This window comes from Barbus barbus (assembly GCF_936440315.1).
Source record: "Barbus barbus genome assembly, chromosome: 42".
NCBI lineage: Eukaryota > Metazoa > Chordata > Actinopteri > Cypriniformes > Cyprinidae > Barbus > Barbus barbus.
This window is the reverse complement of record NC_136720.1, coordinates 5,153,944-5,298,122: the sequence shown is the minus strand read 5'-3', so window position 1 is coordinate 5,298,122 and position 144,179 is coordinate 5,153,944. Positions and strand designations below refer to the sequence as shown.

At 38.1% G+C, this 144,179-nt stretch overlaps 4 protein-coding genes across 4 annotated transcripts in view; 2 read left to right on the top strand and 2 right to left on the bottom strand.

The window, feature by feature from the left end:
* The first annotated feature begins 11,671 nt into the window (after positions 1-11,671).
* LOC306861116 (uncharacterized protein) lies at positions 11,672-28,322 on the top strand. Its single transcript, XM_079403205.1, has 10 exons — positions 11,672-11,801; positions 12,331-12,468; positions 17,626-17,692; positions 17,790-17,893; positions 18,512-18,595; positions 19,288-19,349; positions 19,476-19,559; positions 19,653-19,707; positions 26,747-26,935; positions 27,017-28,322. Exons 2-10 carry the CDS (start codon positions 12,343-12,345, stop codon positions 27,887-27,889), a joined length of 1,644 nt encoding a protein of 547 aa, XP_079259331.1. The 5' UTR covers positions 11,672-11,801; positions 12,331-12,342; the 3' UTR covers positions 27,890-28,322.
* Positions 28,323-55,649: 27,327 nt separating this feature from the next.
* LOC306861333 (uncharacterized protein) lies at positions 55,650-67,059 on the top strand. Its single transcript, XM_079403542.1, has 3 exons — positions 55,650-55,717; positions 56,913-57,456; positions 64,720-67,059. The coding sequence occupies exons 2-3, from the start codon at positions 57,027-57,029 to the stop codon at positions 66,285-66,287; spliced, it is 1,998 nt and encodes a 665-aa protein (XP_079259668.1). The 5' UTR covers positions 55,650-55,717; positions 56,913-57,026; the 3' UTR covers positions 66,288-67,059.
* Positions 67,060-69,420: 2,361 nt separating this feature from the next.
* On the bottom strand, positions 69,421-120,200 carry LOC306861465 (uncharacterized protein; the record flags this gene model as incomplete). Its single annotated transcript, XM_079403716.1, has 10 exons — positions 120,166-120,200; positions 119,546-119,714; positions 118,747-118,830; positions 118,246-118,359; positions 108,164-110,029; positions 103,872-104,045; positions 93,347-93,520; positions 93,216-93,262; positions 92,573-93,138; positions 69,421-69,915 (listed from the first exon to the last, which is right to left on the bottom strand). The coding sequence occupies exons 2-10, from the start codon at positions 119,689-119,691 to the stop codon at positions 69,421-69,423; spliced, it is 3,666 nt and encodes a 1,221-aa protein (XP_079259842.1). The 5' UTR covers positions 119,692-119,714; positions 120,166-120,200.
* Positions 120,201-138,493: 18,293 nt separating this feature from the next.
* LOC306861408 (uncharacterized protein) overlaps positions 138,494-144,179 on the bottom strand; it is a 7,306-nt gene continuing 1,620 nt past the window's right edge. Inside the window, exon 3 of the mRNA XM_079403635.1 lies at positions 138,494-140,880. Within this exon, the coding sequence (XP_079259761.1) occupies positions 139,937-140,880 (944 nt within the window). The 3' untranslated portion in view covers positions 138,494-139,936. The remainder of the gene's footprint in view (positions 140,881-144,179) is intronic.

Below are 144,179 nucleotides of genomic sequence, written 5' to 3'. Positions count from 1 at the left end.
TAAATCTTTAAATTACTACTTAAAGAAATAAATCAAATCGAAAACAAAAACTCCTTATAATCCATGAAGATGCACTTATCTCTAAAGGCGCGACCAATGAGGACTACAGAGAATGTTGAACGCAGGTGCTGAGGGGGTGCTAGATCAATTACAAAACAAAAATATGACCAAAACAGGTTGTTATTATTATTATTTTATATGAATAATAAAATCGCTGTATAGGCGCATTTAAAATGTTTATGAGGAATGTGGGAGTATTATCCCGCTTACTGCATGGGCGCACGCAATAATTATATATATTTTTTTTTATCTTGCGGAAAGAGCTTATACTCCCGTCATTTTTGGATGTGCTTTCTGTCGTCTCATGCAGTCTCCATGAATGGAGCGCGTCACAACAATGAACCAGCTCACAGACATAAGAAATAAATCTGCAGAAAGCTTGAAAACCAATTAAAAAAAAAAAAATCTTCTCTGACACGTCCACTGTGGATATGGCAAGTCTGAGAAAGCACTAGTTTATTAATAAATAATTAAAATGTCTTGTTTTTCCCAGATTCCCCATTTTTTCCCCATTCATAATCATTACTTTAGCCAGTGCTTTGCGGCAAGCTATGCGTGCGTTTGAGCGCGGAATAATATGCCTAAATGCCTATATTAAAGGATGATTTAGTAGGTTATTATACTATCAATTTAATATAAACGTGCGAATAGTTGACTAGAACAATCTTTAGTCGGGACAGGCCAACAGTACTTGCCACAAGGAACCGATCCATTTTTAAAATAAAATGCTGACATTACGTGCGACTGCAAATCACGTTGCATTGCAATATTTATGCATGTGTTTAATGAGTCAAATGTTTTTATTTTATTTCACTTTTTATGGGGGTGCTTTGGTTTTTCTTGGGGGTGCACCTGCTAGCCCCTCCTTAGCGCCGCCCATGAATGAGGAGATGGCGAGTCAGAATCATCAGGCGCGTTCCACTTGAACTCGCGGTACTTTGATGTCATACGGTGATCATTCTGCAAGCGCTGATTCAAGTTGAACGTGCCCATTATCTTCATCTTTGCGACACTGACACAGAAAACACTAGTTTATTAGTAAATAATTCAAATATCTCTTTACTTTTCCCCCCAGACACATTCATGGTAATTACTTTTGCTGGGGCTTTACTGCAAGCTTTATTGTGTGTATTTGAATGCAGAACTCTTCAACTGTGCTGACGGCTCTCTGCTTGCGGGACTCTAAACACCATCGAGCCGCTCTTGACAGTCGCGACACGATCTCCTGTTGTTTCCACCAGCGTGGCAATTTTTTTCATCACTATTGTCAAAAATAGGCTCATCAATGACTACCCCATCAACTTCGGTCAGAAATCTTGGTGTAATCTTTGATGACCAGCTGACCTTCAAAGAGCACATTGCAAAGACTGCTCAATCCTGCAGGTTTTACACAACATCAGAAAGATCAGGCCCTTTCTGACAAAGCATGCTGCACAACTTCTTGTCCAGGCCCTTGTTGTTTCTAGACTGGACTACTGCAATACTCTTCTGGCTGGTCTGCCATCAAACACAATCAAACCTCTACAGATGATTCAGAATGCAGCGGCACGACTGATCATCAACGAGCCCAAAAGAGCGCATGTTACACCTCTCTTCATCTCCTTGCACTGGCTACCAGTGGCAGCTCGCATCAAGTTCAAGAAACTGATGCTTGCATACAGATCTACCACAGGCTCAGCACCCTCCTACTTCCACTCACTATTACGAACCTACATCCCCTCCAGAAGTTTGAGATCTGCTAGTGAGCGACGCCTTGTGGTACCATCACAGAGAGGCTCAAAATCACTCTCCAGAACATTCTCGTTCACCATTCCTGGCTGGTGGAATAATCTTCCCACTCCTATCCGGAACGCCGGATCCCTGGCAACCTTCAAGCAACAACTGAAAACTCATCTCTTTCGGCAGTACTTGACTTCATCCTAAACTCAAAAAAAAAAAAAAAAAAACTTTCCCTCTATCTTTCTCTCCACCTACTAGCTTGTACTTATTTGAACAATGACTGAGACTTGGTGTTACGAGCACTTCCTCTGTCTGATTGCCTCTTCAAGATTAATCGCTTTTTGTATTCCCCAATTGTAAGTCGCTTTGGATAAAAGCGTTTGTGAAATGACTAAATGTAAATGTAAATATAAAAATAAGGAGAAGCCTAAAACAGGGCTGAAATGCAGGGCTCTAGCGTTCCCCTCGGTAGAAATCACATTTCCCCCTGCCATCGTCGGGCCCTTAATTAGAATCGTCCTATAAGTAAATGTGCACTTTTTTTTTATGTGCATAAATGGTCTAGTGGTAGAAATGTTGTCAAGCGTTTCCGAGTTCTAATCCATCCTTGTATGTTTTTCTCATCAAAAGCGGTGTTCATCAGTGATTGTATATCGAGAGCAAGTACACGTTTGTGTGCATTTTGAGCGATAGCCTAGCAATAACACATTCCAGCGATAGATCGCCTGTAATTTAACACAGACCGATGAATTTCTTATTGAATGGAGATGTTTCTTTCCCCTGGCCACCACGTAGACACGCCTCTGCCTCTCGGAGAGGAATTCGGTTGCTGTGATTCCTGCGTGTTTGTGTGTGTTGGAGAGAGATTTAATATAAGAAACTGATAAGATGCTGGTCTAACTTTAGTTGGTCTAAATTAAATAGGTTAGGCACTAATTCGCCTATAAGGGTTCCCTTCTAGACATGCATGTATGTTTGTATGTGCCTCTACTTCATAACAGTGCAGCTCAGGGGGCCCGTCTCCCAGTCTGTTCTGTAACGTTAGTTACACAGAGGCTGATTTTTTTTTTGCACATTAATCTGGCAATAAATGTGGCACACCTAGTTTTTCTGATGCACACCCAGAGTCCTGTTTCTGGCTACGCTACTGGATCACACAGTGCATGTTTTCTGAGAATGTGGGTTATGATTCATGAAATTTGGTGTTTGGTTATAGAATGCGGTTAAAACACCCATAAATAACCATACTGTGTATGAACAGAACAATATTAAGGACTCAAATACAGGACTGACAACCGTATCCTGCTGCTGTGTGAATTTGACCTTTGTTTCCTAAGCCTTGTCTATTCTTAATGGTTTGTTTACATCACTGAATTCCATAAAGCACACTCAAAGTAATATCAGAATATACCTATCACAGTGGTGTACAGTGCTGTAGACTCGAATGTTTTTTTGCGCCGTGGCTCTTCATGTTGAGCTGTGACATTACATTGTTGGTTATCAGTCTGGAAGAGGGGGGGTGGGGGACGGTGTTAAGAAGAGATGCAGTGATAAATGGAGGGATACATTGCCTCCCAACTACTTATTGTGTACTCTGGATTCCTCTAGTCACCTCCTCTACTTACGTAGCCCCATGCACCAACAATAGAAAACATCAAAGCTTTTATGATGAGTGTACTTTTGATTTTCAACAAGGCATACCTGTCCAAAACCTTTGTTGAGCAGTCCCTGATATTTTTGCCTCCTACTTTACTTGACTGGGTAATCTAAGTAGAAAAAAAGGAAATATCACTATATATTGGTAACAAACATCTTTAGTCTTTGCATGTTGAATGAATGAATGATGCATTTATATAGCGCTTTATTATGTATTGCTATACACCCAAAGAACTTTACAATCATGTGGGGGGTCTCTCCTCTACCACCACCAGTGTGCAGCATCCACTTGGATGATGAGACGGCAGCCACAGGACAACGGCGCCAGTGCGCTCACCACACACCAGCTACAGGTGGAGAGGAGAGAGAGTCATTGAGCCAATCAAGTGTATGGGGATTACTAGGAGGCCATGATAGACAAGGGTCAGTGGAGGGAATTTGGCCAGGACACTGGGGTTACACCCCTACTCTTTACGAGAAGTGCCATGGGATTTTTTAATGACCACAGAGAGTCAGGACCTTGGTTTAACGTCTCATCCGAAAGACGGTGCTTTTTGACAGTATAGTGTCCCCGTCACTATACCGGGGCATTAGGACCCACACAGACCACAGGGTGAGCACCCCCTGCTGGCCTCACTAACACCTCTTCCAACAGTAACCTAGTTTTTCGCCGGAGGTCTCCCATCCAGGTACTGACCAGCTCAACCCTGCTTAGCTTCAGTGGGCAGTGTTAGTTTATCATATAAAGAAACCTAATCCGTGGAACTTACTTTCATTGGTCAAAGAAACGTCCAAATGTGTGTTAACATTGCTAAAGTAAACAGTTCTGTATTTTCAGCAAAGCAGAATTGAGTATTTCTACACTATTGTCATCATTGCCTTGTGCATGAGGGGCCAGGAACACATTTTCAATATTATTATATTTACATATAATTGTACTGTCCCTAACAAAAATTACATACATCATGATTATTGGTGGGTTTTCACCGTAAAACAACAATTCTGCTAAGAGTGGCAAAATTGAGAAATCCTGCAGCAAAATCAGTAATTTTAGGCCACAATAATAAGAAGAATAAAAAAAACATTCCAGAACTGATTAAACAAATTACATACAGTACCTAATTATTTAGTGTTCATTATGCTAAGTTAATTTTAAAAGAAAAGAATAAGAAAACTGGTAAATAATTATATTTTTACCAGAACATGTGTCTCTTCATTATTTTGAAGCTTCTCCTCCAAGGCATTCAGCTCCTCTATCCTCTCCATTCTTCTAATGTGGTATGTTGAATTACCAGGTTCTGCACGACCAATTCTCTTGACCTCCTGCATGATCTCCACCAGTTTTTTAAGGACACATTTCTGAAATTCTAGAAAATTGACAAGTAAATTAATTACAAACAGATCAATATTCACTAGATGATTAATCTTGATATCAGTAGTGAAATTTGACATGATTAAAAAAAATGAATTCCTGGAATCAAACTTTGGGAAATCACTTCTGGAAATGCAAATTAATATCAAAAATTTTATGTCAAACTGTAAAAACTACAACTCGAAATCCGGAAATGTTGGGACATTTTTAAAATGTAAATAAAATGACAACTAAAAGACTTTCGAAACTCATGAGCCAATATTTTATTCACAATAGAACATAGAGAACATAACAAATGTTTAAACATTTAAAATGATAAAATCTTACAATTTTATGCACAAAATGAGCTCATTTCAAATTGTATGCCTGCTACAGGTCTCAAAATACTTCTTGATATGTTTAATAACGTATTTAATGTTTAGCAATGTAATATATTTATTTCCAATAATTTTCAGCTTCTTCACAGTAGGTTATTGGTACCTTCCTCTTTGAATATTCAAAAGCACTTTTTTATATTATGCATATCATTCGATAAAGAAATCGAAATCGAATAATTACATTTGTAAAGGTATCAAAATGTTATTACAGATATCAAATTAATTACTACTTCTTTCTTACTAGTAACAATATAATTTTAAATATCAATAAATAATGGTATATAAAACCAATATCCACTAAATTAAATGTTAATTCTTGATATCTATAAATCAAATACATTTGATCTGTTACTTCTGGAGGTGGATTTCAGATATTTCAGAATTGAATCAAGAATTTGATTTCTGCAGGTGATGTCACTGTTCATATCAATAATTCAAAAATTTTTACTAGTAGAAATTCCATTCCCTTATATCAAGAATTGCCATTTTAACTAGTAAATACAGAATTGTCAAAAATTAATATCCTGAGAATGACTAAAAGTCAAAACGGCTTGCCATCTGTGCACCAATTTGATTGGATATTTGGGCTGTAGGACATTCTGGTAGGTGATCCCCAAGACCACAACTCAAAAACACTGCCTTTGTGAGGAGAAGCTGTGTGGATTCTGATTTGTACTTGCACTTATTCTACAAATATACAAGACAAAGTAAATACTTACTGGACATAGGCATTGGAAATACATCAATGCTGTGGCCAGTTGGAGCCCTTGATGTTTCTGAAATACATTTAAAACTCAGTTCATACCAAGAGAGACAGAGAAAAAAATTGCTGCACCCTTCATACTGAAATATGTAGGTGAAAGTTGATCATCTTACCATGTCTAGAAGAAGAACTCCCAGGAGATGAACCCAAGGGTGATTGAAAATGTGAAGTGGAGTGCCTTCTATCATTTCCATGACTGGAAGAGTTGGAGAGCTCCCTTGTTTTGCTGGAATGCCCTGTAACACCAGTATGAAATGTGTTACAGGAAGTAATGTGTTTTTTTTTTGCATTTGAGTGAATTGATTGCTGTTGTACTATGAGAAAAGTATTACCAGTGTTTCCCATACATTGATTTATTTGTGGCGACCTGCCACAATATGAAAACTGACCACTACAAATAGATTTTGCAAAAGTTTTTGACTTCATTAAATAAACATAAGCACTACATGTTTCAAATTCAAAACTTGGCATGGGTGTTTTTACATCACTGCATCTCTGAGAAGTCTTCAAAAACATTTCAATGCCATTTTCATTTCATCTTGCATGTAATGTGTGATAAAGCAGCACTTGTGAGCAGAGCATGAATTTGCATATTATATAAGACACCGGACGTCAATGTAACGTCACCCAATGTCGGACAGACATTGAATTTTAGTTAAGAATTAAAATTGGGTTGCTGTCAGTATTTGACGTGAATTTTACATTGACTTAACATTGGAATTAGGTTACACAACCAAAGACAACAAAATATCAACGTCAGCTGATGTCGGTATTGGACATCAAATTGACATTAGACGTTGAATTGACATTGAATTTTGGGCACCCAACGTCAGAACGAGAATTTTATGTAACAATGTACAGAAAAAGAGCATCATGTAAATATAAATCTATGAAATAATCGACTTAATAGTTCCCCAAATATGGTGCAGTTTTGGGCACAACTAATTCGCAAAGGGAAAAAATACTATGGAACTGATTGGTCACAAACATTGTTTAAAATATCTTCCTTTGTGTTCACCAGAACAAAGAATTCATACAGGTTTGGAACAAGCGGGTGAGTAAATGACTAACACTTTAATCAGTGACACCGATATACATTATAAAACATTTAGTTATAAATAGTAACTGTATTGTTTTTTTGTTGTAATATTGTTTTTTGCCTTTTTCATTTTAAAATTGTCATTGTGTGATTATTGTCGGTGTTTTAAAAATAAAACACAGAATTCAATGTCAGAATTCACAGAATTTTTTTCTCCCTTGAGAAAAAAAAAGTTTGGCAAAAGGCGGACTCGAACCCGGGTTGATCGCGTCTAAAAACACAATAACACACACTCTATCATCTGCGCCACTGGAGCTGATGGTTTAAATGGTTCTTCCTGTATCTTGATTGACAGATGTCTCGTCCAGTCAGCGGTGAGTAATCTATTCCCAAACCAATGGCGCTGTCTCAAACTATACCTACCTCTTCCGGTTTGTCTGATTCGTCGTTGTGTTTTCTGACTTGTTATTTTGTTTTCGGATTTGTTGTTGTGTTTTCTGACTTGTTATTTTGTTTTCGGATTTGTTGTTGTGTTTTCTTATTGTTATAATGTTTTGGGAATTGTTGTTGTGTTTTCTGAATTGTTATTTTGTTTTTTAGATTTGCATTTGCGTTTGTAATTTGTTATTTTGTTTTCAGAATTGTGATTTGTTTTGCACTTCTCGGCCACCGTAGTTCTTTCTGTTGCCTTTGCCTGAAAGACCTGTCAGTACACAGCTGTAGATTGCCCAGCTGCTGATGTGTCATATGCCCCAGCCAATGAGCTCTCTGGATGCAGCTGTAACATCCGTAATATCCTGAAAAGTGTTTGAATGATTTTATCAAGGCTTTAGCAGGTGCATCATAGATTATCCTGAAAATTTTAACTGGGATTTGTCTTCTGTGGTACAATGTACACACTTTCTCCAGTTTAATTTTCTTAACTGTCTCGCATAAAAATTCCAAATCACAGGGCTTTGAATTTCCACATTTTATGGTAACTGGAATTACATCTGTAAGTTTCAGACTATTACTGCATAGAACTGGCCAAAGGCAAGGCTTTTTAACTTTTGAACAGTGGGAGGCCATCAGTATTGTCAAGACGTGTGGCAGACGTAACTAGAGAGGTGCTGAAATGGTTTTGTAACTTCTTAACCCTCGCTTATACACCCACACAGGTCTGGGGAGTAACGAAATACATCGCGTTACGTATTTAAAATTCAAAATGAGTAACTCGTTATAATTACATTTTAAATAGGTGGTATCAAATTACAGTTACATCCGAAAAGTATTTTAGTTTACCAAAGTGATTACTTTGAATTTTAATGTAATTTCTTAATTTAATATTTAAGTGAAGAGTTTGGGGATTTTATCCGATAAGGCAACCGATTCTCCATCGAAAAAAACAAAAAAACTACATGCTGCAGTTCATTTAGCAACTCGTAGTGAGAGACACAACAAAGTCATTCGCGTAATGCATTTCTCTCGTGGAAATACAAAGACTATTTTATAATCTGAAAAAGGACGTACATCTCAGTGCAATGCCTACCTGCAACAAAACTTCTATCAACATCGAAGGATACAAGTTAATTATAAAAAGCATCTTGAGGGAAGTTGTTCTTTGAGTGTTCAATGGTTATCATTACGTTTAAAATTTCTAAGAATTTAATTGACAAATGACACCGAATTCTCCTATAATTCACACTTTGCATTCAGTTAACAGATCCATACGAATCATGCAAGAAATAAATGTATAAAGTCAAACGATAGCTTTGTGTGCTTTACAGATGAACTTGAAGTCTTTATTCATTCGAAATGTTCAAGAATAGATCATCTTTGGCGCGGTAATGCGAGTTCATGATTCGATTCGTGAACAGATGATTCTTTTGAATCAGTCTTTTAAATTAATAATTTATTTTTGTTTACTGTAACAAAACCAGTGTGAATGGTTCACATTAAACTGGATAGATCTGGGGAATGTTTCCCAAAAGCATCATTAGCGTAAACTGTGGTTGTTAAATTACATTGTACTATAACGACATTACTTACGACCGTAGTTGCTTTGGGAAACAAGCCCTGTCAATTTTGACTCAGCGATTCTTTTGTCACGATCGCTTCTCCATAGAGAGGATTATGAAGTAATCACTTAAAGTTTGGTCCATTCATTAAACAAACTGGTTGCATAACTTTATTAGCCAGGTGGCTACTTTTATTATATGTTTGGTGTGTTTGGATTCATTTTGAAGCTTGGAATGCAGCATGAAACTTTGTACATTGTCTATTTTGTATAGGCCTATTTGTATATTATTCTTTGCCCATATTCATTATTTTAGGATCGGTGTACAAGCACAAACTTAGGAAATGATGATCATGATGATGATGATGAAATAAGTGCTGAGAAATGTGTATTGATTCATTTGAAAACATGTATTGTGTTGAAAGTGATTATCTGAAATGTTAGTGTTGTTAAATGGGAATTAATTGTGATTTTTCTGCCTTGTCTTTGCAAGGTTGGGTTGTTGTTATTTTTTTCTCCACTCTTTTCTCTATTTTGTCCTTCCATATCTCTCTTGACATTGAACGAGGAGTTTCTTGGAGTTCTGAGTTAGAACTGTTTCTGCCATCAACGAGGAGTCCTCAACATTGGTGGAAACTGGCGGGCCAACCTGGTTTTCTCTGAGCTTGGACAAAATTTCATGTTTCATCGAAGTGGTAGGACCACACGTATTCTTACCTTTTCAACTATAACCCTGTCTTCTGTGGTTATTTCCCTTGTCTTGCGTGAACGTAGTCTTTTGATCTGGTCCATGGCATTAGAAAGTGGTTTGTTTATTAGATTGTAGGTCACGTGCTACATGCTAACATGAGAAAGTGTTTTGAAATGTTAAAAAAATCTTGAATGCTGTTAAAGATAAAGTTTAAATTATATTACACAGTCCAAGGTAAAAATCACATTTAAGTTGGGAGGTTGCATCAAGGCATAGCTCAGTAGTTTAGTGCATATAAGATACATAAACGTAGTTTAATTGGCTGAGTACAAAGTTTTATTTTTTCAATTTCGCACCCTGTTTTGTCCCACTTCTCAAGAATGACTGATTTTGGAATATTTTGGCCTGCCATATATTGGACTAGGACTGTTTTCGGACAGAATGTCTTACTAATCATGGTGGTCCATCATGAGAGCTTTGCAGTTCCTACTTTCTTGCCGCATGCCAGACTGGAGGCGTGGTTTAGCATGGAGGAAAGTCAACCCCTGTTACCATTGCTACCTACCCTGCTCAAAAAAACAATAGAACCCTGCCCAAAACACAATAGAAAATGTAATGGATGTAATGGTTATGATGGGAATTGTATTGGTTTTAATGGAAACTATAATGGTGTCTACTGGTATGTGATGGATTCTATTGGTGGGATGTTAAATCCGATTGGAAAAATGCCCAATACACACTATGAAAAGGAAAAAGCTAATGGTTTATAATGGTATTTTAATGGAAACCATTGGAATTTCTGTGATGGTTTCTATTGGGCTTCTATTGTTTGTTTGTTTTTTAGCAGGATAATCATTCCTATGCAGTTCCTATGAAACAAATAAACAAATATTGAATTGGCACATGAAAAACAATAATGTTTTTGTTTAAGATATGCCAAATTTGAAAGGATATTTCACCCCATTTTGGTCACCAGAGCTTGTTTTCTCTCTTGACAGAGTTTCTGTGCCAACCAGGATCCACCAAGAGACTTGAAGAATAAACTTTCACTTTCACTTCAGAGAAAGTAAAAACATGCTATCACACAGATAGTATACAACACATCAGGAGGCTTTGAACATGCTGTCTTACAGTCTCCGTTTCAAAAACTGAATGACAGATTAAGATTTGTTTTTTTATCTACAGATTTTACCCAGATAGCACACGTTCGTCTGCAAGATGTCTGTTAAAGATCAGCAGAAAGCATCTGCTGTCTACAAACGTCTGGCAGACGTCTTTCAGATGTCAGTTTTACATACATTCTAAATCATAAACATCTTAAAGACATCTAATAGACGTCTATTTGACATCTAAAAGGAAACGTCCTATAGACGTATTGCAGATGAGCAAACACCCTAAATAATACGTCTTGCAGATGTAAATGCAGACGTCAAATAGACGTCTCCGAGATGTATGTGTGCTATCAGGGTACTGGGAAGATCTTCACCTCTCTGTGAAATCACGAGGATTGTGGAAATTAATCATTAATGAAGAAGAGAAATACTGTCACTAACAAAAACAAAGTTGATTCAAAACAAAGGTGTTTTGCAAAGTGAGCTAGAAGGTGAGTCTACTTGACAGCATTTGTTTGCTGAGGGAGAAGCATTCAAAATAGAACCACTTTCTTTATTATTTACATCAGAGATCCAGCTGGACAGACACAAGTATCGTTTCCATTGAGTGACTGATTTACCTTTTTAACTCTACTTGAAACAAAGAACGCATTTTGCTAATAACTAAATAAATGTGCCGACTCTTAAAAGTACAGGTTTTTTAATACCCTGTGGCAGTGAAGTGCTTTTTAGTAAAACATTGAAAACTGCATTCAATATTTCATTAGTCATTCATTTTATTTCATAAATCATTTATACCAAAATGCTTTCAAGAGGCATGCTGTTATACAACATTCGCCCCTCCCAAATATCTGTCAAAGTGAAACTCCATGTAATTACATGTTCTGTTCAGTGAAGAACTACAGTTCTTCTCGTCGGTTGAAGCCTTAAACGAAGAAGGAAACATTATTGAAGATAATAACAACCATTTCTTAAGACAGGAACAGGGTTTTTTTCTCTCAGTTTAGATTTTTCAGGTAAGGAAAATCAATCCAAAAATAGCTATTCAGGTGGGATAAGTAATTTCAAAAATGCATTACTTAAAATAATTTAACTGCATTTTTTATTTAAAAATAAATCTGATTTCAGACTGATTGTTGTTAATTAGACTGTTCAAAACTTAAAAAAGTAACCTAGTTTCCTTAAAATTTTGAATTCATTGAAACTAACAACAAATCGGTTAATCAGTTTAATCAACAGAAACTCTAAATATTATGTAATCTGAACAACAGTAATTATCTTAGTTGATTTGTCAAAAGAAAAACAGTTGTGATAACAAATCATGAAAATAATTTTATTGTCTCAAAATATGTTCTTAGGAAATGAACAATAAACACTTAACCTGGTCTCACCAATGCTCTTTAAATCGATTGCCTTGTTTCCATTTCTCATATTGAAAGTATCTGTCTAATTTACCCTTGCATATTTAATGTAAAACAATTTCAACAGTAAGCAAATCTTTGCTTAGCTTAAATACACAAATATATTCCTTTTTTTTTTTTGCAGGAATTTTCAGCAATGGGCAACAGCCTGTCAGCTCTAAAAGAACATGGCTACTCTCTAGTGAGAGAAGAGCAGAATAAGATCCTGGTGAAAAATGAAGGTGGTGATCAGTTTGTCGTTAAAAAGTTGAGTGCTAACCAGGTAAGTTAGACAGTTTGATTATAATGAGATCTGAGAGTTTAATGGGGGAAAGAGAAATTCCTATAGCCCACACATGAATATTAATACTTAAAAGGATAGTTAACCCAAAAATAACAAATTACCCCTTGATTTGCTCAACCTCAAGCCACCCTAGGTGTATATGACTTTTGGTCTCACTTTATTTGGTGGCCTTACTTATGTACTTGCATTTAAATTAAACATTTGATACAACGCACTTATTTTGTGCATACATGTTTTTACATTGTATCTATATATATTTTTTTTAAACACCTGCATATAATTACATTTATGATTACACTATTAGTCTATCACTTACACCTTAACCCACCCTTACCACCAAACCTGTCCCTAACCTTACGCATATCCCTCCTCAATAGCAGCAAAAGTGTTTTGCAATACAATATGAACACAATAAGTGCATTGTACTTTTATTTTTTTATGTAGGTACATAGTAGTTAAGGTCAATCTGAGTTGTAAATGTAACACTTTACATACACTATATGGGCAAAAGTATTGGGACACACCCTTCTTTAGAACAGAAAAAGGCACTTCCAAAACTGTGCCAACAAATATGAAAACATAGTTCATGTATTTAAAAATTGTATTTCCATCTCTGTTGCAACAGTTTTGGACGTGTCTAAAATGACTGTACCCATATACAAGTCATTGGTGTTTGGTGGTGAGTTTTTGGCTCAAGGTCTGCATATAAAGTCACACCAGAGGTGTTCAGCTGGGATCAGGACTTGGCTTTCTGCAGACCAGTCAAGTTCTTCCACACTGACTCAATCAATCATGTCTTTTTGAACCTTGCCTTATACACAGAGGCACTGTCATGTTAGAATAGAAAAGGTTCCTGTCCAAACTATTGCTATAAAATTAGAAGCACACAATTCCCTATAATATCATTATATGCTTAAACATTAAACATTGTACGCATGGAAATGACTAAAGTAGTCAGACCTGTTCATTAGAAGGGGGTGACCCAATACTTTTGGCAATATAGTGTATGTGTGATGTCTTTTATATATGTGACCTGATCCATCAAAATGAGACTCAGTGACCCAAATTTCAAAATTGAGAGTTTGGTATCAATGGAAAGATGAGACCATAAGCTTTAAAATTATATCCTAGTCAAAGTCATACCTTGAATGGTTTTAAAGATATACCCTCTGCCCTCTTTTTCCAATTGAAAACCTGAGAAAATCGCTTTTAAAGTTTTTTGCCCGTTTTTTGTTGATATCTTTCAAAATCCATTACAAGGGATAAACTATTTATTTTACAGCTTAATTTGACCAAAGACATTTGTATATATATATATAAATGCTATTAAACCAGGATGAAGCTCAAATTATTTAAAAGTATTTATTCGATTCAGCACTGAAATGCTCATTAATAAAGAATACCTACCTCCTGACCTAACTACCTGTTCATAGGCACGAAAAACTGTGGCCTTGGTGTAATGAGAGGGCAGCAACTTGATATTAAAACATTTGTAGCCAGGGACGCGACCTGGAAGAACCAGTCCTTGAAGCTCTGCAAAGTTAACGATGAATGATACCACACGACAGATGTCATCATGCGTGAGCAGGATGGCCACCGGATGTTTTTACACGGGGGGTCAACCAATGTTCTTTGTAATGCTTCAGGAGAGCTGTCACCTTGTTTTGGCTTATGCTAAAATAAAAACAAGAACAGCCCACTGTCACTAAATGCAGAGCAATGCATTTCGCCATATACATAGCTAGTTCTGAATTAAGAGCTGCTTACATTTTAAAGTTACTTAGCAATGTAAAAACTTGAATGTCCCTCAACAGACTCTCCTGCCATTAACGTAATCTTCTGTCCTTTGGTGCTGACGCTCTTGCTGCTCTTTCTTCTTTGAGCATCTTGGAATTGTGAAAGTGGCAACTCAGTTTCCCCAACAGGACCAGGTCTTTCTCGTATTCGGTGAGAGAGGCCATAGACAGACGTATCTCTTAAATGAAATCTTCATCAAATGACAGAATACACGGCTTCAGGTGTTCCTCCAGATCCAAAAAAAAATCACTGATTAGCCTTATCAACTCAAGAGCTTAGGATAGAAGCCTCCAGTGAGTTTAACGCTTCGGCGACTTTGCTCTCTTTTGACAGCGACATTTCTCAAATTAATAAACAGAACTACACAAAGTATACTACACCACACAGTATTGAACTATCTTTATGAGATCTCCAAGCTTGTTTACACAGAGCGCTGCTAGTCTGACAGGAGGATGGCTGGACCTATCGTGTGCCGGTCAGTCGAAACGGGGCTTCCCATTGACAAATTATCAGTGTTTATGTCACTGTTTGTGTACATTTCTAAGCTTTTTGATTGGTTTTATACAACGTTTAACACCGTATTTGTAGAGCAGAGATAGTGACGTTTCAGGGGATACCCGGAACAAAGGGAAATGCTCAGAAGTGACGAGAGGAGTTGAGAAAAGCAATGTTCATTTCCAGTGAATTTAGTAAAACTTTGTCAACTTTAATAGTCATTTAAATACCTTTACTCAATTATCTGGACTACGAAACTTTGGGAGATTATTTTTGAATGTCTTTTCTTTGAAATTATCTTAAAAAAAGAAAAAAAAAAATTTAATTGTTTTTCCACATTATCGGCCCGTATCTTAAAACGGAACGTTGCGACTTCCGAATCATTTCACCAGAACAAGTCACATATGCTTGGTGTTTTATGTAATTTTACAAAGGTCATTGCTAGCGCTGTGAAGCACTCAAATCAAATCAAAATCAAATCACTTTTATTGTCACATCACCACAGCACGTGTGCCTTCGTGAGTGAAATTCTTGAGAGCGTGCTCCAGACACTGCAAAAACAATTTACATATAGACATTACCATACATACGTACAGACTTATACAGATGACAATGTGTAATATACACATACATATACTCAGTACACACAGTGTACTATTAGACAGACATACAGTTACCGATACACATTATACACAGTATGTAGTACACATTCTACGTTATATACACACAGTAATATGCGAAGATGCAGCAGATTATATATAAACCGGATGTGCAAATGTCATGGATGTGCATTGGATGGTATCCGGTGCTGGCAAAAAGATTGTTGTTACTTTTGGTGTTACTCACCGCCATAACATCAGGCCAAGTGACTTCAAGAATCCAAACACTCCGTCAAACTGCTTAGTGAGGAAACCTTCAAAGCCTGAAGCCACGCGGAACTCCGAGCAGAACTTCAAGGTGTCGTCACTCGCGTCACCAGGAAAAGCAACCACTCACTGGAGGGCTTTCCTAGAAACGCATCACGCAGCCAATCAGCAGCCCCGGAGGTTCACCAACCAGGAAAGGGAAACGCAACCGGAGATCAGCTGTCGACTCAACTTGAATGCGCAAGTAAAACAAATCTCCATTTTTGCTGGAAACTGGTGAATTGATCTGTATGCAAATCTCGGCTTGTGATCTTCCTCCAGTTGAATTTACGAAATAGCAAAAGAGTGCTAGACTTAAACTTTCTTCAAATCGCAATAACTAATTTCCTGAACGTTTGTATGTGTGTGTGTGTTTTTTTGTTTAGTATTTTATCGTAGATTAGCAAATACATTTATAAAGAATCCTTGTCTTGTGTAATATTCAAGTCAAACTTTGCCCAGACCCTTGTTACCTCACTCAAAATTTTATAAACTACTAGCGTTTTGTTTGTTTTCGTTGGCCACGTAATAATATTGTAACGGGGCGAACGAGACGTGAGACGTGTGGATCCATGTGCAAGCTTTTATTAATAAACATAGTCAAATAACAGGCAGGATTATCAAACAACAGCGAACAGTTATGGCATGGGCAAGACACAAGAGTATTCCTAGAACAAGCGTGGGTCTTTGATCGACGAACAATATCCAACAGGGTGAGGCAGAGAGATGATCCAGGTAAATGAGCAGTGGTCCAAGAGAGGTGCAAACAGAATCCGAACGGCAAGGCAAGGGGTTAATCCAGGAAACACGGGCAAGAATCGAAACACTAGAAAACACACAAGGCAAGGCAAGACTAAGACAACAAAGAGGGTTCCGTAATCGCAGCTAAAACTAGGAGAGTTATAAATACAGAAAAATACTGGAACTAAACAGAAAAACACAGAATGGCTCGGTAAGGCAGCTAACACTAGGGGAGTGATAAACCCAGAACAATACTCGGCAGTCAGGGAGAAAAAGTCCAAGGCTTATAAAGAGTGTGAGATAATTTTCAGGTGTGAGCGTGATTAGTGGAATCAGCTGTGTGTGTCGTCAGTGCAATGGATGATGGGAAATGCAGTCCAGTGTGATGTGTGGTGTAAGAGTCAATATGACGGTGAGGCGACCTCTTTTGGCAGTCGGACGGAAGGCCACGAACCGGATTCGTGACAAATATAAACAGAATTGTTAAGAGATACTGGTTTTAACGTTCGCTGGACGAACCGTTAATAACGTAAACAAAAGTTGGAATCTTTAAATAATAATAGCTTAAATTCCTTACACTAATAATGTAAAGTAATGTGTTAATTACAACAACGGGTCAAAGCTATGCATTTCAATTTCCAGCTAATGATGTGTACAGATATCATTATGTTATGACTTTATTTGTTGAAGCCCAATAAAGTGCGTCCGTCCATTATAAAAGTGCTCCACACAGCTCCAGGGGGTTAATCAAGGCCGTTAAAAACCATGCCATGTGTTTTGTAAGGAAAATATCCATATTTGAAACTTATTTTATATGTTTTAAAAACCATTCACTTCACTTCAGAAGCACTTTATTCACCCCCTGAAGCCGTGTGGAGCACTTTTATAATGGATGGATGCAGTTTTTTGGGCTTCAAAATACAGTGCCCAATTCACTGCCATAAAGCTAAGAAGAGCCAGGATTTATATATATCTCAGATCGAATTCGTCTGAAAGAAATAGTCATATACACCATAGGATGGCTTGAGAGTGATTTAATCATGGGATGATTTTCATTTTGGGGTGAATTAACCCTTTAAACAACATTGACCAGTAACTGTTATTTTCCTCTTTATTGCTGTAAAGCTGCTTTTAAACAATACATTTTGTATAAAATGCTATAAATAAATGTCTCTCAATGAGTTCCTGTCTTTTTTAGGACGAATCAAAGTTTCTCCTCCATCTCAGTCACCCACACATCGTCCAGCACAAGGAATTTATCAGAGGTTGAGAGAAAATTCTAAATTAATTCTGTTGATCTACATTAGCTGTATTCAGGACTAAATTAATTATTAAATATTAGTGTTTTTAAACTGTTTTCAGATTCTGATTGTTCGTATCTTGTCCTGGAGCACTGTGAAGGTGGAGATCTCGCTCAGAAAATCCAAAACAAAAGGGAGGAAAACGTTATGTTTCCTGAGAATGAGGTATCATTGTAGATTGATGGAAAGGTTTAACCCATTAGCATAGGCATCGGAATCTTAACTTTACTTAAAAATACAAGCAACTGTGATTGATTAGTTTTGAAACTAACAACTGCTGGTTCTCCAGGAGCAGATACTTCCATATGTTAGCATGATTTATTCAACTGGAACAGCATTGTCGAACTTCATCCCTAATTAAAACATCTGAACCAACTAATCTTCTGTAGGTCATTAGTATTACTACAAACTTCCAGACTGTGTTAGAGCACATTCCAAGAGCAGGATTGATCAACCGTGATCTATAGGATCTTTTAAAGCAACCCAACCCTATATAATGGCATGCATATAATGTAATTTCATTGTGAGATGCACGTCAGAGAACACCTGAGCAAACATCTTCTTACATACCAGTAAAAGTATATTATAGTGCCTTGTGAAAGTATTCATAGCCCATATGTTGGTCACAGTTCTGTTTTTGCTCTGGTGTGCACTTTCAGCAGTTAGAGCTTATGTAGACAGGTGTGTGCCATTCCAAATCAGTTTTAACCTTTTGCTGACAATATTATATATTGCATTTTTAACTTAATAAAATGTGTAAATTCACATTTTACTGATTTACAGATTCTGGACTGGATTGTGAAGATCTGCATGGCTTTAAAGTACCTGCATGATCAACAGATCCTGCATAAAAACCTGCAGCCCAAGGTACAGATTTAACTCAGTTAATCTATACATATCATCTATAATTCAGATACAGTGCTCTAAATATGTATCTAATTTGGCTTTTACACTTGTTTACTCTTATGTATGAATTGTAAAGAATTAATATAAATAGCAGCATTAAATACACAGTGGTTGACAAATCGAGAAGAAATTAGGATGTAAAATAAATCAATGGAAATCATAAATGCAACCACTCAGAAACACACAAAAGGGCTGTTTACACAAAATCGTTTTCAACTGCAAATGGAAAACTTTTCATGTGTTCTGGCCGTTCTTTTACATGACAACAGCATTTTGGGGGCCTGAAAACGTAAGCTTTTGAAAAAATGATTCAAAGTGCAAGGTTTTGAAAGCGATGCCTTTATCCTCTGCGTGTAAAGAACAAAAACCTGAACTGGTAAAAATACTGATACTACTGGCCTGGCAGAAGAGTACAGCATTTTTGATCATTCCCACAGAGACGTGTGAACGGGATCATTTTGACAATGTTGACGCCTGTTTCTAGTACATTGTTTTTGTGGAAGCATACCCTCAGTAACATTGAGACAACAAAAAATGTCATGTTGCAAAAATGTAAAAAAAAAAAAATAAATGCCTGAGAATAAAACATTTTTTGCTTTCACTCATTACCAGTATCTCCAAACTTACAAAATATATCTGTTTTCTTATGACAGAGTATATTCTTCACTACATTTGGAACCATCCGTCTTGGAGAGTTTGGAGTGGTCCATCAACGGTTTGCTCCTATAATTCAAAACATAACTTGTCAGGAACTCTTCAGTGCATAATACCAAAAACACAGCATAGACCATGTGTGCTTCATGATCTGTATTCTGCACCATTTCTTCCTTGTTTCTATCAGGTCCACTGAAGAGCAAACAGAAAATGAACTTTCTTCATATGTTGCACCTGAGATTTTGAATGACAAACCTTATGAGGAAAAAACGTAATAAAACATCTTCAAACGACAATGTTGACTGGCTGCACAGCATGTGTTTCTAACTGAATACTTATACTATGCTGTTAATAACTTTCACAGTGAAATATGGAGGTTGGGATGTCTCATCTATGAGCTGTGCATGCTGAAATGTGCGGTGAGTTTTTCCTTTCATCAGATTTACTCTTTGTCCTCCAGTCAAAACACTAAATATCATATCAGGGCTGTACATTCACTTTTTGCATGCAGCACTGGCACTACAGACATTGAATGTCTTTACATTAATACTCTGTTCAGGGCACACAAAGCCCAAGTTTTCAGATAAACATTTTCTTTATTTGAAAAAAAAAAAAAAGGCTGCACGATCTGGCCAATATGACTAATAATAATTATGAATATTATTATTACTAAATAAATACATTAAACAAAAAACGGAATATTACTTTTGTAATAACACTATCTCACTATAATATACAAAACTGAGTATTTAAGAATAAATATAATAATAATAATAAAAAAAAATTAAGGATTTGCATATGATTATCTCAAAGTACTTAAAATGGAAGTATTATTTTTCTAATTTTACCCAAACTTTTCACGGTAACCAATTAGAAAGACAATGTCTGGTTGGTGTGCCCATGTAAAGCTACCAGATGGCATGCTTCTTAATTGCTGTTTGTTTCTCTGGACTTCAGTTCCCATCACCCTTTGCTTTGACAATCAAGTCTCATTTACCTTGATAATTTATCCTCACATAACCCCGGTTTTCTGTGTCTTTGGTTGCTGGTTTACTAGAACATGTTCTCATGCTTGGTGGTTTGAAAATCGCATTATTTTTCACATAATTTATATTATTACAATAATTTATATTATTCTCCCCAGCCTGGCACAAACGGCTCGATTAGTTCCGGGTTTGATGAAGGCCCGCCTTCCGAAACACGAAATGTGTTGTGATTGGTTAGCTGTCCCAGTGCATTGTGATTGGCGAATAGCTTAGACGACGTTTCAGTATTGCCCCGCCCCCTGCCAAAGCGTTTTTCTTAAATTCAAATAGCAGTGGAATTTATCTACACTAAATGAAAATAGCAGTATTTTTAGCGATATGTTATTTACACTAAGTGCAAATAGCTATAGATTATATTTGCACTGTTAAAATAGCAGGATTTTCTGCTATTTATACTAGTTGTTGCAAAATAGTGGCAATTGCACTTCAGTATTGTATTACATTATAAAACAGTATGCAATAATAACATATTGAGTTACAAATTCCAGTCCCAATCACACTTGGTGGGCGGAATCAGTTTTAAATAGCCTCTGCCAAAAGGTGGGCTATTTGCACTAAGTGCTTATATGAAGTTGCACTTCTGCACTTTGTTGTTTCTGATGAGAGAAATCGGCAGAGAGCAGAATTCATTCAGGGAGCGCGCGCACTGAACAAAACAGCTGTTTCAGCGATGACTCATCTGGACGCCTCTTATTGGTCATTGTACTCATAAACTCAACAGAATCATGTGTGATTGGTTATAATGCGCAGTGCTGTAGAAAACGCGGATAATAATAATAATAATTAATTACATTTATATAGCGCTTTCCTGCTTTTCTAAGCACTCAAAGCGCTCTACATTGTGAGGGGTGGTGTCTCCTCGTCCACCACCAGTGTGCAGCATCCACCTGGATGATGCGACGGCAGCCATAGTGCGCCAGAACGCCCACCACACACCAGCTTACTGGTGGAGAGGAGACAGAGTGATGAAGCCAATCAGTGTTAAGCCGGGCTCACACTGTGCGATTTTTAATAGTCTTTTGCGATTGTTGCTTGTCACACTGTACGAACATGATCCCCATGTCAGACTGTAGGATCTCAGTTGTCTTAATGTCAGACTGTACGACAGTCAAGACACGATAAAAACGGACGTACTTGTTTTTATTTAATTTTTTTTTTTTTTACAAAAACGGACGTACTCAAGAAGACTTGTCCGGAGTTTTACGTCATCAATACGTGACCCGCGTTCTCTCGCTATAATGGTAGCTAGCAAACAACAGCAACGTGTAGCGTTAGTTTTATTAATTACATGCCTTGATGTAAAAAAAAAAAAAAACGAAAAAGACGACGTGTGTGGAGCAAGTCATGGCTGGGCAAAAGAGGACTTTATGGACTTCCAGTTCTACAGAGCGAACTTGAGGTAATTTTGTTATTCGAGTTTAAACATCCTGCCCCTTAATAAATAAACTTTAAGTAAACTTTACCTTGTACATGTATTGTTTTTACAAATAATGAATAGTTTGAAGTTGTCGCGCTAATTGCGTCATCAAGTTCAGTGCTCCTATTGGTTCTTGGTTTGACGGTCGTCGTAGGAGATGTCACACTGCAGGAAAGTGTCTGAAATCTTCTGACACTGCCAGAATTTAATCGGAGGAAAAAAATTATCGCAACAGCCATTAATCGGCTGTCGGTGAACATGTCAAACCAGCGATCTAGACAACCGATTTTAGCCTAGGATTATAGGAATCTTTTAGGATTTTCAAAATTTGTCTCAGACGACCAAATCGTGGCCAAAATCGCACAGTGTGAGCCGGGCTTAAGGGATGATTAGGGGATGTCTCTGGCTCCGTGCCAGACAGCGAAGTTGAGCGAATGCAGATTTTAATTTAGCAGCTGATGATGTGCCAGACTGAATAATCTAATCACACCTGTGTGATCGTTTATTAAATATAAAAAATATTATTTGGCTATTTTATTGATTTTTTTTGTCTTTTGGAAGCTGCATTCAAAATCCACTTGCCTCAAAAATCTGAGGGGGCACGGCTGAAATCGTGTTCTGGGAGTAGCGGTATTTTGGCTGGGCCCCCCTCTGGTCCAGTGCCCTGGGCACGTGCCCAGTAGGCCCGTGCGTTAATCCGTCCCTGTATATATGGGCTATTATATCTTCTAGATCAGGAGTGTCAAACTCAGTTCCTGGTGGGCCAAAGCCCTGCAGAGTTTAGATGCAATCACGTCCTTCAGGCTTATTTGAAAACCACGTTTTGTGTGTTGGAGCAGGGTTGACACCCCTGTTCTAGATGGTGAAACAAGACACGATTTTTAATAGTTTCAAATAGTTTTTACTATTAAAGTTTAATAAAAGTAGGGTACTTAGATATGGCTTTTTTGACTTTATTTACATATGAAGAGTTCAGATGCAAAAGCCTCTAAGTGCCGTCTGAAATTTTCTTCTAAAATGAGCAATTCTATGAGGCTCCTGTATTTATGTTCAGTTATTTCACTTTAATTGCATAGAAAAGGACATATACATTGCCATTAAAGTGAAATTACTGAACCCAAGGAATCCAAAAGTAATCAGATTACATTACTTTCATATTGTGGTACTTGGATTACGTTACTAAATACTTTTTTGATGAAGTAATTTGTAACTGTAACGGAATACATTTTAAAAGTAACCCTCCCAAATTGGCTGAAATTAAAATTAAATTGAAATGTTGTATGTATTAATTATGAACACAGTGCAAACAGTTTTACCGTTTACCAAATCCCAAAGTAATCAGATTACATTACTTTCATATTGTGGTACTTGGATTATGTTACTGAATAATTTTTGTATGTATTAATTATGAACACAGTGTAACCGTTCATAATTAACCGAAACAGTTTTACCGTTTACTGCACTTTGTTCTTCTTCTCATTATTTGTAGATGCCAATGAACCAGACATCTTGCACATTCACAGAAAACGGCTTAATTCTGGTCTGTGTGCGTTGTGTTCATTTGTTTTTTTTATTTTTATTGAAAACAGAAACATGAGAAAACGGCACCATTTAAATTTTTCGTTTTTTCGAAGAAAAAAAAGAAAAACAAAAAAAATCGCCTTGATGTTCTGTTTTTACATTCAGGGGTAGAAAATAAAGAAGAATGTATCTGTTTATAAAGAAGATAAACAGTTTGAATGTTCGATTTCCATATGTGGGCGGAAATGAAACGCCCCTTTCCACTGATTGGTCAAGCAAGGATCAAATGGTGCCGTCATCATGTCGTCTTCAGTTTTGTGCAACAGAATAAGAGTCCTCCGCTGTTAAAGTGTTTATTGCAACTCCTGCGTTCATCTCCTACTTATCAAACAACCAGACTAACAAATGGCTTGACACAAACCATACTGGGACAGCACCTAGATAGGGCTTACTTCTTTGTAGGCATAGATTCTATATGGCAAATATTAGGTGCTTATTGCAGAAATATATATGTACCTCAGATCTACAGCAACATTACCCTTTTAGTCTATTTCTTTGGCGCACCGCACAATTTATTTAGCTGTCCAGTTATCAAAATCTGTATGGCAAAGCTGAGTGACATTTACTTTATAGTGAAACGCAGACCAGTATCGGGTTTGGTGTGAATATAAAGCTATCTTGCCGGTTTGATTATTATTTCAAGTTTTTTTTCATAGAGAAGTTTATATGATACTGTCATTATCCGACGGCATGTTACACATGTATATAATACATGCTACTTTTATAGAAAAGGGCATTTTTTCAATTTCTAACTTTATGAAATATGTCTGTCACCTTAAATATTAAATTCCTGAATTTAGTCAATATTTGAAAAATATGACATTATAGGTGTTACCAATTAAATCAGTATTAAACAAAGCCATCTTTGCACTGTGGCACAGAATCTGAATCATAAGTTGAATTTAGATGTATTTACACAATTAATGCTACTCAGCCTGCAGTAAATGCATTAACACAGCAATTGCATTATGGATTGAGATTAATGATTTAAACAAAAACACTCTGGATAGCCTACAGAAATATGAAATAAGTGACAAAATGAAACAATTGAATTATGAAGGTTATATCGCCAGAAGGTGGCGGCAAGTCATTGTGTTGATGAATGAGTCCATAGACTCATCAATTCAACTGATTCATTCAAAATGCTGATTTGTTCAGGAGCAAAGAAAATGGGTCATTGAACCACTCACTCAAAGGATTCATTCAAAGACTCGGATTTATTCAAGATTAAAACGCCTGTGTTTTAAGTCAACTGTTTTTTGTCTAAAATTAAATAATTTTATACTCTTTATTAATGAAACTGTACTGTCTAAAAAGTTATGACTGCTGCATATTCACACTAAAATCAATATTGGTCTGTAAATGCATACATTATAGTAAAGTGTTGTCCAGTGCGTCACGCAGCTTTGCCACACAGATTTTGATAACTGGACAGCTACATAAAGATGCACCAAAGAACTAGACTAAAAGGGTAATGTGACTGCATGCATATTTCTGCAATAAGCACCTAATACTTGCCATAGAGAATCTATGCCTACACAGAAGTAAACCCTGTCTATTTGTTAGTCTGGTTGTCTGATGAGAGAGACGAAATCCAGGAGTTGCAATAAATACCTTAACAGCAGAGGACTCTTATTCTGTTGCACAGAACCAAAAACGAAATGATGATGGCACCGTTTCATTTTTGCTTTACCAATCCAGTGAAAAGGGGTGTTTAATCCCCTCCAACACGTGGAAACCAAACATTCAAGCTGTTTATCCATTTTCTACCCCTGAATGTAAAAATGAAAACAAGGCGAATTCGTGTCTTTTCATGTTTTTGAAAAAAATGAAAATGGCGCCGTTTTCTCATGTTTCTGTTTTCAATATTAAATCAAAAAACGAATGAACACAACGTGCATGGACCAATTCTCGTGTGTAAATGTACATGGCAAGATCACAAGAAAAGCTTGTACCTAATCATTATTTAATGCTATTTTCTGTTTGTTAAGCTATTGATTTAGGAATTGTTCTCAAGTAGGCTTTATAATGCTTCTCCTGTTGCAAGCCTGTGCTCTCCTAATCTGTCCAGCTCATTAATAAACATTAGAACACTGATTTTCAAAATTTCTGAATCGACTTTTAATAGATGGAAGACAGAAGCGCGATTCATGTGTGAATTTATTTTTTTCCCCTGACCCCTATTGAATGTGTTAAGCCCTATTCGCACAGGATTAGTATTATCTGGGGATCTTGTGTGATTTTGAAATTACCCCCCCACATCTGAATTTTGTGTGGTGCATTCGCACGGGATAAGAGAAGCCTGTGATTTTACTCAAAATTACTGACTAATCTCCCGGATACCAGGATGTCAAGGCTTGGAGAGTCCCGTTCTATGGTCCCAATTAGATGGATTTAAAAAAAAAAAACGAATATCGTTTTGTGCCCCGTGTCATTTACATTTCACCAGGTTAAAATAATATCTCGAGCGTTATGCTTGATTTATTTGTAACGCATTAAACCTTTTCAGCTTTCTCTTTCTGTAATTTGTATGGTGTAGCGATATGACAGCACCCAAAATACTACCAAACACTCCAACGCAGCTCCATTCTTTGCGAAAGATGGATAAAAAGGTGCAAAGGAAACAAAAACCTTGAAAAACGATATATGACCCGCCAAATGCTGGCCAAATCACAGAGATGCCGATTCGCACGGGACTAATATTATCACAGGACCTCGGTGTTAGGCGAAATATGGTAGGTCATTTGCAGGGAAATTTTTACATTACAAATTACAGACATGGCCGATTCGCACGGGATTGAAATCACAGACAACCTCCGCAATTATTACAAATGACTGGAGGTCACCAGGTAATACTAATCCCGTGCGAATAGGGCTTTAGTTGTGGTGCTCTTTAATTCCTACACAGACAAAACAATAAACCATCAATCAAGATATTTACAAACCAGAGCAATATGGAAATTATATTGTTCATCAACTCAAGGTTGTCTCGCTGTTTCTTCACTGTTGGAACATTGCATTTGACACGGTTTCAAAAGCAAAACATCTTTGGAAAAGTATAGCATGTTTGTGGCACCACCTGGTGGATATTTTGCCCAAAACTGCCATTTTGGCAGAATGTACGAGGTCACAACTTGGATGACAACTTGGAAATATTAGGATGTACCTGTTCTCCTTACTCTCCCCTTTTCAAACTGCAATCCAATTGTAGTATTTGGTAATCAATTTATTTTTTAAAAGTACAAGAAAATGCTATTTTCCAAACATCCTGTCTTTCTGTTTTTATCCTGATTTACAAATGTTTTTGCTTAATAGTTTTGTTTCAGTGGGAATACCGCTTGTATGTTTTTGTTTGAGCCTGTTGATAAATGAAAGATTTTGACAATTGAGTAATTAATTTTTGTCCCCATTTAGTTTTCTGCAACACTCACAGTTGAGACTGTTAAAAAGATACTCACATCCTCCTATGAAGACCTTCCTAAGACCTTCTCTAAGGATCTTCATCAGCTGGTAACAGACACACTTCAGACCGATCCAGCGGATCGGCCTTCTGTCAGTGAGATCTTGACCAGACCTTTTATCATTAACTATCTTCGTGAAAAGGTGAGTTACCTTATTAAAATATTTCATTGTTCAGACAATTTGCCAAAAATTTTGATTGATTGAAATTTGCCTTTTTTCCAGAACATGCAAACTATTACGTCCCTTTATAGGACACTAGAGGAACTGAGAGCTGTGGCTAATGATTTGGAAAGAGTCCATTTCAACGCAACTGTAGGCAGTCTCACAGGAGGTGTCATAGGACTGGCTGGAGGAATCACATCTATAGCTGGACTTGTTCTCTCTCCGTTCACTCTTGGAGCATCTCTGATAGTAACAGGGGTGGGAATCAGCGCGGCGGTAGCTGGAGGAGTTACAGCTGGAGCCAGTAACATAACAAACATGGTTAACCAGCAAACAAACCGGCAAAAGATCAAAATGCTCATAAAAGAGTTCCAAGAAAAAATCAGCTCCACAGTTTGCTGCATCCAAAACATCCAAATAGCTGTGGAAACTTTAGAAAGACAGTTTTCCACAAGTAATGACTCGTTTTGCAATGCACAACCTGGGGCAAATGCTGGAGCTCGACTTGGGCGGGGACTGGGAGGAATTCCAGAGATTCTCCGTGTAATTGAAGTCGTAAATGTTGGGAATGTCGCAGCTCAGGCTGCGAGAGCCATTCGTGTGGCTGAAACAGCTACTGGAGTTTTGTCTGCACTCTTTGTAGCTGTTGATGTCTTTTTTGTGTTTCTCGACTCTAAAGAAATCCACAACATGCGCCATGATTACGCATTAAGAGAGAGTCAACAAGAATCAGAATCCACCAGCAACCAAACCGCTGGGTCGACTGACCAGACGTCAAATAACAGCGACACAACAAACCTGCTGCCTTCAAACGCTCAGCAGGCAGAAGAACTGAAGTCTGAGACCATGAAATTTGTGACAAAAATAAAGGAGACGACAGAGGAGCTTCAGAAGATTATGGATACACTTCGAGATGCACTGCACCCAAACTGAGCTGCCAAACACTGACAACAAAAATTGTTAGTAAAGCTCAATATGTGCTTCAGTCATAGATTGATTATAGTCGTAACAAAGGTGATGGTAACTGCATTTTATGGGTTTTTATGATGAAATATCTAAATCAATATTGCTAGTTTCAATAATGCACAGAGAAACTTTTTAAGAAGCAATAAAGGAAGCTTGCTGCGTTCTCATTATGTTAAGAATGTATATTGAGACTTCTTGCCTTTTTGATTCTTTGATGTTTTGGATTTCAGAAAATATAAGCATAAATTTGCGATACATAAAATTTACAATAAGCGAGTGGCTGCTTATTGTAATTTTCTTTCACTTGTACCAAAATAAATATATCAGAACCGCAAACATTTACATTTTCTTTTGATTTAATTCCCTCTATTTTAACAGAGCTAATGTATATTAATATTAAATAGGAATCACTTATGAATATTAATCAAACTGTAAAATTATTGATTAAATATAAGGTTTATAAGGTTCATATCTAATGCTAAGTAATATAATACTCAAGAAGAAAAAGTAATGGAAATTCTTCTTCTTTATCTCACATCTTTTAAAGTGCCCCTGTTATGGATTTTTGAAAATGACTTCATGCCGTGTGCAACACAGGTCTAAGCCCCCGTTTACACTGTCAGTTAAATGTGACCCAATTCAGATTTTTTTGCACATATGTGAGACAGATCGGATCTGTTCTATGACAGTGTAAACAGGAAAAAGGCTATTTTGAGCTACGGGCAAAAAAAAAAGACAAAAGGGGAAAATGTTGAATTTGAGGTTGCTTCTGACGGCGCGCGATCCCGATAAATACACAGAATTACAGTATTTCAGTATTCACGCAAACATAATCTGTTCTGTCTTAAGTGAACGCTTGGGGAACTGATGGGGAAAAAAACATCTGATGTTTAACTTTATATGATTCGTGCATTACAGTTGGCCGTCTGTCTCGGCGTTATCTATCAATTGCCGTTATAATTAACGTTATAAAAGAAAAGAGCTGGAATCACTCGTAGCACTTCATTTAAAAATCAATTTATTTGTAATGAACACACTGAAGTGATTTTTACATTTGATAATTGGTTTTTCGTAGGCTATATGAATGCTTTTGTTTAGATGTAAAATAATAAAGGTAATGCATTATTTTTACATCTTTATTTTTTATTTTTTATAATAGGAAAGATCAAATAAAAAAACAGCTATATTGTCATTATTAATATGGTAGTCTAATTATTAATAAGAAAAGAACTGGAGGAAAACTTTAATCTTTCTCATAATCAACCTTGCTGACTTTGACTTTAGTCTTGACTTTAAACGGGTGTAGCAATCATTTTTTGTCCGATTCTAAAAAATCATACATAATTTTGAAGGTCTTTTAATGGAGAATGTGAACATACATAATAATTCATTTTTCAAATTTGCTCGACTCGTTTTATCAGCACAGGTCACGTTATTCTCCGAAGGAAGCACGTGTGGAGGCACTAAATGACAACAACGTATGTGGGATGTTTCGGATGGTAGGGCAAGTGTAAACACATGAATCGGATATGGGTCACAACTGAAAGAACGTGTAAACGGACAGCCAAAAAAAATTGGATATAGGCAACAAATCGGAATTGAGCATCAAGACCTGCAGTGTAAACAAGGCCTAAGTGAATGAAAACATCCTACAAAGTGTTAAACCTGAAAGTGCACCGTGTATAAAGTTATCGTCTCTCAAAAGAAAGAGTCGACTCTGAATCAGTGAAACGAGTCGTTTTTAAAACGTCATCATGGAAAGAATAAGCTCAAAAGATCATGGGGGCCCAAAGTGTTCATCCGTTGTACCCTTCGAAATCCTTCATTCCGAAGGGCCCTTTGAAGTGGCCATGATTGTTTTCACTTCGGAGGGCGATATATCCCATTAGGAACTCACCGTTGTTGGTCTTTTCCATAGACTTTTTTTTGTACTTTGTTATAGACTATATAGACCACTGTTGATAATTAAGCAATGACCATAAACAGTTGCAGTTGTATTATTAACATTTTTTCTGATTAACGTTTATAGGAAGTAGGAATGTTCATTCTGGTTATTTTATTTCTCCTAACCGACGGTCGTTAAGCCATATTCACCGTTAACCGACAAGATTGTTAAATTACAATTAAATTTAAATTGATAGGTGGCTTGACCCATTACAAATACCTAAATTTGTTTTCCAGGGATTCATTTTCTACACGCAAAAAACAGCATAACTACATGAAGGTGAGGATTCACGCACCTGCAGCGCTTCTGCGAACGGAGAAAAACAAGCTATTATATATAAAAGATACAGGCCCATATGCAAAATATATTTTTCTAAATAATTAATGAATTAACAAAGCGAAAGAAAAAAAAAACTGGAACAATTAGCAGCCTATATGCAGAATTTCGGTTCATTTTTGTGATGCGCTCTTGAGAAAGCGGCAGTTTTCCTTTATTTCACAAAAGTACGTTTTGTTTTTTGTGAATGTACACAAATAAAATCAATATTTTGAATAGTTTCGAATAATGACTTACTCTTATATGACCACAAATGAAGAAGTAGGCTAGTGCAAGTTTCCACTTTTCCACTTTTACAAGGGGCAACAAAAAACAAACGATCGTGCCGGCGCCTCACGCCAGTTAAGCATAGCCTACTGACTCCACAACACAGCCTGTTCATGTCATAATAAAATACAGTCAGCCAAAAATATTGAAGAAACATGAAAGAATATTTTATTTCCCCTCACTCCACAACAAATCCTTTAAACGGTAGAAAGAACTCAGAACAAAGCAAGAATAAAAATATAAGAAGCTAACTAAAACTAATTAATTCACGTTCATATAAAACAAAATGTGCTTGGCATAATATCACGGGGTTGTGGTGGTCAAGCTGAAAAGCACGGACAACAGGCTATTTAAACTGAACCGTGCACTGTAAATTTTTTTAATAATAATCATGTAAACGTAGGCTAGCCTACTAACACCAAATTAAGATAAGTATGTTTGAGAGGTAACTGGTCTTATTCTTACCATGTATAAAATAATTTTAGATACAATTTAATAATATGAATATGATTTAATGCGCTTTTGAACTACAGGGAAACGTGAGCAACACCATGAACACGGACACTGCCTATAGGCTAATTCTGTCATGTGACTCCACGTTTATTTGCATTAAAGCCCCTTTTCTCTACAAAAAGTGTTTCCAAACAAATTTTTGAGTATTGTTATGGAATTTATTCGCTAAAGTTAAATGGAAAAAGATTTTGTCGACACATGAGAAATTTAATCGATAATTGGCATTTCCATCAGCTATATCAATATAGTATTATAATAGTAGTATTAATGAAATAGTATTAATGAAAACTATTGAACAAGAATTGGTCGTACTTCAGAAATGGTTTAATAAAAATAAACTATCGTTAAACTTAAAAAAAACAAAATTTATGTTGTTTACAAATCAAAAATGCCCTGATACTGTTCGTTTGACTTTAAATGGAATAAATATTGAGAGAGTGTCAGAATTTAGGTTTTTAGGAGTACTCATTGATGAAAAATTTAAATGGAAGTCACACATAGCTTATGTAAGAAATAAAATTTGTAAAAACATTGCCGTTTTGAGTAAAGTAAAGTTTATGTTAAATTATAAGGCAATGAGAATCCTATATTGTTCCTTTATTTTGCCATATTTGATGTATTGTTTGGAGGTATGGGGTAATTCATATTTCACTAATTTAATGCCCTTATTTATTTTGCAAAAAAGGGCCATAAGAATAATTAATGGCGTTGCTCCAAGAGAACATACTACAGGACTGTTTCTGAGGTCAGGATTACTTAAATTGAAGGACTTGGTTTCTTTACAAACTTTATTAGTTGTTCATAAAGCAAAACATTGCCTGTTACCGGATGGATTGCAAACCCTTTTTACTGTGAATAGTGAGACAAGCAGAAGAAATAATGATTTTAAACAACCTTTTGCTGGAAATACCCTCAAACAAATGTGTGTCTCAGTTTCCGGTGTGAAAAGATGGAATTTACTAGAAAATGATCTAAAATGTTGTTCAAATATTCTTCAATTTAAATATAAGTATAAACAGAAGATACTTCACTTGTACAAAGATGAGGGTTAATGATGGTCTCGTCGTTGTTTTCGTTGTCAGAGTTGTCATTATTGTATCATTGTTGTTTTTGTTTGTTTAATGTTGTGTAAGCAGAATTAATAATAATAAAAAATAAATAAATAAATTTTAAAAAAGGGAAAATTGTTAAAATTGAAAGTAGATTACATTTGGTCTGGGCTATTTTGTTATTTTATTTTTCATGTCGGTGAGGCCATCTAATTTGTAATTTTCTTAATATAAGAATGGGGTAGGAGTTTATAAGATTTTTTTTCTTCATCCTACTCCTATTCTTCTTGTCATGGAATGTATTTTTGTTGTGTCATTGGATTGTTTTGGCATTTCGTGTTGCATTACCATGAAAAGAGAATAAATAAATGAAATGAAATGAAATGAAATATCGTAAATTTTATAAAGCGCTAAATATTTTTTTGCAAAAAAATCCTTGGATGGAAACCTGGCTCTTTGACTCCCCAGAGGTGTGACCTCTATATCAGATAAAGCTCTCACATCAGTGACCCGCCTCCCAGTCTGCAATCTTTTAGATTCTGAGAAGATGAGGATGTCAGCTAGAACTCTTCTGGACCCTTAAGTTTTTGTGCCAGGCCTTGCGGCCTTGTCTTTCCATTCAACCAAAGATCCTCGGATCTCAGCAGATCTCTTTCTTAGCCCTTTTTCACTCTCTACCTGTGAAGAAACTCCCAATCACCATCGAGTCAGAAAATCTTTGGAAAGCATCACTCTTCAAACCAGGAAGAACAAAAACCTTGAAACCATCAAGACTTTCATCCGAGACTGCATCATTCAACGCCCAAAGCAATGCAAGTATCATACATTTAACTGAACAAAACAGAGGTTTAGTATAAGCTATAGACCCCGTTATAAATGGCGCTGATGGTTTTCAGCTCTTTTCATAGCTTCATTCTCTGGTTTCCTGGTGGTTTCATCCATCAACTCTCATTTGCCCTTTCCCCATGTATGAGTATGATTGTATGTTTGTTTGTTAAGACTAGTTTGTGTTAGTGTTTAGTTAATAAAACTCTTGTGCACAAATTACATGAGTTTCTGATTCTGCCTTGCAATTATTGTCCCTTTACGATTTTGATCCTTACTACATGCTCTAATGCATTAATACCTAGGAAAATATTTTCTGTGACCATGAAAATATCCTTTCTTAGAGTTGATATGAACTTACACTGAATGTTCACTGGACGAACAGATTAGTTGAGGGCAATTTAATCCTGCTACAGTTAGTGCTGGCAGCTGATATAAATAATTGTGATTAATCATAATTAATTGCAATTATTTATATACAATTCCCTTTTGAGCTAATTTGATTATGGATCAGATCCACCATGGCAAACAGCGAATATATCTGTGCTGTTTAATACATTTGAGACGTTGTGTTTCCCCCAGTGCATAACTGACATGTCACAGGTATATTTTTCATCTATAAAGTCATGCAAACATATCCATTTTGCTGTCAGGAGTGGGCGAGGCATGCGAGGGCAAGTGCGCTCTGTCTGTGTAGGAGCACAATAATTCTGAGTAAAACATACATTTTGCTCAAATATTTGTTGTTGGACATTAAATGTGTCTTTTGTAGAATTTTAAACCTACATATACGTGTATTTGTATGATAGCAGTGACTGCAAAGGGGTTATTGCAATAGGAAAATCAAATGTAAGCTAGTACAGTACTAATAACTAAGCTCAAATGAGTTAATGTGTTTCTTAGAGCAGTTATAATATAGTAATTTTCTTTATTTTCATTTTTAATTCAGTGATTTTAACTTTTAATTGAGTTATTTTAATGCTTTAAAGAGCAATTTTAGATTGTGATGTTCTAATGTTCTGCAAACTATAAAAGCTGCAGTAAAACCAGAGAGAAAGGCTGCATGGCAAAAAACAAAACTGTTAAAAAAAAAAAAGGTAAAATTATAGTATGTGAGACAGTGGTAATATCACTGTGTTCCTATTGGTCAGTGTTAGAGGAGCTCAGCTTAGCCTGACAATTGGCCTGCTTTAGACCAGGGCTGCATTTCCCAAAAGCATCGTAAGCCTAAGAAGTTCGTAGAAATGATCGTACGACTGATCTTAATATTACGGTCTGTTTCCCAAAAGCATCGTAACTTAAGTAGCACTTGAAAATCTTCGTAGATGTACGAGTGCTCTGAAGTAATCGTAAAGCCTTAAGTGCATCGTAAGGAGACCGAGTTATGAGTGCACCTGCTGGACAACCGGCAAATTGCACCTAAAATTTACTCTTCAAAGTCATTTTTCATTTTTTTTGTACGTATATTTTTATTCATTCATATTTTCTACTCATGACACAATTCAATATAGAAATAATAACGAATAAAGTAATAAAATAAAAATATAACAGACATAACTGAACATGAAGAATTGTTAGAATGAAAAAAAAAAAGTACACTGTTGTATATGGACATTTCAAGGGTAGTACAAATGTTGTATTTAACAAAAAATATTTAATGTGCTTTAAAGATGACACAAATAAATGAAAATGAACTAAAAAAATGACTTGCTGGCGTGCATGAAACACAGCCATGTCTTGGTTGATCATCATGAAGTCGCATCTCAACTTCATTCTCTTCCTCCACCTCTTCATCTTCCTCCCTGATGTCCAAGGGCACTCTTGCCCGCACTGCAATGTTGTGCAACATAGCTGTTACTGTTATTACAGCACAGCACTTTTGTGGCACAAAGAGAAGACCACCACTGGACTTGTGAATAGCCCGAAAGCATAGCTTCCACCTCCCTAAAGTGCGCTCCACAATACTTCAGGCAACACGGTGAGCCTCATTGAAATCTGCCTCACTGTTACTGACAGGATTAGCAACAGGGGTGAACAGATATGGCCTCAATGGATATCCGCTGTCACCAAGCAGCCTCCACTGTCCTTTCGAGTTTTGGGCCTCTTGACCCACAGATGAGTTGGTAAAGATACAGGAGTCATGTGTGCTCCCAGGCCACCTTGCAACAATGTCTGTGATTAAACACTTATGATCACAGATTACTTGGCAGTTGATTGCTGAATAACCTTTGCGGCATATATACAGTATGTATGGCCATCCACAGAAGGCGTACTGATGGGAATTAAAGTACCATCAATCACTCCAATGACTTGTGGTATATGGTACTGTGTTAAAAAATACTCCTGTATGTCTGATATGGCCTGACTTGATGCTGGAAATTGTATGTGTTCAGCCGCAAGTGGAAGCAGTGCATAGGTGACTGCTTGTACAGCTCTGGACACAGATGCTTTACTTAGTCCAACTCCATCTCCAAGTACCTGAAGAAAACTGCCTGTTGCATAATATCTCAGAGCAGCTAAGAGTTGCACATCAGGGGACAAGGCAAAATTCCTCTTTGTAGCACGCATCAGCTGAGGCCCAATAACATTGAGCAGCTGCACTATTTCTCCTCGTGGCAGATGGTATCCATATCATGAAGCATATCCAGAGGATTTTGATGCTGCCTGATGAAGGCATTTATAGTACATAGTGTACTCCGTGGTCGTCTCTGTCTTTGCCTCACTCTCAGCTGGAAAACTCGCTGTAGTGCAGCCATGATTTTCTCTGCAAGACTACTGAAGTGTGAACTTTATATACTGTCCTAAAATTGCTCACAGGAACCATATGATTAAAGTTTTTCAGGCTGTGATAATATTGACGTCACACACTGATTGTCATCTATTTCACTAATTGCAGAAGGCCCCACTTGAAGAAACTGAATCACTGATTTTAGAAATTACATTACCTCTTCCCTGAATTTATTCTCTTATTATGTTCATCATGGTCAAAGGTTGTGCTTTTATAAATATATATGGAGAGTCCATTTATATACAGGTCCTTCTCAAAAAATTAGCATATTGTGATAAAGTTAATTATTTTCTGTAATGTACTGATAAACATTAGACTTTCATATATTTTAGATGTAATGTAATGTAAGTCTGAGCTTTTTCAAATGAAGAACACTTGCACTGACTGATCTTAAAATATATCAGTGCCTTTGTTTCGTCTCAAGATGGACACCAGTAATGTTTTTTTCTACGGCACATTTATAAAACAATTACTTACATTTAATTGAAGTATGGCCTAATCCTGGCCCTGTCTGTGAAACTAGCCCATAGGGCTTGCATGCATGCATATATATATATATATATATATATATATATATATATATATATATATATATTATTATTTTTTTTTTTTTAAAAGGTACTACAAGTAGCCATTTAAATTTGAAACACTTATAATAGGAGTTCTTCTGCTTTATAGTATTTCATCGAGCCTTAGGCTTTGAGTGGATTAACAAACATCAAAACGTTGAATGTAAACAGTTTTTAATGATTCAAGTTTGTAGTTTGTTCCCCAGGATCTGCAAAAGACATTGCAAAATGTGATGAGTGTACATATGGAAAATAATATTTCATGTTGCACAACATATTATATTAAAACATATAATTATTCATGATTAAACAACATTGAACAATGTTACCTGACGCATCTGGCAAGATAATGGGCACTGACATGGAGGGCCTTGCAAATCTCATCTCCTCCAGTGAAAGTCTCCTCTCTTCCAAAGCCAGCTTGGCCTTCTTGAGTTCAATGATTTGCTTCTGAAAGTTGTTTCTCATCTCATTGGCCTCTTTAAGACATTGTCTGATGTCTTTTAGAACATGTAGTTTCTCTCGCTCCAGCTGTACTAAGTCCTGACTACAACCACAGACATTCTCAAATTGCTGAGGTGTTGTGGCTGTAGCCTGAACAATTGAAGATAGAGGCTGGGGCATGGATGGACTGTTGGAAGGACTGGGAGATGGTAGGTGTCTGTCAATAGGAGGTGAACCTGATTGCTCTTGTGAACATGATGGACCTGGCTCAGGTTCAGGTTGACGTAACCCTAGTCCTCCACGGAGGTCTATACCACCACAAAGGAAGCAATATTGTCCCATATTTTTTGTTTTTCTTTATTTGTATGACTGCCCTTAAACCTGCTGAAAATGATATGTTTTTGTAGCTCCACCTCCTCTAAAATAATATTAATTTCCTCTTTTTGAAAGATGTCTTTTCTTTGTTTTTTGGTTTCAGCCATTTTGCTAGTGTCCCCACCCCTAGGTATGTGCTTATTTACATTTTTCTCCTAATAGCAAATGCACATCAGGTGAAGACAATTAAGACTAAACTTTTTCAAAAATAAATGTAAGAGCTTATTTATTTACTTATTTATTTTGATGTGAGATAAGCAATTGTTGATAAAGAAATTGATAAGTAATACTGCTTAAATAATTAAGGTTTCATATAAATATCGAAAATGATGCTGATGTCATTTCCAGCAAGGACCGTTAGAATTTGTTTTATGCAAGATTGGAGCAAGACAGTGTTTTTACAGTGCAACATTTCCAGTTAATTTATGTTTTTAAACTCAAGAAGAAATTAAAGGACTTTTTATGTTATTTGAGTTGAATATACATTCAGAAGAAGAAACGGAAATAAAAAATTAGATAGATTGCTATAACAGCATGTGCAACAATGACGAGCCATTCTGCAGCGCAACATTTCAGCACTTGACCAACGGATAGCGACTCATAAGTAGCACTTAAAGCAGGGCTACGTGCAGTTGTGTTAAGTGCATTTTTGGGAAACGCACGTGAAACAAAAACGAACGTTCGTAAAATGACTCGTAGAAAACGCTCTTAAGCGCCAAGATCAATCGTTATCGGGAAACGCAGCCCAGGTTAGTTTCCCAGCATAAGTTGCCACAGTGACTAAGCTTGATCTAAGCCTATGTTAAATTTGCTTTGTGGAACAAACCCCCGGTTTCACAGACAAGGCTTAAACCTAGTCCTAGACTAAAATGTAAGTCTTAGCTGTTTCAACTGAAATAAACTTGATTGACTGATCTTAAAATATATCAGTGCCTTTGTTTTGTAAGATGCACTCCAGTAATGTTTTTTTTTTCTAAACATGTTTATAAAAAATTACAATGAGTCAGACTAAATGAAATAAGCCTGGCTTATTCGGTTAACTTGTTTTATGAAAAAGGCCTCAAGGCAGTAAAAGTGATCGTATTTTCTACATTGCATCGTACTGGATCGAATCGAAATCAGATCGCACTGCATCGTAAAAAGGGGTGAATTGTATCACATCGGTACCTGCTTCATATGGATCTGTAATGTATCGTATTGTTGGCTATGCATCGAGATGCGTATCGTATCGGCCCGAGTCATGAGATGCACATCCCTAAAGTGGAAGCATGTTTGTTTCAGTTTCTTCTTCACTTATGTTTTTTTAGAAATTCTGTAAAGAAGATGTGTACCAGCGTCCCCTACTGTATATACACGGATATACAGTCAAGCATACTTAAATGTCATTTTAAGTATATTTCTGAGAAGTACATAAAAAGTAGACAAAGTATACTTTCCTATTTTTAGTTTAATATACTAAAATAGCACACTTGAATAAACTTCTTTTTCATAAGGGGACATTTGTTTAAAATTTTAAGTAGGTTGTCAGCTGCATTTTGTGTCACACCAGACTTGACCACCCATTGACGCGATTCATCTGGCAAGTCTTCAGTTGTCATGTGTCACTGAAAAAGTCTTCCTCTTCACTAAAACTGCTGAGATAGTCACTGCAGGGATGGATTAACGCACAGGCCTACTGGACCAGAGGGGGCCCAGTCGAAATACCGTTACTCCCGGAACGCGATTTCAACCGTGCCCCCTCAGATTTTTGAGGCAAGTGGATTTTGAATGCAGCTTCCAAAAGACAAAAAATAAACAAATAATATTTTTTTTATATTTGATAAACGATCATACTGGTGTGATTAAATCGTTCAGTACAGCACATCATCAGCCGCTACAGCACTGCTCATTATCACTGTCACAAATCCGGTCCATGAACTTCCGTTCACTCACCACCAGAGGTCACCCGCTCACCGCATGGACTCTTGCACTACACCACTGTTGCACTTCACCATTGGACTACAATTCCCATCATCCATTGCACTGACGACACACCAATCTCACATTGCTCTGATTACACATCTGATCACACAATCACACACTCTTTATAAGCCTTGGACTTCCTCTCTGTCATTGCCGAGTATTGTATAGCGTTTATCACTCTCCTAGCAATAGCTACTCTACGGAGCCCACGTGGTTGCCTTGCCTTGCATGTTTTCTCATGTTTTGATTCTTGCTCGTGTTTCCTGGATTAACCCTTTGCCTTGCCGTTCAGACTCTGTTTGCACCTCTCTTGGACTATTGCTCGTGTACGGCCCTGGGACCGTATGACGTGCAAATTATGACTTGGATGTGTAAACAAACATGGGAGTGGATTGGTTGATCGTTTACAGGCAAAACATGAATGAAGTGATGTCATTCCAAGCAGGACCAAAACAATAACAGAATGAATGAATGGTAACACAATAAGGTGTCATTTTTTAACATTAGTTAACATGAACAAACATTTATTACACTATTTATGAATCTTTGTTAGTGTTATTTAATGAAAATACAGTTGTTCATTGTTTATTCATGTTAGTTCACAGTGCATTAATGTTAACACACACAACTTGTGATTTTAACAATGCATTAGTAAATGCTGAAATTAACATTAACTAAGATTAATAAATGCTGTAGAAGTATTGTTCATTCTTAGTTGATGTTTACTAATGTTTTTAACTAATGTTAACTAATGAACCTTATTGTAAAGTGTTTTATTTAATGTTAACTAATGAACCTTATTGCAAAGGAAATTTCCTGTAGCTCAAATAGTAGAGCATGGCGCTAGCAATGCCAAGGTCATGGGTTCGATTCCCAGGGAAAGCAAGAGCTGATAAAATGTGTTAAAAAAAATAAAAAGAAACCTGTAACTTGAATGCAATGTAAGTCGCTTTGGATAAAAGTGTCTGCTAAATGCATAAATGTAAATACTTCTGAACATGTTGTTTGACCTGCTTGACAAAAGCCAACACAGTAGATGTATTTAAGTGTTCATAATGAAAAATAGCACCCTATTATTATTAGTTATATTATTATTGATGCCAGCAACAGTTATAGGAATAGTGATAGATTAATAAAAGTGCTGCCAGGTCAAGTATTCAAGGTCAGTCATTCAATAAACATACATTTGTCTTAGCAGCAACAATAACACTATTATAAAAGTCAAGTATTATGTACAGCAATGTGTACAGTGGTATAAACACTTGGGGATGTCTGCTTAGACAGACTCAGAGGCCTGAGACTGAGAAGCCAAGAGAATGTCCACTGCCTTTTTAAAGTCTGCAAAATTCTCAAAAGTCTGTCCTGTAAGGTCTTTGGACGTGGATGATTTTGAACTTTCACAGTAGCTCTTTTTTCTGTACTTTTTGTGGCCTTGAGTAGGTTGGCCACATCTTGCACAGATGTACACTTTAACTGTGGTCGGATGTCCCATGCCACTGCTCTCTGCTTTTTTCCTCTTGTAGAACGTCGATCTTGCTGGTGATGGTTGTGGAACGGATGCCTGCGGCAGGGAAACGGCAGGAGGTCCTGTTAGGGGTGCACCCATCAGCTGAGAGGACGTGGGCGTGCGTGTGGGTTGGAGTCCTGCCTGAATGGTCTGGACTGGTGCAGGTAACAGCTGAGTGGGAGGAGCGGGGGCACAGGTAAGGGATGCGGGAGTCTCGGTTTAAGCTTTCTGGTCCCTGCCAAAGAAGCAGTGACCTGATACTGAACTGCAGGTCTGCTGGTGTGTGGTCTTTCATCAGGAAGCTCAATAGCTGGGGGCTGGCTGGTGCTGGTGCTGGTGCTAGAAACACTCTGATGGCGACAGAGGACAGCCAAACCTTGATCTGTCACATTTGTGGCTGACAAGGCCTCCTGATGAACTCGCTAACACACTTTGAATTCATTTTGAGGATTGGAATGCCGAGTTTGCTGAGTTCAGCGTCATCCACAGTCACCCTCTGCTACACACGCTGGTACATTTTGTTAATCAGATGTTTTACTGGTGACCCTTTAGCCTTTCCTCCACAACAAGGATGAAGCCACAGCTGTTTAATAAGGCAGTACATCAGATGGTTCTTTCTGGAGTCAACCAAGTGGGCGGCAGAGTAGCGCTTACTAAACTTCAGCTTTTGGACCAAAGATGCCTCGGATGGATCTCCACTTGTGCGGCCGAACAAAGCATTGCCCCAACGTGCTGAGTAAAGGCTGTCAAACTGTTGGATGCTGCGATCGTGGAGGTCAAGCTTGTTCCAGGCACTGATGACCCTCTGTCTGGTCGAGTCACTTATCGCAAGCTTTCCCTCCTCCAAGGCGATCTCAACAAGGACTTTGCACAGATCCTCTACGTGTTGGTACCCAGGGAGATGATTTGGTCCACACACATCCTCCACACAGGGATCAAACTCCGCAGCCGCTACCTGGTCAGGCACAGATTGTGGGATTGAGGAGTCAGACTCTCACCCTCACTGCCAGAGTTGTAGCCAACATCCCCCCCGCCACGGCAGCAGAAACCTCATCATCTTCATCCTCATCTGCTTGAAGTTTCTCTCTGGTCTGAACGTAATGGTCAGGAGCACTGAAAGCCTCTGATGACTGAGCGAACAGATACTCCAAACCTATCCGCTCATCACCAGCAGGAACTGGAGGCCTGTAGTTTGCCTCTTCCATCTCTCCAAACAGTTCCTGACACCTTTGGTTGAGCCGATGTTCCTAGAGGAGACGCGTACATCATGTGCTTTCTCCCTTTTTGGCCTTTGACACTGGCTGACTCCCTGTCTGAGTTCCAGTGTGCAATGCCTGCCAGGAGATACACCTGGAAGGGGACAGCAGCACAGAGGGGCCCAGGGGTCATGTTGGGCAGAAAAGAGTGAAAGCCTTTCAGGCTGTTGCTCCCTCTCACCGTGCTGTACCATGGAAGACGCACATCGTTACGGGTCACGTACTTTGTGATGGTGTACATGTTTCTCCCTGGTGGATCCTGGATGCATTCCAGGTGCTTCTGTTGGTTCTCCCAGACGTGGTCGATGGCCGCAGCATCCTTGAACAGATGCACCTGGTTCTCATCCATCCCAGCTGCTCCCTTCAAGATATCAATGGCACTCTGGACACGTGCATAGGTTTCCTGGGCACCAACTGTGATCCTCCTGACATGATGGCTGAGGTCTGACTCGCTGACATGCAGTTCGATGAGCTGGCTGTCAGTCAGGGAAGCATAGCTCGTTGGGTGACCGGCACGTATCGCCTGTACAAGAAGAGCCACGTCGTCCTTGTTGTAAGCGAAGACCGCAGCGGAGAGGGCGGACTTGAACAGGGCATACTTTGGATGGTGATCCGTCCGTAGGGCTGCATCAAATCGATGGATCCAAAGATGTCGAGCCGGACCAGCATACCCCTGTCTGTCCACTCACTGAAGAGCTGTTCCACAGAAGATGAGCTCGGGAGGTGCCTCGTCAGCTCTCCTGTACCTCTCCATGAGGCCTTCAGCCATCGGCCTCATTTTATCCAGCGACTCCTCACAGGTCAGGACCTATGTGAGGATATGGCCCAACTCGTTGGCCACGTTGGTGCACCATTCCGCCGTGCCCTTTCCGTCCCAAGAAAGTTTTTTACAGATCTGAAAATGAATACAAAACAAAGAGATTCAAACATTTATTAAATTTTGTTTTTTCATTCAACCGTAATTTTTCACAGTTCATTAGGTTCGTCGAGGGCCAGTTGCTCAAAAGTAATCTGATCGGATTTTGTTGAAAAGAAGAAAAAATTCGGATTAGATCACAAAAGACAATCTTGGTTTTGATATGGATGGATTAAGTCCTTGCTGTTGTTAAAAAAAACTGCATTCTTAAATAAATCAATATATATATATATATATATATATAAATATAATTTATAAACCTAAAATGCAAAACACTCTAAGGGCTCCGTACAGCACTAGTCATCCAGATTTGTAAATCTGAAAAAATCCAAAAATGGAAAAAAAATCTAATCCAATTTAGCTTTTTTTGAACAATTGGCCCCAGGTGTTGGTTCTGTTATTACCATAATAGTTATCACTATTTATTAATGATTACAATTTCCCATGATAAAAAAGTGGAGAATAATCCTATTCCAACTTTAAAAAACAAAAACAAAAAAAGGCTACCTCTTTGTCAAGAATGTACCACCTGAAGCACTTGACTTGGTGGTGACTTGGCTCCTCCTTCATCACCAGCCACTGCTGCACAGAGCAGTACGCCTCCTGTGCCATTTTCCTCTCGTGGTCGGTCCCAGCTTGCAGGTCAGCCTGAATAGTCTTGTGTAGGCTGTGCCACTGCCACATCTCCAGGAACGTAAATGACCTGAAGCGGCCCTGCCCTGTCCACATTGATCTTGAGGTGGCAGGAGACCTGTGGAAACAGCTGCACATACCAAAAAGCAGTGTAAACATAGGATGTAAACACATGAACGAGATATTACCTTCCTCACAAGCGGTCTTTTTATCTTTGACCGTATTCCTATCGTAGCATGTGTTGCGAGATGCCAGAGCCTTGGCCTCCTTTGAAGCCTAAAAAGGCATTGTTGCCTATTTTGTGGCATGCTTGTGTCTAAAATGCACAAGGGGGGCAACAGTGGATCCATGTCTAACACCTGTAGGAAACAGTCTCTTATAAACTTCATAACTCACACACACAGACATTAGTGAAAAATTAGTTTTACAATGGCAAATATGTTTGCATTCCCCCACTGTACATTATTTTACACAACTATAAAAATACATATGTATATTTATGTGTAAACAGACTGTAAACATAAACTGATGGTTGACACTTTAAGTTAATCTTTAAAAATGGTTATTAACTTATTGTGCATTCCCACACTATTCATTATTTTACACACACACACACACACACACACACATATATATATATATATATATAGATGCATGTATGGTCTTATGAATTGGAAAAAATCTGCTTAATTGTAATTAAGACCATCTAAATTATCATAAGTCCTACAAATAATAATTGCCATCATCATTTAATGGAAAAAAAAAAGGTTGTTTATGAAATTGCCTTTCACCGTGTGTACACCGGACATTTCAAACTTTGTTAATTTTGCGAGCGAACAAAATTAACTTTGCGTGAATATATTATTATAATATTAGAACTAGAAAAAAAAGTTTGTCGAGACAAACTTTAAGTTGGCTTGAGAAAGCCGGACCAGAAAGTCTGAAAAGTTTTTAAAAAAGTTTTAAGTTTGATAGTTTGCAGTCTGAAATAGTTTGAAGTAGTTTTAAAAGCGTTCGTGACTTAACAACGTCCTACAGGACTTTTAGCTCAAAATTGGGCTCAATTGGACAAATATTGATGTGTTGTCATATGTTTACTTCGCATTTATGTTGAGAGCAGTGTTATTTTTTTACCAAAAGCAAGGTGATGCGAGCATTATGAAGCGCTAAACACTCTCAATGTCTAGTGGAACTCGGCCCACTTGGATGTGATGTTATTCCCAGCCTCGACATCCGACTTCTGAGGTAAATCGACCGCAGCATTCATTGTTATTTTTGGGCTGTCTGTTAGCTTTAATACTTTAACTCTAACTCTAAATACTTTAGGTTTCTACAGCATTAAAGATTTATCTATAAAAGTATGTGTGGTGGGGAGGGATGAAATAATCAGACTTAGTAACTGTGCGATGAAGAATTTATGTAGAACTAAGAATTACACAAATAAATCAACTGCAATCATGCAAAAGTATTAAAGTGTTTCTAAGAAGAACAAATAAGAAATTAAACATTATTTAAACTATATACAAAATTATTGAACATTACACAATATTAAATTGAACATTACTTACAGAAATATAAGAAGGTTGAATTTAAGTTATTTAGTGAATTCTTAAATTATTTAGATTAAATTACAAAAAAGTAAAAAACAAAACAAAAAAACATGAGAAAACAATAAAAAAACAACAACAAACTGAACCAATGTCTTTTTTCCAAAGTGTAATCTGTAATCCGCTTTAATCAATTGGATCGAGGGATTGCATGCTTTCAGCTGGGTCCAGGGATTCCATGTCTCCATCTAGTGATTCCCCACTCTGACCGGGATCTATGTGTAAACAGACAGCTTGAAGTGCATCAGGTGATTCCCCACTCTGACTGGGATCTATGGATGCCCCATCCTGAAGAAGATTCAGCGATTCCTCACTTTTAGGTGAGTCCAGGCATTTTACGTTAAGGACATGTCTTTGAATATGCCAAACTTTCAGCTTCAGTGGTAGCTGCTTTACCAAGTCGTCAGGGTCACCTGCATAGAAATGGACTGGGACAACATAGTCGTCCAGCCTACTGTCAAGAAGGATGAGCTCGCCATTTTTTTTTACACCCCAATTATCTCTAGCTCTTCCTCCTGGATCTGCCCAGGTTAGGTCAGCCTTCTCTCTCTATACACACGGGCCATCTTCATTGCCATTATTACAGCCAGCTGACGATCCGGTGGAGCACTTGGGTTTAAAACTTGGATCACTGGACTTGCCATGTCAATGTTTGCTGAAATTAAAATATGCATATTGTGAAAGATAACATGCAGACATCCAGTTTTAAATGTGAGGTAGTAATAAGTTATTGATAACTTTAATAATGGGACAATTTAGTAATGGAACAATACAATTACAATAAAATGCTATAATGCTTTTATCACTAGCTAAAAGGCATCGAAATGCATAAGTATGAATGGCTGATTAATGTTGGTTCATGTATGTCTTCATATTTAAATAAATATTCATTCATAAATGTTTGTTTCACAGTCTTATCAACTATTGTTTAATGTTGTCGGCCAGGTGGTTAAATGCTGCTTGTGAATATGCTTTGTAGTATGACCCATCAAATGCCTGTATACTGTATGTACATTAAATGCTGCTTGTCAATATGAACATATGTTGTGATATTGTTCTACCAAATTTAGGGGGTACATTGTACTTTACAGTATTATGAGGCAAACAGCAAATGCTTGTATACTGTATCTACTGTTGCCGCGATTAGGAAAACAATAATAGATGCAATTGCCTTGACTAACAGTTAAGAAAACTTTATGTACTGTCAATTCAAATTAATCAAATTAATCGATGAAATTAATTGATTTACCCTGCACTTTGTTGTCGTCGTCACTCAAAAGTTCCAATAAGTTTTTATATATATAAAAAATATATATATATTTGACGTCTTCTTCGCTCGTAAATTCTGGCTTTTACTAGTAGTTGTCGCTCCACTGCCTGATTGGCTGTCTACATCCAAGTCGTGGGTCTGTGATTGGTGGTCTACGTTCGCAGCAGTTCTGGTCTGCGATTGGCTGTCTACGTTCCGGGAGGAAATCTACGTTCTGATTGGTAGTCTACGGTCGCGTCAGAGTCTACGGCGAGTCTACACTCAATGCACTACCGTAGACACGACGTCTGCGAATCTGGATTATCTTTCTGCCTTGCCCTGTTGGATATTGTCTGCCGATCAAGACTCACGCTTGCCCTAGGATTACTCTTGTGTCTTGCCCGTGCCATATCCGTTTGCTGTTGTTTGACCCTGCCTGTGATTTGACTATGTTTATTAATAAAAGCTTGCACTTGGATCCGCTTGCCTCACGTCTTGTTCGCCCCGTTACAGAATACTCGGCCACACAAGGATCCAGCAGCTTTACTGAGGAACATTGGCCAAGTATGGACACAGCAAGAATCTTGTTAGCCCTTAGACAAGGTCCGCGATCGCTAGAGAACCATATTTGCGAATTTGTAGCCATCGCAAACTATTCTGATTTACCAGACTATCCTCTGAGACGCGAGGGTCCGCGTTCGTCACTGAGTTGTTTTTTGGACTTTTGTTAACTGTTGGATCACTATTCACTGTGGGTGTCGTGGATGAGGATCGCGACACTGCATCTATGACTGAAATGGTGGCGGCACCAGAGCGCACTCACAAAATGGCGGTCTTAACAACCGGTCACGTCATTACTGCCATTCATAAATCAAGTAAAGTCACAGCTGCTTTTTCTGAGTCAAGTAAAGTCACCGCTGATCTTCATGAATCAAGTCAGGACACAGTTGATCTTCATGACTCAAAGTCTCTTCACATCACCACTGACCATCCAGAGTCTCTTCACGTCTCCGCTGACCATCCAGAGTCTCTTCACGTCACCGCTGACCATCCAGAGTCTCTTCACGTCACCGCTGACCATCCAGAGTCTCTTCACGTCTCCGCTGACCATCCAGAGTCTCTTCACGTCACCGCTGACCATCCAGAGTCTCTTCACGTCTCCGCTGACCATCCAGAGTCTCTTCACGTCACCGCTGACCATCCAGAGTCTCTTCACGTCACCGCTGACCATCCAGAGTCTCTTCACGTCACCGCTGACCATCCAGAGTCTCTTCACGTCTCCGCTGACCATCCAGAGTCTCTTCACGTCACCGCTGACCATCCAGAGTCTCTTCACGTCACAGCTGATCAGCCAGAGTCTTGTCACGTTCTGTCTGCCACACTCAGATATTCAAGGTCAGTCCTTCAGTATCCTAGACTGGTATCCAGTGTGACGGATGCACCACTGGTGTCTGCACATGCAGCTGGTATTCTCAAACCGGCTAACTTTAAACCTCCTGTTCCTGCACTAATTCCCCTGTCCAAAGCGCTTCCCATGATGGGGATCACGTTATATTGCGTTTGGGCTGCGTACACCACTTCAAAACTGCCCCAGGCAATGGCACCCGCTGCAGCTTCTCCAGAGGTGGCGGCACATGCTGCAGAACCTCTCGAAGCGGCGGTGCTCGCTTCAGCTCCTTGTATAGTGGTGGCGCCCAACAATGCATGTCCAGCCCGTCATATCACGGTCAAAGAAACCGTAGATGAGCACTGTACCTGTCCTGTTAATGAACTCAACCTGTTTCCTGATGCTACCACTGTAGAACCTCCTGAGGTGGCAGCGTCTGCTGCAGAACCTTTAGAGATGTCAGTGGTAACCATCTATGAATCCTCGTCCTGCCCTGTCATGGCTATGGAGACTGTCTATGAATCCTTGTCCTGCCCTGTCACGTCTATGGAGGCTGCCTTTGAATCCTCATCAAATAATGAACCCTCCTTTGCTCATATCACGGCCTATGAACTGTTGTCCTGCCCTGAGTCAGCCGAGGAGGCTGGTTGCAAACCATTGTCCTGTCCTGACACAGCCGAAGAGGTTGCCTTTGAACTAGCAGTACCATCAATCACAGCTGAGGAGGTTATGGGTGAACTTCCTGACTGTTGCTTTGCGCCATATAGGGGCCATTAGTGAACACTTAACCCTGCCTGTCATGAACTCAGAAACTGTAAATGCACTCTATGTCTGTCCTGTTATCCCTGTCATTGCCAAAGAAACCATTAATGAACTGTCTACCCATCTTGTCTCAGTCAAGGAGTTTAAGTTTAAACCATATGTCTGTCCCGTGTTGACCAAAGAGCCTGATTTTGAATTGTCTGCTTGTCTAGTTCCAGTCACTGAAATGCCTATCAGTCCAGTTTCCTTCAATGAGTCTGTTTTTGAACTGTCTGTCTTGTCAGTTTCTGTCACTGAACTGTCTGCTTCAGTTTCTGTCTATACCCCAGATTTTGAGCTATCTGTCAGTCCTGTTCCAGCCAATGCATCCGATTTTGAACAGTCTGTCTGTACAAATGTAGCTATTGAATCTGCCTTTGAACTGTCTGCTTATCTGTTTTCTGTTAGAAATAAGTCTAATTCTGAACCGTCTATCTGCCCCATGTTAACCTGTTAACCCTCACCAGAGCGACTTCGCACTGAACGCTCTTTGTTTGCATGTGTCATTGTTTTCTAACCGAATAAATGAAACGTGACAAAGTTAATCTTGACAAACTATATCATTCTGAAGGTCTAAGCCTCAAGCATCGACGACAGATCGCTGTTTTCCAATGAAAAGCTTATAAGGAATGTATTTGCTACATTTGTGTAAGCAGTACACATCAAAACATGCAGAGTAAAAAATCAGTACGTACCTTTATCATTGTAATAACAAGTCACAAACTGCTGAAATCCCGGTTTAGTTAGAGAGGTAAGGGTCCACAGAACAACATCCCAGCGAGCACTTTTAGTCCAACAAAACAATAACGTTGTAATAAGGATGAATATTCCTTTGTTTACATTTAATTTCTTCCGGAGTTATTGTTCGCGTCCGTTATGGAGTAAATTACGCTGAAAAACAGCGTCTTGGTGGTAAAAAAAACAACACGGTGCTGTAGCATACAGTTTTACAAACAGAATGAGATCATCCACGGAAAAAAAAGTCTCAGAAAAGCGGAATATAGTTTATTTGAATTTGGCGCTCTCTCCAGACAGCGCGTGACGCACACTGTTGACGCAGCTGTCATCTGAGCGGGGCGTAACTTAGCGATCTGCTTTATCCATTTTTTTTCTTCAACATTTTTTATATGTGTGTGTAGGGAATGTGGCCGTATCTGCATGATTATCATCTGTATGGACGCACATCAGCGTGTTTATTACCGACTCTATGACGGCTATCATTGTGATTCAATGATCAGCTATTGTTGAATATATGGCCCATCTGTTCGATTATCATATGTATGGACGGACATCAGCGTGTGATTACTGACTTCTATGACCATGTCTACCAATATCACTTCATGTCTGGCAATCAAAATATATACTGAATATATACAGAATATTTTTCCTCAAACAGGGGGGCTGGGGCGACTACTATAAATATTTTCAGAAAAAATATTGCAGGAATCTCATTTTCATGGTATCATCTTCAAATTTGAAATATAAACTCATGAGACATGTGGCTTTCAATCCATTACTTTTCTGGATTGCTCCAGGACTTATTTCATGTATTTGCATATGAAATGAAATAACATTCAGTGTGGAAAAATATTTTTCAAGGCATGTCTATAACTTTTTATCTTTTTGAGCATTATCAATTCTGGATGATATATAGTAAATCCTAGAGTGTCTTCTTTCCAAAGGTACCTAATTTGTTTGTGTAGCACACTTTGTCAGGAACTGTTACCATTTTAATTTAGGTATGTTATTTTCACCTGTGAGGCCCCAAATGGGGGGTGATGGGTAACAGGTTAATTAATGAGCCTGAGTATGATTTATCTTCCTGTCGAGTTTCTGTCCCTGAACTGTCTGCTTTAGCTTCTGTCAGTGCCGCTGATTTTGAGCTATCTGCCAGTTCTACTCCAGCTAATGCAGTTGACGTTGGACTGTCTGTCAGACCAGTTTCTGTCAATGAGCCTGATTATGAACTGTCAACCCGGGAAACTGTCGATGACCTTGTAGTGTTCTCTGCCTCGTCCCTTGGGGCCATAAATGCTCTGTCTGTCTCGTGTGTCTCAGTGTTCCCTAGGTCCCAATCCCTGCCATGGTCTATAGTTCCTCCTGCTCTGGTCTGGTGGTCTTCTGCTCCGCTGTGGAGGTCTTCTGCCCTGTCTGCTCTGTGCTGGTGGACTCCTGCTCTGTCTGCTCTGCCCTGGTGGACTCCAGTTCCGTCAACTCCACCCTGGCTTCCTGCTCTGCTTCGGTCCCCAGCCACTCCACTTCCACGTGGACCTGACCCTCCATCCCTCCCCCTGTTCCGCCTCTGCTCCACCGCCCTCCTGGATTGTTTGGAGCCTGGACGCCGCTCCTTGTGGGGGGGCTCTGTCACGAATCCGGTCCATGAACATCCGTTCACTCACCACCAGAGGTCACCCGCTCACCGCATGGACTCTTGCACTACACCACTGTTGCACTTCACCATTGGACTACAATTCCCATCATCCATTGCACTGACGACACACAGCGGTCACCAATCTCACATTGCTTGATCACACAATCACACACGCTTTATAAGCCTTGGACTTCCTCTCTGTCATTGCCGAGTATTGTATAGCGTTTATCACTCTCCTAGCGATAGCTACTCTACGGAGCCCACGTAGTCGTCATAGTCTTGCCTTGCGTTGTGTGTTTTCTCGTGTTTTGATTCTTGCTCGTGTTTCCTGGATTAACCCTTTGCCTTGCCCTGTTGGATATAGTTTGCCGATCAAGACCCACGCTTGCCCTAGGATTACTCTTGTGTCTTGCCCGTGCGATATCCGTTTGCTGTTGTTTGATTATGTTTATTAATAAAAGCTTGCACTTGGATCCGCTTGCCTCACGTCTTGTTCGCCCCGTTACAATCACACAACAAATCACACATGATTCTGTTGAGCTTATGAATACAATGGCTAATAAGAGGTGTTCAGATGAGTCATCACTAAAACAGCTGTGTTTTGTTCAGTGTCCGCGATCGTTGAATAAATTCTGTTCTCTGCACGATTTCTCTCATCAGAAACAACAAAGTGCAGATGTGCGTACGATGTAAGCAAGATATTCATATCACAATGTAAGAAACTTCAGTGATTAATGGGAGTTTTTGAGAGTGACTTTAGTCTAACCAGAATTCAAGCAATTATAATGTTCATTGAGAATGTAAATGCTACTTTGCTCTCTTTCTGTACAATAAACAGGGCTGGATTTATCTCTTATCTTGACATTGGCAAAACGATATTTTGGGCCCCCCTTCCTTATTAGGTCTAAATAATAGTACCACCCCAGCAAACAAAAATATTTTGTAATCAGTGGAAATCGTTACAGTGTTTTATCGCAATAAGCACTTGCATTCGGTCAATAAAAATTGAATGCAGAAAGACCGTTCCATTTATAGGCTCCAGTGCCATGGCCACATTCGGGAGTGCATTATTTCTCTAATAATTTTAATGGCCTGGAGTCAAAACCACACATCAAGACATTATGATAATTTATTTCAAGACATTTGTCATGTTTCCATCCTGAAATCTTGTGTGTGTTGAACTAATTTCTTGCGCACCTCATTGCAATTTCCAGGCTTGAGCCATTGATATGCAGGCTATTGGAGTTATTAATGCAGTTTAATGTAGTTATTAGAAAGAGAGAGAGAGAGAGCGCGTGTGAATACCACCGTCTCTGCGTCTCTCAACAATGTTAACCAGCAGCATCTACTAATAGCGAATCTTTAAGTTGAACTGCTTCAAGAACCTCGCTACTGAGAAATGTCATGTAGCTTTTCAGCTGCAAAACTATTTTATTGATAAATTCGTGGGGCAGCCACAGCACTGACAACAAGTTTCTTTCGGTGTCTCCACGTGTATGCAAGAGTAATGTGTGTGCATCTGTGAGATAAAGGTCCAAAATCCATTTACTTATGATTTGAGAATCAAGACATCTCATGAATGTCTGTGGGGTGGGGGGATTTCAAGGGGGGAGGGGGGGGGGGGGGGGGGATTTCAAGGGGGGGTCTTTTAATCAGTCCGTGCCCACGGCACTGCTAATCCATCCATCAATCTGTCATCATCATCAATGTTGCTGTCAATGTCAGTGTCACTGTCAAGGTTAATGTTTTCTGCATTGTCTTCAAATCTGTGGTCATGAAGTCATTTGAAAAACTGGTTTTGGCTTATCTGAAGGACATCACTGGACCCCCTACAGAGCAAACAGGTCTGTGGATGATGCAGTCAACATGGGACTGCATTACATACTGCAACACCTGGACAGACCAGGGACTTATGTGAGGATCCTTTTTGTGGACTTCAGCTCAGCCTGTAACACTATCATTCCAAACCTCCTTCTGCCCAAACTAACTCAGCTCTCTGTCTGTCAGTGGATCAACAGCTTCCTGACAGACAGGCTGGGAAAATACACATCCAGCACCCGCACCATCAGCACTGGAGCTCCCCAGTATGTAGCTATTCTTATTATTCCAAGCATATTTTATAATATATAATCATATTTATTATTAGATTATTTAAATCTCTTGTTTAAAAATAGGAAAATAAACTCGCTATAGTTTTATATAATTATACGCGATGTATATCCATTTATAATACACATTTTAAAATTGTATTGCATACCTGCTTCTGCCATAATAAAGACCCATTTCAAATGTTTACGTGCTTTTCTTCTCTTTCTGCTCCTAGTTGCTGTGGTGGAGCATGAAGTATTGTTCTTTTAAATACTTTCCAGCATTTCAGAAATAAATATGTATGCAAATTACACCGAAGTACAACGTTACGGTGTTCGGGAGTCCTCAGAAAGGGTTTAAACACTGAATTTTTAATTGAATTTTCTTCTCGTAAACTCAGAGATGTGGATTCGGACGGCAATTAAATTACCACACGAACTTGGTGTTTGTCAAAAACCAGTATGTAATTCGGCCGGGGATTTTTACAGGGGTGGTGAGAGAAAAACACCGACATCCTGGATTCGGATGGCAATTAAATCACCATCTACCCCCTGTATATGGTGAAAATCACTTACGTCCCCCTGAGAAACAATTACCGTCCGAATAGGGCTATAGGAACAGTTTCATCCCTCAGGCAATCCATCTCATAAACATTTGAACTCTTAACAATAAACATGAAACACAACACACTATCATACTTTTTATTAAACACACATACTTATTACATTTCAAATTTGCACCTAACATACCTGTACATACTGAATTGTCTATTTTCTATTTTGTATATTGTGCTTGTGCTATTTTGCATATTGTCCATTTTGTATATTTGTACATATTTTTGTATTATCTGTGTCCTGTCCTGTCGCTGTCATTATATCGCACTGTGGAGCTACTGTCACTAAAACAATTCCTCGTATGTGCAAACATACCTGGCAATAAAGCTAATTCTGATTCTGAAATATTGAGATGTTATCATAAGTCATGTCTTCATCCTGTGATGTTTCATAATTTGCCAAAAGAGATTTCTTGGGACCGGCCACTTGTGTTTCAGTGTAATTTTTTTTGTGGAGTTTGGAGCTCATGAAGAATATTCCGGACACATTTGGTAACTGAACTCACACCTCCAAATTGTGCCATGTTTCTACAAGAATTGAATCACAAACATCTACATAAAATGTTTGTTAATTACATTTTATGTAAATATCCCTACTGAAAAAAATAATAGAAACGTCACAGAATTTGTAATGGTTTTACTGGTTAAAATAGGAATTGTAATGATTTTAATGGAAATTGTTATGGTTCATGTTGGTCTCTACTGGTAATTTGTCAGGAAACCATTTTGTATTGGTGTTAATGGTTAATGGTTTGTAATGGTTCTAATGGTGTTTGCAGTAGAAGCCATAGCATTTTTGTGAAGGTATCTATTGTTTGTTTGTTTTGGTTTTCAGCAGAGTGTATACAATGCAAATTAGACTTGCTACGATCCCAGCTGACAAAAAAAGGTGCCCAGAACGTCCCCTATATGGCCTCTGTGAACCTCCTCTGGACGTCAGCATGTAGGGTCCCCTTGACGTTGAGTGGACGTCCGCAAAGATGTCAAGTTCACAGGACTTGCTATTTGGAACGCTTAGGGGACCTGTGCCCGGTTGCGTAAAGCATCTTAAGTTTTTCCCTTAAGTATGACACTTAAGGCATGATTTCCCCTTAACTAAGGGCATGACTTAAGGGTGTTGCATACAATCCCTTAAACCATTCCCTTAGTTGAGGGAAACCGTTAAGTATTTCACGACAGCGACCCAGGTTTTGCCGTTAAAAAATGGACATGTTATTTGTTAATGCAGATAGTGGTGTAAGTTTTCACAGAAACATAACATTTTCAGGGACTAATGTGAATAAATCTATATTTAAATGCAAAGAGACAAAGCCGGAGCGTGCTGTCTCGCTGAAAGTCCAATCCGGACTCATAGAAATATCATATGATGGAATACAGCAGCGATTGCTGCAGCTAAATTGAATAAAAAAAAATGTAAACCCAATAAACACACGATTGTGAAAATATATTTTTTATGTGTGTTTTTCAAGTCATCACCAATGTAATATATAGTAAGTTACAGGAATAAAATATTATAGAATATAAATGTGTTCTCACATGACGCACTCACGTTTGAGCTATTAGCTGTATGTAATTTGATTACTGTGAATAAATGCCTAAATTAAAATCAGTTATAAAGCGGCCGATTGTGTCTTGTAGTTGAATCTGCTCGCTGTGTAACACTTGAGGTGATTTTCCATACCTTATGTTATACTTAGGAAAATGACAGTTAAGGGGCTTTATGCAACACTTAATGAGCTTTAAGGGACACTTAAGAGAAATTCTAAGGGTTTATGATGTTTCAACTAAAGAAACCCTTAAGTGTCATTTAAGGGACATTTTATGCAACGTCCTTAATTGTAAGGGAAACTTAAGGGCGTTCCTAAGGGAAAATTACACTTAAGGTGCTTTATGCAACCAGGCACTTGGCTTTAAGTCCTCTGAATGTCATTTTATTTTACTTTTATGCTAATCAAAGACAACAGACATGTTTATAAACCCTTAAGTAACACTGAGATTATATATTTTTTTCTTGCTCACTGTTTGCATTTTTATCAATGGTTTCTACAACATTAAAGCTCTGTCTTTCAGACAGAATCTCACATTCTTTAGTTCTTAATATTTTAAACACATAATTGGACAACGTGTACTTAAATATGTATTTCATCATGAAATCAACTCTTAACTCCTTTGGCATTTAAATTTGCATTTTTATAGACAGCCTTGTGATGACAGGACTTTTATTTTGGTGTAGTGGTATGATGTCATAAGACTGCGCCACTCTCTTGCATCTGTTGTGATTCGGCTGAAGAAAGGTTTGTGTTTTTAAGCATTTAGGCCTGGTTTTACAGGCTTAGACTAAAGCAGGATTAGTTCAAGTTTTAAGTAATTTTATAAACGTGCCTTAGAATAAAACATTACTGGTGTGCATCTTGAGACAAAACAAGCCCACTGATATCATTTAAGATCAGTCACAGATTAAACTGCTCAGATTTACATTTTAGTCTAGGACTAGGCTTAAGCCTTTTCTGTGAAACCGGGGGTTAAAGTGTTTAAATCAATGCAGCCAGATCAGGCAAAAAAGGCTTAATTATTGATGAATTAAACATTGGGACACTTTATCTATTAATAAACGTTATTTTTATGAGTAAGCAGTCTCGTTTGACTCGATAGTGAATCAGTTTATCACGATGATTTCGGTCCCTGACAATAAGTGATGAGAGTGAATTGAATCAATGGCTTCCAAAATGTTTCAGTGATTCGAAGCGCAAACTGACAGAAACGTGCGATGACCACTTTTACAAACCAGTAGCATTTTTTCCCCGTTAAAACGCAATTTATTAAATGTAATAAGTATTAAATGAACAGATATTTATAATAAATAATAACAACAACAACAGCAATAAATAGAATTAGGGTGCCAACTTTAGAAAAGGACATTAAGGGACAAGTGTGATTCTTTATAGGAAATTAGGGACAGAATAAGGGATGCCCAAAATATTTACTGTACCACATTTATGATATGCATTTCACAGTATACTTAACCTTGGCTTACTATTTTAGCTAAAAATCTGGATTCATCTGAACATGATTGATGTTCAGATAAACATGCATTTGCTGCTTTAATTTCTACACTTTATTAAAAGCTTATTTCAGACATGAAATTCTGTTTGTTCAATTCAGCATTAGAATAATCTCTCTGCTGGTCATCACTCAGAAACATCTGCAACATTTGAATTATTTTACATGTTTGTGAAAATAAAACTAAAAGTAACCTGCAGGGAATATTCTGGTTCCCAAAAATAACCAAATGGGAACCATAGGGGATCGTTCTGTGTTTGTTGGGCATGTGAATACGGGACAAACTGTATTCCATATGTCTTTCATATGTAACACTTCTGTAATGCCTTAAATACGAGATGATTCTGCATTATACAGAACGGTTGGCAACCCTAACCTAATACCAAATGTAAAACATTAATGCGGTGTTTTTTGTTTGTGTCCAATCAGGTAATTTAAGGCCATTAATTATCACTCTTGACTGATTCAGTGAAATAATTAAAGAGCTGATTGATCCAGTTACTGCTGGAGAGACTGAGATCCACGTAACACACTATTGTAAAGATGGCGTTTATTAAAGAGGAGAGTGAAGACGTGAAGATTGAAGAAACATTCAGAGTCAAAGAAGATACTGAGGAACCAACAGAGATGGCGTTTATTGAAGAGGTGAGTGAAGACGTGAAGTTTGAAGAAGCATTCAGAGTCAAACATGAAGATACTGAGGAACCAACAGAGATGGCGTTTATTGAAGAGGAGAGTGACGACGTGAAGACTGAAGAAACATTCAGAGTCAAACAAGAAGATACTGAGGAACCAACAGAGATGGCGTTTATTGAAGAGGAGAGTGACGACATGAAGACTGAAGAAACATTCAGAGTCAAACATGAAGATACTGAGGAACAAACAGAGATGGTGTTTATTAAAGAGGAGAGTGAAGACGTGAAGACTGAAGAAACATTCAGAGTCAAACATGAAGATACTGAGGAACAAACAGGTTGGTTTTCATTCTCAAAGCTGAACTCACTCATTTGATCCTTTTTAAAATGTCCAGCTCTACAGAAGTGAATGATATTTCTGAAGAATGTCATATGGTTTTATTTGACATGGAGTGGGTCCTCATGCTACCCAGACAAATACCGGACAAAAACACACAAAATGTCAAAGGTCAAAATACTTAAACTTAATCTTAAATGAGCAATCCTAAATGACCACAAGAATAGGGAGAAAACCAGACTTGTTAAATTCGCGTCATGTGCATCAGATTTTAAAGAGACAGCACTGCTTTTATGCAGCATTTGAGACAAAGTCAGATGTGGAAACATTTGATTTGAAATTTTCCAACCTCACTGAGTTCCAGTCAATCACCGGTCAAATGATGCTGCCATGACACAGCGAGAGTGTTTCGTCTTTTTGTGTCAATTATACCAAAAACATAAAAAAACTAACAAAATGCTTCTGTTAATTTTGAAAACAGTTGACAAAAAGCTAAACATAAGCAAAAATAATACTTAATGTTAACTTTGACATACATTAGGTCCACACTACAGTAACTGTATGCTTGCTGGAAGCAGTCGGGGTTGATCGATCTGCCTCGAGTTCACAGGTCAGATGTCTGACTACAAGCACCGTTCTAGACATTATTTCCAAGTAGGAGGTGGGAAAAATCGGAATTTTGAGTTGTCCGGAAAGAAGCATTAAATTGAAACCTGGTGTCATTGAGGTAAATCACTTATATATAATTATGACAATATAAACATATTAATATGTGATTAGTCGTGACTAATGGGTGAAAATTCACACGGGCGTCAGCGTCAACGCTTGACGGAGGGCGTGTCTGAAGCTTGGTGCTGACACGCCGTCATAGTGACAACAGCCAATCAGATACTTTTCTGGTATTGCATGAACGGGATTGGCTAGCGTCTGCGGTAAGATATTTGCATAAGGCGATCTGATTGGCTGACGTCTGTGTTGGCGCTTAAAGTTTTCAACTTCTGCCGCGAGCAATGCCAGTGAAACGACACAACGGACCCAAAATTAAGTTGGGCAACTCTTGACGTCACTCCATTCAAAGTAAACGAGAGGCGTTGATGCCGACGCTCCGTGTGAATGGGGGCGTAAGAGCAGAGTGTGAAAGTTTACCATGTGCACCCAATGGTTCAAACATTGTACCCTGAAGGTGATGCCGTATCAGGATGATAATGCACCAATACACTCAGCAAGACTGATAACAGAGTGGTTTGATGAACATGAAAGTAAAATTGAACATCTCCACTAGCCTGCACAGTCACCAGGTCTGAATATTATTGAGCTACTTTGGGGTGTTTTAGAGGAGGGAGTCAGGAAACATTTTCCTACACCAGCATCACGTAGTGACCTGGCCACTGTTCTGCAAGAGAAGTGGCTCAAAATCCCTCTGGCTACTGTAAAGCCGAGGAATCTGAGCACCTAGGCTGAGCTCATGACTGAGAAGCTGCGTGTAACCAATGTAAGGGAGGAGCTGGGGAGCTGGATGGAAGGATAATGGGGCTTTGGATGACTTCCCATGGCTGGGAAGCAGATATTAGAAGGCTGGGTGGTACCAGCAGACATAAAAAAAGCCATGAGGCTGGACAAGACCAGTGGAGATGAAGGGACCTCGAAGGGGGTGGTCCATTCTAGAGTGTGTAAGGGCACAAGACTGTGGAGTCTTTGGGGAGACTGGATTGATAGAAGCACGGTCTTCTCTACTTCACCCACTATGAAAGTCTGTACCAGCTCCATCCTTTGGACCGAGGGCCCTGGTCTGTACATTGGTGCTTGCCCTCTTTGAACCTTTTAAAACACGATCGTACACTCCAGGGACCATCATAGAGTGATCACACCAGTGTGATTAGAATTGCATCACGTGCTGAATTCAAATCTGCTTTCACGCTTTAGCTGGTCGCGGAGCCAGATCGGAGAGCTTGACATATTATCACAACTATCCAGTGCTTTCAACCATATAATGCTTATTTTAGGTTCCAGACATTTAAATACATACAAGTACTAGCAAAACCCCCCAGAAAAATACATTTACAGTTTGTTAAAATACACACGACATGTTTTGTTGATATCATGTACACATTGGGTAGGTAACTAGAAAGTTTACTCTACTCTTCTCCCAGTTCACTGGAGACTTACTTTTGGCTCGTTTCCATTGAGTGTTTCGGGTCAGTACAGTACAGTACGGTACGATTCGGGACCGAACACTCTGATCCAGCTTGCGTTTCCACCAATAACAGTACCCTTACATACGCGTATGCTGGAAAGTAGCGATCGATGATAAAGCGCGAGAATAAGCACAACTCTGCCTCTTTTTGTTGAATGTCAGTTTTAATGAACAATAATAGCCATCATAAAAGTATAAGTAAAAGTTTAAGAGGCTTAAAGTCCATGTAAAGTCAATTCTGAGAATTGTTTGTAAATACATTATAAATGTTAGAAATGCATTGCTTAAACATGTTACAAAGACTGAACTATGTAGTAATTAATTAAGAGTTAGACCATTTTCGTGATCAGGATTTTTTTGGGTGGGGCTAAATCAGGACTTGATGACGCAATCGAGCCACCGCGCTCTAGTTATTAGGTCTGTTCGACTTGAAGCAGCACTGCAGACCGACCAGTGTGTCATCAAAGTACAGTGAGAGCTAGAGCAGACGCTCCTGATGCTTGCGAATCGCTCTCGCGGTACTTTGATGTTATACACTGATTGTTCTGCAGTGCTGCTTCAAGTCGAACACACCTAATAACTAGAGCGCATTAGCATCATTGGTTCACGTCTCAATCGTGAGTTACTGTCATTACCGGTAGTTATTACAGCCTACAGTTTGCTATGCCTTCATCACGTAAGCCATTTAACGTGAATTTGAGGATGAATTTATGTGTTGTAAATCCCACAGCTCAGATTCAGTGCGAATTAACATGGTGGCGCCCATCACCTGCCATAGATCAACTAACATGGTCAATATAAACGTGATTAAACTACCAAATACCTTTACTTGCACGTATTTGAGAATCAGAATATCAGATATTTCATAATATAGTAAGCGCACGTGTGAAAATTTATAATAAAAAAGGAAAAATTTAATAAAAGAGGTACATCTGTCATACAGCGTTATTGTGGCTACGGTGTGTCACATGACAAGCGTAACACTTTGCCATGGAAACAATAAGGTGATACATTCTAAAATAATGGTCGCCTATGCTGGGGGCTCAGCTAGAATATTTTAAACTCGCGTGTGAAAGGGTTAATAAAGGAGAAATTTAAATTATGAAATCAAAAAAGATCAAGCAAAAGCACACACGACGTGATCAATGGTTCTGTACTTGTTTTTTTTTGTGAAACTTTGTGTGCTGCCATCTTGACCAGGGGCCCGTTTCAATAAGGAGGTTTAACCTTGAACTCTGAGTTGATTTACCCTGAGATGGGAAACTCTGAATTGTGTTAGTTCATTCAACTCTGAATACGCTGACTTTAGCGTGTGCACCATGACTATGAAAAGTCATGATCAGTGGAGCTCCACCATGGCAACAGCACCCAACAAAAAGATGTCTACGTACTTCAGAGTCAATGCGTAACTTTAATTCTTTATCATTGTTATAATATCAAAGGTGAAGACTGTAAATTATTTAACTAATTTATTCTTAATGGTTTCCCGCGGCTAAAAATCAAATAAATATTGGGGCAGCAGCTAAAAATGTATAAAAACAATTCAATCAAGGTAAAGTTTTAAGCATAAAATGTTTGTGATTGTAGGCTACATGACTTTACAAACATTTGACAATAAATATCAGTGTATATTTTCTTTTTCCACATAGTCTAACGCTGTATCACATAATTAAGTATTCTCTAATATGCCTACATTACTTAGAGTAATGAAATTAACAACTGACTTGTCCTCTGCACCAGCACCACTGACAGATGAAGTGGAGATGGTCAAGTAGGCCTACTGGAAGTATTTTAAAATCCAATTTTAAAAGTCAAAAAAAAAAAATATGTGTAGGAAATAAAGATGACCAAATGAATTGTGAATAATTTATGTTTATTTAGCAGCTGTGGAGGTGGTTACGGCATCTCGTACTGCCCCATCATCTGGCATCCTTCCATTCCATAGAGTAATCCAATTCATTTTCAGAAGGTGCGATGGTAGGAATATGTGTGTCATCAATGCATCAAACCAGATTGGAAATCCTGAAGGAAATTCTAATTATTGGGTTACTTGCAGCAAGATGATATCAAGTGAATGTCATTTATCAGATTAGCCTCATTTAAACCGATTGGTACAACACTGACCTACAGTCCAGTGAAACTCCTCTTTGACGGATTTGTGCCCAGGAAAAAATTCTCAGAAAGAGCGTGCGAGTGACGCACATTTTCTTTATCAGTCTACATACAGCGGCCTTACAAATGTGCTCTGCATCTCCGATATTTTATAGAAAACTACTATTAAAAATTAGTAATGCATGTGAACATTGAAAAAATAAAAATCCCTACTAATTTATACAACCGCCTCGTCTAGAGTATTCTGTATAAAAGAAAGTGCCATTTTAGTTCATTTTTTTCTTGTTTCCATTTGCATTAATATTATTTTTCTTACCCTATGGTGGACAGTTTTTAAAGTGCCCCTATTATGCCTTTTCAAATATTACCTTTCATGCAGTGTGTCATGTAGCAGTATGTGTACCATCAGGTCTTCGTCAGGCACAGATAACAAAGATTGTTATCTGTGCCTGACGAAGACCTGATGATCGAAACGTTGCAAAGGAATTTTTTATGGAGCAGTCAATTCAGTGTGCGGACATTACGTTTGTTCCTTTACTATAATTTATTTTTTTGTCCTGCACCTGAGCCCTATTCGGGTTTTTAAGGGAAGTGCACAACTTTCTTTCACCTTGCCATGTAGCAGTATGTGAACAAACTTTCTGCAAAGTTGTGTAGCCGAAAGTGCACGATATATAAAGTTATTGTTTATCAAAAAAAAAAGTTGTCTTGCAATCGCCTAAACGCGTCGTTAGGAATTCGAATCATATTCGGTTACGGCTGTACGTCACGTAGTAACACATTTGCATAATGTCCGCCCATGGGCTGTCATTCGTGCTGTACGTGGTAGACTGCGCCATCTGACCAATCACAGCAGCGAGGGCTCACGGAAAGGAGGGGTTTAGAGAGACTGATTCTTTGAACTGCTTCGCACAAGTCGTTTAGGAATCATTTAGAAATTAGGTCAAATTAAAGCTATTTTTTGAGAAAACTAAAGTGTTTTTTGACCTTGGATGCATGTAAACCTGTTTTAGGAGACTCATAAAACAATATTAGCAACCTTAACAATGGTATAATAGGGGCACTTTAAAACTCACTTGTTTCCCCCAAGATTCATTTAAAAAAAAAAAAAGTATCTTAACTTAAGAATGAGATATTTGTAGCCTACTTAAAATAAGACAAAAATACTCCGTAAGAAAAGTATTTTTGCAGTGTGAATAAAAGAATGAGGTATATAAACACTGCTTACACTTTAAAAAGGGGGAGGAGACCGAAATAAACTGAACCTAACCTGGATTTTCTTTGGTAAACCCAGAGTAAGTTACCATGGTAACTCACTCTGAGTATAAGTTGCCTCTCTTTCAGAAATGGCCTTGACCTACTCTGCTTTCTTGGGTTTGACAAACCTACCATTCTGAAATGGAAAACCCAGAGTTTCCCTCATTTCAGGATTAACATACTTAACCTCCTTTCTGAAACAGTAGTTCCAATCAAGCATTGTAATATCATGGTCAGCAAAGCACTTGGAAGTGGTTTTGGCACTGCGGGCAGGTGCTAAAGTCCTGCTGGAAAAGGAAATCAGCTTCTCCATAAAGCTTGTCAGCAGATGGAAGCATAAAGTGCTCCAAAATCTTGTGGTGGACGGCTGCATTGACTTTGGACTTGATAAAACACAATGGACCAACACCAGAAGACGTCACGGCAACCCAAATCATCACTGACTTTGGAAACTTCACACTGGACTTCATGCAGCTTGGATTCTGTGCCTCTCCAGTATTCCTCCAGACTCCAGACCTTGATTTCCAAATTAAATGCACAATTTACTTTTATCTTAAAAGAGGACTTTGGACCACTGAGCAACAGTCCAGTTCTTTTTCTCCGTAGCCCAAGTAAGATGCTTCTGACAATGTTTCTGTTTCAGAAGTGGCTTGGTAGCCCTTTTCCTGAAAACGTCCGAGCGTGGTGACTCTTGATACACTGACTCCAGCTTCAGTCCACTCCTTGTGAAGCTCTTACAAGTGTTTGAATCAGCTTTGCTTGACAGTATTCTCAAGCTTGCAGTCATCCCTGTTGCTTGTGCACCTTTTCCTATCCAATTTCTTCCTTCCAGTCAACTTTGCATTTAATATGCTTTGATACAGCACTCTGTGAACAGCCACACCTTTCAGTAAGGACTCTCTGTGACTCTTTGTGGAGGGTGTCAATGATTGTCTTTTGGACCGTTGCCAAGTCAGCTGTTTTCCCCATTATTGTGGTTTCAAAAAACAAGAGATACCCCGAATTTATACTGTAGGGATGGTCATTTATTGAAACTCAAATGTAAATATTCTAATATTTTGAGATACTGGATGTTTTTACTTTCATGAGCTGTAAGCTCTTATCATCAAAATAAATAAAAAAATAACTTTACATGTAATGAATCTAGAATATGAAATTTTCACTTTTTAAAAAAAGTTAAGAAAAAATATTTTTCACGAGATTCTAATTTTTTGAGATGTACCTGTACTAGGAGAAAAGCAGAGGACCTAATACTGAGCCCTGATGCACTCCATACTTGTGTTTGATGTAATGTCTGTTTGTTTACATAAAGTATTAGCAGTCGGATAGATATAAGAAACCTAAACCGTGCCTAGTACTTATTGACATGAATGGCAGATTCAGGACTGGTCTCTAACAGTGGCTTCAATCCTGGTCCTGGGGACCCACCGCTCTGCACATTTTGTATGCTTCCCTTATCTGATACACTGAGTTGATGGAGCTCTCCCCTAATGAACTGGTGATCTGAATCAGGTGTGTTAAAATGGAGACAACAAAATGAGTGGAGCGGTGGGTCCCTAGGAACAGGAGTAACTAGTCTATAATACCACAGTTTTCTTGGAAAATGTTGGTTTTGATGTTAATACATTTATCTTGGTTTTGTGTCTGTTGGTTTTAGCCAGTAATCTGCCATTAACTTGTATTTGTCTTCTTTTGCTTTAGATCTGATGGCGCTAAAAGAAGAGAGGCAAGAACTTTCAAAGATAGAAGAGAAAGATCAATATGAGAGACATGATTTCATGACTGTGGAAATATCCATACAGTCTGAAACAACTTCATCACAAAAAGAAGTTCAGAAGACTGAATCTAACAGTTACTTCACCTGCCATCAATGTAGAAAGAGTTTCAATCAAAAATATAACCTTAAAAACCACATGAAAGTTCATGCTAGAGAGAAGCTTTTCATATGCCAACAATGTGGAAAGAGCTTCTCACGTAAAGAAAACCTAAAACGCCACATAAAAAGCCACACTAGAGAGAAGCCTTTTACCTGCAATCCATGTGGGAAGACCTTCACATATAAAGCACAGCTTGATTCCCACATGAGAAGTCACTCTGGAGAGAAGCCTTTTACCTGCAAATTGTGTGGGAATAGCTTCACACGCAAAGGATCTCTTCAGATTCACATGGTCATTCACACTGGAGAGAAGCCGTTTCCATGTGATCAGTGTGGAAAGTCTTTCAGACATAAAGCAACCCTTGTTTCACACATGAAATGTCACACTGGAGAGAGAACTTGCACCTGCAAACTCTGTGGGAAGAGCTTATCAAATAAATCAACCCTTAATGCCCACATGAGAAATCACACAGGAGTGAGGCCCTTCACTTGCAAATTGTGTGGGAAGAGCTTCTCACGAAAAGGATCTCTTAAGATTCACATGGTTGTTCATACTGGAGAGAAGCCGTTTCCATGTGATCAGTGTGGAAAGTGTTTCAGACATAAAGCAACCCTTGATTCACACATGCAAACTCACACTGGAGAGAGTCCTTACACCTGTACACTGTGTGGGAAGAGCTTCTCATATAAATCAACCCTTAATGCCCACATGAGAAATCACACAGGAGAGAGGCCCTTCACCTGCAAAATGTGTGGGAAGAGCTTCTCAAAAAAAGGTAATCTTAAGGCTCACATAATAACTCATACAGGAGAGAAGCCTTTCACGTGTGCTCAGTGCGGAAAATGTTTTACACGTGAAATAACCCTTACTTACCACATGAGAATTCACTCAAGAGAGAACTGTTTTGATTGTCATCAGTGTGGACAGAGATTCCCAGACAAGAGACACCTTAACTGGCATGAAAAAATTCATTCTCAATCTTCCACGTGCCATGACTGTGGAAAGAGTTTCAGATTTAAAGGAAACCTCAAGGTTCACATGAGAATCCACACTGGAGAGAAACCCTTCACCTGCACTCACTGTGGAAAGAGTTTCAGTCAGAACGTAAGCCTTCAAATTCACACGAGGCTTCACACTGGAGAGAAACCATTTACCTGCAATCTGTGTAGGAAGAGATTCACACATAAAGCACAATTGAATTCCCACATGAGAAGTCACACTGGAGAGAAACCTTTTACCTGCAAACTGTGTGAGAAGAGCTTCTCACGCAAAATATCTCTTCAGCTTCACATGGTCGTTCACACTGGAGAGAAGCAGTTTCCATGTGATCAGTGTGGAAGGTGTTTCAGCTATAAAGCAATCCTTGATTCACACATGAAAAGTCACCTGTAGTTAAACCTGCAAACTGTGTGGAAAGAGCTTCTCACAAAAAGGAAATCTTAAGGCTCACATGAAAACTACATGTGAAACAACCCTTACTTACAACATGAGGCTTCAGTCAAGAGAGAACTGTTTTAACTATCATCAGTGTGAACAGAGATTTACAGACAGATGTCTTAACTGGCATGAAAATATTCATTCTCAAGAGAGATCTTTCACATGCACTCTTAAGATAAATGGTTCTAAACCATTTTTGGTGCTAAATAGAACCATCCTTTGAAAACGCTACATAGGACCTTAAAGGAGTCATATGATGTGATTTCATGTTTTACATTGTTTAAAAATTCAAGTCTCAAACCCAAAGAAATACTCTTTATAAACACTTTGCATAACACCACCCAAATGTATACACAAATAGGTGTAACTTTTATTCTCGCTTTAGTGTTGTCGCTGCTGCCATGTCATGGAGACGCTGTGTTTCGTTGCAAAAGCAAAACTACTTTGTTTGGCCTTCCAAATGAGCACAACTACAAATAAGTGGTTATGTTGTATTCAGTTGTACTTTTTTGCTGTATTTTCCTGTAGCTCAAATAGTAGAGCATGGCACTAGCAACGCTTAGGCCATGGGTTCGATTCTCAGGGAAAGAAATAGCTGATAAAATGTAAAAACTGTAACTTGAATGCAATGTAAGCCGCTTTGGCTAAAAGCGTCTGCTAAATGCATAAATGTATTTGATTGTCAATTAAATTTTGGTTTGTCCCAAGACGCACCTTTGTGAATATGAAATTCATCTTTGCAGATTTTTATTCATTATTATTAGATCAGTTGATGTTAAATGAAAGTCGATTATGAAGGCAGAAAATAGTGTCATTAGCTGTGTCCCAATGTGGAGTGCGTGGACACCGAAGTGCGATTGCGTCACGACGTAAGCTGTCCCAATTCAGGATGCGCCCTCTGAAGACCACATTCCAAGGACGATTGCATCACCGCGCCACGACAAAGGCTGCCATAATTCGTTTCCCAGGAAGATGAAGTGTACATCTGATGGACACTTCCCACGCTACCATATCCCAGAATCACTTGCGGACAGATGACCACAGTGTTTATATTCAAAGAACATGAAGGATGAGAGTTCTGTGGGGGAATTCACATTGAAGTGTAAGTGTTGTGTTTTCATGTACTCAAATACTTCGAGAAACAAGTGTTAAAAGCCTTTTTTTTTTTTACACAGCCCACATACAATAAGACAACCAGTATATAAGGCAATAGTCTTTCTTTTTGTTGTTTTTGTAGTGCTGTCATGCAAGATATGTCTACAAATGTATTAACCAAACTTGAGCACTTCAGAATTTTGTATGCATATCCTGCTGTGTCCTATTATTGCAAACCTGCCTTTATATTTTTCATAAGTGTTTCCATTTTTCTCTTGTTTTAGGGTTATTCTGGAGAAAATGAGCCTGCTTGGGAAAGACTACAAAGTAAAATTCCAGCAAACCTGATCCATATGTTCTGGCTTTGCCCTTGATTGTATAACTACTGGACAAACATTTTTGAAACTTTATTGTTTATTATAGGGGAAAGAATTGAACCGAATGCTCTCACTGCTTTGTTTGGAACTTGCCCCTCTGTGCCTTGTCAACTCTTAAACAAGATGCTATCACTTTGGCTTGAAGACTAATATTGCTGAACTGGAAATCTAAAATCCCCCCCACACATTCTCGATGGTTTTCCATCCATCCATCCATCTTCTTCCGCTTATCCGGGACCGGATCGCGGGGGCAGCAGTCTAGGCAGAGATGGCCAGACTTCCCTCTCCCTAGACACTTCCTCCAGCTCTTCCGGGGGGACACCGAAGGCCAGCCGGGAGACATAGGCTGTGTCCAAATTCAGGGTCTGCATCCTCCTTAGGATCCTTCCTACCCGGTTGAAGGAGGAGGGATCCTCCGACGTCCGCAAAACCCGGAAGTCGGTGTTTGTGAATTTGGACAGCCTACCCTTCTTTCAGTTCCCTCCCTTACCCGTTGCTCATATCCTGTCGCCTAGCAACCGTGACAGCGCCAAGCAAGAAGCGGGAAAATGGACAAACAAAGAGTTATTCTCCTCATTTTAATTATTTTGGAAGAAATAAAGCAATTAAATAAATTAAATACTTTCTTTGCTCGTTGTCAGAGTTTTTTATATCAGACTACAAGACAGTCACATCCAGGTAAGCCATTATAGCCTATTTTTATTTGTTTTTAAGTATTCTACTAATTTCTCCTACAAATTCATTGAGCCGAAGCATAAACTTTAGCTTGTTTTGTCAGAGAAACTCCTCTCCCACTCCGCTACCGCTCGCTTCGTCCGCCATTACGCTCTGCCGAAAAGAATTATGGGATAGGTAGGACGGGAAAGGATCCACCACACCCATCCTTCCAATTCGGGGAAAAGGAGGACGTATTTGTGGGCCGCATTTGAAGGATCCTACGAATTTGGACAGCCTTCGTCGCGGCGCTGTGACGTAACATCCTTCAAATGAGTACTCCGAAGGATGCAGACCCTGAATTTGGACACAGCCAATGTCTCTCCAGCGTGTCCTAGGTCTTCCCCGGGGTCTCCTCCCAGTGGGACGCGCCCGGAACACCTTCCCGGGAAGGCGTCCAGGAGGCATCCGGAACAGATGCCCGAGCCACCTCAGCTGACCCCTCTCAATGGTTTTCAGATGTTCTTTATTTTATAAAGTTAGAAAAGATATGATTTTCCCTCAAGAAGTGTTCAAATAAGTTCTTTCAGTATATTAAAGAGAGTAGTTCTTTATTCAGCCCTGATTCAAATATTTGGGACGGAAGGGTACGGTTTGGTTTTTGAAGGATGCATTATACACATCTCATAAACAGCTTTAATATCTGATTTAATATTTGTTCAAATTTTATTATTATTATTTACTATTCTGACTGTGGTTTGTCTGTTCATGGGTTTTTATTTATATATTTTTTTGTATTATACACATTGTGTTTATCATTGCTTTTTGTTTCTGTGTACACTTTATTCTGTGTTTAAAATCAATAAAAAAATAAAATAAATACAAAGTAAGCAAGTTAATAGACACATTTTTGCTGAAATTCATTGTGCTATTGTTAACAGGCATGGTTTATTTGCTCTGCCTTAGGGACCTTTCCACACGACCTTTCCACACGTCCTGGGACAGGTGAGGGAGTGAGTGTCTTCCTGGGACAGGTGAGGGGGTGAGAGTCTTCCTGGGACAGGTGAGGGGGTGAGAGTCTTCCTGGGACAGGTGAGGGGGAGAGAGTCGTCCTGGGACAGGTGAGGGGGTGAGTGTCGTCCTGGGACAGGTGAGGGGGTGAGAGTCTTCCTGGGACAGGTGAGGGGGTGAGAGTCTTCCTGGGACAGGTGAGGGGGAGAGAGTCGTCCTGGGACAGGTGAGGGGGGTGAGTGTCGTCCTGGGACAGGTGAGGGGGTGAGAGTCGTCCTGGGACAGGTGAGGGGGTGAGTGTCCTGGGACAGGTGAGGGGGTGAGTGTCCTGGGACAGGTGAGGGGGTGAGTGTCCTGGGACAGGTGAGGGAGTGAGAGTCGTCCTGGGACAGGTGAGGGGGTGAGTGTCCTGGGACAGGTGAGGGAGTGAGTGGAAGCTGGTGGAGCTACTCAGAGAGGACATCAAACTCCAGAGAGAGAGACAGAGGAGAGCAGGGAGAGACCGTTTTCTCTTCTTGAGAGAATGGTCAACAAATACAATATTGTGGAAAAAATGGGTATGTTACAATTTTTCAATATTTTTTTTTTAAATATCACATTATCAACAAAACAACCTAATTTCTGTAGTTTATTTTTGTGATACAAGTTAAAAATGAAATAAGTTGTACTTTGTTCATTTTTGCAGTGTAATTTATTTGTAATTTGTATTTGTATACTTTGTACATTTTGTATTTTTGTTTTGCATATTCACGTGTAAATAAAAGAGAAGTAATTGTATATTGTAAACATTTTTAATGCAGCGTATAATTTTTTTCAGAAAAATTCTTCCATATGTAGCACCTGCGTACTCCAACGCAACACTTACGGTACTGGACCAGTTCTAGGTTCTCAAGGAGTGGGAGAAACAAATAAAGTCAGACTGGAGACCAGATATTGAGTACAAAAAGCCGGCACTTTACTAAGAGGCAAACTATATTATACACAAGCTGTTTAAGAAAAACAAGTCATACAAGAAAACTCTTACAAATGTTACAACAGTAAAATCTTCTTTCCTATTAGTTTTTTTGTTTTGTTTTTAATAAGTATAAATAGTTATAAATAAATTAGTTTAGTGCAGTGGATCCACTTGTATTTGATGATCTATTAAGGCTGCTATTTTTTTATTTACATTTTTCCCTACAGGTAAGACAAGAAGTTCATCAAAGTCAAAATAAAATAAGCAATCGCATGTTATGTCATGACATAAAACACAAAGTAAAACAATATACAATCTAAATGTCTGTAGCACTTAAATTCAATTCTATTCAGTTGTGATGTAGTTGAGTTCAATTCAATTAAAAAAAAAAAAAAAAATAGAAAAAGAAAAAATGTTCGCGGGAAAAAATACAAATTGAAGAGAAAGGTTGATGTCCTGTTCAGTCCGTGATCCAGCGAGTGTGACTGGTCTCTTTGCAGATGAAATAAGTCAAATGAAGATCAAAGCTGTAGTCTGGGTCGCCATCTAATCTCTCAATATCATGAATCCTCTCCTTATTCGTAAAAAAAAAAACTGACCTACATAATAAGAGGAATCTTATTCTATCGATATAAATTTACAAACACTGCAACCCGCAGCGTCAATGTTACATTGTTCAATAAACTCAACTGTCACTTTGTGCTCAAAAAATAACATTCAACAATCACACAGTCCACAATAAAACCACATATGCTAAACATCAACCAATGTCATAAATATGATCTTATTTTAGAATATTAACAGTTATAAATTTGACCATTATTCTTAGTTAAGCGTAAATTGTTGTAATATGCTTATGACCCGCGAATGTAATCCTCAGTTAGCTTAAATAAACCAGCCTTGATGCTGTATGCAGCTATAAAAGCGACCTCTGGAGGAAGCCTTCTGTTTGAGAAACGGCCTGGATCTCCTGGAACAGGGTTGGACACCACTGCTGTACACTCATGGACTTTTAATGAGATCCACTTTAACCAAATAAAGCTTGATTTAACTGAGATGGAATAAGGATTCAGTTTCAGTTAAAATAATAAATTAAACAGTTAAATCTCAACACACATTTAATTTTGATCTAAAAACATTTTTATGAGTTTGAAATATCCAGAAGTTCTTTCCAGTCTTGTAATTTTAAGACCAAGATACTGGAGTGTATTCTTTATTGAGAATATAACAAATGTTCTGTAGTTTATCAATTTAAAAAAAAAAATATATATATACATATATACACACACACACACAGTCATGTGAAAAAGTTAGGACATCCTATTTAATTCCAACTTTGCAAACCTAAACCGTGCTGCCATGTTGTTTTTAGAGAGAAGATTCTTTCTTCTGGCAAGCCTTCCAATCATGCCATACTTGTCCCATATTTTTATAATTGTACTGTCATGAACTTTATCATTTCACATGTTAGCTGAGGCCCGTAGAGTCTGCAGTCAAGTTCTTGAGTTGTCTGCCATTTCTCTGAGCGTTACACAGTCTGATCTTGGAGTGAATTTGCTGGGACGTCCACTCCTGGGAGCATTGGGGTCTGTTTTTAATGCCCTCCACTTGAATAATCTTCCTCACTGTAGAATGATGGACTTCAAATTGTTTGGAAATGGCCATATTACTCTTCCCAGATTGATGGCAGCAACAATTGATTCAGACTCCAGTCCAGCAAACTGCCATGTTAACAGTAAGGGTGTCCTAACTCTGGCACACATGGCTTTTCCATTTTTAAATAATGACAAGGTGCAATTTATCATGTGTTGTTGTTCATCTGAGGTTTTATTTTCCATATTTTAAGACCAGTGAAGGACCAGATTTTTTTTTATTTATTTTTTTATGTCCTGATACGGAAAATCATGGAATTCAAGAGGGTGTCCCAACTTTTTCACATGACTGTGTATATATATATATGTATATATGTATAATAGAAATACAATTCGATATAATTATTGTCAATAGCTTTGGACTTTTGATAGCTCTGCAGTTCATCCCTTCAATTCATCCTAGGTATTATATTTGTTTTCTAATGTAAAATTATATTTTAGCGACAAGACTTTTATTTTGGTGTTGCGATGTGACGTCATAAGGCTGCGCGCGCTCCCGCGTCTGTGATTCTGCTGAAGAAAGGTGTGTGCTTTTAATCATTTAAAGTGTTTAAAACTCGTTGGGGAATTGCATATAAAATGGTGAAATGTGTTGTTAGCAAATATAACACTGTAATGCTTTATTTAGTGACATTGCAGTCCCTATATAGTGGATCATTTTACCTTAAACGAATTTTTCTGAAAACAGTGGTGATAGAAACTGAATCAATTGATTCACAAAATGATTCAATGATTCGAATCAGCGCGCGGTGTCGACTCCTGCTGATTAAAACAGTGTAAATACAACGAGAACACTTTTACAAACCAACTGCACGTGTTCATGAAAGTGAATCTACTGAATAATACACAAATCAGTAAATACTAAATAGAAATCTTAATACAAATGTGAACCTTGTGTATAATTTGTGTCCTTTTTATTAATTTGAGGGCTAGTTTTGTTTCATCTGGTAATTTAAGTCCATTAACAATGTGTCCAAACACACAGAAAAACTCCTGAAGAACTCCTGCTGAAGCAGCTGAGATCCACGAGACACTGTTATAAAGATGGAGTTTATTAAAGAGGAGAGTGAAGAAACATTCAGAGTCAAACATGAAGATGCTGAGGAACAAACAAAGATATCATTTATTAAAGAGGAGAGTGAAGACGTGAAGATTGAAGAGACATTCAGAGTCAAACATGAAGATACTGAGGAACAAACAGGTTGGTTTCATTCTCAAAGCTGAACTCATTCATGAGATCCTTATTTAAATGTCCAGGCGTACGCACAAAACCTGCCCTGAAAGAGGCGTACGCCACTTCCTACGCGAAAGGTGGGATTTATAAAAACAAACTTGCTCACCTGCATGCAAACTCTGACCCATGCATATAATAATAATAATTCATTACATTTATATAGCGCTTTTCTAAGCACTCAAAGCGCTCTACATTGTGAGGGGTGGTGTCTCTATATGTTGTTTTTTTCTGAAGAGAGAAAAGTAATGAATCTAAACGATTTTAAGCTCCGTTTACATTAAATATTCCACTCTCGTTAATGGAGATGAGCACTGAAATAAAGTCATTATGCAGACGTTATACCAAAATTATATGAATTTAGTAGGGCTGCCCTCAGCTACAGATTTTTCTGGTCTACTAGCAGTCGTCCGATTGAAGCATTAGTCGACTAATCGCACGTTTATTAATAAGCCATTTAAATCATAATAATGGCCCTTTTTAATTGCACACACAACCTAATACAGTGGTTTTCAAACCTGTCCTGGAGGACGCCCTGCCCTGCACACACCTGATTCCACTCATCAGCTCATTAGCACTAAATTGGGTGTCTGATTAGACAAAATGTGCAGGGCAGGGGGTCCTCCAGGACCGGTTTGGGAACCAATGGCCTAATAAGCGCTCAAGCACTCGCATAAAGCTTGCCACAGCACACCGGCAGAAGTAATGATTATGAATGAGTCAGGGGAAAAAAGTAAGGAGGCTGCATTAACAATATAATTTATGTAAATATTAGTGCAGTCAAAATTAGCGCGTTAACACAGGCGATTACTTCTTTCAGTTTAACGTGTTAAAAATATTTAACGCCGGGGCGAGGCTACGGTTGACCACCTCACTCACAACTGCTGCTTCTGTCTCTTTTTTCGTGACAAGAAACATCGTTTATTTAAATGCAGAACGTCTTTATGACCACATCAAACGAGACTTTTCAGACGCGCACTCCAACTTCTCTTCAGCGCCAGGAGCGAGCCAAAAGAGCGCGGAAACGGTAGCAAGCCTGATACTGGCCTTCAGTCATAAAAAAAGATGCCATTATACAAATATTAAAAATATACTGTCTTTGTTGTTTCTGCATTAATTAGAAAATTGAATGTGAAATTATAAAAAACTTAAATTTTAGTTACATTAACTTTAATGGTGATTAATTTCAGAAAAAAATTAGCTTAGTTATTTTTTTAATCGATTGACAGCACTAATATTTTTATTTTACATAATTTATTAATAAACTAGTGCTATCTTTGTTTTTCGCTTTAAGAGATGTCGGTGACACTGACTCATCTCCGCAGTAGTGATGCGCTACGTGTTTCAGTTTCGTACGGATTACATAATCTGAAAATATTTGTTTTCCATTTGAATTGGTTCATTTGAAAGTAGACAAGATATATTTTATCCAGTTTCCAATTATTTTTAATATATCCAAAGATATATGTTCATGTCTGTAAGGCAATATACACTGGGTTTTGGAGTTTCGCACTCAAGTTCACAGAGACTGAGACGGCAGAAAACGGTTTGCTTTCATTATTTTGCTGTTATTGTGAGTGCACGCAAATAAACGTAGAGTCTTTACAGATTTGACAAATTTATTACACTTATCTGTATTAAGCAAAAATGAGGGAGTATTTTAAGAGCAAGTGACGCACCGCCGCCTCCATCTGTCCTGCAGTGAGCGCGCTACTCTTCAGTGTCTACACTTGAACAGCACATATTTCTAGATTAACATCAGATAGAGCGGCCATGTAAAGTTGCTACTACTTACATATTTCAGGTGATAAGCCATCGGTCAATGAATCACTACATTTACATGGACATCAGTAATCTAATTATTTGCCTTATTCTAAATAAGACAATATTATGTTTACGGTGTTTACATGAGTTCGTTTTAGAATATTCTTTTCATGTTCCTGTTTTACATGTTATAGTATGTACAGGTACATCTCAAAAAATTTGAATATCGTGAAAAAGGTCAATATTTTTTGTCACTCATTTCAGAAAGTGAAACCCATATATTATATAGATTCATTACACAGAGTGAAATATTTCAAGCCTTTATTTCTTGAAATTTTGATGATTATGGCTTATAGATAATGAAAATCCCAAATTCAGTGTCTCAGAAAATTAGAATATTACATAAGATCAATAAAAAAAGGATATTTTAAACAGAAATGTCAGGCTTCTGAAAAGTATGTTCATTTCTACGCACTCAATACTTGGTAGGGGCTCCTTTTGCTTTAATTACTGCCTCAATTCGGCGTGGCATGGAGGTGATCAGTTTGTGGCACTGCTGAGGTGGTATGGAAGCCCAGGTGGCTTTGATAGCGGCCTTCAGGTCATCTGCATTGTTGGGTCTTGGTGTTTCTCATCTTCCTCTTGACAGAATCTATGGGGTTCAGGTCAGGTGAGTTTGCTGGCCAATCAAGCACAGTAACACCATGGCCATTGAACCAGCTTTTCGTACCTTTGGCAGTGTGGACGGGTGCCAAGTCCTGCTGGAAAATGAAATCAGTATCTCCATAAAGCTTGTCAGCAGAAGGAAGCATGAAGTGCTCTAAAATTTCCTGGTAGATGGCTGCGTTGACTGTGGACTTCAGAAAACACAGTGGACATGGCATCCCAAATCATCACTGACTGTGGAAACTTCACACTGGACTTCAAGCAACATGGATTCTGTGCCTCTCCACTCTTTCTCCAGACTCTGGGACCTTGATTTCCAAATGAAATGCACAATTTACTTTCATCTGAAAAGAGGACTTTGGACCACTGAGCAACAGTCCAGTTCTTTTTCTCCACAGCCCAGGTAAGACGCTTCTGACGTTGTCTCTGGTTCAGAAGTGGCTTGGTAGCCCTTTTCCTGAAGACGTCTGAGCGCGGTGACTCTTGATGCACTGACTCCAGCTTCAGTCCATTCCTTGTGAAGCCCTCCCAAGTGTTTGAATCAGCTTTGCTTGACAGTATTCTCAAGCTTGCAGTCATCCCTGTTGCTTGTACACCTTTTCCTGCACAAATTCTTCCTTCCAGTCAACTTTGCATTTAATATGCTTTGATACAACACTCTGTAAACAGCCACAACTTTCAGTAATGACCCTCTGTGACTTACCCTCTTTGTGGAGGTCGTCAATGTTCGTCTTCTGGATCATTGCCAATCAGCAGTCTTCTCCATTATTGTGGTTTCAAAGAACAAGAGATACTCTGAATTTATACTGTAGGGATGGCCATTGAGTGAAACTCAAATGTAAATATTCTAATATTTTGAGATACTGATTTTTGACTTTAGTGAGCTGTAATCTCTAATCATCAAAATTAAAACAAAAAATTAAATTAATCTAAAATATATGAAAGTTTCACTTTTTGAAATAAGTTACAAGAAAAAATGTACTTTTTCACGATATTCAAATTTTTTTTTTAGATGTACCTGTAGATCGATTAATGGCACACGTCATTCCTTCCTCATGCAACGCCATCCGATGTTTCCTCCAGAATTTCACGTATAAACATAGTTCATCTTTCGTTATGATGCCATATACAGTTTTGGGTGCTTCATTTTTAATTTTACAAAAGCTTCATGTGCAGTTAATTATTTGTAATGTTGTAAGTGCAAACTGATGAAGGCGTTGTTGAAGCCATGCTCTTTTATTTGCCGTCAAACAGTTGACCACTGCCGTGTGTGTCCTGTCGCAAAATGCAGCGAAAAGACCTATGCGACGGTAATTGTGTGATTTAAGGTGTGTATACATGTCTATTCTGCACTTCAATAATGTGACTCCAATAGGAATAGTCCACATGTCTTAATTCGATTTGTTTACTTTGAGTATGACTTTAGCTGGATTAAGGTAATCAAAATATCTGTTAACATGGTAGATTGTTAATAATCATAGAGTCTTAATTGTTTTAAAATCGGAGTATTGATCCAGTGGGCCGTACTAAAAGACATTGGGGGCTGCCCGTTGCCCATCCCTGATCTAATAAATCTAAATCTGCAGCCATTTTAGGGGCTTTAGTTGAAATGTAATTTTCTTTTAATTTCAAAAGTGTTTGTTTTTCAGTAGATGGGAGCAATCTTCTGTTAAACCATGGGACATTTTTCATGTTATCTCCATGAATGAAACTAAAAAAATGTAGATCTTATTATTAATTGAATTTTACATAAAAATTGGCAGTTTTGTAGAAACATAACTTTTAAAAAACCCACATAAATCCCCCAAACATCCTGAGTGTACATTTATATTTACACAAACACTGTAGAGGATTTTAATTGACTATATAGCCAAAGAGACAAATGACAGAGGCAGCACCTGAGAAGATTTCCGTGCAGCTCTGCTTCCGAAGATGCAGATCTTTGGCAGAAATGAGCTGTTTTTAGTGAAAGTGAAGGTCCCTGATTAATGAAATTAATAAAATCGGTATTTAAATATTTATATATAGGTTCGCTATATATACATCCCGCTTCAGTGTAAATAGCCTCTATCACTATTTACACTTAGTGCAAATAGCCACTGCCTTATTTTTATTAGTAACAAAATAGCAAAGACAAAATCATTTCATAGAAATAACAACTGCAATAGACTTTGCACATGTGCATGAGAACATATGCTCCTATCTAATCCACTGAGCCATTATCTGGAACCTCAATCAAACAGATTTAAAAATATGAGTAGAAAGAACTAGAAGAAATATCTGCTGCAATACCACACTTTAAAGAGGAAAAATGCAATATGGATGCAGACAAACTCATGAAGACAGTCATTTAAAAATGCTGTGCTGCCATCTGTTATAACTAGAGTAACAAAGACAAAACAGCTAAACATTTGATATTCAGATTCTCAAATATATGTAAATAAATGTTAAAGTGTTGTTGAATATGTTAATGTGCATGTTTGCTCAGTAAATTTAGGAGCTATGTGCGGCTATGCAGATATTATTTACAACACGTGAATTCATTCATTTATCCTGAAAGAGATAAAACTGACATGCAACTAAATGCCTGTTGAAGAGGGAGTATATTTTATAGTTACATATACAATGCAAATTTGGTGAAAGCAACAATTCATTATTGATCATTATTGCTTCTTGGCCTCCGATTAATGTTCAGTTTTGCAAGAATTAATCTTAAATCAAGGTTTATGTAATAATTCTGTAGCACAAAACTTTATACCTTGGTTGATTGTGATTTCACTTTTTTTTAACTTGGTGTGTAATGTTGCTGTTTGAGCATAAACAAAATCTAAAAGTTCTATGCAAACGGAGATTTCATCTTTTAAAATTATGGCAGTTTAATGCCAACAATTATGGCTGGTAGGGACTGCAATGAGCTACTTTCCTGGTTGGTGATGTCATAAACCCTGAAATTTACATAAAACCTGCCCCCAGGAACATGCAACAAAGGGGGCGAGGCCATGTTGCCATTCCATCAAAACTAGGGGTGCACGAAAAAAAATGTATTCATCTATGAATCATGATTCTGTCTTCTAATGATTCTAATGAATTCACATGTTTCAAAATCAGTGTTCTAAAGCAGCGGTTCTTAATCCTGTTCCTCACATTCCCTGCTCTGCATCTCACTCTACATAGCTACGAGAAGAGTTAAACCATTTGGAATTTTTGTATGATCGTATTTGTCGTCCTTTACTATCAAAAGGTTTGCTACGGATGCGAAAATGTTGAAAATCTGATCTGAATTTTATGACGGATGAACGTTTCAGATGCAGTGTGTAAACATGATTGACACAATGTGAGGTTGTATTTATTTTTCAACGTGCAAAAATTTACTTTAACAAACAATTACTTTACAAAAATGCTACAACGCAATCATGTATTCTGCTGTATTACAGCTTTAATCAGGATAAAACCGTACAGTGGGTCTAGATAAACCGTATTTAGACCCCCTTAAATTTTTCACTCTTTGTTATATTGCAGCCATTTGCTAAAATCATTTGTTCATTTTTTTTCCTCAATGTACACACAGCACCCCATATTCACAGAAAAACACAGAATTGTTGCCATTTTTGAAGAGTTATTCAAAAAGAAAAACTGAAATATCACATGGTCCTAAGTATTCAGACCCTTTGCTGTAACACTCATATATTTAACTCAGGTGCTGTCCATTTCTTCGGATCATCCTTGAGATGGTTCTACACCTTCATTTGAGTCCAGCTGTGTTTGATTATACTGACTGGACTTGATTAGGAAAGCCACACACCTGTCTATATAAGACCTTACAGCTCACAGTGCATGTCAGAGCAAATGAGAATCATGAGGTCAAAGGAACTGCCTGAAGAGCTCAAAGACAGAATTGTGGCAAGGCACAGATCTGGCCAAGCTGCAGGGACAGGACGACTGGTTGCAATCAAAGGAAAGATGAATGCGGCCAAGTACAAGGATATCCTGGACGAAAACCTTCTCCAGAGTGCTCAGGACCTCAGACTGGGCCGAAGGTTTACCTTCCAACAAAACAATGACCCTAAGCACACAGCTAAAATAACGAAGGAGTGGCTTCACAACAACTCCGTGACTGTTCTTGAATGGCCCAGCCAGAGCCCTGACTTAAACCCAATTGAGCATCTCTGGAGAGACCTAAAAATGGCTGTCCACCAACGTTTACCATCCAACCTGACAGAACTGGAGAGGATCTGCAAGGAGGAATGGCAGAGGATCCCCAAATCCAGGTGTGAAAAACTTGTTGCATCTTTCCCAAAAAGACTCATGGCTGTATTCGATCAAAAGGGTGCTTCTACTAAATACTGAGCAAAGGGTCTGAATACTTAGGACCATGTGATATTTCAGTTTTTCTTTTTTAATAAATCTTCAAAAATGTCAACAATTCTGTGTTTTTCTGTCAATATGGGGTGCTGTGTGTACATTAATGAGGAAAAAAAAATTAAATTAAATGATTTTAGCAAATGGCTGCAATATAACAAAGAGTGAAAAATGTAAGGGGGTCTGAATACTTTCCGTACCCACTGTATATTAAAAGCTAACATAAGCAGTTGCATTTTCAAATAACAAGTATAACTAAACCCTGAACGCAGTCTCTAGCCTATTGCCAGTCAAGTGCTGCAGGGACCCGTCTAGAGTGATAATGGCTCTTATCTGGTCATAAAGTCTTACATGAACATGTACATGAGGAAAAAAAAATTAAATTAAATGATTTTAGCAAATGGCTGCAATATAACAAAGAGTGAAAAATGTAAGGGGGTCTGAATACTTTCCGTACCCACTGTATATTAAAAGCTAACATAAGCAGTTGCATTTTCAAATAACAAGTATAACTAAACCCTGAACGCAGTCTCTAGCCTATTGCCAGTCAAGTGCTGCAGGGACCCGTCTAGAGTGATAATGGCTCTTATCTGGTCATAAAGTCTTACATGAACATGTACGAAATTCGGTAGACAATGTAATGTCCCATTACCTACAAAAACGTCTCTTTGAGCAAAATCTAAAATGCAACAGGAAGTCATTTATTTAGAATTTTCCCTGAACATTTTGTGTAGTTTTTGCCATTTCGGGCATTGTATTTGAACAAACTGTTCCTAGAGATTTAATCAGATAAACACCAAGGGTGACCATACGTCCTCTTTTCCCCGGACGTCCTCTTTTTGGACCTAAAAAATGCATCTGGCTGGGATTTCTAAATGTCCGGAATTCGGCTTTTGCTTTCTACAGTCGCCATTCATTGTCTGAGTTTTTGCATTGCTTTGACCTTTCTCTTTATGTCCCGCCTTCTTGCATGGTTGGTCATGTATACAAACATTGGTCAAACTGCATCTCAAACATCTTAAAAATTTATTTGTTTTTTTTTCCATCTTAGACCTGATGGTGCTGAAAGAGGAGAGTCAAGAACTAAACGAAATGGAAGAGAAAAATCAACACGATTTTATAACTGGAGAAAAATCTTTTGGTTGCTCACAGACTGAAATAATTTCCTCAAGTAAAATGGATCAAAAGACAGGAAGGAGTAGTTGTTGCACCTGCCAACAGTGTGGAAAGTGTTTTAGTAGAACAGGTATTAAAAGACACATGAGAGTTCACACAGGAGAGAAGCCTTATGCCTGCCAACACTGTGGAAAGTGTTTCAGTCAAAAAGTAACTCTTAAAAGCCACATTAGAATTCACACTGGAGAGAGGCCTTATGTGTGCCCTCAGTGTGGAAAGAGTTTCACTCATCCTAGAAACCTTGGAGGCCACATGAGTGTTCACACTGGAGAAAAGCCTTATGCCTGCCAACACTGTGGAAAGTGTTTCAGTCAAAAAGCAACTCTTAAAAGACATGTTAGAATTCACACTGGAGAGAGACCTTATGTGTGCCCTCAGTGTGGAAAGAGTTTCACTCATCCTGGAAACCTTGGAGGCCACATGAGTGTTCACACTGGAGAGAAGCCTTATGCCTGCCAACAATGTGGAAGAGGTTTCAGCCGGAAAAGAAATCTTATTTGCCATATGACAATTCACACTGGAGAGAGTCTTTTCATCTGCCAACTGTGTGGGATAAGTTTCGCTCAAAAAGGAAGTTTTAACAGACACATGAGAATTCACAATGGAGAGCAGCCTTACGCATGTGATCAGTGTGGCAAGAGTTTTGATCAACATGAAAACCTTGAGGTCCATATGAGAACTCATAGAGAGAAACCCTACACATGCCCTCAGTGTGGAAAGAGTTTCAGTTCTAAACAAAATTTTGAAGCCCACATAAGAATTCACACAGGAGAGAAGCCTTTCACCTGCCAGCAATGTGGAAAATGTTTCAGCCGGAAAGGAAGCCTTAACAGGCACATGAGAGTTCACACTGGAGAGAAGCCGTTTGTATGTGGTCACTGCGAAAAGTGTTTCAGAAAAAAAGCAGCCCTTAATCACCACATGCGTTCTCACATATGATGTATTTATGTCATCAGTGTGGATCTGTGGAAAGTTTCACAGACAGGAAGCATCTTAGTAAAGGCTTCTCTCTGGTGTTATTACTCGATTCCTGTTCCTCACTGTAGAAAGACTTGCAGAAACAATAAAACCTTTAGGTTCAAGGAAGCACCCCTGATGTAGTTCAAAATACCCGAGAAGTGGATTTATGCTGCCTTCACGTGCTATCCAAAATGTCCTATTTCCCACTTGTGAAATCGTGATTTATGAGCTTGTCGTATTCAAGTGCTTTAATGTCGGAAAGATCAAATGTAGCATCCCATTGGTTGACAATCATATAAACATTCACCGTGCTATACATGCAGTTTGCTGACAATTCTGGAATTTGTCAAATGCTTTTAAAAGCATAATTTCACTGCTTATAAAACATACAATATGCTTCGAATGATCGTTCATATCTAGCCTATAAATACACTACTTTAGCCACAAGACAAAGGGATGTAGTTGTGAGAGCAGCATTGACGGAAGCAATGGTTGTCCCCTCCACCATGTTTAAAGTTTATGACCTGCCCAACTCGGAAACTCCGTTCACGATAATTCCGATAGCACGTGAAGGCAGCATTATACCTCGTTTGGTTGATCGGATCACAAATATGCCGTCTCTGTCTCTTTTGTCCACTTTCAACCACTCTCTCCACATTTTTTTCAATGGGCAGGTAAATGCATGTTTTTTTGCAAATGCAAACAATTTATTTAAACTTTTTGATCAAACGGATAAAATATATTCACGCAATTTACACACTGATGGCTGCAAAACCACACCAATGTTGTGGATGCATGTTAGAAGTGAGGATTGGTGGAGAACATTGTCAGCTGAAGTTGAAGATGAAAAAACCTACCAAGCACAAAGATTGTATCCCATCTGGAAAGATGCTTCCCATTATGTTTACGCATTATATCAGTGGGCGGAGTGTAGGCAGTCTTTTGTGGCTGTTTGAATGCATTTGACCACACGAGTGTTTACACTACAAAAGCAATCTGGTCAAATGTGTTTTCCACTATCTCTGGAAGTGGTTGAAAGTAGACAAGCTCAAACATTTGCACCTGTATTTAAAGTTATTTACGATCAGATCTTAATTCCGGGTGTAAACTTGGTTAATATGTAAATATGTGCTGCGTGCAAAGTAAATGAGGTGATAAAATGCCATTTGTGAAAGCATCTGATCAGAGCATTGTGGATATTGTAATATTGTTAACTGTTACCCAGATTTTTTTAATGAGGTAATTTTACTAAACATCTCTAGGAGGCGCTTGTGTGCCATATTCCCAGGTATAAAGTCAGGTAGATTCATAGAAGAAATTAGTTGGCACATGACTTTCCGGTTCTCATCTGGGTCATGGCACCAATGTAACCCTTCTGGTTCTTCTCCCCTCACTCAGTCTGAGCAGGATTTGAACCAGTGTTTCCAGCATGGGATGTAGGTGCTCTGATAAGGACGGTAAGACCCTGGCTTCTAGCATCAGCTCCTGAAATCTGGGGAGTGAGGTTTTCCCACACAGCTCTTCCCAGGTGGCCTCCGTTACACTCACCCCCTTAAACCTAATAATAATTGGCAATAAATGGCATTTTTGGTTGATTACCTATTGTAGCTTGTATTATAAAAGACAGATCACTAAACTGTATAATTTCTTACAATGAGAAATCCCTCAGTTAGGAATACCACTATACTGCCGTGCAAAGGCAAAAGACCGTAATTTCGATTTTGGTCGAAAATGAGTTGTTGATCTTTTTGGGACATTCAAGACATCCTTTATCATGTGCATAAGTATGTAGAGTCAATTTCGTTGTTTTTCCCGAGAAAATAATTAGTGGACTCAACCCTAACTTCAAAAAGCCCCGAGGAAACCAAGGCAGAACACCGTATAACACCAGTAGCTTTTTTTTTTTATATACTTTACTCCTAAAAAATGGTCAATTCTAAATAATGAACCTTATCTTATGTTTGCGTCTTTGCTGGATTGTCACCAAGGTAAAGTCACATTCTTCAGTAAAAAGTGTTTATTTGTTAATGTGTGCGCTTCTTTAGAATTAATATATGTACTTTTCTTACCTCACACTGACACTCTTAAGAGCTTTTGGTTGGCCTGTCACAAATGCCTGAAGTCCATGAAGAGGTGAAACTCCTGCCACCTGTTGTTTGAAACGGGCACCGGAGCATTTGTCACAGTCCCAGCTGGTGTTGTTTGGGGAAGCAGGTGGAATATGAAAAATGGCAAAGCGGGCTGTTTCATGAGATAAGTTTAAAAACCACAAAAAAGGCAATGAAAAGAGAAGTTTTCATAAATGTTATGTTGTACTTTATAACACGTAATTTGCATGCTGGTTTGGTAACACTCTTTAGTTGATAACAGATTAAACCCTTTTGAAACTTAGTAATAAATTTGAAATCATTAGCATTCATTGTCGTCTTATGAAATGAATTTCAATCAAACAGCATTGTGTTGTGAGCGCATACTTAAAACAAAGGATTTGCAGTTTACTGGTTTGATACAGTTTTGAAAAACAATTTTCATTCTACTAACATGTGCTTTCAATTCCCATTCTTTCCTAAAAGTCACTTTTTCATAGCTGTTAGTGCAAAGAGGACACATAGACTATGAATAGTGTAGATTCTGGTTTTATCTGAAGCATTCGTATAGTTAGTATTTTTTATCTTTTTTTTTTGTATAGGGTAAATATTTATAGTATACTTATAGTTAAATCTGTCAGTAGGTTAGTTGTGTGTAGGTTTATAGTGTTTTTTTACTTTGTTGTATGTCTGCATTTATGTAGCACCGTGGTCCTGCGAGGCACGACATTTCGTTCCACTGTATGTCCCCACATGTAATGACAATAAAGCTCAACTTGAACTTGACTTGTTTGGTTTGTTTGTTTTTTGATCAGAATGGTGTGAAACTTGGTGACTCTTGCAGTGATTGCTATATTAACAAACAAACAATAAAAATAGTCACACGTGTTGTTCTTGATCAAAATTTATCACCGTAGGAAACATGAGAAATACAGATTTCTTTTGGGGGGGGTACAACCTACAAATCAAGTTTAATTAACACTTTCCAAAGTGTTGAAACATGAAATGCAACACAAGAATTTTAGTTTTTGCTCATTTTTTGACTTCATAGTCACCTGTTTTGTGTATTTTTAGAGTATGATTTGTGTGTTATCGTTGCTTTGAGTCATTCGTGATTAATCCAATGCTACACAGTCCACTGAAAGTCAAAAACATTTAACTTAAGCTGATCTGTTTCTCCTTCAATCTATTTCTGTAATAATACACAAGTGTTATTGCAGTTAAATAAAAGAATTAATTGAACAAAAGTTGAGTCAAGTGCTCTACTGTCATTGCTCTCAGCTTTTGTGTAGGTCATTATGTCAAGTTGTTGCTGTTAATCTGTTTCATTCTGCTAAAAAAAAAAGTGCTCAACTAAAGGAAACACCAACAACCATAATGGTGGCTTCAAATGAAATGTTCAAAACGTCACCTTTCTAAAACTCTTTATTCTCAAGTACTTTTGTAGATGTATGAAAGCAAGTCAAACTGCCCTTATATGGTTTTCCAGTTCCTGTTCTTGTTTAGTCCCATGAGTCCCACCTGTGTTTCATTACTGCTCATCTGTTTCAGTTCTTCCTCGTTTACTCTCCTTCTATTTAAGCCCTGTGTCTTTCCATGTCCCGTATCCGGTATTGTTCGTCTACCCCAAGTGCTATGTTTGTGTTACTGCCTGTTCCTTGTGATGCTTTATTTGGATGAATAAAGCCTGTTTATTATTGACCTCCTTCATCTCTGCACTCCCTCGTTCCTCCACAGTAGCAGCTGAAACAAACAGGTGTTCATAACTAATGTTGCATCACTCTGCAGAACGGTAGTTCTCCATTAGCAGGGTTGGAGACGCCTGAACTAGGTAATACATAAGACAAGCATGTAGTGGCTACACCATGGCATTACAGATGATTTTCTTTATTTTTTACACCAGGTGGCAATAATCTGTCTCCATTTAATGGATTTTAAGTGTTTTTGCTCAATGTTTTGCTTAAATACTGCAGTGATTGAAGAATAGTGTGTGTGTGTGTGTGTGTATACAGTGGTGAAAAAATTATTTGATCCGCTGCTGATTTTGTACACTTGCCAACTGACAAAGAAATGATCAGTCTTATAATTTTAATGGTAGGTTTATTTGAATAGTGAGAGACAGAATAACAACAAAAATATCCAGAAAAATGCATTTCAAAAAAGTTATAAATTGATTTACATTTTAATGAGTGAAATAAGTATTTGACCCCTTCGCAAAAAACATGACTTAGTACTTGGTAGCAAAACCTTGCACTGCATGAAAAGACAAATTTCCGGGATAAATCGGACAATGGAAATTTCAGTGAAACTTAAGGTTTACGACCCCTGTACGAAAATTTCCCAGACAAGTGTGCTGAGTCACGTACATATCATATCCCGTATCCGAAAATCTCAGTACATCTCAAGTGTATGGATATTTCTGATTGCACCCACTAGACGTGTTCAGAGATTTCCAGTATTAACAGCCCTTATGAAAATTACCCATGGTTTTGTTGCTGCGCCCCCTGATTTTCTGAGAAATTTACCTCAGACAAAGGTCAGTATGCATTAGGGGTGTGAAGCGGAGCCATTATTTGTATCTGTGACAATCTCAAAATGATTTGTATCTGTATTCGGATGGATCCGGAAGTGGGCGTGGCTTAAACCAGAAGTTCGTCAACATGAAAATACCATTTTAAATGCAAATCTGTTCCGATTCGAAGTTTTCATTGAACAAATATGCCTTGTATAATAACTAAAGAAAGTATTCTGTTTTTATTATAATTATGACTTTGTAAATATCTTCTATTTAAAACTACAGAAAATGTTGATCAAAAAAGAAAAATAACATTCTTCTTGTATTTTTATTCTTCCCACAAAGTTATGATTTCTGTTATCACTCCTTGCTAAAACTTATTTTGATTTGATATAATTTCTGTATTTTAATAAATGCTGCATTAAACGAATTTCAGGGCTCTGTATAGGTCATTACACACAAGAAAAACATCTGCAACGTTTTCATTGGAAATATATTTTTACAGGGTTATATATAAAAATAACCTAAAACTAACCATTGTTCTCTATAAGTTTGAAGTAATTTAATAATAACCACCATGCAACGTTCTGGGAACGTTATTTTATGGTTACAAAAAACCCCTAAAAAGAACATTTTCCTAACGTTATTATTTGGTTCCCAAAAAATGAATAAATGTTAAACACATAAAATAAAATAGACCTATAAGAAAACATTTTTATCCATCCCACAGTCTTGTAAGTCCATGAACTGATCATCTTTTTTCCATAATATTTGTATACTATTATTATTGGTTATATTTTTATATTCATTGTTATGTCTATGATTTTTTACCCTTCATTTCGATCTCTTTACGTAACGTTCTGAATAGTTTTGTAAATGATAGCCTATTGTAAATGCTCAACATGCCAAAAAAGCTTTGAAGTCAAATCATAAAGTCAAAACTTTATTGGCATAACTGTCAGGCATTTACAGTTTTTGCACTGCTAGCATAATTATGCAATACTAGCATAATTATACAGAATTAATTAGGTAAATCGATACACGACTTGAGAGGTGAAATAAGCATATATAACAATAAATGTAAAAACATAGCCCTAACCAGTTTAATAACAATATTAATATATATTTAATACTACTGATAATATACAATTAAATAAAAACACATGATCAGTTAACGGATTTAGAAGTGTAACAGTTAGTGGCTGTAGATAAGCGCACAAAGCCGTCTTTAATGTAAACTTAAACTCAGCAGACAGGCGAATCACTAGGAGAACATACAACCACAAACACATTAACTCAAGAAAATACAGGACAAAGGAACTCAGGAGAACATAGGGCTTAAATAATAGGAAACCAATGAGATAATTAACCAGACACAGGTGGAACAGAATGAACTAATCAGGGAACACAGGAACGTGACCAAATAAGGAAAAAACGTAAACTAACCAGGAACATACATGTGACAACAAGACTGGGATGGATAAATCTCTGATAATCCCAGGTTGCTATGGTCTCACCGGTTTGTTTACTTACGAGAAATCGATGTTGTTCCCTCAACATAGGATCTCGAGGCCACGACTTCATATTGCGTGTGCTGCATTTCCCAAAACACTTTAAGCGTAAGTAGATTGTAGAACCTGTAGTCCAGGACAATCAAGGGACTCATGAAAAACTATCACAAAACATCCAGGTAATGACACAGTATTAAGGATTAAGTGTATGTGAACTTTTGAACGGTTTTATAAACTATACATTTTCATTTTTATAAATTGTTTAATTTTTGTAAATATGTAAAATTGCTTATTCAGGACAGTAATAAATAAAAATAGCATGTAATGTTTATGATCACTCTTATTTTGTTAAAATGATTGCATATTCTGCTAGGGGCAGGGCTCCAGACAAAAAAATCGAGTAAGGAGCCATTGGCTCCTATAAAAGAAAAACTTAGGCGCCAAATTATTTTTTTAGGTGCCACAGAATAAAAGTAGTTTATTTTATTATTATCATTTTATTTTTCCCCCCTATTTTAACATTTCAATCATTTTGTCATGTGTTTATGTCTTATCTTTTCTAGGCTTTATCAGCATTTTAATCCATCTTGTAGATGATCAGGTCGACCGGGGGACTAGGGTTCACTTAAAGTGTGAATTAAATGTCTTTTACAACTTGAAATATACAGTCACAAAGAATTGTTCGTTACACAGAATCTATACCAATATCATGGACCATAAGCATCACTTGGCAACTGAGTGCAGTGCATCCTATAAATGTTGTCACGTCTTTCACACATTCAGTCTGTTTTTCTTCATTAGTAAAATGCAATTTTATAGGAGGAGTTGAATCATGTACAACAGAATAAGTAAAAATATTAATATGCAACAGCGCATGAATATAGCAAAACGCTCCTTTATAGTTTATTTTATAGTTATAGTTATAGTTATTTTTCTAGCTGACTGATGAGTTTATGGACACTGAGTGGTTATTCTGAGGTAAATGTATTACAATGCAATGTTTACAAGCTTTATACATTTCCTCAGTTTGAAATAATGAGCTTTTACATAAAACATTTCAGTAAGTTGTACTATAGGCTTTCTTATTGCCTACCTTTTGATCATGTTCATTTCATACTATAGTAGTAAATCGAAATATATAATGGGTTCACTTGCTGCTTTAACTGAGGTGCTAAAGAGATCGCGCCTGAGCATTAAGTGCGATACTCTCCGCTCGCGGAATCCGGACGCATACACGGACCGTGTGGACGCGGGGTACTGGTGTTTATATTACCCAAAGTGTGCGCTTGTGGTCCGCATTAAAGAGCACACAAACCGCATCATTTGAATTTCGTAGCATTTTAAAGCTGATACTTTGTTTATTAAAAAGTAAGACAGCACAAAGCTTTTTGCGATTACTGGATGGCAAGTGCGCTTCAAATAACAGGAAGTCCATGCATTAACAGAACACAGCATATAGACTAAGAACTCGATAAGTATCCACAGAGCTGACAGCTTTACCTGTTGAAGTTTGTTCAAGTTGTGCACGAAATAGACACGGCTTTTCTGCACTTGCACTTTGGGGCTGTTTACACCTGGTCACTTCATGCATTTTTTCCTGATCGGATAGCTATCTGATCCTGAAAAGACCAGGTGTAAATGCCGTCCGAAACTCATTCGAGATGGATATAAATCCAATCACTCGAACCACTTCAGGAGGTGGTCTGGGCGAAACCGGACAAGTGTAAATGCATCTGGTTGTTGAAACCACATATGGTAATTTTACTCCTCCCATAATATTAAAATAATAGACGTGTGAGCGTTTTATAGGCTATATGGCATGTCATAGTCAGATATGACAGCGCAATGCAACAAGCATCACCGCGGATGAGTAGCGGAGTATTTCTTCAGCAAGCGACGCGCAAACTGAATGAACCTGAAAGTAAGCCGCAGACGCTCAACACACAATCTTCTTCATTAAAAGTAGCGAGACTAGCCTATCTTTCCAGTGCTGATGCCGCGCGCTCTCGTTGCGGTCTCTGATATTGAAATTAGCTGATAATTAATAAAATTATCCATTGCTTTCATTGACGTGAACTCCGTTATATTTGCATATGAAGCGGGAATTGAAGAATGGATTTATATCCGTTTTGCGAAGACACATTTATGTGGCCAAGTGTAAATGGGGAAACGTTTTAACAAATCATATAGATATCCGATCAGAGAAAATGCATGAAGTGACCAGGTGTAAACAGGCCCTTTCAGGTCTCTCTCACTGCGTTCAGCAGACTGTGTGCGGCAGAGACCAGGACTGTTTGAAACTCTTTTCAGTAAAACTTTGATGCGCATCGTCTTATGTAAGTTTAATACGTGAACATAACAAAAGATGTGAGCGCAAAACCATCGGGGAAAAAAGTCCTTTCATGCAAATTATATATAGTCGCCAGTGGCGACCTCAGCAAAAACTTCACTCGCAAATTAATATTTTTGGTCGCAAATGCGACCATTTTAGTCGCAGTTTGGAGCCCTGGCTAGGGGTATGTAAATTTATGAACATAACAGTATCTTCTGTAGCTTCTGAAGGGCAGAATTAAATGTAAAAATATGGCATGGTCCTGATGGTGACGTGACATGTGGCCAAGTATGGTAACCCATACTTGGAATTTATGCTCTACATTTAACCCATCCAAAGTGCACACACACAGCAGTGAACACACACACCGTGAACACACACCCGGAGCAGTGGGCAGCCATTTACGCTCGGGGAGCAGTTGGGGGTTCGGTGCCTTGCTCAAGGGCACCTCAGTCATGGTATTGAGGGTGGAGAGAGCGCCCCACCTACAATCCCTGCCGGACCTGAGACTCGACCCACGACCTTTGGGTTACAAGCCCAAATTGAAGATACATATGAAGCAGTTACCGATGTGATGCGATACGATTCACCCGTTGCAGTGTGATTTGATTTCAATTCAATTCGATTCAACACAGTGTGATTCGTTGCAATACGATGCAATGGGAAAAAAGATTTATTTTATTTCGTTGGCTCAGACAGACGGCAAATCATAAATTAACTTGTGTCTTCTGACTTCTAACGCCTCGAGGCCTGTTTCATAAAACAAGTTTACCAAATAGGCCAGGCTTATTTCAGTTAGTCTAACTCACTGTCAAATTATTTGGTTCCATAAAGCAAATTTAACAAAGATCAACCTCAGTCACTGTGGCTACTTATGCTGGAAAGCTAACCTGGTTCAGGGCAGACTAACTGTCAGGCTAAGCTGAGCTCCTCTAACACTGACCAATAGGAACACAATGATATTAACACTCACTCTCTCGCATACTATCATACCCATGCATCCTTTCTCTCTGGTTTTATGACAGCTGTACCTTTTAGTTAGAACAGATAGCTTTAGAACTTTACAATCTAACATTGCTCTTTAAAGCATTAACAATCACTAAAAACTAAAAGTTAAAATCACAAAATTAAAACTACATTTTAACTGCTAAGAAACACACATGAACTCAACTGAGCTTAGTAATTAGGACTGTATTATCTAACATTTTATTTACCCATTACAATAGTTTCTTTACAGTTACTGCACATATTTTGGCTGCACATATCATTATTGGGGAAGTTGTGGCCTAATGGTTAGAGAGTCGGACTCGTAATCCTAAGGTTCCGGGTTCGAGTCTTGGGCCGGTAGGGATTGTAGGTGGGGGGAGTGAATGTCCAGCACTCTCTCCACCCTCAATACCACGACTGAGGTGCCCTGGAGCAAGGCACCGAACCCCCAACTGCCCCCCAGGCGCCGCAGCATAAATGGCTGCCCACTGCTCCAGGTGTGTGTTCACGGTGTGTGTGTGCACGTTGGATGGGTTAAATGCAGCGCACGGGTCGCCGTACTTGGCAGTATGTCACTTTATTTCCTCAGGTCTCCATAGTGTTGTTGTGATTCATCATATTCACGCAGCAGTAATGAGAGAACGCGCTTTAGACACCGTTTAGAGAGGAGAAATCAATCTACATATAAAATATTTGTCACTTTCTAAACAATAGCGCATCCACTAGTAATTATATACAAATAAATCGTTTTTTACCAATGCAAATATGTTAGAAACGATGCATCGCAATACAAATGACAACTTGTATGCGATGCACACTTTTTAAACTGATGCATCGCAACGTTAATTTTTTTTCCAGATGCACCGAGCGAATCAGGGAATCTTCCCATACCTAGTGCGCCCCCTGACCTGCTTGAAAACCCCTGCGGTAGGCCGACTAATTTGTTGCACACAGCTACGCAAACACACTGAGCCACCATAAACCCCAAATCCAGCGTACAGAGATTCAGTGAATCTGGAGGTGAATGTGTGTAAGTGTGTGAATGTGTGAGTGTTAGAAATGCTGTAGAATGACAAACTGCCAGCCAACCAGTCCAAATACACACCTATCTTAGAGGAACGTAAGGGGACATGTATGTCAGTTGAATTATTATTGTGACGGGCAACTAATCTGTCATCAGAGCAGATAAGACTCCAAGATTTTTCATTTCGTCCAAACCAACAGTTACGACTCTGTCCTTTCCTGCGGATTCCTATATATGTCACTGATATGACAGAATGTCCCTTCCATTCAGCCTCCCAGTAACAGCGTCCAGACAGACTCTCTCTACATAGAACCTGACTACATACATCAAATCTTTCTGGATGGTCAGGATATGATTGTTCCTCATTCACACGTGTCACCTTTCTGTTCCCCTCAGACAGATAGAGAAGAGTATCTGCTGTGTTTGGATCCAGTGTAAGAAAACAGGCATCTGAACACAAGAAGAGAGAACATCTAGAACAACACAACACAACAACACTCACTAAAGGTGTGCATTTGCAGACATACATTTGTGTAGGCCTGCGGTAATCCTGAACTCTCCTCCATGATCCACACTATAAAACACACAGTGTTCACATTCTGCACATCATATCCAATCAGTAAAGAAACAGCAGTGTAACTCTTCCTGCTCAACATACTTGAGTTTGTCCAGTGTGCAATTTGGATCCTCCAGTTTTGCAGAGAGCAGTTTGACTCCTGAATCTCCAGGGTGATTGTAGCTCAGATCCAGCTCTCTCAGGCGTAAGGAGTTTGAACTCAGAGCTGAAGACACATAACGACAGCCTTTCTCTGTCACCATACAGCCAGACAATCTACAAACACACACAATAAGAGTGCACATCATTTTAGTTTGAAGCAATCAAAAGTACTAAAAATACTGGCATATCTGTATGTTATGTCCATGCGTTGTGGTCTCTTTTTGTTTTCTTTCCCTGAGTCTTTCTTCTTCTTTGCTTTCACTTTCCTAGTTACATCCCATTGGCCCACACCACACACCTTTGTTTATCGCACATTTTTTTCTGAAATTAATCGTGATTAATCCCACTTAACATTAAAGTTTTTAAAATCATTTTACATTGCAATAATTTCAAATTTAATCTTTAAATTAATGTAGAAACAACATAAAGCCAGTATATTTTTTGCACTGTCCTCAACATAGCTTTAGTTTTGTTTCGACAGTCAGACAGTCAACTCCACTTCCTTCACACAACTCTGAAGACAAGAAGTTCGTTTGCCCACAGGTTTAATGGTTTTGGGTATGGAGTGAAACTACAAATAAACAAATGAACACATTAAATAATAATGTCTAGAAATGAACAAATCTACAGAAGCAAAACAACATTCACAATGATAATATGCTGTGATGCTTGGAAATACACAGGCCTTTACTTATGCAAATACAGTGATAGGACGTTAAAGTAGAATGTGGCTACTGCGATAGCTCAGTGAAAATGATTAATAAGTCATTTTAATCTTAACAGTTTACATTTATATGCAGGTATAATGAACATTAATATAAATCAAATAAATACAAGCGATGCTGTTGCAAGGTTAAAGATTACAGAAATATTAAATATTTTTAATGCGTTAAACTGAAAAAGATAATCGTCTGCGTTAACACACTAATTTTGACAGCTCTAATATATATAAATAAAACGTTTGATTGCAGTTCAGTTCAGCCTTGTATCTCATCTATCTCCTCACCTAGTTGCATTATGTGTTTGCAAATGTGTGTTCTTCCCAAATTAATGTTACTGCCATTTACCCCTTGACTGACCACATCAGGGTTCATTACACTGTGTCAATGACCTTTAAGGAAACATCAGTTTGCATGAACAAATCGTTAAACCTGTTCAGCTCATGTGCGTCAGTGACATTTAAGGAAACATCAGTACGCATGAACAGAGCTGTTCAGTTCATGTGCACACAGTAAAATTCTCAGTATATACAGGTACATCTCAAAAAATGAGAATATCGTGAAAAAGGTAAATATTTTGTCACTCATTTCAGAAAGTGAAACCAATATATTATATAGATTCATTACACAGAGTGAAATATTTCAAATTTTGATGATTATGGCTTACAGATAATGAAAACCCAAAATTCAGTGTCTCAGAAAATTAGAATATTGCATAAGATCAATAAAAAAAGGATATTTTAAACAGAAATGCCAGGCTTCTGAAAAGTATGTTCATTTCTACGCACTCAATACTTGGTTGGGCCTCCTTTTGCATGAATTATTGCATCAATTCGGCGTGGCATGGAGGCAATCAGCCTGTGGCACTGCTGAGGTGTAATGGAAGCCCAGGTTGCTTTGATAGCGGCCTTCAGGTCATCTGCAGTGTTGAGTCTGGTGTCTTTCATCTTCCTCTTGACAATACCAAGTAGATTCTCTATGGGGTTCAGGTCAGGCGAGTTTGCTGGCCAATCAAGCACAGTAACACCATGGTTATTGAACCAGCTTTTGGTACCTTTGGCAGTGTGGGCAGGAGCCAAGTCCTGCTGGAAAATGAAATCAGCATCTCCATAAAGCTTGTCAGCAGAAGGAAGCATGAAGTGCTCTAAAATTTCCTGGTAGATGGCTGCGTTGACTGTGGACTTCAGAAAACACAGTGGACCAACACCAGCAGATGACATGGCAGCCCAAATCATCACTGACTGTGGAAACTTCACACTGGACTTCAAGCAACATGGATTCTGTGCCTCTCCACTCTTCCTCCAGACTCGGGGACCTTGATTTCCAAATGAAATGCAAAATTTACTTTCATCTGAAAAGAGGACTTTGGACCACTGAGCAACAGTCCAGTTCTTTTTCTCCACAGCCCAGGTAAGACGCTTCTGACGTTGTCTCTGGTTCAGAAGTGGCTTGGTAGCCCTTTTCCTGAAGACGTCTGAGCGTGGTGACTTTTGATGCACTGACTCCAGCTTCAGTCCACTCCTTGTGAAGCTCTCCCAAGTGTTTGAATCAGCTTTGCTTGACAGTATTCTCAAGCTTGCAGTCATCCCTGTTGCTTGTGCACCTTTTCCTATCCAATTTCTTCCTTCCAGTCAACTTTGCATTTAATATGCTTTGATACAGCACTCTGTAAACAGCCACAACTTTCAGTAATGACCCTCTGTGACTTACCCTTTTTGTGGCGGGCGTCAATGTTCGTCTTCTGGACCATTGCCAAGTCAGCAGTCTTCCCCATTATTGTGGTTTCAAAAAACAAGAGATACCCAGAATTTATACTGTAGGGATGGTCATTTAATGAAACTCAAATGCAAATATTCTAATATTTTGAGATACTGATTTTTGACTTTCATGAGCTGTAAGCTCTTATCATCAAAATTAAAACTAAAAACTTTTGAAATGTTTTACTTTACATGTAATGAATCTAAAATATATGAAAGGTACTAAAAAAATGAAAACGTCACGGTACCAGGTTTCTTTAAGTACCAGTGGTACCGAGTACCCGGTCAACCAGGTTCTTGCTGCACTATCTGAAAGGTGCGCAGATGCGCTCTCTTCATAATTGCACTGCGACATCAAAAGGAGGAAAAACAACAAAACACTTTAAAGGCCGACACAAGTTCAAGCAGGTAAGTTTCATTTAATATTTAGATCTTCTGTTATGATTACTATTCCATATTTTAATTTGAATGTCGGATTGAAATAAACATTGCCATTATAGCAGCGTTAATCGTTAGCATAAGCACGGCTAATGCTAATATAATGAACATTAGAATTAAGTTTCTTTATTAACTATTTAATGCTCCTATAACTTTTATTAAGGTAAAAAACAGGAGGACATGATGGAATTTACTATTTTTTTAAATGAATCGAGTCTAAAATATGCGTGTTAGAGAATGTACAAATGGTTAACAGTGTTTGTCAAATCAGTCCGTCAGAAAAGCAATTCTGGGCTTTATTTTATTTTATTTTTTTAGCTAACTTGGTTTGTTGTTATTCTTGGCTGATAACTAGCAGGTTTTGAAAGCCTAATAAAGGTAATAAGTAGTGTCACTATTTCAATTACTTTAATAAAGTAATGTAACTGAATGCATTTACTTTTTGATTACTTTTCTAAATTTCTAATGTTTTCAATTGTTAATCATTTGTTAAACATGTAAACTAGGCAGGGTTAACTTTATAGTAGTTCTCAACACTTTCAGAATCCTTCTTCACTTGAATTAAGATTATAATAAATTAATTTTAAAGCACAGCCACCACAAAATCAGACTTCAACACCTCTTTTCACTTTGTGATCGTTCTGAGGTTAAATACAGATTTAAAATCATAACAAGAAATAGTTTAATAGCTTTGATACTGTCTTTGAAATCAAATTATGACAGGAAACACTGGCATCAAACAATGTCTTGGAAAAAAACAGTTAATCTTAAAAAATAAAAATAAAAACAGAAATGAAACAGTTATCGAATAAGCAATTCTGTGTCCTAAACACCTGAAACATTGTCTCATATTTTAGAGCAGTTAATGCAATTTATGAAAGAAATCAATTAAATCTGTCTGTGGATGTGTGTGTGGGGGGGGGGGGGGGGGGGAGAAATAATCAGATGTAACCTTTGTAATTGTTAATATTTTCATAAGTAACTGTAATTTAATTACACATTTTTTTCTCAGTAACTGTAACAGATTACAATCGCATTTATTTTGTAATTAAATTACGTAATTTAGTTACATGTAACTAGTTACTCCCCAACAGTGCAAGACACCCAGATTTTAAACAATAATAATTTTAAGCAGTGTATTTGTAGTTAGTTAATATGTTAGTCTAAAAATCCATAAAACAGGGCACAATGTATCGTGTTTTGTTCCGTGTATATGAAGGAATTTTCCATATTGATTTTTCACAGGTGTTTTACCTGTATTTTAAATTAAGCATTGCGTTTAATGTTTTAGGGTTACAGGAAATGTCCATAAACGTAACAGTTTTTCTACATATTTAAGTTGCTAGGGTAGTCTGAAAAGGTAGCTCGGGTAGTTTCTAAATTGGCAACACTGCTCCCAGCTATGCACTAAACATGGAGATGTTAGTTCAAAAACGGTACATGAAATCACAGATGTCAAGTGATAAGAACTGTAACTCCCATCTAGTTTGATGACTAGAGATATAAAAGGATCCAGGATCAATCAGGGTTGAGAATCACTGCTCTAACCCTAATCCAACACATCTGAACCAACTAATCAAGGTATTCAGTCTTACAAGAAATATCCAGGCAGTGTCTTTGGTGCAAGTTGGAGCTAAACTCTGCAGGACATAGTAAGTTTTGACACCCCTGTACTAGTCCAAACTTGAATATTTGTGAAAGCAAACAAATTGCTAATCACAGGATATTTACATAGCTCAGTGTTCATTGCATGTACAGTCAAACCAAACATTATTCAGACACCAGATATGAGCTAGTTTTACTAACAGCTTTCGCCAGCGCAAACCGTCTTTTGGTGTTAAAATAGTACTGTCAGGTTTTACTAAAGACATGCAAGTGACAAATTAGCGCTGAAAAGGTGTGGACAGTTATTTTTGTGCCTGATCTTAAGCCGGGCTCACACTGTGCGATTTTTAATAGTCTTTTGCGATTGTTGCTTGTCACACTGTACGAACGTGTTCCCCATGTCAGACTGTAGGATCTCCGTTGTCTTAATGTCAGACTGTACGACAGTCAAGACGCGATAAAAACGGACGTACTCAAGAAGACTTGTCCGGAGTTTTACGTCATCAATACGTGACCCGCGTTCTCTCGCTATAATGGTAGCTAGCAAACAACAGCAACGTGTAGCGTTAGTTTTATTAATTACACGCCTTGATGTAAAAAAAAAAACAAACGAAAAAGACAACGTGTGTGGAGCAAGTCATGGCTGGGCAAAAGAGGACTTTATGGACTTCCAGTTCTACAGAGCGAACTTGAGGTCATTTTGTTATTCGAGTTTAAACATCCTGCCCCTTAATAAATAAACTTTAAGTAAACTTTACTTTGTACATATATTGTTTTTACAAATAATGAATGGTTTGAAGTTGTCGCGCTAATTGCGTCATCAAGTTCAGTGCTCCTATTGGTTCTTGGTTTGACGGTCGTCGTAGGAGATGTCACACTGCAGGAAACTTGAGGAAAGTGTCTGAAATCTTCTGACACTGCCAGAATTTAATCGGAGGAAAAAATTGATCGCAACGGCCATTAATCGGCTGTCGGTGAACATGTCAAACCAGCGATCTAGACAACCGATTTTAGCCTAGGATTATAGGAATCTTTTAGGATTTTCAAAATTTGTCTCAGACAATCAAATTGTGGCCAAAATCGCACAGTGTGAGCCAGGCTTTATTCAGTATGTATTTGTAGGAGTTTCCTTTTCAGACGCAAAATAGATTCTGCTGGTCATTATGGAAACAATCTGGCTGCGTCTGTGTTCAAAAAAACTTGTTGACATGGAAAAGTGTTTTGTGCTGTTTTCACACATAAGATTTGATCTGTCAGGTATCAGAGAAACACAGAATTTTTCCCTCCCATTAACGCTTTTATGGAATTACACTCTAATGCTAATTTGGCCTGTTTAGTAAATCTGGTAACAAGGTTGCCTAGAACCTCAATGTTCAATATTACTTTTTAGCAAACCAACTATCAGACAAATTTTTGGATCGATCTGGAACAAAATCAATGCAATAACACCTCTGTAGCAGACCTTACTTTTTTTACCCAACTCAATTAAGAAAATGTACTACTTCAAGAATGTTACAATCACCTGGACTCTGACAGCCTGGTGGGAAGTGAATAAAATTACTGCACACCCTGATCTGGCACAACCCTCATTTCCAACTAAGCAATAAACCTATCAACTTTCCATCTGGGCAACAAAAAGGAATCACCGACCTCCATAATTAATTTCAAGAAAAACATTAATCCAGAGGTACGGTCTTGGGGGAGAACAGTTCTTTCAATATCAACAAATTAAATCCACAGTTAAATCAAAGATTAATATAACCCATTAACCCCTCTCTAGAATAATCTACTTGTGTGTGTGTGTGTGTGTGTGTGTATATATATATATATATATATATATATATATATATATATATATATACTGTGTGTGTATATACAAACACTTTACATAATTATATGTAAATTGAAATTCTTTGTTTTGGCTTAATTTGTTTGTTTATTGTCAGACTTGCTTTATATATACAGCACTGTTTTCTTCTATTTTGTACCGTTTTATGTCCTATTTTGTCCTGTTCTAAAAGCAAATAAAAAAATAATTTAAAAAAGCAAAAAAATACATTAATTTTGGTGTTGTACACAAATATGTGCAGTAAATGCTCTCAGGCTTGCTGCACATACACATTTATATATGCAAGTTGGCTTGTGAATGTGGCTGATGTGAATGGCTCCATAGAAACTGATTATTTCTATTCATGTGGAAATTCACGTTGAATCTTTATCTCTGTTCCTAAATACCTCAGTATGTTCAGTTGACGGTTTGAACTCGTCAGTCCAGCCAAGAGCAGCTTCAATCCTGAATCTTGCAGGTCATTGTTACTCAGATCCAGCTCTCTCAGATGGGCGTTTGATATATGTAGAGCTTCAGACAAACTTTCACAGCACTGACCAGTGAGATTACAGTTGACCAATCTGAACAGAAAAAATTGAATTAACTCACAACACCCTTTAAATTACTTAAATGACACATTCTGACCAACTTTTACTTATGCCATAGAATCACTAGAATCAAATAATATTAATTTATCAAACTTGTAGACATGGAAAAGTGTTTTGTGCTGTTTTCACACATTAAAAATTTGATCTGTGTCAGGAATCAGAGAAACACCAGAATCTATGTAGTGTAAATGTGGCTATAGAGGTGTTCATTTCATAAAATAGTCTGTAAATGTAGACAGAAACTGCATGTAGACAGAAATGAGGACGTTTGCTCATGCAAACAAATTTAATTAAAGGCTGAAATACACTACACAACTTTTAAAACCTGGAAATATTTTAAAATACTCATATACTTGCTAATTTTCAAAATAGTTACAGAGAAAAAACCTAGGCATAATGCACTAAACGACTGAGGATAACAGACTCAAGTCATTCTGAACAAAACATGCTTCTCGTTGATAAGGGATGCATGACAAATGAAAACAAACGGGAATGTACAGGAGCTGACTGGAGTAGTAGATGTGCTTCTCCAAACTGCATTTGGATGGAAAGACGAAGGTCAATATAACTTGTACAGATTGCAACGGGAGTTAAAGGTGAGTAGTGTCAGTAAAGGCACATAATACACTACAATATGCATTCTAAAATCAGCTCCAAATATCAAACTGTAATAGAAATCCAAATGCAAAGATGATGTGGTTTAAGTGAGCACACACAGAAAATGAAGGTAAGTGGCAGGCAGACAATGTTGAAGGGCTGGTAACAGTAGTATGAGGAGATCGTAGAAGCACACTGCAGATCATTTGAGGAACAGAATCTAGGATTTAACACACTGGGGACCTTGGGAGTAAAGACAAGCTGACACTAAGATCACTTGATCAGCAGAGAGGTATACAGGAAGATCACTGGACAGGAGTAATAACACAGAGGACAACAGTCATTGGAGGTACTAGGAGAATAGGTTAGTTATGCTGCTTTCACGCGATATTGGATACTTATAAATATAAGTTGGAAATTGGGCATGAACAGCATTTCAAGTCGAATTGGGAAGCTCAGAAATAAATTTGATACCCAAGTTTCCTAGTTGGGTGGGCCATTAACTTTAAACATGGTGGAGGAGAGAAACTAGTACTGTAAGAGTAGCTGTAGTACAATCTTATTTAGTTTTTCCTACAACATCTAAATTGCTTTCTCCTGAAGTTACCCTCATGTGTAGTTTTGTATATAAATAACCATTTGATGCGTATTCTATGTATTCAAGAATGAACTCATGAATGGCCCATCCACCATGATCCCTGTTGTTTATAATAACAAAGCACTTGAACGTGACAAACTCGTAATTACAATTTCAGAAGTGGGAAGTAGGAAGTTTATGAGCATGTAAAGGCAGAATAATTGACAGCAGTGGTTCCGAGTCCTGGTCCCCGGAGAACCTCTAACACAACACATTTTAGTTGTCTCTCTAATCTAACATACCTTATTCAACAGCTCGTTAGTAAATACTCAAAGACCTTAAATTTGTGTGTTAAGCCGGGCTCACACTGCGATTTTTAATAGTCTTTTGCGATTGTTGCTTGTCACACTGTACGAACATGTTCCCCATGTCAGACTGTAGGATCTCATTTGTCTTAATGTCAGACTGTACGACAGTCAAGACGCGACAAAAACGGACGTACTCAAGAAGACTTGTCCGGAGTTTTACGTCATCAATACGTGACCCGCGTTCTCTCGCTATAATGGTAGCTAGCAAACAACAGCAACGTGTAGCGTTAGTTTTATTAATTACATGCCTTGATGTAAAAAAAAAAAACCCGAAAAAGACGACGTGTGTGGAGCAAGTCATGGCTGGGCAAAAGAGGACTTTATGGACTTCCAGTTCTACAGAGCGAACTTGAGGTAATTTTGTTATTCGAGTTTAAACATCCTGCCCCTTAATAAATAAACTTTAAGTAAACTTTACTTTGTACATATATTCTTTTTACAAATAATGAATGGTTTGAAGTTGTCGCGCTAATTGCGTCATCAAGTTCAGTGCTCCTATTGGTTCTTGGTTTGACGGTCGTCGTAGGAGATGTCACACTGCAGGAAAGTGTCTGAAATCTTCTGACACTGCCAGAATTTAATCGGAGGAAAAAATTGATCGCAACGGCCATTAATTGGCTGTCGGTGAACATGTCAAACCAGCGATCTAGACAACCGATTTTAGCCTAGGATTATAGGAATCTTTTAGGATTTTCAAAATTTGTCTCAGACGACCAAATCGTGGCCAAAATCGCACAGTGTGAGCCGGGCTTTAGATAAAAAATAAAAAATGTGCAGTGCTAGGGGTCCTCCAGGAACCACTGATCCACAGGGTAGCAAAAAACGAGGATGAGTCTGTATCAGACCAGATACTGAGTGAGTGAGGAGTGAGAAGGGCTTTTGTAGAAGTGCTGATGAGTGTGGTGTTGAGCTGCAGGTGATTAGAACTACAAGGAGAGTGAGCACTGTGTGTGTGCGAATGGAGTGCCTGGTGTGTCCGTGGACCGTGACACAAACATGTTTGATATTCTCTGACTGGATGGAATTACAGTTTGAAGTTTAAAATTTACACACTATGTGATTTTCTGTGAAATCTTGCTACTTTCACAAATTCTGTAGACTGGCTCTGACATGTTTGGCAAAAGTAAAAATCAAAAGCAAAAATCTGGGCAAAAGTCATGCAGTGTATTCCAGCCTCAAGATGTCCTTGCTCTGATTTTTGGCTATGATCATATTATTGGAGAACATGTTTAGCCCTTAAATGCATACCTTGGTCTTTAGCCACCCGGTACATCATTCTCTACCCTCTCCCTCCTTCATTTTTTTTAAGTTAGACATCAACTGTCTTAGTATTACTCAATCTATTCATTATAAACAATATAACAAGTAACAAATAGTAAAATATAGAAGAATGCCAGTTTTCTGATACATTTTTTGTCAAAAGTGTATAGGGTCGCTGGAGACCCGAGGTATGTAAATGTCTAAGTATTGTTTCTGCGCAACTATATTTACATATCTGATGGCTTTACTACAGAGCAATTACTGTATGCAATGAAATATAAATGTCACTTCCACTTGATGGTGGATGTGTTGAATAAGCTGCCAGTGAAAAAAATATTGAATATGAAGTCATTGAAAAGGTTCGTTTTGAGAATATGCTTGGGATCGTGAATATGAGGCAGATGCTGAATGTACTGTGGAAGTGCGCTTTGACGATGACAGCGATGGTAAAATCATCTACTCAAATTGAAGGTAACGAAATATGCTTTATTTTATTCTTCTTTTTTATTGTTCTTAAAAAATCAACAGTTTTTTTTTGTTATTGCAGCAGTTGGAGATCCATCTGTGCTGGATATATAGGTCCGGGTCGCTGAAGACCCGAATATGTAATAATGATTGGCAAACATTCATGCATTTAAGGGTTAATATAGTCAGTAAGATTATCTATAGTATTTGAACACAGTGAATGAGTAACCGTGAAAGTCAAACCTCAGTATGTTCACTTGACAGTGTGAACTCTTTAGTGCAGCAGAGAGCAGCTTCACTCTTGAATCCTGTATGTCATTGTTACTCAGATCCAGCTCTCTCAGATGGGAGTCTGATGATTGTAGTGCTGAAAACAAACTTTCACACTGCTGATCAGAGAGACCACATCCAGCAAGTCTATAACAGGATGACACAGAGCAATAAAGAGGAGATGGTTGGTTAAAAACATGTTTTCTGTATTCTGTGTATGCATAAGTGTGTGATGAAATGCAGCTGGAGATTCCTCATCATCGTTACTACACTTCTATTACTACCTCTTATCACCTAACTTTTAAAACCTGAACAGATTTTAAAATGCTAAGTATTATACACTTACTGATTTTCAAAATGGTTACAGAGAAAAACTAGGCATCACACACTAAATGACTGAGGATAACAGACTCAGCTCTTTATTTCTTCTCGGCCTGACGAAACATACCAATTTTCAAAACTAACGAAATGCATAGTTGATATAAAAACTGCATGACTAGTAATTTCTTACTGCTAAATTCTGAAAAAAAAACAGAGGTGTTAATTATAGGGCCAAAAACCTCTGCATGTAATGACCTAGAACACTGTGCAATCCTTCATAGCTGCTCTGTTAATTCTCCGTCATCAGATGGGAACCTAGGTGTGCTATTTGATAGCAATCTTTCCTTCAAAAGTCATGTTTCTAACATTTGTAAAACTGCATTTTTCCATCTCAAAAATATGTCTAAATTACGACCTATGCTTTCAATGACAAATGCAGAAGCGTTAATTTCGTGCGTCCATGACCTCAAGGTTAGATTATTGTAATGCTTTATTGGGTGGTTGCTCTGGTGGTTTCGTGCTTAATAAACAAACTCCAGCTGGCCCAAAATGTAGCAGCTCCTCAGTACTTGAGTGAGCTCTTATTACACTATAGTCCTTTACGCCCGCTACGATCTCAAAACTCTGGCCATTTGATAATATCTAGAACATCAAAATCAACTGCGGGCGGTAGATCGTTTTCATATTTAGCGCCCAAACTCTGGAGCAATCTACCTAATACTGTTCGGCAGGCAGACACACTGTCAGTTTAAATCTAGATTAAAAACCCCTCTCTTTAACTTGGTTTACACAATACACTATGGCATTTCTATCATTCAAATCCGTTAAAGGATTGTTAGGATTGGCTACATTAATTAGGTCAACCGGAACCGGGAACATTTCCCATAACACTCAATTACTTGGCTCATGACGTCATAGGCGGGTACCAGAAAGTATAAAAGGGCACCTGCTGAATACGTCACCAACTTTTGTTGTCTTCGGAGCCGTCTGTTTGTTCATGTGTGAAGCATCATCCTGGTGAGTCGAGCAGCGCTTTAAGGAATGTGTGCCTCTGTGTTTGGATACTAACACTTGAGGGCATATTCTGACTTTTCTGTCCTTGTTTTGGCGTCTACATGCTCATTGTGATGAGTCGCAATGATAATGCTCCGCTCACGCTTGTTTCTATTCCCGAGGGATGCGGGGCAAAGTGTTTGTCTCGGGCCGTTGCCGCAGCGCGGTTTTATCTCGAGCTTGCGGCGATTATTTTTATCTGCAGTGTCCGCATACCCTTTACATCGGGTTGCCTGATGCCGCGGATAATACTTTTGCTGCGGGTAATGCTCGTGTTGCCATAACGATGAAGTGTGAGCACTCAGTTGTTTTTAGCTCAGAGCGTGCAAGATCACGGGTGGAGCTATATTCGGGGAGTCACAATTCGTTGTCGATTAACTTAAAGTTAATGAAGGAGCGATAGGCGGAAGGATCTATCTGAGGATAACTATGTACTAGCTCCTGAGCAAAGCCTAGATAATGCTGTCTCCATTTTGGGGTCTATAATTAGACAGCCCACTGCTGGTGGTCTTGTTGTTTGCAATGGTCCCCTTTCCTACAGCCTAGCTATCTGAGGATAGCCATGTGCTAGCTCGGTGATTGCTCCCCTACCTAGGGTTTTTAAGTAGCGGTCTCCTTGAGCCCTTACCTAGACAGTGCTGTCTCCCCTCTTTGGGTTGTAAGTAGACAGCCCACTCCCTGTGGTCTGGGTATTTTCAGTCGGTCCCCCTTCTGGTAGCCCTTCCTACACACAGAGCTATCTGAGGATATCTATGTGCTAGCTCAGTGACTGCTCCAGTTACAACAGTGGAGCCTGTTTTTAGAATAAGGCCTGTTAGTGACTCTGATGTTATGACAACAATTAGATCTCTTAAATCATCTAGAGCAAAAGATAAATATGGCATGGATGCTGTTATGCTCAAAGAGTCTAGTTTGGCCCTAATTAAACATATTACTAAAGTTATTAATCTTTCAATTTCTCAAGTGTTTGGAAGTCAGCGATTGTTGTTCCAATATTCAAAAGTGGAGATCCCCTTTCTATGGATAATTATAGGCCCATTAGTATTTTACCCACTGTTTCTAATGTTAGTTTCTAAGGAGAAACTATTTGCAGAACAGATTAGCAGTTACTTGAGTAGTAGTTCATTTTCATTGCATCCAATGCATTTTGGTTTTAGAGCAAAATACTCAACGGAAACCGCAAATAGTTTTTTATAGAAAATATTAAAACTTTCTGAGATAAAGGTGGTGGAGCAGTGTTCCTTGATTTAAAGAAAGCCTTTGACACCGTTAATCATAGAATCCTTATGTCTAAGTTATCTTGTTTTAATTTCTCATCACATACACTTAACTGGATAGTCATATCTATCAGATAGATTTCAGTGAGTTAGAGTACAAAATCACCTATCCAATGATTTAGGTACATCAACTGGTGTTCCGCAAGGATCTATCTTGGGTCCAATGCTTTTTGCTATGTATATCAATTATTTTCATCTTGCATGTCCTGGCATTAATATACAAATATATGCCGACGATACAGTAATTTATATACATGGTAATAGTCTGACACAGGTTGCAAATGAACTTACGAATTATATGGTTAATGTGAGTATTATGAGAATAAAAAAGAGAATTGCTTACAACTAAATGTGTCCAAAAAAGTATGTATGTTTTTCTCTAAGTCTACAGTATTATTAAAGAGCCGGATGTTTACGTGTCGGGGGTGAGGCTGCAGGTAGTGCCTCAATATAAATATCTGGGAATACTTATTATAAGTTTATTAGAGATTACATGTCATTAGAGGCAGCTAAAATGTATATGTATTCTATGGTTATTTCTCACGACTTACTTTTTAACCACCTTGTCTCAGGTAAGTTCAGTGACTCTTAAGTGTACGTTTGTATAAAGACTCTTCGTTTTAAAGTCTTCGATAAGAAATCGGTACATTCTCATCATTGTCCAATACTGAAAAAATATAATTTAAGTTGGGAAAACATGATTAAGTATGCAAATATATGCTTGATGTATAAAATTATTTATGGTTTATCCCCCTCTTGGTCAGTTATGATTATCGCTCTACAAGAGGCGCATTAAGAGGAGACTGTATCATACCTCTTAGGCAAAGTAATTTTAGTCAGTGCTTTTTCTGTCAAAGCTGCACGAGAATGGAATACTGTTCCGACAACTATAAGAGATCTAGACACACATGCTTTATTTAGGGTTCAACTGAAGAATTGGTTAATTAGTACTCAGATTTGTCAACACTAGAAACTTATATCTGCTAGCTATCCTATTATTGTTTGTATTTTGTTTGCATTGTTTTTAATTGATCCTATATTGTATTTGATCCTAGTATGTATTTTTTATTACATTTTCTTTAGTGTGACTTGTAACATCTTGTCCAGGGACTACGGGTGAAAAATAGCTAATTCTGGTACATTTACTGGAATGTTTTATTAATGTACAATGTCCCTGTCAACTAAATAAAGAAATAAAAACTTGTCACACAATTTGTGAACCCTGACACTCAAACACCAGAACCACACACCAAATCAGCAAAACCATACACTGACTATCTGCCTAGGTTTTGAAAAACTGTGAACATGATATATCCAAAAATATAATATTATGGCAAAGGTGTTTGCAACGTAAGACAAATGTTTGATTTTGAGATGTGTTTGTGATATTTTGAATGCAGTGCTTCGTTTTGCAAGAGATGTGAGGCATTTTGCATTTTGTGTGTGCAAAAATGTGTGTAAGCAGTTGAAAAAAACTGTATATACTTTATGCTTCAATGCTCATAGGATAATTTTTTTTTATTCAATGAATAAACATGGTCATGGTTTGATAGATGAATTAGTGTTTCTTCTGTGATGACATAAATGAATGTAATGACATGAATGGATACTCACAGAGCTTTTCTGAAGTTTACCACAGCAGGTAACAGTCTCCGTCTTCCCTCAGATGATGTATTATATTTCATGAGATCAAACTCATCCAGCACCTCCTCTGACATCTGAAGCATATAGGCAATGGCTGAACAGTGACTAGGAGTGAGTTTCTTCTCAGAGTGTTTGTCTGATTTCACAAAATGCTGAATCTCTCTGTAAAGAGTCTGATCTTTAACTTCCAGCAGACAGAGGAACAGACTGATAGATTGTTCAGGTGACAGACGGCTATTTCCCTTGATTTTGTACTTAATGTATTTTTTTATTTTTTTGATGGTGTCTGAGCTATTCTCTGTGTGTGTCAAAAAATCCTGTAAGACTCTCTGATTGGACTCCAGTGAGATCCCCAGCAGGAACCGCAGAAAAAGATCTAGGTGTCCGTTTTTACTCTGAAGAGTTTTTTTAACTGCTGATATTAGCAGCTCACACAAAGGCTTTTTTTCAGATCTGTACCTCTCATGTTTATCATTCAGAAACAACTTCAGTGGCTCCATTTTCTTTAACAGATGCGAGTAAAACACATAGAAAGCAGCCAGAAACTCCTGAAAGCTCAGATGAATGAAGCAGTAGACTTTCCTCTGATGAATCACAGATTCCTCCTTAAAGATCTCAGTGCAAATCCCAGAATACACTGAGGCATCAGTGACGTCTATGCCGCTCTCAATCAGGTCCTCCTCATAGAACATCACATTACCTTTCATCAGCTGTTTGAAAGCCACTTCAGCAAGTTTCACAATCACTTCTCTTTTGGACTGCAGCAGTTTTCCTCGATCTCTCTTTTCATACTTCTGTTTCCTCATGTTTATTTGAGTGAGCAGGAAGTAGATGTACATTTCAGTTAGATTTTGAGGGATTTCTGCGCTGTCATCTTGTTTCAGGAGCTTCTGAAGCACAGTGGATGAGATCCAGCAGAAGACGGGGATGTGGCACATGATGTGGAGGCTTCTTGCTCTTCTGATATGCGAGAGGATTCTGCTGGCTTGATGCTGGTCACTGATTCTCTTCCTGAAATATTCCTCCTCCTGAGGGTCATTGAATCCCTGAATTTCTGTGAGACGGTTGATGTATTTGGAGGGGATCTGATTGGCTGCTGCTGGTCTGGAGGTGATCCAGATGAGAGCAGAGGGAAGCAGCTCTCCTTTCATGAGCTTTGATATCAACATACCCACTGATGAAATCTTAGTAACATCAGAAATTTTAGAAGTCCCTGAAAACATCAGTGAAATTCTGCTTTCATCTAAACCATCAAAGATGAACACAACTTTACACTCCTCATACATTCTTGAGTCCAGATCTTGAAGTTCAGGATGAAAGTCCAGCAGAAGTCTGTGAAGACTGTATTGATGATCTCTGATCAGGTTCAGCTCTCGAAATGGAAGCACAAACATGAAATCGACATCCTGATTGGCTTTTCCCTCGGCCCAGTCCAGAATAAACTTCTGCACAGAGACTGTTTTTCCGATTCCAGCGATGCCTTTAGTAAGAACAGTCTTGATCTTCTTCTTCTTCTTCTTCTTATATCCTGGTTCAGGTGAGGCTTTAAAGATGTCATTGCAGTAGATTGAGGTGTCTTGTGAGTGTTGTGTTTTGGCTGTTCTCTCCATCTGTAAAACCTCATGTTCTTCATTCACCCCTTCACTCTCTCCCTCTATGATGTAGAGCTGTGTGTAGATCCTGTTTAGGAAAGTTTTATTCTCTTGAAGTTTGACTCCCTCACATAATCTCTCATACTTATTCTTCATGTTAATTTTGTGTTGGTCTTTGACTCTCTGTAGTTCATCATTTACTGATTGGTGAGATTCCTTCTGCAGATCTCCAGTCTGATCATCTCTATCCACACAGCAGAAACAAGAAGAATGAGACAGACTGAATGAGAGCATGAGCAGCAATATCTTCTAGTAAAGTTACCCGTGTCATTCTTAAAACAAGTTAAGACAATAAAAAGCTCTATAGGCCCATGTTTATGCAGAAACTATTCAAGATCAGCTAGAAAAAGCTTTACAAATGCCACTTAGTGATTTTTTTTTAGTCTCTCCATGTTCGTTTGCTTATAAAATGCCTATTGACTATTTACCTAAAATGTCTCCTTAATTACTAAATAATGAGAATAAAACTATCTGCCTCACTGCTGAAAACTGAAATCTTCACAAAGACACTATTAATGCATATACAGGTGATGACAATGATGGATGAGAATGAATATTTAGGATAATCTCAAATGAAACCGATTCACACCAACATTCACACAGTGTTGCCAACTTAGCGACTTTGTCGCTAGATTTAGCGACTTTTCAAACCACCCTAGCGACTTTTTTCCAAAAAAGCGACTAGCGACAAATCTAGCGACTTCTTTGACAAACCTTAGCTAGTCTCTGTGATCGCTGGTACTGCCACAATGGCGCGTGGTCAGCGCGCACGCACCTCTTTTGGCCCTTTCACACAGGACGCGGCATGCGCTGCACCTGCCGCTGGGTTCAGCGCAGCCCTTCAGATACAAGGCGATTTGCGCTATGCTCGCCAGAGCGAAGTAGGCGGAGTTTTCAAAATTTTTAGGGGGAGTACTATACGTCTAGTCATTGGATTGTTGTTCCACCTTTCGGTCAGCAGCAAAACATGTATCTGTCCCGTGCTAAGAAGCGAGCGATAGCAGTAGCCCTGCTAGTAATAAGAAGAAAGAGAGCAGCAAGAAAGAAGAGGCTGTGGGTGCATGAAACCCTGAGGTCCAGAGAACAGTTTGGGGAATTCAGGCTTGCAAAGGAGCTCCGTTTTCACAGCGACCGGTTCCAGGTGTACTTTCGGCTCAGTAGTGAGCAGTTCAGTGAGACAACTTGTTGAGCAGAGTTGGACCTAGAATCTCAAGGATCCATACAAATTACAGAGAGCCAGTTTCTTCAATGGAGCGTCTGGCAATTTGTCTGAGGTGGGTGATTTATATTGAAATAAAATGTGATAAAAAAAAAAAATCTACTTTTATTTCATAGGCTACACACACGGTAGGCTATATACCCCATACATGGCTTTACCCCACTCCCGCCCACACATCAGTTTCTTAATTGGAGGTGGTTAAAAGTTTTGCTGTTTTATTTGTACTGATTGTTAGATTTTACTGAACATTATAATGTCAATAATTTCAGATACCTGTCAACTGGTGACTCCTATACCACCATTGCTTCTAGTTACCGAGTGGGCATCTCCACTGTGGCAGGCATTGTGCCAGATGTGTCCAAGGCCATTTGGGACAGTCTGGTGGATGAATTTCTGCCTGTACCAAAGACTGCTGATTGGCAGGAGATCGCCCTTGGCTTCAAGGAGAGGTGGAACTTCCCCAATTGTGTGGGTGCAATGGATGGGAAGCATGTGGTAATCCAGGCACCACATAATTCAGGTTCCCAGTATTTTAATTACAAGGGAACATACTCTGTTGTACTTCTGGCGGTTGTGGATGCAAGGTATCTTTTTAGGGTGGTGGATGTTGGAGCTTTTGGTCGGAACAGTGATGGAGGGACCCTTGCTGCCTCCACTTTTGGACAAGCCCTGCGGGAAGAGAAGCTACATCTCCCAGAAGATGCTCCTCTCCCAGGCACTGATCACCTGGGGCCCATGCCTCATGTCTTTGTGGGAGATGAGGCTTTTCCCCTCAGGTAAGTTATATTGATTGCACCTAATGGTCTAGTGCCTATATATATATATATATATATATATATATATATGTGTGGTCCAAGGTTGATACAGCCGGGGTGGAAGTGGGAGATAAGCGCTCACTTCTCTAGAAATGCCCAAACGGCATGCGTCTCAGATAGCCTCTGTCAACCAAAATCCAGCTCCTGGACTTCCCGAGTGGCTCAGTTTCTAAGCCCGGCGGACCGCGTTTTAACTAACAAGAGAAGGGGTGAAGGTGGGTCTCTGGCGCCTCAAAACCAGTTGCTTCGGGCAGATGGGGCTCATTAACCTTGATTGGTAGCCCATCTAGGAGAAGGTAAACTCTGATCCTAAACCTCCGCTGCCTTGTGGCTATACCCACCCATGGGAAGGCTAGGGGAGTAAACCCCGATTTCAAATCCAGAGATGGAGTCCCAAAGGTGGTCCGACGTTGTCTTCAACGTCCTTCCAGCAACTCCTGCGACGCCGCTGGTGCCAAGCTGTATCGGCATTCGCCTTTCCCTTGGATCCACCAGCTGCGCGGAGAGGGGGAGTCTGCTGCATGGGCAACAGCTGATTCTCCATACTACCCTGCCAAGGCTTCGTAGTTTCCACTGGAGAGGACACTCCAGCGTCACCACAAGGTGGCGACACTGGAAACTACACCATCGTCTCACGTAGACGGAAGGATGCAGACGACGATATATATATATATATATTTGTTTATAATAAATTATTGTTTATTATAATAAATTAGTCATTATGTTAAACAATACATTTATATATAATTTGTTTTATCTTGGATCTTGAGTTTAACTCTGAACAGGAAAAGTCCCTAGTTTTTACATTATTTTTGACATCAGTGGTTTTATTTTATGCAGCTACGAAAATACTTTTTGTGCGCAAAGAAAACAAAAATAACTTTATTCACCAATTCTTCTCCTCCGCATCACCCTAGCGCCATTTAGACTAACCCTTTAAACTTTTAAATGTTTTATTATTGGTTTATATTCAATTGTAGCCTATTTATATCTTTTTTATTCTCATTTTATTACAAGGAGGAATGTGCTGAGGCCTTATCCTGGAAGAAACCTCTCCCAACCACAGAGGATCTTCAACTACCGCCTTTCACGAGCCAGAAGAGTAGTTGAGAATGCCTTTGGGATTCTTGCTGCACAGTGGAGACTCTACCACCGGGTGATTGGAGCGAGCCCTGCAAATGTGGATGCCATTGTGAAAGCAACAGTGGCCCTTCATAACTTCCAGAGGTGGAACTCCACAGAAGAAGAGTCCTTCACCAGCTACTTTTCCTCTGCCGCTGGTGAAGTGCCCTGGCAACAAAACACAGCCTGATGTGCCCACCTGTCGTCTCTGCATCCCTCAACTGCTGCTGCTTTTCCTCTTCAACATAAAACAAATGCACTTTTAAGAGCCACTCACTTATTCTTAAAAGATCTGATTCCTGATTAAACATACACGTTTCATTTGCCATGTCTTTTAATTGTTTGAAAAAACATTTGTAACTGTATAGTTCATACATTAAACAAAGATTCATCACTGTAACAGCTGAATCAAAACACGAATCATGAACTCAATTCTGTTACAAAATAATGTATGGAGGAACATTTAGTTAGTTTTTAGAATGTGTCTGTTTTTCTGAAAAAAACATTAAAGTACTTGAACATAAAAACTGACACTGAGGAACAAATAAACTCAGCCCTGTGTAAAGCAGTCAAGAACTAAATCTGTACTTCACTTCTTTATTCACATGACAGTTTTCTGAGACGTGGGGCCAGATTTAAAATAAAAAGCTCCTCCTCATCTGCAGACTGGTTGAGCACATTCATTAATTGTTTCTCAAACTCATCCTTCTGCCCCTGCCTTTTTTTGGTCTTCACTGATCCCTGTGGTGCTGGCATAGCCTGTGAAGTGCTGGATGCTGCAGGGACATGGGATACATGGGGTGCTGAGATAGATGTGGGCTCAGAGGATACACCAGGAGGGTCAGACAGTCTCAGAAGACTCAGCAGCCAGAACTGCAGGAGTAGACAGGGAGCTGGGAGATACATCGGCCAGGTAAAGTGTAAAGGTTTCAGTTGGGGTTCCAGGTGGTGATGACTGAGCAGCCAGAGGTGATGAGGTAACCTGGAGGCTAGAGGATCTCTCTTCTAGGGACGGAGACATATTGGAGGAAGTGGCCCTCTCACTGACATGAGGCTCCAAGAAACTCATAATGGAGAAATACCTTCATGTGGTCTTCTGTTCTGCCCCTGCACCACTCTTCTCCCTCATTGTCTTTCTCTCCTTAATATATCTGTCCCTAAGATTTTTCCATCGCCTTTTACACTCATCCTCTAAATAAGTGGAGAAAATGTTACCTTTTGTTGTAATAACACATTTAAATAACCATTTAAGAAGCTTGTATAGTTTATTTATAATACCACATTTTCGATAACAACAGAGCTTTATTTCAACAAAGTAGTGGAGGAGGCTAGAGGAGGAATGGCTTTTAACACAATGCTGCTGCTGCCCGTCTCTATTTCACATAACAAACTGACGCATACTGCCTACCTACAATAAGCTACCTGACTTTAAACACACCTGACATGCCAACTTGAATGGAGATGTGTCTCCATGACACAGATTTTCTCCCGATGTCCCTATACGACCGCAAACTTGTATCGTATAGCTCTGGAAATTCAGACACACAGAGAATCAGCCGTTCATCCATTTTGAGTTCGGCGCTTGTTTGGATGCCCCGTTTGTATTGGCCGCGTGGGGAAACATCAGAGAGCGCAGCGGCAAAAGTTGAACTATTTTGAACTTTGACCGCGGCGCGCGCACAAGCCATTGAAATGAATGGGTTTCATCGCGCATGCCGCGTCCTGTGTGAAAGGGCCTTTTCTCTGCATCTGCTCTGTTCAGTGAGCGGCTGAGAGTAGCAGAGCGTTCAGTAAAAATAGATATTATGTTGCTTCTCTAATTTTACATGCAAATATAGCCGAAATCACAGCACAGGAATTGTCTTCTCTTATCTTGTGTGTATTATTTGATTTCAATTATAAATCAGGATTTGGTCCCACTTTATATTAGGTGGCCTTAACTACTATGTACTTACATTTCAATTAATAATTTGGTACAATGCACTTATTGTGTACATGCGTGTTTTTACATCGTACTTATTTTTTTTTAAATACCTATATGTAATTACATCTGTAACTAATTTCTGTAATTACATTTATATTTACACTGTTGACCAATCCCTTACACCGTAACCCACCCTTAAACCTACCCATACCACCAAACCTGTCCATAACCTTACCCGTATCCCACCTCAATAGCAGCAAATGTGTTTTGCAATACAATATGACCACAATAAGTACATTGTACTTATTTTTTTATGTAAGTACATAGTAGTTAAGGCCACCTAATATAAAGTGGGACCCAGGATTTTTGTGCAGACTAACTTGGAAGGGAGAGCTGGTTATGTATTCTTAAAGGGCTGCGTTTCAGTCACTATTTCATATTTATCCTGTTGACTGACAACATAAACAGTCAAATATATAAAGGAAAACAGTTGTATTGAGAATTTGGCTGCATTAAAATACAGTATGAGCACAGAGAGACAAATGTAAAAGGCAATATTACGCGTTGACGTCCTGAATATGCCAATTAGCGCAAGACGTCATCTGGCGACATTTAGCGACGTTTCAAACTGGCTTCAGCTACTTTCCATCGAAAGAAGTTGGCAACACTGTTCACACAATGCACTTCATAATTCACAAGGAAGCATTAGTTTCCAAATTGGGGACCACATAGTTAGAAATTCAAGGCAACTGTATTTAATTAGGAATGGAACTCAGCTCTGTGTTGAATGCTTTCTGTACTGACGCTTGCATGGTGTTTGCGTATTTTACCACAGATTCTTGTCTATAGAAGACAGACGCTGATCCATCTGTGCAGTGCCACATAAAGTCGAACACACCTATTGAATTGCATTCATATGCATGTGACTACAAAAAAAGTCTCCATTTTCATGTGGAGATTTCTACTTTATTCAGTTCACCCATACCAGAATGTAAAATACCATTTAATAAATTAGCTGCATGGTTTGCGGCGTCTATGTAAGCAGGAGCTGATGCTATGTATTTTAACGTTTACAAGGATCCTCTGAAATATATATAAGTGGTTCCCAAACGTGGTCATCTATCCCTTGTTTATCTCGACCAGTTAAACTGCCCACAGTTCTTTACAAGAATCCTCCAGGTCCTGCATATTATTTGGTTTTCCAGCATCTTCTGCCTATTTCTTACCACTGAGGGACTCATACACAACTATTACAAAAGGTGCAAACACTCACTTATGTGCGAGTAGGCAATATTAGCAGCACGAAGATGTGTAAATTGTTCTAGTTTGATTGATCTTTTTTATTGATTTGGCATAGCACATGATTATAGCAGGTTTCATGTGTAAAAAGCAATTGTTTAAATAAAAAAAATTAACTGCACACTAGAGCTGAACGATTTTGGAAAATACTCTAATTGTGATTTTTTTTTTTTTTTTTACAATATTGTGATTGCGATTTAATATGCAATTATTTTTTAAAGCTATTTATGTTCTGTATTATTCAACAAAGACAAGCAATAAATCATTGTATAGTATGACCAATACAATATTAGATAGATTAAACATAAATGTTCTTTTTTGTAGGCCAGGCTTATATGTTACGATGAAATTAGGTGATGCATGAATCGCCATACTTTGACTTAAAGATCGATCAGTGTATGACATCAAACACCTCTTTACTCTCGCATGTCATTTTTTCATATTGCGAAATTATCGCAAATGCAATTAATCGTTCAGCCCTACTGCACACTCCCTTAAGCACTGTTTATTTGTTACCAACGTTTAAGCCATACAAGTAGCTTTTCCTAGTGTGCCATAGTTAAGCTACATACAGTATGGTTCCTGTTGTGTGCTCTCATCTGGACAATATACCTAATCACAGACGTGATCCAAAAGAAAATTCCCTCCAATTCTAAAGCAATGGCAAAATATATATGGTGTATATTTGGCCCACATGTGTTCAGTCATGCCATGTCAAGGCCAGATGTGACCGTTATCGTTTACATTTGTCCCAAAAGTTCTTACTATATTGAACAGCCAAGCATGACCCCCTCCCAGCCTTAACCCTAACTTTAACTTTACAGTATAGCATCAGTAACACATACTGATAGATAACATTATTGTTTATAGCGATTGGAACCATCCATTTTCAAGTCTGAAATTTTCTTGATGTGATTTAGTTAGAGGTAACTCTAGAGTGAAATCGGCTGTGGGGTAGGGTTTGCACTTAACTGGTTCAGGATGTCTTTGTGTTCGGGGCTAATAATCCAAATCAAATCTTTATATACTCCCCTTTTACTTGAATTCCAACCCCTATACAGTGAGGAAAAAAATATTTGATCCCCTGCTGATTTTGTACGTTTGCCCACTGACAAAGAAATTATCAGCCTATCATTTTAATGGTAGGTTTATTTGCACAGTGAGAGACAGAATAAGAACAAAAAAACGCATTTCAAAAAATTTATTTGCATTTTAATGAGTGAAATAATTATTTGACCCCTTTGCAAAACATGACTTAGTACTTGGTGGCAAAACCTTTGTTGGCAATCACAGAGGTCAGACGTTTCTTGTAGTTGGCCGCCAGGTTTGCACACATCTCAGGAGGGATTTTGTCCCACTCCTCTTTGCAGATCCTCTCTAAGTCATTGTTTTGAGGCTGACGTTTGGCAACTCGATCAAGATCCTCCCGTGTATTTCTGGGCTGATTCCTCACCGTTCTCATGATCAGTAAAACTCCACGTGGTGAGATCTTGCATGGAGCCCCAGTCCGAGGGAGATTGAGGGTTATTTTGTGTAGGTCTACAATCTTGTCCCTGACATCCTTGGACAGCTCTTTGGTCTTGGCCATAATGGAGAGTTTGGAATCTGATTGATTGATTGCTTCTGTGGACAGGTGTCTTTTATACAGGTAACAAACTGAGATTAGGAGTACTCCCTTTAAGAGACTGCTACTAATCTCAGCTCGTTACCTGAATAAAAGACACCTGGGAGCCAGAAATCTTGCTGATTGACAGGGGATCAAATACTAAATCAATTTATAACTTTTTTTGAAATGCATTTTTCTGGATTTCATTATTCTGTCTCTCACTGTTCAGATAAATCTACCATTAACATTATAGACTGATCATTTCTTTGTCAGTGGGCAAGCGTACAAAATCAGCAGGGGACCAAATAATTTTTTCCCCACTAGCTGTTTGAAATGTGATGGGGGTCCAGTATATTAAAAAGTCTGACTAGTTTAAAATAATAATTATTGTCGGCAGTTCTGGTCATTGTCTCACCTGGGTTTAAAGGTCACTGATCCTTCACTTAGATTTGGAGGCTGATTTACGGATCCATCACTCTCCAAAGACACACAGATGGGCTCTGAATATGCTGCTCTTTTTCTCTTGATACTGAAAAAAACATTAACAAAAATATTGCACGTCAAAGAAGGTAGAGTTCCAGAACACACTCACCGATTGCGTAATCACCACGGACAATGGTAGCTCAAAGGTGTTTAGGAGCCAAAATTAACTCCCCCAGAAAGTCTGCATTGGTGAGCTTTTCTAACTGCCCGAAACAAACTCAAAACAAACTTCGTTTTGGCCTGATTTTGTTCAAAATTACGTCATATCAGTTCGTTCTTTGATTTCGTTTGAAGTATATCGGGGCCTTCACAAACTAGTTAGTAGTTACTAAGCTCCTAGTAGCCCCTTAAGTAAGAACTTAAGAGTGGCTGGTGCAGCGCTACCCTGATGTTTAAATCGGTCTCTTGTCAGCAGTACTGGTTGTTGTCTCACCTGGGTTTAAAGGTCATTGATCCATCACTTAGATCAGGACGCTGATATATGGGCTCTGGAGGTGCTGTTCTTTTTCTATTTCTTCTAAAGATAATGAGGAAAAACATCAATAATAAACATTATTAAAAATAATGTGCCACGTTAGAATGATAGTTTTCTTTGTTTTTGTTTCTTTCTCTGTGAATATCTAGGGTCCTCAAACGTCATGACAAGTGGTTGACATATGAGAACCAATGAGATTTAAATGTCAGGCTTAATTTCAACCTGCTCATCAAGAAATGTGTTTGTATCACTTCTGCAGATTTGGATTACACGCCTGATTCACATGCCCCCGGTTTCACAGACTGGTCTTAAACCTAGTCCTAGACTAAAATGTAAATCTGAGCTGTTTCAACTGAAAGAAACTTGCACTGCCTGATCTTAAAACATGTGCTTTTGTTTTGTCTTAAAATGCTTTTTCTAAGGCATGTTTATAAAAATTGCTTAAATATCCTAATTAAACTGTGGCCTAATCCTGGCATAGGCTATGCCCTGTCTATGAAACCGGGCCATGGTGTGTCATAATATTATATCACTCTTTTGGAGATATTTTAAGGGTTTGAAAAGAAAAGAAATTGAAAAAAAAAAAAACTGTACGGTAACATTTAAAAATTCTAAATATTGATTAGCATATTATACCATTAGACTTTCAGTATATTTTTAAAAAAGACCAGATATTTTGAGGGTTTGATGAGGGTCCAGTATCTTAGAGGAGTTGAGAATCACTAGATTAAGTCTCCAGTACCGATTATCGTCTCACCTGTATTTAAAGTTTCCTGTTCCATCCTTGAAATAAATGGGTTGTCCCATAGATGCATCACTCACATAGCTGGGCTTTGGGGATGCTGCTCTCCGGTTCTGATAGTGATCAAAATCCTCCTCCTCTCTCTCCTCATAAAGACTCATTTTAGAGCCAGTCTTCTGTATCTCTATAAAGATTTCAGTTCTGCATTTAGAGGCTAAATCACACACAACATCTGAACATCTGAAAAAGTGTCTTACGGAGATGCCATATTCTTGCATTATTGTGAACCACTGCATTACAGCACTGATGAGTAGTGAACAAATAAACAGATTTTTGTGGATAACTTCTTTGTGTAAAATGAAGTGTACTTCAGCAGACTACAAGTCAACTCATAACATAATAACAATAGTACCAGTAAGAATGAATGAATAGAAACTAACAAACAGACATGTCTGGGTTCTAACTAATAGCTATTTAATCTATGTCATGTAATATACGATGTATGGCATGTTGCTTTATTTATTGTTGAATATGAACATAATATCATGAAGGTCAGTCAATACAATCATCTTTGGGGCATCTTTGTTTAGAGCGAAATTTGTCCGTTGTGAAAACAAAATACGACATGAACTTACCTTGGAGTCTGCTCAATCTTTCGCTTTCGGTTTGTTCAGCTGTGGTGACGTCCTGAAGCTGGTGACTCACAGTCTGATGACTCCCTAACCTCTTTTTCCAGTGGGTGGGTGTGTATATGTGACTACAAATGGATGTTTGCAAAATGTATTTAGGAGCATATTTTTCTTTCTTTTGGGGATGGAAAGACAAGAATGCTATGGCTTATGTGATTATTGATCTTAAAAATGCTATGATTTATCAGCACCGCACATTTACTCCAAGCAATTGCTTATATTGTTGACTAATTATGACAGGGTTTAACTATATTGTGTCTATAATGCAATATGTTGTCGATTGTTGTAAGAGGGCAAATTTTATCTCAATATTTTTACAACTGGAAGAAGTAAAGCAGAAAAATTTCTAAATAAGAGAAATATTTCAGGCTTGTTTATTATTAAAATTCATTATGCATATGCATATTGGTACTTTGGTTATACAATAAACTGTATATGGCATTTAATTTGACATTTAAAGTTGAAATAATTACAGTCTGAATGGGACCGTTTGGAGCCACAAGGCATTAAAAAGTATTTCATAAAACTCAAAGTTTTAAAGTTATCATTCTCAGAACTTAAGACGTGGTTTTAGGACTGTAATTAATTCTAACTTGAGGACAAAAATCTGCCTGTCAGACTCCCAAAAAAGAAAATTCCAAACCTGGAACAACTTGAGGGTGAGTAAATGATTACAGACTTGTCATTTTTGGGTGAACTATCCTTTAAGTAAAAGTATTATCTTGCATACTCTAATATATTAAGGTATTGAGAGTAAAGGTATACAGTATTGTTCTGAAAAAGAATTTGTCAGGATGGTTTGGATATGGATATTACTGCTGCACTACTGTGTATGTTGCATTTGACTTAAGAATATACAGATTTTTCTGTTTGTGTGTGAATTTGTTTTCTGTAATTATTATTATTTTTTTTCTCTTCTCTCTACTTATGATGTGTATATGTGTGATGCTCTGTCTTTGTTTTTAGGGTGACCTTTTTACATTCTGTCAAGGGTCTACAGATGAAACATAGCCTTTTGGGCTAAATCTGGCACGTTTACATTTATGTATATTAATGTGCATTGCTCCTGTAAATAAATAAACTAAAATAATCCATGTGACATCAGGGGTTCAAGCGTAATTTTACGAAGCTACAAGAATACTTTTTGTATGTAAAGAAAACAAAAATAAGCAATCTGCACTGCTAGCTGTGGTAGATTGCTTACCTTACATGTTCATTCCACTAAACACTGCTTTAGAGCCCTTGTTTTATGTTTTAGATATTTAAATAGCCAAATCGCGAACAGATTCAATCACCCACGCAATCTTGTTCCTAAATGACAATGATTCAGCTAGGTTTACTAAACCCTTAAATCACACTGTAACATTAAACGGGTTATATGATGCGATTTCAAGTTTTCCTTTCTCTTTGGAGTGTTACAAGCTGTTTGTGCATAGATAAGATCCCTGAAGTTGCAAAGACTAAAGTCTCAAAACCAAAGAGATATTCTTTATAAAAGTTAAGACTCTGCCACGCCCCCTAAAACGCCTCATTAATACACGCCCCCACATGTCTACGTCACGATGTGGAAATATTTGCGTAATGCCGCCCAAATGTTCACACAAAGAAAGAAGCCGTGGTTTCAGTAACCGCAGTAGTGTTGATGCAGCCGTGTCAGGGAGACGCTGTGTGTTTCTAGGCGAGAGCAAAAGCACTTTATTTGGCCTTCTGAAAGCAGATGCATTTAGGAATCATTAAAATTACTTACAACAGAACAGCACAACCCAGATGTTCGAATTTGTGCAACGCATTTTATGGACGACTGTTTCGTGAACCTAGGAGAGGAGGTAATTCTGACTTTGCGCTGACAATCTGGCGCTTCTGAATCAGCGACTGTAAGTATGTTTTGTTATTAGTTATTGACTGTTCAAATCCGGAGTTTTGCGTGTTGTGTGTGTGAAAGAGAGACAGGGTCACAGTGGAGTCAGCTGTCTAAATCACAGCTTGTGTACTGCAAATACATACGAGCATCATCACTGTGTCTGTCACGCGGCTCTGCTCCCCTTTCGGCCTTGAACTGATGGTAAAACTAAGGACATTATTAACTGTCCTTATATTTATTTTGAAAGCTGAAGCTTGCGATTATGGAAAGGGGCGTTATATTTTACGACTCGTGCTTGTGGTGTTCGGCCAATCACAATGCACTGTGCCAGTTGGCCACTCAGAGCAGACTGTGCTTGTCGGAAGGAGAAAATGATGCGTTTGAGAGAGGCGGGGCATAGAGGACCTACAATAATCAGTGTTGGGGAGTAACTAGTTACATGTAACGGTATTACGTAATTTAATTACAAAATAAAAGTAATTGTAATTAGTAGTGCTGGGCAAGTTAACGCGTTTTTATCGCGTTAACGCATTAATTAATTAACGCCGACAATTAGTTTATCGCGCGTTAACTTACTGGGTCACAGCTGGGGTGGGATGTTTATCAGTATGCTACTGGCTGCTTGGGATGAGCGTCATCACGCGTCTCAACCAATGAAATCATTTGTTGTGTGCCTAATGGTGCGTTCACACCGGACGCGACTTGCGCGAATAAATCGCGCTATTCGCGCGTAGTTGGACGCGTGAACATTTTGGGTTTACTAGCTTCATTCGCGCGTGAAATTCACTGTACAACAGACGCGAAGTCGCATCATGGGCGGGGCTTCTGCCAGGCGCACAGGTATGACTGCCACAGAGAGCATATGTATAGAATTTGGCAAATAAAATCACCTTTATGTGCTATGGAAACACTGGACGTGTGTATTTCAGCCGAGAATGTAGTTGTTTAAAACTCAAATCTGCGGTTTATTTATAAAAACAGCCCCTATTTGAAAATGTGCTTAGCCGATTTCGGAGCCGTGAGCTCCAGGCGATCACCGGACGCTCGTGCTCATGTATGCCGAAGAGAGGCGCATAACCTCGGCTAGTCCTTCTGACATTTGCCGCTGGCTCTGATGTCTCTGTAGTGGATAAACATAAGATGTCCTTTATTGTTGTTTTGATTTCTGCCTCCGCTCTTAATCACGTCACTACTAGAGCAAGCTCCTGATTGGTTGGCGCGGCGCGAAATATCCGCCAAAGTTCAGATTTTTCAACTTGCGTTCCGCGCATCAAACGCTCAATTCGCTCCGCGCCATTCGCGCGAATCGCGTCATTCGCGCCGCCTCATTCGCGCGAATCGCACCGCAGGATGTCTAATCGCGTCTTTGCATTGACATAACATGTAAATCACTCGCGCTTAACGCTTCATTCGCGTCTGGTGTGAACGCACCATAAGAGAGCTACAGCGCGAAACAGAAAATATCAGGTGCGGACAGAAAAATGGAAAAAGGTACCGAAATCTTAAAGGGACATTTTTATTTTAAACCTCTAACACACGGTGGAATTGATAGAACTAAAGCTATTTGTAACCACTGCAAAGCTGAATTTTCTTATCATCGGAGTACTTCGAGTCTGAAGTATCACTTAAATGCAATGCACACCGTTGATGCCAGCAAATCACCCACCCAAACAAACACTGAAGGAAGGCTTCGGCAGACTACATTGGATGCAGCATGTGGGAGAACTATAGATTATTTTTTTACAAACTAAAAACTTTGTTTTAATGTTTTATTTATACGTTAATGTTATATTTAATTTGATTACATTAATGTTAAAGTTAAGATTTACAAGAAATGTTAACTGTTAACTTTTAACTGCTGTAAAAAAGCCCTTTATCTGTTTAAAGTTTTGACAAACCAAATGTTATTGCACTTTTGTTCATACAGCAGAACTTTGAAAGAATAAAGTTACACAATACTCTACTTTTGATTTCATTATTGAATTTGGCGCATGCTGCGATTAATCGTGATTAATCGCAGAAGATCATGCGATTAATCGCGATTAAAATATTTAATCGTTGCCCAGCACTAGTAATTAGTAACAGTTACGAAGAAAAAATGTGTAATGAAATTAGTTACTTATCAGATGTAACCCCCTTTGTAATCCTTAACATTTTCATATTTTCACACACACTCCCAAATACAGATTTAACTGATTTCTTTCATAAATTGCATTCATTTAAGTTCAAGTTAATGTTTTTCTTATAGCAGTTAAAATCATTTTCTTTATTTTCATTTTTAATTCAGTGATTTTAACTTGTAATTTAGTTATTTCAATGCTTTAAAGAGCAATTTTAGATTGTAATGTTCTAATGTTCTGCAAACTATAAAAGGGACAGCTGCAGCTGCCATAAAACCAGAGAGAAAGGCTGCATGGCAAGAAACTGTATAGAAAAAATTAATTTGAAAAAAGGGAAATAATCGAATGTAAGAAGGTGTGGAACAAAATCATTTAACAACGAGTCAGACTAAATGAAATAAGCCTGGCTTATTTGGTTAACTTTATGAAACAGGTCTCAAGGCATTAAAAGTGATCATATTTTCTCCATTGCATTGAATCATATTGTGTTGAATCGAATCGAAATCGGATCGCACTGCATCGTAAAAATGGGTGAAATGGCTATTGTTGTTGTTCTTTCAATAAGCAAATTTAAAAGGTATACAATAAATGAAATGCCAAAAGAACATACAATAATAAACCTTTGTTTTTATAAAATTATGATAAATTATCATGGGATGTATCATAGAATGGGCTTCAGTTTATTGGCATAAAGTCCTAAAGCAGCTATTCCAATGCTTTTTTTTAAATAATATTGCTGCATCGCAATCATAATATAGCAGTATTCTAATCAGGTTTTCATTTTTATTTTTAACATTCATTTTCATAACAGTCAACAGAAAACTAATTGATGATCGAAATAAGAAATTGCCAAAAATGCCCATCCAAAAAAGCTAATTAATTATAATATGATTTATATTATTTATCACACTTGCTCTGTGTTGTGATTGGCTGTTCACCGCTGATGTCACACATTCACGTGCACATGCTCCATTAACTCGGGATCAAGCCTGAGTTGACAGAGAAAGTTGATAAGCTTCATGGTATCAACAAAGCCAGATTGGAGTGCTTTGGTTGTCGTCAACTCAAAACTAATCCTGTAACTCTGAATTTGTTCATCTACCATCATGGTACATGCCCCTGGTCAGCATGAGGACCAATAAAATAAAACAAATACATAAAACAACTTCAAAAGCGCATCATAAACACAGGAGGTAGCGTCCCTTATTTTCCTTTTCTGAAGTTGGCAACCGTAGTTATGTTGTCGTTATTATTGTCTGCACATCTAATACGAACTATATTTAATAATTACATTTCCACGAAAAAACTGCTAAATGAGACGTAGCTTTTCTGTTATTATTCATGTAGGAGTGTCGTTTATTCATAGAAATAACGTTTATTCATGTTAGATAAAGTATAACCATGTTTACTTCATCCATAATCAAACCATTTTACATTGCTTGTAAAAACTATTACATTTCCTGAGCTTTTTGCATTGATTTAAAGATGAGAATAATTCAGCCGAATCACAACAGATGCAGGAGAGCGGCGCAGTCTTATTACGTCACATCACAACACCAAAATAAAAGTCCTGTCATTACTGAATTTAATGGCTTAAATATTCATCTGTACCTCACATTGAATTATGGAACTCCTTCCGAACACGAAAATTGATGGTGCTTTATAATGTTTTTGTGCCTTTCGTGGGGCTCAACAATAACACAGAATAGTATACACGCAATATCGGACTTGAAACAGTCTCCTCTGACCGATACCTGATCGGGCAGAAAATGTCAGTATCGGAGCCGATACCAACACTGTGAATCGGATCGGTGCATCCCTAATTCTCAATACCACAGCAGAGTACTACAGGGCTCTAGACTCATTCTTCCCACTAGTCGCTCTTTTGCGACTAACTTTGTCAGTTGGTCACACGAGCACATAATTTGGTCGCTATTTTTATTTATTTGTTGTACTCTTCAACGCTCGCTGTATGGAGCAGCGCAGACCATGCACTCGCACAAATGCAATCACGTCAAATTTGATCTCGCACATTCTCAAAAATGTTTTGCAGTCTAAAACCCTGTACTAGGGAAACTAATAGTCAAGTCACCTTTATTTATATAGCGCTTTTAACAATACAGTTTGTGTCAAAGCACTTAACAGTATCAAATAGGAAAATAGTGTGAGAGTATTGTAAATAGACAAGATTAAACACTCAATTTTCAGTTAAAGGCATTGACTCCACTGACACGCTCGCACATTGAAAACCCCTAAAAACAAACAAAAGTCTCTGAGATTGTCCAAGTCAGGGAGGAATCCATGGACCTACTGGAGAAAGAAGAGATGTCTAGCAGTGTGGAGGACAACGTGTACAGGTACAATCTCCTGAAAGGGCACTACTTGGACTTTTTCCCACTATGAAGTGGCAGTTTCCATGGTAAAATGCCACAGAGTCCAAAAAACCACCTGAACCAATAGTATAAGACAAGAATCATGGATACAAACTGCAATGGTGAATGTTGGTTTGGGATTTAGAAAAATTCAATATTACAAGGAAGAAGAAAATGAGGTCAGCACACTTCCTTCGTCTTTACAAGGACGCTAGCAGGAACACATGATTGGACATGGTCTGTCAGTTTGATCCAAACGTTCAAAAGCAAAAAGAGGAAGCAACAAAGCTAGAAAAAAAAATACAATTTCTGATAGAAATGGCAAAATTGACACAAATGTTAAAGTCTCTACAACAGCATTCAAACAAAGGCATTGTTGATGTACAGCAATTGCATAACACCAAGTTGCTGAAGATATGGTCAGAAACAGCTGCAATCAAAGATCCCAAGAAAAGGTCATCTTTTTTTTTGTTGTCCAGAAACACAAATATAGCTCTACACCAGCATCACGCTCAGCACTGGCTTGTGTATCGAGTCTACTCCTGTACTGATGTGACTGAACTCGCACTCGTTCAACATCAAATCTGCAGATGATACTATAGTGATTGGACTCATCTCAGGATAGCATGATTCAGCCTACAGAGATGAAGCCCAGAAACTAGAGCTGTGCTGCTCTGATAACAACACCTCCAAAACAAAAGAGCTCATTCTGGACTTCAGGGGACACAGCATTCTAGAGTATTGTAGAGTCAGATCTACTCTACATCAACAGGACTGAGTGGAAAGAGTCCACACCTTCAAACTCCTGAGAGTCTCATATCCAATGAGCTCTCTTTGTCTGTTACACATCAGCAACAATAAAAACACACAGCAATGGCTGCACTTCATCAGAGTGATCAGGAAAAACATCCTGGATTGTGCTCTGCTTTTACTGCTCCACCATTGAAAATGTGCTGCTGCACTATATCTCAGAGAAGAGAGGAGAATCACAGCTGATAAAATCACTGACTGCTCACTGTCCTCCCTGGAAATCATCGCTCGCTTCCACGATCTCTCGAGGGCCAAGAACATCATCAAGGACACGTCACACCCAGGACAGCACCCGTTCAGGCATGAGCTACAGATCCTTCAGAACAAGGAGCACTCGCTTACAGGAACGTTTCTGCCCTGTTACTGTCAGGACTTTAAACTCACAAATCCACTAATGCACTGAGGCAGAGGTCAATGTTAAAATAATGGCATGGTTTCTCAGACAGGGCTTAGACTAAGATAGGATAAGGCAATAGTACAATTAGGACATTTAAGTAAAATTTTTAAACATGCTTTAGAAAAATCATTTTGAGACAAAATAAATGCACTGATATATTTTAAGATCAGTCAGAGCAAGTTTCTTTCAGTTTAAACAGCTCAGATTTACATTTTAGTCTGGGATTAGGTTTAAGCATTGTCAGTGAAACCGGGGGAATATTTCCAGTCATGTTATTCAACTGCAGTCTCTTCATTTATAACAATCTCTTTTTTCTGTCTATACTGCTGTTTTTATACAATATGCAACATGATCACATGGTCACTTTATTGATCAGGACTTTATCAAATTCACTAAATGTGTCATGTCAATGTGCAAGACTGTATCTGGTCACTAATCACTACAGCCTCTTATTCCATTTTAATTAGTACTTTTCCCATCCTTTGTTTCATATCAATGTAGAGGTCAATGTGCAGTACTGTCAATGCTCACTTTACTCTGATTGCTTAATGTGCAATTTTATGATTCAGTCACTTCTTGTATATACTTTTATAATTGTACTGTACAGCCTAAAGTCTTATTTATTGACTGTGGCTATACTGCATGTTTGTTTTCTAACACGAGTAAGAAGCAGTGCTCCAAGTTTGTTTAGATGCAGAAAAATACAATGACAATAAAGGCATGATCATAATATCATTTTTTGTACAAGAAAACGTTGTAAAATAAAATTTAGTAATCATAAAACAGTACGAATTCGATTTTAAATACTTCAATATTATATTTTTTTAACAGACTATCTTAAAAGAGTTAATTGGAATTATATTCAAAATATCTCAATAGTTGATGCGTGGAATTTTTATTTTATTTTATTTCTTATGAGAGTTAAGCAAAGAGCTAGTCCTTGGATGGATCAGAAAATATTGGAAATATCAAAAAATAGGAATAGGGCTCTTTCGATTTCTAGGAGAACTAAGAATCAGGAAGACTATCTAAAATTTAAAGCACTTAGAAACTAAGCACAGGAAAATATAAAGGAGGCAAAACGTAATTTTATTAAAGAACAAATTCAAGAAAACAAAGAAGATCCTAAATCTCTGTGGAAGGTGTTCAATAGATTCCATTCAATTGGTAAATCAAAATGTTCTGCATCAAAGGTAGGTTTAGATATTGATGTCAAGATAGAGTTGCTAATAAATGTAATTGATTATTTTCATTAATTGCTAATAGTCTAGTTGATAAGCTTCCTCTGTCCAAAGGAAATTATGGGATTGATTTTGTTAAGAGATTTGATTAATTGCCAAACAGTTGTTCTTTTGCTAAAGTTAGTGTAAATCAAATGACTAAAATGCTTAAAGAGCTTCAAGTGTCTAAATCCACTGGGCTGGATGATATTCCAGCTAGATTCTTAAGAGATGCTGCAGATATTATAGCTCCAACTATTACATTTATTGTTAATCTTTCCTGGGAAAATGTTATATTTCCATCTGATATGAAGTTAGCTAAAATCATTCCGTTATTCAAAAAAGGTTACAGATGCGATCCTGGAAACTATCGTCCAGTCTCCATTCTTAGTGTGGCCTCAACATTTTTAGAAAGAATTGTAAACAGATGTAGGAGTATTTAAGTAAGAGTCGTTTGATTTATGATTTTCAGTCAGGTTTTAGGAAATCTTATTCAACTGATACTTCTTTACTTTATTTAACAGATTTTATAAGGAGGCAGATAGATGAAGATAAAATGTGTGGTATGGTACTTTTAGACCTCCAGAAAGCGTTTCACACAGTAAATCATTCAATACTTTTAGACAAGTATGGGTTTTTCAAATAAAGGGATAGCCTGGTTGAATTCTTATTTAACTGGGAGAGTTCAGAGGGTAGAAATTGATGGGGTTCTTTCTGAGGAAACTTCGGTTAAAAATGGAGTCCCTCAGGGCAGTGTTTTAGGCCCGCTTTTGTTTCTTTTATACATAAATGACATGCAAGCAGTTTGTGATTGTAATTTGTTTTTATATGCTGATGATTCTGCTTTATTAATTTCAGAGAAGGATGTTGGTAGGATACAAGTGAATTTAGGTAAGGAGCTTTGTAAGGTAAGAGACTGGCTCTCTGAAAACAAACTCGTGTTACATTTAAGGTAAAACGGAATCCATTTTATTTGGGTCTAAAAAAAAATTGAATAAGTTGTCTGTTAAGGTGGGGGATTGTTTAATATCACATAGAACTTCTGTTAATTATCTTGGATGTATCCTTGACAATGATTTAAGTGGTGTAAGTATGGCTATGAAAGTCCTGGGTAAGGTTAAAGCTAGAACAACATTTCTTGCCAGACCTGTTAGTTTTCTTGATAAACAGATTATAAAATTGCATCGTGTTTAGTGTCATGTCATTTCAAATATGCATGTATTTCTTGGATGTCTGATTTGTCTTGTGGTTGGTTGGATAAGTTACAAAAATCTCAGAATAAATTGATAAGAATAGTTTCAGGGTTTAGTCATTCTACACATGTGGAGGTTTCCCATTTTACGTGTCTTGATTGGTTACCTATAGAAAGTAGACTAGAACATATTTAATTAAAAATGGTACATAAGACTATCAAGTGTGGAACATAAGACTATCAATAATAAAGCTCCCTCATATTTTAATGTACTTTTTTCTAGGGTAAATGAGCAACATTGTTATAAAACTAGGCAAAGTCTTATGGATATTACATTGTTGTTATAAAACTAGGCAAAGTCTTATGGATATTACATTGTCGTTTTAAAACTATGTATGGTCGTAGGTCTTTTAGATATTCTGGGGCACTTTTGTGGAATAAATTACCTCTGGATATTAAAGGTATTTCAAATATGGTTAGTTTTAGTTTAAAAGCTAGAAGTTGGCTCTTAAGTAGGTTGTTATGTTGAATTTGTATTACGTACATGGTTATTTGTGACTGTAAATTTTTGTAAATGTGGAATTTAAATGTAAGTTTTGGATTTATAATGCAGTGCCAGTATACCTGTGGAGTTTATGCTTTACATCAAGGACCACAATGGAAACAAACTTTATTTTAACTTTGTGTTATCCTTGATGAATTGAGTGTATTCACTAATTTTTGGCAACTAAAAAGAAAGAAAGAAAAAAATTGAATCAATTAAATTCAAATGTTTTGAGATTTTAAAACAGAAAGCCTAAAAAGCTAATATTTTCCATATGCAAATACAATAAGCAGACAATAAAAGCAGTTGATAAAATATAAAAAGTAAAGATAATTTATCACAAGTATGGATATCGTTAAGGTTTAAACGGTATTACTATTCTTACAATATTGCACATCAGTCCGGTTCTTTAATGGTATTCTTCTTTCTTTTTTAATGAAAAAGTGCCCATTTAGATCCCCTTTTACAAGAGAAGCAAAACAGACCAATTACAAAGCAACATGACAGTATATCTTGCATCTGTGTTCCATAAAACATCATACGTGGAAGAAGAGTCATTTTAAAAACAACAGTGAATAAAAAGGTAAAAAATAAATCTCAGCTGTCTTAAAGTGTTACAGCCTCTTCTTCAGCTTCCTAAACAAGAACAGTTTGTGAAAAGCTCCTAATTTCCTTCATGAAATAGTAAGCAATCTACAATTGATAAATATGCAGTACAAGACATTTGAACATGATATGAAATTCATAAGAAAGCACAATTAAATCATTTATATCATGAAGCAAAATTAAATACAAGAACAAAACTTTCTGACATTGTTCTTTGGGGAGGAACTCCATCATAGAGTTGATCTGAATCTCACAGTTCAATCTGCTGGTTTTGAAGATTAACTTTATTCACTGTGAAAACTTTAGATAATGTTTCTTTGTCATGTCGCTTGTAATGACAGATTTATCCAGATTATATTTTATTGCTTGATGCATTATTGTGTCAAATTTGGTGAGGATGCAGCATCAGACCTGAAAGTGCTGGATCTGAAGATGATCTACTTACTGTGAATGTTTTTTGTATGTCTGTGTAGAGAAGATGAATTAGTGAAACACTTCCCTCATGCAGTGCAGTGATACGGTTTCTCTCCAGTGTGGATCCTCTCATGTGTTTTCAGGAGTCCTGACTGACTGAATCTCTTGTCACAGTGTGAACACTTAAAAGGTTTCTCTCCAGTGTGGATCATCTCATGTGTTTTCAGGAGTCCTGACTGACTGAATCTCTTGTCACAGTGTGAACACTTATAAGGTTTCTCTCCAGTGTGGATCATCTCATGTGTTTTCAGGAGTCCTGACTGACTGAATCTCTTGTCACAGTGTGAACACTTAAAAGGTTTCTCTCCAGTGTGGATCCTCTCATGTGTTTTCAGGAGTCCTGACTGACTGAATCTCTTGTCACAGTGTGAACACTTAAAAGGTTTCTCTCCAGTGTGGATCCTCTCATGTGTTTTCAGGAGTCCTGACTGACTGAATCTCTTGTCACAGTGTGAACACTTATAAGGTTTCTCTCCAGTGTGGATCATCTCATGTGTTTTCAGGAGTCCTGACTGACTGAATCTCTTGTCACAGTGTGAACACTTAAAAGGTTTCTCTCCAGTGTGGATCCTCTCATGTGTTTTCAGGAGTCCTGACTGACTGAATCTCTTGTCACAGTGTGAACACTTAAAAGGTTTCTCTCCAGTGTGGATCCTCTCATGTGTTTTCAGGAGTCCTGACTGACTGAATCTCTTGTCACAGTGTGAACACTTATAAGGTTTCTCTCCAGTGTGGATCATCTCATGTGTTTTCAGGAGTCCTGACTGACTGAATCTCTCGTCACAGTGTGAACACTTAAAAGGTTTCTCTCCAGTGTGGATCATCTCATGTGTTTTCAGGAGTCCTGACTGACTGAATCTCTCGTCACAGTGTGAACACTTAAAAGGTTTCTCTCCAGTGTGGATCATCTCATGTGTTTTCAGGAGTCCTGACTGACTGAATCTCTTGTCACAGTGTGAACACTTAAAAGGTTTCTCTCCAGTGTGGATCATCTCATGTGTTTTCAGGAGTCCTGACTGACTGAATCTCTTGTCACAGTGTGAACACTTGTAAGGTTTCTCTCCAGTGTGTAATCTCTCATGTGTTTTCAGATTTGATGAATGACTGAATCTCTTGTCACAGTGCGAACACTTATAAGGTTTTTCTCCAGTGTGAATCCGCTCATGCAGTTTTAAACATTTTGCTGTAGTAAAAGTCTTTTCACACTCAAAGCACATGTACTCTTTCACGCCAGTATGTATTTTCTGATGAACTTTCAAACATTGAAGACGTGAAAAACTCTTTCCACACAAATGACATGAATGCGGCTTCTCTTTTGTATGAATGCTCATGTGCTCTTTCAGGTGTGAAGCTCGCAAAAACATTTTGTCACATTGATCACATGTGTACAGTTTCTCTCTAGTGTGGATGTTCATGTGTCCTTTAAGATGTCCTGATTGTGCGAAACTCTTCCCACACTGATCACAAGTAAACGGTTTCTCTCCAGTATGAACTCTCATATGTGCTGTAAGTAGTCCTTTTCGTGCAAAACTCTTCCCGCACTGATCACAAATGAATGGTTTCTCACCAGTATGAACTTTTATGTGACGCTCTAGACTTGTTTTGTGTGAGAAACTGTTTCCACATTGAGTGAACCTGAAATATTTCTTGGCTCTTTTCTTTAAATCTTTCTTTTTGATTTGAGAGCAACTCAAATGTTTTTCCTCCTTCACTTCAATCAGTTCTTCATTCTCATTTTCTTCAATCAACACTGCAAATAAAAGTAAAAATGGTTCATTTTTAGTAACTTGTAAAAAGCAGAGAAATGTGGACATAAGTGAACCAACCTGTTTGTTCTTCAGTAGCTTCAGCGTGTTTGATTCTGCAGGGTCCTGGATCTCCCATCTTCTCTCTGTCCTCTTTAATAAACTCAGTCTTTGCAGATTTCAGCTCTTCCTGATGCTTTGCCGCTTGTCTTCACTTGTAAACTGATGGGAATATTCCGGCATTTATTGGTGAACTGTGAAAGGCGTGATTGTTGTGGGAGGAGCTTCACTGAACATGAATTTCTGTGTGGAAGAAGCAGATTTGCTCCGTAAAAAACTATTTACAGATTGAAACATTTATGTAAGTGAAGCAGATGTCCAGATAAAAAATAGCAGAAGCAAAACTTTGAGATCAGTTCATATCCACTCCTCTCACAGATCACGAGATATTCAGTAACAGCAGCATTATCACTCCAAACATCAAAACAATCATTCAAGGCAGAAACGTATTCATGATATACACGATCACCATAAACTGGCGTGACAGACAGTGATCAACTTCATTCTTTTTTCTCTATACAAAGAGACATTTGCATAGATGGGCGAACATAATCACCTGATTCTTTAAATGTGGCCAATTACATTTGCATTAAGTGCCCAGTTTGCACTTGTCTATAATTTAAATTAGCTTACATTTACAAAATGAGCCTACAATAGCAGAAATAAGGCATTTTAATGAAAGTAAAGGTCCATGTTTAATAAAATTGTCAATGAAAATTAGAAAAATGTTTAAGAGATTGTTTATTTTATATTGTATTTTAATGTCACAAATAATAATATCAAGGTTTACAGATATTTTACATTATTCCTTCTGTACTGTGGGTTTGATGAAGAGTAAACAAACATTTTCATGTGTCCTGCAATCAGGGCCTTAGCTGGGGTTTGTGGGGCCCCAGTGCAGGTTGTACCAGTTGGCCCTGTTTGAAATTGTTTGTTTTATTTGTGCTACTTACACAATGTTTAAGTTTTTTAAAGTTTGTAGGTGTCCAGGTACAGAAACCGAATAATCGAATGTGACCCTGGAGCACAAAAGCAGTCTTAAGTCGCTGGGGTATATTTGTAGCAATAGCCAAAAATACACTGTATGGGTCAAAATTATCCATTTTCCTTTTATGCCAAAAAATCATCAGGACATTAAGTAAAGATCATGTTCCATGAAGATATTTTATACATTTCTTACCGTAAATATATCAAAACATCATTTTTAATTGATAATATGCATTGCTAAGAACTTCATTTGGACAACTTTAAAGGCGGTTTTCTCAATATTTTGATATTTTTGCACCCTCAGATTCCAGATTTTCAAATAGTTGTATCTTATTTATTCAGATGATGTATAAATTTCAATTTCGGAAAATTGACCCTTATGACTGGTTTTGTGGTCCAGGGTCACAAATGTAAAATAGCACTGCATAGTCTTCACTGTAAAAATTAAATATACAGTCAAAACTAAATTTATTCTTCAATATTTCTCACATTATCACAGTTTATCTGCTATAGTTTAGAAAATGGTAATAAAATATAACAAGAACTCCAGAGTTAAACTGTCAGAACACATTCATCTCGATAATGTCAGATGTCCGACAACTTTGATAGAAAGGTATGTAATGGATTACAATCAACCAAAAATTCAGATAAATTCGGATACGTGCGTGGTGAATTGCTTATGCATATTATATGCCCATTTTGTGCGTACACAGCATTTATAAATGAGACCCCTGGTCTTGTGGAGGTCTATCATGATGGATAGTGGGGTTCAGTCTGAGATGACGGATGGGATCTGGCTGAAGCATCAGATGGGTTTTCCTGGAGTGAATATCAGCCGCATCAAGAGGACATTATAGAGAAGGTATGAACTCCTCAGCACAGTTTGATTAATACACACTGGTCTTATTTTTTACCCAAATTCTGTTTCCATCACATCTGCTCAATGTCTCCATCAGCTGGTGTTTATCTTTGGACTGAAGAAGCTTATGGAGGATGCGAGCAGGCTCTTCACTCATTCCTGAAGACAGCACCTTCCAGACCTGACGATGAAGGATGAAGCTTTACTTCTTGAAGCTCTCTAGAGATGATCCGAGACAAATGTGATTAAATTAATTCAGAACAACAGAATCTCATCTGCTTCCTCTTGATCCCAGTGGATGAAGTACAGTTTTCTTCAAGCGTTCTCCATTAGAGTCATGAGAAACTCTACCTCACTGATCTGCTCAGAGGTTTTCAGTTCAACAGTCTGCTCTTCTCTAAGATCAGGAATCAAATGGATGACATGAATAACGAGTATCTACCCAGAATCTGCACTGGAGATGAGTGGAAAGTATTTATCAATGTCTCCACCTTTAAATACCCCCATGACCAAAATAACAGAATGCAAAGCTTTGATGTATGACACACACAAGACAGAAACATTGATAAGCCTGATCATTTGACTTGGTTTTAATCTTAAGTCTGAAAACTATAAGACCACATGGTCCTTTTATAACACCACTCGCTGCTGTCTCAAAGTGTGTTTTGAGTTCAAATTACTTTGAAAGTCTTGATGTTAGCAGGTAACTATATGAAATAATCTGCAGTGCTGACGCTCTACTTTAGAGAAACCCTACCTTTGTTTGTAACCTCTCCTAAAGCCCGAGCTGGCCCACTTTGGTCCAAGGTATTCGCCGGGCCAATAAACTCTGAGCCCTGGAAGTGACAGTGGAAATGCGTCTAGCCCTGGCAAGCACTAGCACGCCAGCTTTCGGCCCTAAAGTGGAAACGCGGCTAATGACTGTGAGGTGCCCAGGTGCTGTGGTTACAAAACAAGCCCAAAATCATCAGCCCTCCACCAACATCCATCACCACCTCCACTCCTGGGAGGATTGGTGTCTGTTTTAAATGTCTTCCACTTGTGAATAAACTTCCTCACTATGGAATGATGGACTTCATTGTTTGGAAATGGCCATAATACTCTTCCCAGATTGATGGCAGCAACAATTGCTTCTCTAAGATCATTGCTGATGTCTTTTCTCTTTGGCGTTGTGTTAACACACAACTGAAGACTCCAGTCCAGCAAATTGTCAAAACTTCTGCTAAATAAAATGTTATATAAATCAGGCTAGGAATAATATATTTACAAATCCCTCAGTAATTGTCTTCATAATATAACTAGGTACAAGACTGGAAAGTTTGGTGTATATAGGTGCTACTGAAGTGGAGATTTCGGACTTGGAGTATGAGAGAAAAGTCATTTTGAGAAAACGGGCTTTAAAGATTTATATTGTAAAAATCCACACATTTTTATATGAAAACATTGCTAACAAGCAAAACAACTGGCCAAGTAATTGTTTATAACAATGTAGACCATGAACAATGACAACTGAATAAAACAACATTGCCAAATAAGACCTTCAACTAACCACAGAGAAGCACAAATACAGACACAAACTTATCATCAGAACTGCAACTCTAGTCATCTGTCCATCGGAACACAAAGTTCACCCATGAGGGTTGAAAGCCTAGCTCTCCATGCCTGCACCATATGTAGGCCCCTCACCCCTCTCTTGCTGATGCCTTTTCAGCTTTTTAGCTGTGCTCAGAGTCTTTCTGCAACGTTTTACACTCTCAGACCGGATGGATTCGTCTGTGATCCTCAGCATGTCGGTTTCCCTGTTGGTGATGACGGTAACGACAGTGCTTTCCAGCCAAAGCTTATCCATAATGGCAAGCATGGCAGAGGCCCCCTCAAAAAGTTGAAATGGCCATACTTGCAGCTGCCTCAACTCTACTCTTACCTACAAACACTGTTTTTGGACAGCGGGCGCAAATGACGGAGTTGAGGCACTCATTCGCATTTTGAGTGCCACCATGCTGCATGCGCTGCAGCAGGCTGTCACTTGACATGCGGTGGTATACAGGTATCAGCTTCTGGCCCACCTCCCGAGACAAAAAGTTTCCTGCATGGAGCCTGTGGCTCTCTGGAGTTTCTCCATTTTCCTCCGCTCTCCTATACCAACACCAGGACAGGTTGCACCTGGTGTGCAAGGGGACTTCGTCACAGGACATGCTATGGAGGAGACCACCCCAGATCTCATTTTTCATTTTCTCTATGGAACCCTGGTTATTTAAAATTGCCCCCCTGCAATAATTTTGTAATGTTTTACATTTTTTGGCCGTTAATTTTCCCAGACCCTCCCCCCCCAATTTGCGTTCAGCACTTAATTTTCGTAGTGCTGTGCCCATACGCTTATGGGCATGGTTGATGCATTCTAATTTTACTACCTCATGCCCAGGGTATGGGTTGAGGGATACCACCTCCCTGAATGCAGCACTGTCCCCATCTGACAGCATCTGAATGTATCTCAGCTGGTGGCGACTCACAGACCTGGCCCACATCCTCTTCGCTGCCTCCTGCTCCATAGCCTTGCTTGAGCCCCTAAAATTTTGTGCACAGTCATGCGTTTCTCTCCAGCTGTCAATTTCCTCATCTGTAATCTTTTCCTCATGTCTGGCAGCTTCTTAAAGGGCACAAACATGGCAATAGGAGGATAGAACCTCAAAGTCGATCACCAGTCCCGTAAAAATATCGATGCACACCCCGATCCCATAGTGTGATGTGAACCCTCTTTTCTGCCAAGTGCCATCAAAAGACACACTGATATTTATCACCGCATCTGCATCCTCTCTCAGCAACTCTGCCACATCTGCATCAATATCTGCATAACCCTGCCTGACCTGCTCCCTGGTCCTGTGAAGTGACTCAATACCTCTCTCAATTTCTGCCGCTAAAATGAAATGTGTATTGTATCAATAACTGTTCATTTGTTTTGTTTTTATAGATACAGCACACAGAAATCTGTACTGTAAAAGTAAAACTGACCACCACAACACAACATAATGAATGAGATGGCACTTTATTCTAGTCTTATAAATTTTATAAATAAATAAATATTTCATCCATACAAAACAAATATTGTTACAGTAATGTTATAATATGTTACAAGGTGGTAACAGCCACACGTATTGGGCTATTTCTGACATTAGAAATTCTAAACCTCCCATCGACAGCTTACGTTCAGATGCGCTCACCGAGGGCATTTCACTGGGTAATCCATCACTAATTTTCCTTTTCCCCCTTGCAAGTGACAACTGCTGTACTCTTTTCGATGATTGACGCGAAGTCATTTTCATTCATTCACTCAAAAGGTTTGGAAAGCTTAACCAAACAAGGAAGCGTCAAAGCATACCATGTGACGATTCTGAACGAATCACGTTGTCAGAAATTGTCTTCGGCCAATGAGATTGCGCATTTAGATTTAAATCCCCTCTTTTACTTTCACGATTGGTTGCTGATAAAAAGGAAATGACCATATTTGGATCCGACAGCATTGTAGAGAAGAGAGAGAGCTTTCCAGCAGTATACGTGATGACTGGGTACAGGCAGAGATCGCAGAGCTGCATGTTGATTTAGAACGCCAACTTTTGTTGAATTTATGAGAAATCTACAGACGCAAACAGACAAAGTGCAGTAAAATAAAGACCTAAATGTGTATTTCGGACTTTTTTTCACCACAAGTCTGAAAGAAGACATGTTATTGAAGACAAATATCCAAAAATCTCAAAATTGACCAATAAAAAAAAAAACGATGTTTTTGCCTGCCGTGTCTCGCCTTAATTTCCCCTGTAGCGAAAGCAGAACCAATCACGTCAGAGCTTATCAATACTACAGTCTTTCGTAATTTAGCCCCAGAGCTCGTTTAATACCAGGTTCAGGTATTCATTCCTACTTACAAGAGAAGCACAAAAGCATCAGTTACAAAGCTACATAACAAGTGTATCTTGCATCTGCATTTCCAAAATACATCTTAACTCAGTCATTTTAAACACAACAATGAAGAACAAATAAACAATACATTTCAATTTTTTCTTAAGTGCTAGTTTCTTCCTCAGCTTCTTGAACAAGAACAGTTTGTAAAAAGCTTCTACTTTCCTTCACGAAAGAATAAGCAAACTACAAGCGATGCATATGCATTATAAGACAAATGAACATATGAAACTCATAAGAAAGCACAATGGCAAATGTATTTATATTTAATTACAATCCATGGTTGTCCGATGTGCTTTATAACAAAGGAAAAATAGAAAAGAGATTTTGAGATTGTTCTTTGGAAAGGAACTTGGAGTTGATCTGAATCTCAGTTGAATCTGCTGGTTTTGAAGATGAAGATAAACTTTATTCACGGTGAAAACTTTAGATAATGTTTCTTTGTCGTGTCACTTGTAATGGTTGGTTAGAACAGATTTATCCAGATGATATTTTATAGCTTGATGCATTATTGTGTCACATTTGGTGAGGATGCAGCATCAGATCTGAAAGTGCTGGATCTGAAGATGAATGGTTACTGTGATAGTTTTTTGTATGACTGTGTAGAGAAGATGAATTAGTGAAACACTTCCCACATGCAGTGCAGTGATATGGTTTCTCTCCAGTGTGAATCCTCTCATGTGTTTTCAGATTTGATGACTGACTGAATCTCTTGTCACAGTGCGAACACTTATAAGGTTTCTCTCCAGTGTGAATCCTCTCATGCAGTTTTAAACAGGTCACTGTAGCAAAAGTCTTTTCACACTCAAAGCACATGTACTCTTTCACACCAGTATGTATTTTCTGGTGTTTTTTAAAATTTTGTAAACATGAAAAACTCTTTCCACACAAATGACATGAATGTGGCTTCTCCTTTGTATGAACTCTCAGGTGTTTCTTCAGGTCTGAAGCCCTCAACAATATTTTGTCACATTGATCACATGTGTACAGTTTCTCTCTAGTGTGGATGTTCATGTGTCTCTTAAGATGTCCTGATTGTGTGAAAGTCTTCCCGCACTGATCACAAGTGAACGGTTTCTCTCCAGTATGAACTATCATGTGCGTCGTGAGGTGTCCTTTTTGTGCAAAACTCTTCCCGCACTGATCACATGTGTACAGTTTCTCTCCAGTGTGAATTATCTTGTGTTTTTTCAGGTCTCCTGACCGAATGAATCTCTTGTCACAGTGTGAACACTTAAACGGTTTCTCTCCAGTGTGAACTCTCATGTGAACATAAAGACTATATTTGTGTGTGAAACTCTTTGCACACTGAGTGCAGGTGAAAGATTTCTTGGCTCTTATTTTCTTTAAAACTTTCTGCTTTGTTTGAGAGCATCTCAAAGGTTTTTTCCTAGTTCTGAAGGGATTTTTTCCCTCAACTTCACTCAATTCTTCATCCTCCTCGTTTTCTTCAATCAACTCTGAAATAAAAGTAAAAATGGTTTATTTTCATCAACTCGTAAAAAAAATTTGAAAAGACATAAAAGTGAACCCTGATGTAATCGTAGAAATTTCTATACAACATTTTGATCATTTTGGTCCAGTTTTATAAATACATCTAGTATATTTCATATATGGGTATATAAGCACACCCCTGTTCCCATTAAGCTCACATCAAGTTTTATTGAAAAATCTTATTTTAAGGAAATTTTTTAAAGAATAATTTTTTTGAAGGTACAAAGTCAATCATAAAAAACAAGACTAAAATCAAGCAACAAGGCATTCAAGTCGATCAGTTATATATTCATAATGAAGTGTCATTTAAGCACATATCAACATCTAGACTAGTCCACGTTCAGCTAAGTAACACATTCAAAAATCAAATAAAACAAACCAATAAAACATCTAATTCATGGGGAGGAACACAGAAACTAGCCTCATTATGAAACCTTTTTAAATGGTTGTCAACTTATCTATAGTCTCTTAAGGCTGGAATACACTACATGATTTCTGTCCTGATTTTCCACAGATTTACAGTCTGCTAGATGCCAAAGATCAGAGCCAGTCTGCAGATTTGAGTCGACAGATTCCATAGAAACTCGATTAACTTAACTTAAAGTGACAACCATCAGTTAATATTTAAAGTCTGTTCATGAAGTATTTACATAGACGTTCAGTGTGGAAGAGTTTAAAGAGAGCACACTGAGTTTAATTGGAGCAGCAACAATTAAAACAATTTTTTTTATCTAATATTTATTAAAACATATTATATGTATATTTATGAAATTGCTAAATAAATAGTCTAGGTCATGTATTAAATTCATACATATTTAATATGAACAACTACTAACAATATCTATGATATTATACTTTTTCTTATTGATGTCACACTGAAGCTGTGTGATTTTCATAGCTTTAAGATCACCTTAAAATTATATGAAATCTTAAAAAATGACAGCACTGTAAACCCACAGACCAGCAATAAACTGTCAATTTATAATATTATGGAAGTAAAAGTACAAGCCAGTAATGTCTGTGAAGTAATATGTTAGCGTAGCGCACAATCTTATACAGCTAGTCAGCTAACTTCTTTTGGATCTAATGTAATTATTTCCCACATCCAAGTTCCAGGTTATAATATACAAAAATCTGAACATCAAACTCTTAATTTTAAATAAAGGCTTAAACATCTAAAAAAAACACACATTTAAAGGGCTCCTCTTTTGCTGAAAGTCTCAGTGTGCAGGGATCTGATTGAATTGAAATTACAGGAGGTTTATAGTAACAGACATATCAATTGGTTAAGACATCAAGTAGGATAAGAAATTATTTTATCTTTTTATAATCTGATCTCAAAAATGGAAGTGTGCTTAATTGTTACGCAAGCTTAACAGGTCTCTTTATGGTTGCCGTAGTACACATCATTACCTTTCCGAATCCCGGATTCGGGCACATCCCTAGTTGTCTGTATGTGAAACTTAAAAAAATAAAAATAAAATTCTTAAACAAATTTCCATTTTTAGAATATCAAATGTACCCCCTTTAAAGTATTGTGAAAATTACTTGTCTAATCTACATTATTTTACAGATATCTACAGGGAAACTGCAGGTATCTTCCAATTTTATACTTTTTAAAGGAGTCTTTAAAAGACTTTTACAAAGTCTTGATTTTGTTTTGGGGTGTACTAGAACATGCTCTCATGCTTGGTGGTTTGAAAATCGCATTATTTTTCACATAATTTACATTAATACAATACCTCCCACCCCAGCCTGACACAAACCGCTCGATTAGTTCTGGGTTTGATGAAGGCCCGCCTTCCGAAAAAAGAAATGTGTTGTGATTGGTTAGCTGTCCCAGTCCATTGTGATTGGCGAACAGACCGTTGACGGTGTTAGACCCTTGCCAAAGCAGCAAGTTCCATGTGCTTTGGTATAGTTAAGGATGGCATCGATATTGCTATATCACGTTTAGCCGGATTTAGACCCTGAAAATATTGACGAGGATCCCGTAGAACCTTTGCACGCACAGATATTGCAAGACATATTAGAGTGGTAACGTTTCTTTTTTTGCTCCGCTCACAAACACTGCTTTATCAGACATTACATGCAAGATGAAATTAAAATGACATCCAAAATTTTGTGAAGAGAGTCGGTTTCCTTCAGAAATAGTGATATAAAAACACCTGCAACAGGTTTCAATTTTAAAACGTGCAGTGCTCAACCAAGCGTTCTCCCCATCCGCCAACCATTCACATTTTCGTAGGCGGGATTTATTTTCAGAGATGGACAGTAGCATTGCTACAAGTAGGAATTGCCGTGATGTTTTGCGTTGTCTTTTCTCAGGCAGTCATGTCAATATCAAGAGCTTCTCCTATCTCTCTTGCATCTGTTTGACAGGCAGAAAGTCCACTTTCTCTGAAATGATTCAAGTGTGTTTGCACTCCCTGAGTTTCCTTTTTAAGTGTTTCTAGAGAAACACTTGGGCTCTGAAGAATTTTGCTCACATGGTTGATCTGATACAAGACATTGTACCAGATTACCACACACAGGACAAACCGCCAGGTCATTATCTCATTCTGTATGCTCTTTTTCTCTGGACATGGTCTCTGAGTCTTTCTTCTTCACAGCAAATGTCTGGAGGGCATTTTAAAGTTTATTAACTATTGTTAGTTGACAACTAATTATGTTAACTCAACTAATTTAATGTAGAAGAGCTAAATAATGTCATCTAAGTAAATATTTATTTATATTGTTTCGTGAGCTCCCCACTGGCAGCAAGACACAGTACCGAAACTTGCCAGGTGGTGATGTGCGCGTCTTTCCCGGTACCCACCTAATCTACTGCAGCCTAAATTAATACCTGCTAAATGCTATATAATACATGCTGCTGCTAAGTGCAACCCTAGCTAACCTGTTTCCCAGTAACCCTACTAGTAATTCATCTAGCAAATAATTAAACGAAAATAAGCTGGAATTAACGACAAAAACATGTTTGTCATATAATTATCATTAAGTCAATCTTATCTCCATCACTTAACTTACCGCTGTCATGTTTCCTCTTTTTTCCCCGCTTTTGGCTGCCAGATGGATAAGTCCTTTTCATTTTTAAAATAGCGTAGTAAATGCATGAGTAAGTGCTGTGCCAGTTTGAAAACGGCGGCTGACGCATCACGAGGAAAAAGCAAGCACATCCAGCGTAACACGAGAGGGAGCCCCCTAGGGGGGATGCAGATATATTGCTCCATGTTAAGTGTATATTATTAATAATGACATTTCCGAT

Excerpts from the sequence above, each read along its gene's own strand:
- LOC306861333 (XM_079403542.1), top strand. The coding sequence starts at position 57,027 with ATGGCGTTTATTAAAGAGGAGAGTGAAGACGTGAAGATTGAAGAAACA. Across the intron at positions 57,457-64,719 it reads AGATACTGAGGAACAAACAG|ATCTGATGGCGCTAAAAGAA; the intron begins GTTGGTTTTCAT and ends CTTTTGCTTTAG.
- LOC306861116 (XM_079403205.1), top strand. The coding sequence starts at position 12,343 with ATGGGCAACAGCCTGTCAGCTCTAAAAGAACATGGCTACTCTCTAGTG. Across the intron at positions 12,469-17,625 it reads AAAAGTTGAGTGCTAACCAG|GACGAATCAAAGTTTCTCCT; the intron begins GTAAGTTAGACA and ends TGTCTTTTTTAG. Across the intron at positions 17,894-18,511 it reads TTATGTTTCCTGAGAATGAG|ATTCTGGACTGGATTGTGAA; the intron begins GTATCATTGTAG and ends ACTGATTTACAG.